The sequence below is a fragment of the Ostrinia nubilalis genome, chromosome 6, assembly GCF_963855985.1.
Source record: "Ostrinia nubilalis chromosome 6, ilOstNubi1.1, whole genome shotgun sequence".
NCBI classification, from domain to species: Eukaryota; Metazoa; Arthropoda; class Insecta; order Lepidoptera; family Crambidae; genus Ostrinia; species Ostrinia nubilalis.
In genome coordinates this window covers 11808328-11952506 of record NC_087093.1, presented here as the reverse complement: position 1 = coordinate 11952506, position 144179 = coordinate 11808328, and the positions used below count along the sequence as shown (strand labels likewise).

General features: G+C 36.9%; 4 protein-coding genes and 1 long non-coding RNA gene across 6 annotated transcripts; 3 read left to right on the top strand and 2 right to left on the bottom strand.

Moving 5' to 3' along the window:
- Positions 1-28229: 28229 nt before the first annotated feature.
- LOC135072970 (putative odorant receptor 92a) lies at positions 28230-30336 on the top strand. Its single transcript, XM_063966975.1, has 5 exons — positions 28230-29041; positions 29156-29252; positions 29524-29628; positions 29985-30140; positions 30280-30336. The coding sequence occupies exons 1-5, from the start codon at positions 28230-28232 to the stop codon at positions 30334-30336; spliced, it is 1227 nt and encodes a 408-aa protein (XP_063823045.1).
- A 25067-nt stretch (positions 30337-55403) lies between these two features.
- Positions 55404-58665, top strand: LOC135072747 (golgin subfamily A member 6-like protein 24). The gene is made up of 5 exons (XM_063966785.1): positions 55404-56276; positions 56319-57446; positions 57948-58007; positions 58503-58556; positions 58640-58665. Exons 1-3 carry the CDS (start codon positions 55404-55406, stop codon positions 57993-57995), a joined length of 2049 nt encoding a protein of 682 aa, XP_063822855.1. The 3' UTR covers positions 57996-58007; positions 58503-58556; positions 58640-58665.
- Positions 58666-61236: 2571 nt separating this feature from the next.
- Positions 61237-66181, top strand: LOC135072969 (uncharacterized). 2 transcript variants are annotated; one of them, XR_010257549.1, is made up of 3 exons: positions 61237-61306; positions 61758-61799; positions 66157-66181. It is a non-coding gene; the product is annotated as an uncharacterized LOC135072969 (long non-coding RNA). The 2 variants fall into 2 exon arrangements; XR_010257548.1 differs by lacking the exon at positions 66157-66181 and adding an exon at positions 62032-62257.
- Positions 62303-64522, bottom strand: LOC135072746 (basic proline-rich protein-like; the record flags this gene model as incomplete). The annotated part of the gene is made up of 2 exons (XM_063966784.1): positions 62303-63938; positions 64203-64522. Coding segments are annotated over 2 exons (1956 nt in total), but the record flags the coding sequence as incomplete, so codon positions are not given.
- A 2989-nt stretch (positions 66182-69170) lies between the features above and the next one.
- Positions 69171-131965, bottom strand: LOC135072661 (uncharacterized). The gene is made up of 5 exons (XM_063966676.1): positions 131877-131965; positions 131662-131773; positions 101065-101212; positions 88708-88809; positions 69171-69535 (listed from the first exon to the last, which is right to left on the bottom strand). Exons 2-5 carry the CDS (start codon positions 131680-131682, stop codon positions 69489-69491), a joined length of 318 nt encoding a protein of 105 aa, XP_063822746.1. The 5' UTR covers positions 131683-131773; positions 131877-131965; the 3' UTR covers positions 69171-69488.
- Between the last annotated feature and the right edge of the window lie 12214 nt (positions 131966-144179).

The following is a 144179-nucleotide window of genomic DNA, read 5'->3' as shown; positions in this document are numbered from 1 at the left end:
TTCAGACAGGGGCTGATGTTCGTATGCTAAGTCTTTCAGTCTATGTGTTTTTATTAATTAAAACAATTCTCAATATTTAAACTCTACCACAGTGGCAATTCGAATAAGGCCCATATTCATCATTATTTCAGCCGTCCACTGCTGAACATACTCGTAGGCCTTTCCATAAAGGAACCATAGTACATGCCTACATACACTAGAAAAAAATAAATCTGTTTTCTAAAATAGATCTCAAACAATCGTAACAATCAACACATTGAATAGAGATCGAGAGAACGCGCATCCTCTGCATATGCATGCCGAAACGAGCACAAAAAACGCTAGTCTCTATCCACCCTAACAGCTAAAGTTCAATTTTATTTCAGTCTTTAGCACCGGAGAAAAATGTTTAGTTTCCCTCCCATTAACCGGTTTAAATTAGAACTTTAATTTTTAAGGGCGAATTTATATTCTAACAGCAGCTTGTTTGTATAGCGGTGAAAAAAGTTGCATTCTTAATTGCTATCAGTTTGTTTGGATAAAATTATTATAGCTATAACTAGTTAATAAAAACAACACGTTTAACAAAATAACTTAAATCCAAAAATACGAATACAAGCTGCTTTTTTAGGTTTGTTGTTTTACAATTTTCTTTTAATTGCTCCATCATTCTTACTTCAATAAAACGAATAGATTACTCAAAAAACACATTTTTTAATTTTCTATGCCCGCGTTCAACATTGGTTTTAGACTTTATTGAGTTTTGTTGTAATACGTTTATTTCTAAAGCTCTTCACCTAAACTCATTTAAGATTGGCCTCATAAATCTAAAATCTAATAAAAAGAAACATTTCCGCGTTATTGAAAGCAATTTTTAATAATTACATTTACCGCCCCAATCATACTTTGGTATAGAGCTTGTAGGGTTGGCACTCAACTCAAACAGACCAGTAGACCTAGAATGCGCGCCGCGATAAGTTTTTATCGCGCCATTTTATCGATTTTACGGGGTATCTGTCGTCTGTAATCATCGATAAGATTTTATCACGGTGCATATCCTAGCCTGGCTGGTCAGGTGCATTGGAGACATTTAGGTATTTAGCTTAAACAATTAAATCCACTTACTTACAGCAGAAATACAGAAGCCATTCTATAACTACATATTATATGACTATTAATGAAATGAACCAAAACACACGTATGTGTGAATGCGATTAATATTGAGTATTCTATCAAGTAAAATTCTTAGTAAGCATGAAATATAGTTAGGTTTGACAACTTACAGCTAACAGAAACTTTGAAACAACTTTGATATTTCGAACTTTACTAAAAGTTTCATTGTCAGAATACAAAGAAAAGTACAAAAAATATAGCGCTACTCAAAAAATTACTTTGTTAGAGTTATCTGTAGTAATGATAGCAACATTGTTACACACCTATTCATCGTCATCATCATCAGTTCAGCCACATGACGTCCAATGCTGAACAGTCACTCTTATTATTTTAGCCCTAGCCAAGGTACTAACATGGCAACCACAGATCACAGAAACTAAAGGGAGATGTGACAAGGGGGCGTGGCTGGTGTCGCAGCAATATGCCCCAAAACAGAACACATTGCTCATGTAGGCAATTATGACAGCAGCGACGTAGTAATGTAAACAGTTTACATTGCTTGCGTAGTACCAAAGATTATTCGAACGTTGAGTACTGATACCGCAGTGGATAATGAGCACATATTATTTTGGTAACTTTGTGTGTGTGAATTTCTAATGCGTCACTGAGTTTAGAACTCAGCGCTTTAGTTGGCATCTCTCTACATCTCTATGATGGAAACTTAGTTTTATCTTCGGGTGATATAGGCCGGCAAAATAAAAACATTACATTCCAAGTGGCAACCCTAGAGCGTGCTATTAGCAGTATGGAGTGGCTTGCGCCGGAGCTGAGATCAAATAAACATAGCCTAAACGTACAATAATGAGCCTTATTGGATTACCGCGGGCTTCATAAGCCCCAATAATAACCAAAAATGCACGTGGACCCAAATAACTCAGTCAATATTGTCTAATTTGGATCCACAGAATCCAGGGGCCCTCATGTTTATAGTTATCCCCTTTACTGTTATGAGGGTATTATGAGGTACACTTTTTCGGTGCGCTTTTGTTTATCTTGGACACTTATTAGAATGATTCATTATGTTTTGAGTCTGTGTGAGTACGCAACAACGCCATTTTGTGAAGAGTTAAGGTCTCAGTTAGTTATAGGGCAAAATTAAAATTAGTGTGTTAAAATAATATACATTTTATAGCCACGGACTTTATAGTACTCGTATGTGATTGCGTAAGTGGTAAAGTCAGCGTCAAATAGTTCATGACACTCAAAGTAGCCAAAAAATTTGTAACACGTCTTTTTGGAATAAAGCTATTTACGCTGACTGTACATGTTAACTAGTCATTGGGCTAAAATATAAAGTCCTAGATTTTGTTTTGATTTGGGCAAAAACAGCAGACTATTGACTAAATTAGCCTAATTGCTTTTAAGATTAAGCATGTTTCATTTTTTTTTTCTGTTAAGTTTTATTCAGAACTTTAGAAACATAGCAAAGCTTAAGTTTTTTCACCATAGTATACTCATATCAACTATTGTAAATAAGCTTTAACTTTCGACGTGAATCCAAAACGGCGACTATACAGTGGTGTTTAATAGTTTACTGATAAATACAAATACAAAAATATCTAAAATTACTAATACCATTACAAAATGTCAAAACCTGAAAGCATTCAAAAGCCATTTTCGATCACACCAGCGCAAAATATATTCCATCCATTCTGAAATAGAAAGCGAGGATAATGGGTAACAGACGAGTCTGCAGGTCTATTCACTTGCTATACAGGGTGTAGTTAGAAAAACTAAACTTGGAATTAAATAGTGTAGTTCGAATTTCATATCTATAGTTTTGTCTCCCAGAAGAGTCGACATAATATCACAATTGACAGCACATCAGAACTAGAAAATAACATCTATTAAAATGTCACATTGTGCTGTAGTCTTTTGGCGTAACCCCCATCCGTCAACGGTTCTGTAACTGGTAAGAATGTAGAAAACCTCATAGTAAAACGTAACCAAATAAGATATTTTTGATTAATCACGTGTTTATGATTTTCATGTGTACCTAAACATAATATCTTAAGACTTGAGATAATAATTTAAAAACGTGGAAATGTCGAAATTTTCCGGGAGTCTTCGAGTTGTCGAGCTTTCAACAGACTCGCAAGTTTCAATGCTGTTCGAAATTTTCTTAATTTGCTACAGTTCCCTGTACACCCTGTATAGCCATAGTGATGTCCCCAGGTGTTGTATCAGAACAATTTCACGTCATTTGCCCCCAGTCGCCTGAAACACGGCAATAATGCACCACGCTCCATTTGCACCTAGAGCAATTTGTTCCGAATTCACATGCATTTTTCGTATCTCAACGGCGATGCGCTTCGAGATTTTTGCAGCGCGAATGTTTTTATAACTGCATTTTGAAAGCGAAAATGAAGCGACGTATGTGATTGTTAAAGCTGAAATAAATATTGTACACAGCAAGCAAATCGTACTTATTTCTCTCATTACCACAATAAAAATTAGATTTACTCGTACGTATCACACAATCAGTAAGTAAAATAAATTGGAATAGCGCAATTTAGGTAGTCTTATTGTTAGGGTGTGATTTCTTCCAGACACTTCCGGGGAGATGACAAAGGAACATAGTTTTACCACTAATTACTAAAATTAATACTACGAATATCTAGATAGAATGTGAAAAAACTTTTTAGATTGTGATAAGTTACTTATTTTATCTGTTCTAATGGATTTTGGAAAAAATAACCATACCTACCCATTGTGCTAATAAAATTATTTTTCCCCAACGAAGTGCTTAAGCACATCCTTTTCCGCTCAACTCCATCGCTTTGCCAAAATTGGGACATTATCATCAACTTCTTAGAGACAGACTCCTTTAATACCACTATATCGAGCGCTTTAGCATATTTATCGCTTTACGAAAGAAAACAACCGCGAGATATTTCATCCGGGCGCGCCAATTGTAAATAATATCGTTTCGCTCCGCAGCATTAATACAGTGGAGATATTCGGCACGTCGTCGCTTTATATCTTTTGTTTCCGTTTTGTAAAATTTCGCCCCATAACATTATGTTGATGGCGGCAATATCGTTTGAAATATTTACGAATATCCTAACAAACGAGGCGGGTGGTGATAAATAGGCGATACTCGCTGCCGGATTGACCGTGCCGGAATAAAGATTAGCTGGGACCGCAGGCCGCGCTTTCATTTTTCACTCGACAACGATTTGTCGAGCGATGTTGGAATACTTTTTTGGAACGACTTTGCTGATGGATTCGAGGCTTTTACGTAGGTATGTAGTTGTTTGGGTTTCGTTGGAAGTTTGTAAAGGCAAAGAAGTTCAAAACTCCCAAAATAAATTGGAGCTGACGTATTTCTATTGGCAAAAGCAAAACAAACTCTTAAATAAATTACTAATCTTAACGAAACTTTTGAAACAACACACTTATTACCTGACTTTCGCCACGATGGCTAAAATGGTTTCGTGAAATCTTAATTTTAACTAAGTACTTTTAACGTAACGTATAATGAAACGTCAAATTTCCTTCATCTAATGGTGGGTCCCCTCTAAAAACTCTATTGATTAAACCATAAAAACGGTGTTATATTTGCACCAGACTTATAAACCCTTCTCGTACCGTAATAATGAAAACGCCTTTAATATTGACACTCAAAAATATTCCCGTGACGTCATCACGGTCCCTACCTCATTAACAATGGATTGGTGGCGTGAAGACCCTCTGGATTATATCAGATTCGAGTCCCGACAACAATGCGAACCCACTTACCCCACCTTCGAACGAGGCTCGTTTTGCAATTTCTGCCTATTGTGACACACAGTCGATTACGTCAACGAACAAAACCCAGTACTAGTAACATACATTATGTACCTAGATAAAGAAAACTGACAAACTATAATTTCGTCTTTAAATTGTGATTTAATTATGTTTACTTACAGTATAAAGCTTACAAGCTTTGCTTAGTTTGTGACTAGTAGATGCGCAGTGTAAAATATCTAACTAGTCAGCTGTTCGCTGACTTCTTCTCTCGTCTTCTTCTTATTTATGATTATCGTTAGTTTCCTCAAAAATATTAAAAATTGTAACTCCTCTTCATTTGTTCACATTTATGTAACTTAAGCGTACCTACTTAATACGAAAGTAATAACATGTAAAACACTCAAGTATATGCGCAGCTAGAGAAACTGAATTTCGAGCTTTGTTTCGTAAAAAAATATCTATGTCAGCTATCTATGGCATTGAATGGATGTCAATCGGAGGGTTTTTCTCTACATTTTGTATTATGCGTCCTCTCTGTAATTGATAGTTTTCCAACCACGTTGCCCAACCGTAACGACCGTATGTACAACCACTGGTCAGTTACAATGCCCGGAGTCAACACGGGCCCCTAATTAGAGTGGACGGAACCCGCCAATTAAAACGCGAAATTTTGAATAGTTACACTAATAAAGGCCCTTGATGCTCAATTCACTAATATGTTATTGGACTTCTGAACATTCTGCTAATTTGAAGAGGGAAGATAGAACTTTGTAGGTACCTACATTTTCTATTATGTTTGGAATTTGAGATATGGGTTGGTAAGCATCCTTGGTAACGGGTACCTTCCAATGTTTCTGTCCATAAAATTTTATAATTTACATCATCATCATTTCAGCCACAGAACGTCAATTACAGAATCTACATATACCTCCCCCAATGATTTCCACATCGCCCGGTTGGTAGCGACCTACAGTTGGTACTTAGTTGGTATATTTTGCCTACGAAGTACTTACTTATTAGAAACTTAGTTAAGCACAAAACAAATTAAAATTACATTTAATAAAGTCAAATAATATAAAGTCACAGCTTATAAATCAATCATTATACTATTTAGAGAGGCAGAACTTTTCAAATAAAATTGAATTGGTATGACAAGTTAATCAAAAAGATACAATATTGTCATAGACGAAGAGCAAACACGCTGAAAAAATCAGTTTCAACAACCAAATATTATGTTTACTATTTTGTTTCTATTTTTGTAAGTAAACATAATCTTTTTGAAATTATCAATGTACCTACATTGTACTCACGAGTAATAATTATTTGTAAAGAATAACAATGATTTTTTTTCAAACTCTGTAGAACTTACGTTTCATTAGACAATTTCAATTCAAATGAATTAAAGGATGGGTAAAGTTTAGTCATCGGTTTTTGTTGAAATGTTTATTATATTTCACTATCAAAAAATTCTTATTATAGAACTTATGTTAATTACATACTAAGCCCATCGTTCGTTCGTTCGTTTCAGCCGAAAGACGTCCACTGCTGGACAAAGGCCTCCCCCAAGGATTTCCACAAAGAAGACTCTAAAGCCCTAATAATAAGAAAATAATAGTTATTGTAAGTTCAAGATCATGATACTACCTACTGATGATTTCCAGATATTGTTGCAACACAGTGATTATAATCATTGATCGGTGTTTGAACCACGTTGTCTTGTTCGCGAGACCTTATCTGTGACTACTTTGTTAATATTCCAAACTAAGCAAATCTAGAGCTGTAACAATGGCAGTTGATATCAGTACTCGATACTTTTCTTCTAGTGTCAAGTAAAGGTCCTCGTGAAATGAGTCCCTTTAAGCATTTTAGACTCTAAGGTCAATGCACAATAAATATTGAAATAACATTTGTATGTTATTGTTAAGTTTGTACAAGTTTAGTATTTTTCCTCTTTACCAGATTTTTGACGCCATCTTCCTCTATCATTTTGAACTTTTTATGTGATTTTTTCCTTGAAGTTGTGAAATTTTTACATCTACTTAAGAAGTTTCGACTCTATAGTACCTAATAGAGACAATTTTCACGGTCTAAAAACCGTGCGGTGGTGCTAATACTTTTAAAAAGGTAAGTACCATGTAAAATTATCGATATCTTAATGGACAAGTCACAACCCTAATCAAAACAAGATATCAAAGAGCGGGCCGTTTGGTAATTCATGCCGAGTCGCCGTCAATCCAGCCAAACGATTTCCCTCAGGACATCGGATATCTAATTACAAATTCGATGCGCTCAATAAATATTCCAATGGCTCGGATTTGCATAATACCGACCACAATCGAAATATTTGATTCAGGATAGAGTGCCACTCATTTGAAGTCTCACGGGAGAGGATGAGAGAGGCAATCACACAATGGCACGTTATTAAGTTGATATAGCTGCATCGTTTTAGAAAATGACAATAAATTCTTCCTTGTTAATACAATCATTTTAAGAAATTTCAAGTATTCTGAATTATCTGTTTACCTTTGAATATTCAAATCAAATATAATAATGTCAACTTGTGACGTCCATTCACGGAATTGAATATCCTGAAAAAAGCAATTTTCACTCATGTAACACTGTGAAAAGCGTTACTAGTAGCGCCATCTAGGAGAGCCCGCGTAAATTATTCCTTGTGACGAGTCGCTTGCTATTGCTCTATTCTCATTAATATTTCTGAATTATTCCATGTAGCTAAATGTGTCTATTTTTCTCGTAATACTTTCACTAGTACTTTCATATTTCATACCTAGTAGGTAATTGTTAAAACATTTACATATTTATTTTACGTACTCAACGGCACGACGTAGTTCTTTCTAGATAATAAAATTGATTCTACCTATGTACTATCAACCACGTAAACCAGTTTATAAAAGAAATTGATCTAGAAAGCCCTAACTTTAAAACACAATCTTATATTTTGGTATCACAATAGTTTTGTTTACCGATACTATCTAAACACGCGAACAATGTCACCGATATCACTAGCAAAATAAACCACAACACTGGCAGAACATTTCAATATTCAACATCAAAGACTACAAAGACTCAATTACAATTTTCAAATTGATAGTTGGCCTTTATAATGGACGACGTCCACGAAATGAGGCAATTTGTCGGACAAAAGGATGCCCCTCGGACGCGGACGGCGACTCAAAAGTTTCCACATGACAGGGGGGGCCACCCTAGTCCGAAATTATTGAATTTCGCCCGCAGATGACCACCGGTATTGTTTGTATTTTGATTCTATGATGTCTCAGGTAGCTAGTAGGTATGTTAAAAGCACTACATTATGGTGAATATTGGTATTATGTATATCTATAACTTTATTTGCCCTAAATTGATACTTTTGTAGTCTATAATGTATGTAGTCGTCACCTTTAATTAAGTTTGCATTTAACAATGTGTCGTAGATCTATTTTTTTTATGAATGCTGACCAATGTAACCTTGTTGGTGGTTTAAGTAAATAAATAAATAGTGGACTTTGTCGTAAAATTTTCTTGATTTCAGTTATTTGTTTCGACCGTTTGTAGGAGTAATTGAAATTATTGACTTATAAAATGTTAGTTTGTCTAAAGCCTAAAATCCCTACTGCCTTGTGGCACAAAAATGTTAGTTTTTACAAAGAGAAGAACGAATACGTACCTACATGAACATAAAGTTGTATTCCAAACAATATTTCGAACTACTTAATTGGTGGATGGCGGTAAAACCGCAAATTAGACAGTTTGCGCCAGTGGTTTTACAATAGCAAATGTTTATTTAGAACAATAATTGAGCTTATTTTAACTTTCAGTTTTGCTGATTTCAATAACTTAATTCAACCCAACAATATTGGTAGAAAAGGGACTCGAAAGTTATATAAACATTTGTACAGTGAAAGGTCATCTACACCTCAGGTTCAACTTATTATTTGAAATATTTTAGGTTTTTAGTTAATTTTTCTAACAAACTGACAAAAAAATACATAGAGACAAGGACTCTACAAATGAAATTTTTCATCTCTGCGGGTCTAAACAACTGACTACTCATATAGGTCATAATATCGCATTCTTTTTCCAGTTTATTCTTTATTATATTAACGAGCAAAACAATTAAAGAGTCCTTATTCCTTCGCCACAATTTGCCCCCACTATCGCCCCTTCGGGGGACTCGCATAATCTCCGGTAAGGCTGACCGTCTCGGCACTCCAATTAATTAAATTTAATATCGCCTGTCAACCTCGCAAATTGCATGTTTATTGAAGTTCCATAGAATATTGCTGGCTAGTTTAATTGCTTATCTGTGGTTTTGATCGGGACAAGAAGCGACGAGGTTTTAGTTTGTTGTTTTTAAAGTTCGTGATGTAACTGGCTGGTTAAGAAGTCTTTTTTTGTTTAGATAGAAGCGAATTTCATTTTTATTTATAGATTAACATTAAAAAGAAAAAAAGAAGTCTTATTTTTTAAATATTCCAATTACAAATCGCATAATTCGAAATTCGAATTCCTTATCGTCGGCTTAGAGTGAAAACCTCGGGAATGCATTTTTTCTCATTTATGCATTTCGGTCAATTTACTCTAAGGCATCGCTATGTGACTGATTGTTAATGAGAAACTAAATATATACCTACCTACTACGCGTACAAAACAGTAAGGTAATTCACGATGCATTAAGGACACATTGAGATCTGGCTCCTCCTTCGTCCTTCTATGAACTCCTCGATTACTTGAAGAGACTGACCAACATTTTTAATGCATAACCACGATCAAGGTTCACAAAGAACACTGCTCAAACATCTATCTATAACTGAAAGACTAGACGGCCAACTTGTGACCAGTCTATGAATGATGGAAGTGCATACTGTTCAGGGTTCATCCACCTAAGGGCCGCGTCTAGCGAAATTCGTTACTATAATGTGGGCAATCTGTCGCTCGGCAGCGACATAACTCAGGCCCGCCGCACACGCCCGACTAATCTTACGTGGTTACATGCGATTTTCATACGACCCTCTGTTGGACAGTGGGTATCGTATGTTAGGGAACAATCTTTAACGTAGGTGTGACTAGGTAGATAATTTAGAACATTCTTTGTAATCAGATTTCGATTTAATTTACAAACGTCTACTGTTTTGTATGAAAATTGATAACGTAGTAGGTATTAAGATATCGTTACAAAATAGAATGTTTTCAAACTATTTTGGAATTAAGTAGATACTTAAAGTGATTTTCCAATTTGTCTAGCCCGTCGGAAAACTGGATCCAGCACAAATGAGCCCAGTAATGTCGAAAGATTCCAGCTCTCTAACCACTAAGAAGGCGTTCGTGACAACATCGTTGTTCGTGACACACATTAAAGTTACAAACAAATGAAACAAAACGAGATACAGTATACAGGGTGTTTGGCGCATCGTGTGCCAAAATTATTTGGCGGATAGAATGGGTCATTTCCTATATTTTCAGCCCCCATAACACGTTCCATGCCAGGCGGCTACTTTTATATGAATTTTTTAGTAATTTCACCAAAATACCCAAATCGCATCATTTAATTTCGATTTAAAAAAAACTACTAGGCGTAGCCTCAAAGTAAATATTTTGTTTTAACGTGCATTGATGTAAGGTTGCATCAAATCTAAATTTACTGGCAAATATCATCTAGTTTTTTTTTAATTCAGCTTTAAAGTTTTCCGAAAAGTTAAAAATGGACTGAACAATCAAGTTTACATGGCTATAATAAAAAAATTTAAAGAGATAGCGATCTTCGGATTTTATCAAAACTTCTTTAGTCTATCCCCATTCAAACGGTATACTAATCTTGTTTAAATAATAACAACAACTTCACAAATTCCTTAAATTAGTGCATTGACTCTACTCGGACTGATATTAAAATTTTGAATTTTGAACCTTTTTTTTTACTTTACAATAATTTCAAAGCAGGTAAAAACTTCACAAAATATTTACTTTGAGGCTACGCCTAGTAGTTTTTTTTAAATTGAAATTAAATGATGCGATTTGGGTATTTTGGTGAAATTACTAAAAATTAATATAAAAGTAGCCGCCTGGCATGGAACGTGTTATGGGGACGGAAAATATAGGAAATGACCCATTCTATCCGCCAAATCATTTTGGCACACGATGCGCCAAACACCCTGTATATGAACAGAAAAGGTGCCTGATTCGTTCTTGTAGTAAGTAGGCATAAGTACCTCTACATACAAGGATTTATATCTTGTCTGCTACAGCCGATTCGCGCAGTAATTTTCATCTTTATTTCGACCTGACTACCGTGTGCTAAAATCTCTACTTAAAGCAACATTGCTAATCAAAATTTCATAATGTTATAAAATTTTGATTAGCAATGTTGCTTAGATCAGTCTTCCGCGTATCAGCACCCTTAAAGATGGAAAAATAACGGCAAGACAACCTCATGACGATTTTGTTAGCTTGTTTATTGTTATTGCCCGCGGATGTGTTTCAGCCATCTATGTAACGACCGGCCAGATACGGCAAATTGATATAATCAATTTACTATGTTCCAGAAACAAGAGCGCATCAATTTTGTGGGATTTGTAAAGATTTTTATTGTTTCCACTAAGATTGAGAACTTAAGTTCGATAAGTAGGTAAGTAAAGAGGTTCGTATAGTAAAAATAGGTACTTACAAATAATGATCTTATCTCAAATGTATAAAGGAATTGAACTACCTAATAAAGAACATCAGACATACTTAATCAATGCTGTTAAGAGAAACACCAAGCTATTATTAAATATAGCACGCTAAAATCTAAAATGATATAAGGTATTTCCAATGTTTTAGTCAACTTTAGATTAATTTTCATCGATAAGTAACAAGTTTAAAACTGCTCAAACTGCAACTTGTCCGGCTGACACATCTTGACACAGCTCCGGGCTTGAAACACAAAAATAAAGATAAAATTAGGTAATGTCATTATAATTTTCTTAGTGGTTTGTTTCAAGAAAACCCCTGAATGATTTTCCGGGTCCATCCATCTTGACTGGGAAATCTATTTATTGGGAAAGTTCAAGCAGCGGTTTTAAAAGGATTTAACCTTTTTAAAGTAAGCCAATTTTAAAAACATTGATGGTGTCTCTGTCTGTAACTCTCAATTAGTTACAATTTATTGTTTACTGACGGTACGGTTTACGGTTACGGTAAGTAAATACAATAAAGAGAGAGTAATTATCTAAGTTTGTAAAACCTTCTGCACTGTTTAATTTTATAGAAATTTTGACACTGGACTTACAAAAATGCAGTAACATCTCCCCCAAAGACCGGCCCTGCCCGCAGAACTACGGGAAAATCATAAAATTGGCGCGTTACTCATACAGCGTGTTACGCTGGGACCTTATTAAAGTTTAGAGGTCTGGGGCCATTATTCATGAGCTTGGTTGTACTAAGGGCCAGAGTCAGTAGGTTCACTCCACTGGTAAGTATGCCCCAAAAAGTCAGATAGATGTCGCCCCCAAAAGACAATTTATTTGCAAGATACCGCGACTTGTGACATAGCAGAGTCACAATAAAAACATATATTGCAGTGGGATTTAGACTTCATTAATTTACAGCTGTACAAAAAACATCTTCACACACATCCACATAATATCTCGATGAAAGGAATTAGAACAATAAGCTGCTAGTGGCCTATCAATACAGTTGAATATGACCAGGAGCAAAGGACTACCTGTCTATCTTACCTCATAACGACGATTTATTGTTCTGATAAAAACCAGCTGCCAACCGGGTAAGATGGAAAGAATTGGGGGAGGCCTATGTTCAGCAGTGGATGTCCTATGGCTGAGATGATGATGATGATGATGAAAAACCAGCGAGCCTTCTCCTCTTTATTCCATTCTCTACCCAGTCTCAGTACACGCCCTACTCGTAATAGTAGCGATAAATTGGGCGAACTTTATTGGCTATTAAAATAAGTAATGAAACTGTATCGTGTACTATTTGCCGAGCACACATTATAAATTACTGTCCTGATAAGGTCCGCTGTAAAGTACGGATTAGTGCGTGTAAATTATACGCGATTCGTGGCGTTCGTGGTAGATTAATTTGTAATGCATCATGAATTGTTAACAGTCTGGGTTCTAAAACAGGGGCAAGAATCTTCAGTTTTTTAATTCCTTATTGTAGCGTACTACGTTTTTTTGTGCACAAATAATAACATGACAATTTTTAACAAATAAAGTTTAACGTCTACCATTAATATAAGTACTTTTTTTGTACTATAGCGGCCGTTGAATTTCGCAAAATCCCGTCTTAGTGAGCACCTACGTTCTAAAAGGAACCCCCATGCAAAATATGAGACTCCTAGCACACTTGTAGTTTCAGAGATTTCGTGATGAGTAAGTGAGTCAGTCAGTCAGTCCTATAAACCTATCGCTTTCATAGATATTATTATAATATAGATTAGGTATTTTTGTATTTGATCTTTGATGGAAAAGTAAAGTTATTCATAACATTCATGTCTAAACGAAGCACAAAACTACAGAAATACTCTAAATTGTATTTTTAAGTTTTTACCTAGTAGTACTTGTTTGTTTTACTTTCTCTAAGTGTAAGCATTAAAATATTCAGGCTAGGTTCTGAAAAATCTAAATAGAAAGTAACGAGCTGTTTCCCGTTATGAAAATTGAAACTTTAAAACAAGGAGCGGTGGCGGGACTACCTGTGGTACAAATAAATTAAAAACAAAACTAAAAACGCTTCGTTAAGTTGGTAGACGGCGCAATATCCTGTTCCATTAGCAGAACGCCACAAAGGACTGGGATAACTTTTAGCTTTATCTAAAACGTATTTTATGTCTATTTTTTTAAACACAGCTCTTATCTTTTTCTAAGTACTTATTCATATACAGGGTGACTTGTAACTAGTGATATTCTTGTAAAAAATATTATACAGGTCATTTACAACCAATTTAGTCAGTATATGCCCAGGTAAAAGTCAACTATTTACTTATAAGATATTTTGTATTAGTTACAAAGTCACCCTTTAAACCAAAGTTCATTAAGATTGGTTATGTGGATTAGACGTGAAAATGTAACAAAAAGTCACAATGAGTTAAGTATTTTGCAGCTATATTAAAGTATTTTATCTATGTAATAGCCTTTTTGACTTAAGACAAGTCCGATTCGATCAATAAATCTTTACATTAAGTTTACCTAATGTTTTAATTTAATTTACTTCTATCACAATGATACTTGTATCTGGGGGTCAGGTCTGTGGCGATCTGAAACCAAATATCTTTACATCTACAATGTTTTCATATTTTTAATTTCCACCCTACCCAAAGCTACACATACAGCTTAATATACGAAACTGTAACACAATAACAAAGCGAAACCGGACGTATTTCATAAAGTTGGCAGACAGCGTACAGCGTACGTACAATATCCTGTTTCGTTCCCTAAAACCGACACAAAAGAGCCCAAGCTAATTTTCAGCTTTATTTACTGCGAACGTATCTCGTTTCTAATGTGCGAGCACCAGTGTTGGTCATACTGTAATTTCTATACTTAAGTAAGTAGTTACTTTACCCCTCGACCTGATTTTAAGGTACTTTCTATCAGGTGAGATGCAGATCAAGATCATCCGCGCCATGGTTATAATAAAAAAAATACTTGAAAAGATATCAGGAATAACTTAAGTTTTACCCATAGTAGATACCGATATCTTTAATATGGTACGAATTATAGAAGTGTTCCAGGATATACTTAGCAGCCTATACGACGAATAAACTAAGCAAGATAATTTTATTATTTTAGAATCAACAACAAATACGTATGCAAAGTGATTTTACATCATTTACAAATGGCTCACCTAGGAATCGAACCCAAGACCTCTAAGACGTAGGCACATTCCTACTCTCTTTTATAGTTAGACCATGACAAAGGTGAAATACCGTACAGAGAGCGTGTTGCGATGCAGCGATGGTGAAATTCTAAATAAAATCCAAATTTTTAAAACATTTCCCGCTTACATGAGTTAGCCATCATTGGAGCACTCACGTCAAAAGCCCTAGTCTTTGTTTTAATTAGTAGTACTTAGTGTCTGTTCGAGCGTTCAAGTGCTTGTTACTTTGAAGAGAACTTAAGTATGTTGTTTACATTTGAATAAAAATATTCAGTTACTATTTTGCTACCAACGTTGGAGTGGCACAAAGTATTTTAGAGCTACAAATTTTAAGCTAAAAACATATTTACATAACGATCTTTTCAGTTGGATTTTAAAGGAACCTATTAATGTACTAATGTAGTCTATTTAAATGGACCTACCCAATGAGCCAAATCTAATTAGGTAAATAAAGATACTAGGTACCTACTACTACTGAGAATGATAAAACTTTGAAAGAAAATAAAAATGTTATCATTAAAACATTTCACCTGCAACCGCAACACATTGGATTTCAGATAAAAATGATGTACCTATGAATAACTACGTGAGTAGGTATTGCAAAATACATAAGGAGTTTGCTAATAGAAATAAAGACAAAAAGAAAACATGCTTATTTGTTGAAACGATACATTCGAATTTGTTAGTAATATAATCACATCTTTTCTTTCCTTTTTAAGGTGAACACCACACTATGCACTCCACATCATACGTTTACACTCCACGTGCTACCTCATATTGGAACCTAATAAAGAACTCCCCATCAATCGTCTTACGTATAATCGAGGGCTCAATTAAATCAGTCTTCGACTCACTAAGTTCTCACAATCACCGAGTTCTCGGTATGCGGAGCCGAATGGATTTCCATCGAATTAAGCTCAGCCAACTATTTGTAAAGATTCCGGGGCATTCAGAACGTGAAATTTGACGTGTGAGAGCCCCCATTGTGAGCACCCATCTATATCTTAAACGCCTTATTATTCTTTGTGACGTCTTCATTTGGCGGAAAAACGGTGGTATTTATGTAGAGTTGTATTAACCACTTCAAAAGTTATGGGTAACTATGAGAATAAACTCAAAACGAACGAGTCTACAATATATTGTTTTTTTTTTAGAATTTGTTAAATGCTGCACTGGAATGGTGAATTAACACGTACACGTCCCTAAGACCGCTAGTAGAAAGAATAAAGATAAATCAAGGAAATATTTTTGGCTCATTTTTAATTTCGTGACCGTTTTCCATGAAAATAATCTCAACTAAAGGTATATCGGGGTGTCCCAGAAAGAGAAAAGAAAACTTATGAGGATCAAATGTGTCGCAAAATAAATATTATCTCCAGTCAACCTTGCATTCTTATTGTTGTACAGACATTGGATATTCTAAAGATGCAATAAAAATACCTACTTACTTTATGGATTATTCCTCCTTCGAGATTATAAGCGGTGGGTTTTAACCGCTCTATACGCTTGTAGGAGGCCTAAGTTTGGTGTGTGGTGTTTAGCCTTCCTACTTTTCAGTGTTGAGGAGAGGTGGTTGAAGTAAAACTCAATTGCTGGTTCAGAAGGGAATAATTTATTTTTTTTTTTTTTTTTTTTTTTTTTTTTTTTTTGAAGGGACGCGCGCTGGTAGCTTGAGGAGCTTTTCCAGCTTCACCGGGCAGAGTGGCGAGTACAGAAGGTACTCTAGCCGTTTGGCGATCGTCGGTGCGCGTGCCGACGAGGCCGAGTGTGGGCTTCGCAAAGCGAAGCCCAGGCTCGTCCGCGTCGGTCGCAGACCGACGTTCGCGATCGGGCCGTATCGAGCGCATAAGGCGCCCGATCAGTGGCGAACCCAACTAGAGGGTTGCCCACCGCGGTGTTGGACCAAAGTCCAGCCTACGGCGGGCTCACTCTAGTGGGCCCGATCGAGGGGACTACGGACGCGGCCTGAGGGCGCCACGGTAGGCTCGGACCTCGGCTCAGGCCGTGTCCGGGGGACGGATAGGGGAGAACCGGCCCGGTACATGTCTGTACCGTCCGAAATGGAAAGCAGGGCCTCGTCCTCGCCGGCGAGTACGGTGTAACGAGCTACTGTGTTGTGGAGTAGTTGGCATGCTTAAGGCAGTGATGTCTGTGTTCAGAAATTCGGTAATAGGATCGTCCGGGTCGTCTAGGACATGCCTAGGTCGTCGGTATTGGGCAGCGACATCTTTCTGGGGTGTATACGTGGCGGCGCTAACGATAAGAGGGTTCTTGTGGTTGATCGCTTTATCAAAGTAGCGGCGAGAGGCTTCTTTCATAAAGTGATCAATCGATGGGATCTCGAAATCTCTATGGAGATTCGTATTACGCACGAACCACGGGGCGTCCGCGGCTCGGCGTAAGAATTTGTTTTGGAGGGTCTGGAATTTCTTAAGGTCTGTGCAGGAAGTGTGAGCAAACACCGGACTGGCGTAAGTCAACACTGGACGGATGCAGGTTTTGTATTTATTGGCGAAATTGGCGAAACAATGCCATATTTATTTACAAAACTTATGTACAACTAGACTACCTAAGCAACCATTCATTTTGACCAATCGCCGTTTGATGTTATATTCTTGTCGTCTCGCTCCCACGATGTCTCTCTGTCATCGGGTTCGCGCAGTGTTCGGTGTGCGGCGCGAGTCTTCTGTCTCGCTCTCACGCTACCTCCTTGTCGCGCGGCGCGCGCGCGGAGTGCGAGGGGAGGTGTCGACTGGAGTGCCCACTGCCCGGCTTCGATCTTTTCGACGGCGGGCAGCGGCGCAGGACGCACGTGTGCACCGGAGCGCGACGCGGCGCGTGCCCACGCGGCTCGCCGCTCCACACGTGGGCGTTGGTGATGCTGCTTGGTGACAGTGGTGCGAGCGGTGCTGGTGCTGTGACGAGGGACGGTGCGACGTGCAGTGGTTACACAAAACAGCTCTTCTCAGAGCTATGCAACGGCTCTTGTCAGGGCCACATTCCTGTTTCTATTATGATGACCAATGTGGTGTTTCTGTGCTGAAAGTTGCTTGTGGCTTCGGCTGCAAACATTCATTGTTTCTATTCGATGACGATTTTTATTGTGGTCGCTGGCGGCTACAGTACTCCCCCTCAAGCGAAGCGTACCGGCAGCTTGATGACTCGCCCTGCTCGCGTCGTGCGGGGGGCAGGGTCGCGCTCGGGCTGGCGGGCGGCGGGGGCGGCGCGAGCGTCGCGCTCGCTCCGCGCGGGCTGGCGCGCGTCGGGCGCATCGTTGTCGTCGGCGGGAGCCGGTTGCTGAGCGGGAGCGGCGAGTGCGGTGTCTTCAGTGTTCATAGTGTAGGCCGGTTTCAATCGATCGATCGAAATCGTGGCTTCTCTTGCAGGTAACTGTAGTGTGAAATGCTTGTCGTTTCTTCGAAGCACGGTGTAGGGTCCGTCGTAGGGTGGCTGTAGCGGTTTTTTCACGGCGTCGACTCGTACAAAAACTTGTTTGCACGATTTCAGGTCTGGGTGCACGAAGATTGAACGAGTGCTTCCATGCGAACTCGTTGGCGTCGGTCGTAGTTTGTTGATAGTGGCTCGTAGCTTCTCGACATAGGTGTAACCCATGGAGTCGTTCGCGATTGATGGGACGAAGAAATCGCCTGGTAGCCGTAAGTTGTGCCCAAGCGTGAGTTCAGCTGCACTCACACTGTCGTCGGTCCTGACGGCTGCACGGAGTCCAAGGAGGATTGTTGGTAGTTCTTCGACCCAGTTGGTGGTTGATAGGCGAGCTCGAAGTGCGGTCTTCATGCATCGATGCCAACGTTCGACGATGCCGTTGCTCTGGGGATGGTAGGGCGTGGTGCGAATCTTCGTGATGCCAAACAGCTTGGTGAGCTCTCCGAACAGGTGACATTCGAATTGTCGGCCTTGGTCGGTAGTTATTCGTGTCGGGCATCCAAATCTTGCAATCCATTGTTCATAAATAATCTTAGCAATTATTTCAGCGGTGATCTCTTGTATTGCGTGTGCTTCTGGCCATCGTGTAGCACGGTCGATCATTGTTAACACGTAGCGTTGACCTTGGGGTGAAGTCTTCAGCGGGCCAACGATGTCAACATGAAGGTGCTCGAAGCGTGGCGATGCGGGGAATGACGTAAGTGGGCTGTTAGTGTGTTTTTGAATCTTCGCGCGCTGACAACCGATGCATGTTTGAACCCATTTCTTTATGTCAGTGTTCATTGATGGCCAAAAGTACCTCTTCTGTATGAGTTTTCTCGTGGTTCTTACGCCGGGATGACTGAGTCCATGAATCGCATTGAACGCGATTATTCTAAACTCTTCAGTTAGGTATGGGCGTGCTGTTTGTGTTGATGTTTCGCAGTATATTTGCTTTGTAGTCGTATCCGGTAGCGATATTTGCTTCAAGGCAATGTTCGACTGTCGTAGCAGCGCTTGTATAGCGCTATCTCTCTCTTGCGCGTGAGCGAGCGCGTCGTAGTCGATCGTAGTCGGACAGCTGATGGCTTCTAGGCGAGATAAGGCGTCTGCTATGACGTTGTCTTGACCACTGATGTGTCTTATGTCACTAGTAAATTCACTAATGAATAAGAGTTGTCTTGTTCGGCGTGGTATTTCGTTGTCGGTCGATATCTTCTGCATTGAGTAGGTGAGCGGTTTGTGATCGGTGAAGATGATTGTTTCTCGGCCTTCTATGATTTTTCTGAAGTGTTTGACTGCCATGTATATTGCTTGAAGTTCTCGGTCGAAGGTAGAATACTTTTGTTGCGCAGGTGTGAATTTCTTCGAGTAGTAACCGAGAGCTTGCCACTTGTTGTCTACGAGTTGTTGTAGTACGGCGCCGGCACATGTGTTTGACGCGTCACACATTAGTGCGAGCGGGACGGAGTGATGCGGGTGAGCGAGGTAGGTGGCGTCTTCAATACATTTCTTGCAGTTTTCGAAGGCTTGCGTTGATTGCTCGGTCCATTGTATTTCAGTTTTGTCGTGTTTTTTAGTTTTGTGTAGGAATGCGTGTAGTGGTGCTTGAACTATTGCGGCGTTAGGGATGTTATCTCGGTAGTAATTTATCATACCGAGAAAACGTCGGAGCTCTTCGATAGTTTTCGGTTGAGGGTACTCGGTGATAATCTTGACCTTTTCTTTCGGTGGTTTGATACCGTCTTTGGTGACTGTGTAACCGAGAAAAGTTACTTCGGGCTGGCCAAACACACACTTGGCCGGGTTTATTGTGATGCCGTATTCTTCCAGGCGTTGTAGGACGATGCGCAGGTGTTGGCGGTGCGTTGGCTCGTCGGTTGAAGCCAGGAGGAGGTCGTCAACGAACGGATACACGAAATCGAGGTCTCGTAGTACTTCGTGTATGAAGCGTTGGAAGGTTTGGCCTGCGTTCTTGAGACCCGGACACATTCGCGGGAACTCAAATAACCCAAATGGCGTGATGATGGCGGTTTTCTCTATGTCTTGCTCTTGGACTGGCAATTGCTGGTAGGCTCGGTTGAGGTCCAGTGTCGAAAATACTTGCTTGCCGTGTAGCTGATACGTAAAGTCCTTTATTCTCGGTATCGGGTAGCGGTCCGGTTTAGTGATGTTGTTGAGCCGTCGATAGTCGCCACAGACTCGTAGATCTCCGTTTTTCTTTGGTACTATGTGAAGAGGGCTTGACCACGGGCTCTTGCTTGGTCTGCAGAGGCCTTGTTGCATCATGTTTTCAAACTCCTTTTTGACTTGATTGTAGCGGTGCGGCGGGATCGGTCGGGGGCGGCAGTGGAGTGGCGGGCCAGTTGTTTCGATGAAATGTTCGACGTTGTGCTTCGCGTTGAGTTTCATTGATGTTAACCGAGTGGTACCCGGGTATTCAGCGAGTATGTCGTGGTATGACTGTCGTACATCGATGCTGCGAATTGTTGGCGTGTTGTTGAATGATCTTGCCGTGTTGGTTTGTAGCTTCGTGGTATTGTCGATGAGTCGTTGATTCTTTAAATCAACTAACAAGTTGTGATGTTTGAGGAAGTCGGCCCCTATTATAGGCTTGCTTACTGCGGCTACGATGAACTTCCACTTGTATGGTCTTCGAAGGTTGAGGTCGAGTTCTAGTGTCTTCTCTCCGTAGGTAGGGATGATGGTGTTATTTGCAGCGTAGAGATTGAATGGCAATGGTTTACCACACGATCCCTTCTTCTTTGGTATGACTGAGATGTTAGCGCCGGTGTCGATCAGGAATGATAATCTTGAGTTTTTGTCGGTGACGAATAGGCGGTAAGACTTGTTTGCTACGTTGGATTCCGCCTCAGCCAACGTTTGTTTTAGTTTTCCGTTTTCTCGTTGACAAAACTGCACGGCGATGTGCATTTTCTTGCATTTTTGCCGAACTTGCGGTGGTAATAGCAGTACGGTGAAGGCGTGCTATCTCGCTCACGCGGGTACGGGCTGTGCGAGCGAGAGGGCGATGTCTGCTTTCCTTGTCTGCCGCGGGAGTGATGGTATTGTTGGTAGCGCGATCGTGGGTTGTTGTAATTATCTCTGCTGTAGTTGTAGGCTCTTAATTCTGCAACTTCGATTTGTAATTTTCTTACTTCCTCGACGAGAAAATGCATGTCGACATGTTGGTCTTGCTGGCGTAGCGGCGGTGCGTGGGCGGCAGCGGAGACTGCAGAGACTTGATGAGATTGCTCGATCATCTTGTCGGCGAGTTTTGACAGTTCGTCCAGCGCTGTGTCCTTGCTGATGGTGTCGCTGACAACGAGTACGGAGCGGACGTGAGGTGGCAGCAAGTTCATCCACATCAGCCTCAGCGTGTTGTCCGGAACCTTGTTGCGGGCGAGTGTCCGCATGCGGCGTAGTAGTTGGCTGGGTCGCTGGTCGCCGAGTTCCATGTCGGACAGGAGTTTCTGCAGTTGGCGGCCGTCGGACTCTTCGTACACGGACACCAGTCGCTCCTTCAGTACTGTGTACTGGTTTTCTGCGGGCGGGTCGTACAGCAGGTCGCAGACTTGCTCGATGTCTTCCTTCTCGAGTTGCGCGATGACCATTTGTGCTCGCTGGGCTTCGCTCCTCTTCAGGTCGTTGGTTGCTGCTTCGAAAGCGATGAACCAGAGCCGAGGTCTGTCGCGCCAAAACGGTGGGACACGCATGGACAATGCAATGCCCGATACTTCTTGCGCCGTTGTTGCTTGTTGTTCTTCCATGTTCAGTTTTCAGACGGGGTCACCACTGTAGGAGGCCTAAGTTTGGTGTGTGGTGTTTAGCCTTCCTACTTTTCAGTGTTGAGGAGAGGTGGTTGAAGTAAAACTCAATTGCTGGTTCAGAAGGGAATAATTTATTGGCGAAACAATGCCATATTTATTTACAAAACTTATGTACAACTAGACTACCTAAGCAACCATTCATTTTGACCAATCGCCGTTTGATGTTATATTCTTGTCGTCTCGCTCCCACGATGTCTCTCTGTCATCGGGTTCGCGCAGTGTTCGGTGTGCGGCGCGAGTCTTCTGTCTCGCTCTCACGCTACCTCCTTGTCGCGCGGCGCGCGCGCGGAGTGCGAGGGGAGGTGTCGACTGGAGTGCCCACTGCCCGGCTTCGATCTTTTCGACGGCGGGCAGCGGCGCAGGACGCACGTGTGCACCGGAGCGCGACGCGGCGCGTGCCCACGCGGCTCGCCGCTCCACACGTGGGCGTTGGTGATGCTGCTTGGTGACAGTGGTGCGAGCGGTGCTGGTGCTGTGACGAGGGACGGTGCGACGTGCAGTGGTTACACAAAACAGCTCTTCTCAGAGCTATGCAACGGCTCTTGTCAGGGCCACATTCCTGTTTCTATTATGATGACCAATGTGGTGTTTCTGTGCTGAAAGTTGCTTGTGGCTTCGGCTGCAAACATTCATTGTTTCTATTCGATGACGATTTTTATTGTGGTCGCTGGCGGCTACACGCTATAAAAATGGGGTGAATTTCCATATCACCTGTATAAGAATACACATAAAGGACCTAAACATGGGCATATGTCAAAGGTCTGACTTACAAAGGCCTCCGCCCTCTCCCTTTGCTTGCCTGTTCTGCAGGGATATGGGGTGGGAAGCATCTTAATTTAGTTTTATACTATCATAAAGCAGGGACGCTCCAGTTTTTTAAAACCACGACTGGAGCCACACTATTTCTTTAAAAAAATGAATTAATTTAGATCAGGGGAATAGATACGTCATAATTATTTAGTTTAAGAGTTAGGTTGAGTTGCACCACCTAACTTTGACCGTGACTGACGATAACCGGTGTTTTTTGCATGGAGTTTGACAGATTTTTGACGTTTTTCAAAGATAAAGTAACGTAAATGCGCCTATTACCGCCAGTTTAAGCTGACTTCGGATAAACCTTAGAAAATTAGATGTAAGACGTGGTGATAGAAAAGACACTTTAATTTATTTATAACAATGATGAAGTAATCTTTGAATTCAAGTAGTAACAATGAGTATTCAATCACACAATAATTAATAAATAGCAATTTAATTTGAAAAAGCAGTTGTTTCTATTACCGACCTATAGACGAGGTGTGTTTCTATTAACGTTTTTTCTGTTTCCATTACCGACCGCTAAGAATATTGCTCTTCAATTGGGTATATTCCGAGAGGCACGGGTTCGATTCCCGCTCAGAGGTTCGGGAACCACTTGATTTTTTCAAGTTAAATTTGTTTTGCTTTTAGTTTTAGTTAAATATGTTTTTTTTCAAGTTATGTTTTTTATTATTATAAAAGAAAAGGCACGCTTCTCGAAAATAAATAAATCAAGCAGAAATAGTAGAATAATAAATTCCTCTATTATACTTGATTACGCAGAACCCGGTGTTCTAGTGAGTAGTGGGGGTCATTATTTAAACTATATTTGAGTTTTAATAAAAAATAATTTAATAATTTAATAAAAAAATTATTTTTAATTTGACTATAATTTTTAATTAGTTTTTGTTATGTTTTTGATTTTAATTGTGTGTAATTGTGTATTTTAATTTAAACTATGGACAATTGGACACTGTCTGTATACTTATTTTAAATTATTTTTTTATTATTCAAAATATCTTAAATCGTTCATAATAGTTGTGATAAAGCATGATTGGTTTGGTGTTATGTCATAAATGTTAGTTATATACAAAATACAGGCTTATAAGTCTTCGCAGGTGGCGTTATAGTTATGAGGCGGTAATAGAATCAAGTATGAATATTACTCTATTCTATTAGCGACCGTAAAAAAAACAGTAACCAGCTAAAATATCTACTTTAATGAAGACGTGATCAGTGAAGTATCATTTTTATTAGGTTTATTTTATATCAAATAGGTACTAATAAGAATTTAACAGGTTTTTATAAAATCTATTGTCATACATTATTAGAGATATTCTTTAATGTTCATTGCAGTTTTATGCCAAACCTATGACAATTAACGTATGGCGTTAATTGATTTAACTATGTGAAATATTCTTAAGAATCGATCAAGACAACAAAATGGAGGTTAAATACGTAATTAAAGATATAAATATTAAAATAAAAAACTTTATCAAAATTCTAACAACGCCATGGGTCGTTATTAGGAACCAAATTATGAAAAGTGTTTCTATTACCGCCCTTATTTAAAAATGTATTTAAGCCACAAAAATACAGCGAGAGGGCTATATTGAGGGTTTATTAAGGAAACTAAAGTACGAATTAATATTGTTATGCAAAAACATGTTGGTATACTCATTTTAAATGTGTTAAAATCGCTAATTAATAACAAGGTGCACCTTAAGTAGCTGGGAGCGCGTTAGTATGAAAAGTGCGTCCGTTGCGGTCGCGTCCCATTTAATGTCAAATAACTCCGTTTACTGGTTATTTACGAACACAAACTTTAATCCTTTTGATAGTCAATAAACATATCTAGATATTTTTTAGGTAACGTGGTTTCTGGAACCTGTTATTATGTCTTTTAATGAAAGAAAGAAAAATAGGGCGGTAATAGAATACAAATTTTGGGGGGTCGTTAATAGGCGCACTTACGTTAAGATGACGATGCAACCGAGCCTTAGTCATATTATTAGATGCACAATAACTAGAGTAAAGTATTTTTTTCAGCCAATAAACTAGTCTGGGTAAGAAATTGGTATAGATGGATGCGGGAACGAGAAAAAAAAATACAAACATAATAAGTTGTAGCTAGCTTCACTGATTTTTTCTATATTATGTATCTCAAATGCAACATGACGTATAAATGTCACATATCAGTAACCGGAAAATATCCGAAACCTTATATCCGTAATCCTAAGCATCCCTATTTTAAAGTACACATTTGTATAGATTCCGAACGCATCCAGCAAATGAACACAATTTAAAGACGAATGGCATTCTAGATTCGAAATTCGAATTCGAATGAACGTTCGGTGCGCACGATTCGATCGTAATAGCATCATATTTTGTACAAGATTGGTGTTCGGGCAATATATCTTTTGTCTGTACAAAATAACTTGCATTTACAATGTGATCGTCTCGATTTATACTGTAATGGAGTTAATAAATTTTACTTATATTAAAATTTATTTACCTAATCATTTGTCTTTTCCCTGAAATGATTTATGGTGATTTTTTCACGCGTAGGTTAGTTACACTGGAACGTTGAACATGTTTTCGCTGTACCTAAATAAACGGTGTTTTTTATGTTGCATTCCGCATATCTTGCTTGTGATTACGAATCTTACTACTTATTACACCCCTTACAAATAAAAATTAAACACTCGTTGAACAATATTTTAAAGTGACGTTTAGTATGGAAATGTCGTTTTAAAACAGTGTATAGCAAACAGCAACAGGGTTAATCTATGGGTTCGATTCCCAGATGTTACTTGAACACTGACAGGTACTCCAAAAAAGAATCATATTTTCGTGCAGAGGGCGGTTAAAAATCCATCCAAATGTGTCTGACTAATTAATATGGGTTTGTTACAACACAACTCACAATAGAATAAGAAGATTAAAATATAATATGTTGATTGCTCAAATACTTGAGTTAATTAATTAAATCTATTTAATAACCAACACAAGCATTGTCTTCTTGAACCTTTCCCCATACTGCCTGCCTCCAAGCCCACAACAAATTGGGAGTAGCAAATCCTAGGGAAGCCTCCTTCAGAAGCATTAGCATGGAGTGGATGACATACACCCATCAGATTAATTCCCATATTAGTCATGCATCAAAGGACTCCGAACGGCATTGTGGATAAGGTGGCCATACGTACGGAGTTATAGGGACAAGTTTGATAAATGTTTATGTTTTTTTTTCTGGGATTTTTGCCATTACGACAGTGTAATACTATTTAGTTGCAATATAAAATTAAAGTAGCTATATAAACTCTATTAATTTCATCATACGAGTAGGCTACCGTTTGTTGTGAAAACTTGAAGATGAAAAGGGATAAAAGTTTGATTGGTTAAATCCACAATGTAGGGGCTCTTGGCCTGCATCTCATTGGTAAGATATAAAATAATAATCATAATCATTGCGGAATACCAAGCTCGCCCGAAATGACAAACCCAAATTAAAATCTGTGGGCTGAGTGTGAGTTTACATCAAACGCGCTCATTAGTGAGCGCGTTTAAAAAAATTATGAAAATTTTAGTTTTTTAACGTTTCCCTCTACGGATTGTACAGTGACAATCCGTCATACATTTAATGTCATTTTTTGACGCGCTCACTAGTGATCTAAACTTGCACTAGGGCCTCTGTTCTTTTTGCCTATGATTATGTCCGATTTAGATCAATATTATGGTAGCCCTAACGTCGTAGAGTGCCCCTGCCCTCTGAGATTTGAACAATACGAGCAAATTATGAGCGATACGTTTGAGAACCTCTTGACCCACTTTTGTCCATATTAAATTACTTTCCCCTGTAATTTGCGACTATATTTGCATGCTATAAGGTCGAATTTGACGTGGAATTAGCGGGCTTAAGTAAAGACTTCGAATTGATTGACAAACTAGTGGTATTGAACGTGTAATTCGTGGTAGTAATGGGACAGAACAATGGGGCGGATTGAAGCTACGGTAATCTTTAATCAAAGCCAACCTTATTGTTATACCGAGTGTATCAAAAAGACAACGAATTTTAGTAATACCTGTTCCTGTACCTATTATTTTCTTCTGTTAAAAATTTATTAACACGTTTAAACTGCTAGAAAAAAGTAAGTAAAACACAAATTTTGCACCATCATAGCAGAACATTGGTAGAGTCTAGTCCTGGACTTTCTGTAAGTTTGTCGGTTAAAGATAATAAATCTTATACTTATAATAAATCTGTAGAGAGGTCAATTCTGTACATGAAATATATTTTCAAAATAACTATCAGGGGGTGATTAGTGATCGATACTGATGCCAAAAATGCAATCAGTAACATTTTTGTCTGTCTGTCTGTCTGTCTGTCTGTCTATCTGTCTGTCTGTCTGTCTGTATGTTCCTTATAGAAACAAAAACTACTCGACGGATTTTAACGAAACTTAGTACAATTATTCTTCATACTCCTGGGCAGGTTATAGGATACTTAGGAATTCCCACGGGAACGGAAATTAGCGGGAAAATCCTTTTGTATGAAAAATCTAAACCGCTTAAGTTAAACGCTTGAAATTTGGCATGCTGGTACCTACCTTAGTAAACTTAAAGCTTAGTTACAACAGGATATTGCAAAATTCCCACGGGAACGGGAGTTAGCGGGAAAAAACATTTGTATGAAAAATCTAAACCGCTTAAGTTAGACGCTTGAAATTTGGCATGCAGATACCTTAGTAAACTTTAAGCTTAGTTACAACAGGATATTGCAAAATTCCTACGGGAACGGGAGTTAGTGGGAAAAAACATTTGTATGAAAAAATCCAAACCGCGTAAGATAGACCCTTGAAATTTGGCATGAAGGTACCTTAGTAAACTTAAAGCTTAGTTACAACAGGATATTGCAAAATTCCCACGGGAACGGGAGTTAGCGGGAAAAAACATTTGTATGAAAAAATCTAAACTGCGTAAGATAGACTCTTGAAATTTGGCATGCAGGTACCTTAGTAAACTTAAAGCTTAGTTACAACAGGATATTGCAAAATTCCCACGGGAACGGGAGTTAGCGGGAAAAAAATTGTATAAAAAAAACTGAACCGCGTAAGATAGATGAAGGGGGGGTAAAACGAGATCCACGCGTACGAAGTCGCGGGCGGCCGCTAGTTAATAAATATTTTTTACACAATTGTAAATCTAAACTTTCGATATGTGATTTAAGCCCTAACTTTCGATATGTACTGAATACATCTTATTATATTGAATATACCTATGTAACACAGAACACCCCTTACTCATTCATAATGACGTGTGTTTCAAATTAGTGCTCACTCCACTTTAATTCGATCAGTCGACTTAGAAGTCAGGCTGCTTGTAAATTCCTGAAATTCATAAAAAATGCCTGAAAAAGTTTACTGTGCCTTGAAAAAGTTAACCCAAATTGAGTTGGATTTTTTGAGTATTTTGGGCTCTAAATTGTTTCTCTACCCTTTCATTGGAAGGACCAAAAGAGTGTATGCCTGCTACATGCTCGTGTGTCTCCTGTTGATCGTAACCGCTGCTCAACTTTTGACAGCTTTACTGGTGGCAGATGTCAAGGAATGGATTGAGATAATCAACGTTGCACCCAATCTAGCAGTTGTTCTAATGGCACTCCTGAAGTACACCAAAGTTCATGTCAACCGGGACCTTTACAAGAAAATTTTTGAGCATTTCCGCGACGAACTGTGGGATGTGATTTCAGACTCTGTCGAACACCAAAATATTGTCACTCAATACGCTGCTAAAACAAAATTCATATCCAGATTTCTGATTTATTACTCAATACCTCTAGTCATATTTGTTGATTCTTTCCCAAGGATTATAATGTATTTGGAGCGTGAATTTTTGGGGAGCGACGACACCGAGTATTTGTACCCGTTCGATGGTTGGTACCCATTCGACAAGGTGGACTGGTATTATACAGTGTACCTATGGGAGAGCTTCATGACAATGATCGTTGTTGTCGTGTACGCATTTACGAATATGATTCATTCTTCGTATACTTTGTTTATTTGTTTGGAGCTGAAGATATTGGGCAGTAGTATCAAAAACTTGGTGACGTCTGAAGATGTCGCCAATATAGTGAACCGGACGAAACTTCAAGAAACTCACGGTGATATAAAACGGAAGCTGAAAACTATAATTATACGTCATCAATTACTAGCTCAGTAAGTTATTTAGTAGTTTAGGTAGTTCTTTGTCAAATCGGATGATTATAAGCCAAGTTTAATGTAAACTTTTCGTTAGTTTATTAGCTTTGTAACTTATTATCCTATTTTCAGGATCGTATCAGAATTTGACATAGTTCAAGGTGATGTGACACTTGCTAACTACCTCTTTGGGTCTGTCTTTCTAACTCTTACTATCTTCTCTTCTACGGTAAGTCACTTCAAACAAAGAAACATTATTATACACTCAATCGTTGATTCCAATCATCATCATCATCATCTCAGCCATAGGACGTCCACTGCTGAACATAGGCCTCCGCCAATGCTTTCCATGTTGCCCGGTTGGTAGCGTCCTGCATCCAGCGCTGATTTCAAAGTAGCTAAAAATATAATGTTTCACTTTATTGTAAACCTAGGCTTAATAAAGTGAACTTTCCTACATCATGAGCTATCATAGTTTTAATAAATATTTTATTTTACAGGTCGTGGACAACATGTACAAGTCTTTGCGATACTTTTTCATGTTTTGTTCGTTACTTATTGAAGTATTTTTTTACTGTATGATTGGGCAAATCCTAACCGATGATGTAAGTTGTTTTAAAGTTTAAAACACAAATTTAAGTTGATTTAGTTACTATCCTACTTAGAGTACCTAGTAATACCAAATTACTTAGGTATATACTTTTACAAAGTGATTTACGCCCGTATTCACAAACATTTCTATGTCGTCTCACAGCGCGTGCACGCACAGGCTGGCATACGAACCAATCACAGAGCTCTACTTATTCAACGCTGTGCGTTAGATTTGCGAATACGGTTGTAATTTTGTTTTAAGTAAAAGTTAAACTGTTTCACTTTTCCAAGCAACATCGAAGTTTTCGCGTTCGACTACTTTTTTTTTGTTTAGTATTATGGTTTGATTTACCAAAGATAATCTTTGCAGAGTGATTGTCTAACCGATGCCATATACTCGGCGGACTGGCCGTACGCCAATACTGAGACGAAGATGGCCCTTCTGATTATCATGACGAGGACACAAAGACCTTTTAAGTATACCGCTAAGGGCTACATAGCTATGAACCTTAACAGTTTCAGTGGTGTACGTATCTTTTTCTTTCAACGTTTCAGTTTTGGTTAAGTTTTGACTGAAAACTACATAATTTAGGTACTTGTTCCACGAGTTAATTTACTATCATATCTATAGAATACCTCTCTAAAATGTATTATTATTGTTTCAGGTTTGCAGCATGTCATATCAATTCTTCAATTTACTTCGCACTGCTTATTCACAATAAATTATATGATACACCAAAAGTGTTACATTTTATTCTTCCCATAGTTACTTCCCGACAACTTTTATATAAATAAAAATTTTAGATCTAAGTACAGAACTAAATCTCTGCGTACGATTATCTACTTATTCATTTTAAATTACCAAAAAATGGTACTCATAACAAAACAATACGAAACGCATCTGCGAAATATATGAGAAAATTTCGCGCTGAATGAAGAAATAACCGAAATTATGGCACCTACCGCTGCAATAACGGCGTAGTGTCAATGGGACGATATTGAACTGGGGCTATAAAGCCAAGATGACTACATCTATGCAAGGTGGTTCAGTAGGACCTGTAGATAGGGAAGATCCTCAATCTCAGGGTTTCTCAAGGGGTAAATGGCCCCAGTGATCATTATGGGGCTCATAACTTACTTGATATTCAACTCGCGAAGTTTCCTTAACTACAACGGAGAAGCTATTTGCCTGTATCACTCCTGTTCCGAAGTGATGATCAGGCAAAAGGTGGAAGCGAGCTTTACCCGGAATTCTCAACCACTTAAGGAATTTGACAAGAATATTAAGGCTGAGTTTCACCACCTAACTTTGACGGTAACTATAACGATAACCGATGTTTCATGTATGGAGTTAGACAGATTTTTGACGTTTGATAAGGTAAAATAAGATGGTGCAACCCAGCCTAAGCCTAAGACAATGAGACTGGACTTGGAGGTTCTGTCTTACCCAGTACTTAAACCCGGTGAGGTCAGCAGTAAAACCATTTTGTTTCCAGTTCATTCCAATTTCGTTTGGTTAGGACATTGCAGACTTGAAATAACTTATGGCCTGAAAAAAAAATAGGATTTTCTCTGCTTCAGAGGGCGCACTAAGCTGTCAATTTGATAGAATTATGGCGGTTCACCATAAATATAACTTACCAGGGTCTGACACCAGGTCAATTTGACGTACTACTCTCACGATGGAAGAAGAATCGTACAATTAATATACCTTCAGTTGATGCGTCCCCACTTTACGTATTTAGAGGGATCTTTCTGTATCCAATTGTATTGTGAATCCACACTGCGCTGTTTCCGACCGAATTGTTATTACAGTCAAATCTCTGCTATGACTCCAAAGTATTGCATTGTAAGGACGGTTATTGAAATTCGTCGATCATAAAATGATATGTGGAGATAAGCACTTTTGTTATGTTTATCAAGGAATAATCATTCTATTATGAGTTTGTTACCTACTTAAAACGTTAATTATGACATTTGAATCGCATTCAACAATATTATACAGTGTGAGTCACGTTAAAGTGTACATATGAAAATAGATGAAACTAGATCTATTTTTATCGACAAAAAAGAGGTCAAAAATTTTTTGAGATTTTTTTAAAATTTTTTATAGAATTTTTTTTCTTCCAATTACTTATTGTAAAGAAAACGTAATAACTTTTAAACTAAGCGGTATATCCTGATAAAATAAAAACAGTAATAATTCTAAATAACAGGCAATACTAAAAAAATACATAAAATACACAAAAAAGGCCAACAAATAACAAAAAATGATAATTTTTGAAGAAAATCTGCTTAAAAATTCGTGTTTTTTTGGTTATTTGATAAATTTCTCCAAAAAATGCCCCTATAACTGGTGGTTTTTATTACTTTGTATTATTCTCTATCGTATTACCTTCGTAAAACCAAAAATCGCATGTCTCTATCCCTATCACAACGTTTGCAATGATCGTTTGAACTAAGCCTCTCCGAGCGCGCCATTCAACGCTTCGTTAACAACAAAACTGAAAACGGCTCTAGATTTGTAATTTTGATAAAGACAAGTTAGATTTCAAATAAAAACAAAAGATTTCGAAGTAAAATGTCATTTTAGTGAAAATTAAAATTGTCTCTACCTGTAGCGGAGAATAATGTTGTGGCAGGCCTTTGTTCAAACGATCATAGCAAATGTTGTGATAGGGATAGAGACATGCGATTTTTGGTTTTACAAAGATAATACGATAGAGAACAATACAAAGTAATAAAAACCATCGGTTATAGGGGCATTTTTTGGAGAAATTTATCAAATAACCAAAAAAACACGAATTTTTACGCAGATTTTTTTCAAAAAGTATATTTATTTATTATTTTTTGGCCTTTTTTGTGTATTTTATGTATTTTTTTAGTATCGCCTGTTATTTAGCAATATTACTGTTTTTATTTTATTAGGATATACCGCTTAGTTTAAAAGTTATTACGTTTTCTTTACAATAAGTAATTGGAAGAAAAAAAATTCTATAAAAAATTAAAAAAAAATCTCAAAAATTTTTTGACCTCTTTTTTGTCGATAAAAATAGGTCTAGTTTTATCTATTTTCATATGTACACTTTAACGTGACTCACACTGTATTGAAGAATTTGATTTCGTTATCAAATTGATTCCTTATTACAATATGAAATACAGGAACTTACTTTTTTGATACTTGATTCATCAAAAAGATAGGAGTACTAGTAGGTTTTTGATATCATTGGCTCCGTTTGATAACGGACAGCCACATTATAAAAAATTCCCAGAATAAAATGACATTATTTATATTTTGTAAAAGAGACGAATCGTTTCTGGAAGACTGCTTTTGGTGAAAGTCGGGATTTTTCTTTTTTTATTTCTTTTTTATTTTAAACATAAAATTGTCACGTTATCACGAGCTTCATGATTTAGTTATAAAATGCATTAATTAATCCGTCACGATCACATTATTATTACTAATATTACATCCGATAATAAATTTTGTCTGTCTATCTAAGCCAGTTTTGACAAAATAAGTTAGAGGATCTAAATTAGGGATAATTATGTAAAAAAGTTTATTTCAGAATAAATTGAATTTTGCGGCAATATTTTTTATTTGATTTTGACTGTGAAGGCCGTAATATGGGCAGGCAAAACCGGGACAGAATCTAGTAAGTTAATAAAATATTAATTGCTTTTTTTCGTATAAAAGTTGCTACCCAAGACAGAATCGTCAGTCGCACATACAATGGAGATCAGATTGGCAATATTATCATTTCTATTAGCCCTACATTTAGGACTAGTAACCCCAAACTACTACTATGGTAAGTACAGTTTTTGGTTATTTAATCATTTCAGTAACTTTAGTAATACTTTACTCCTCAATAGCATAATTTTCCTTTCCTGTTCAATTTGAGCTTTAAACTACTGATTTCACATTTTTTTACAAAATTCTAAGTAATTATATCTTTTTTGCAGGCAACCCTAACCGATTCGGTAAGTAGTGTTTAACTACAATTTATGAACATTTGCTGTTTGGCAACTAATTAATTTGAAATTAGGTAAAACTATTCCCCTATGAGGATCTTCTTCTTATCGTGTCGACAAGCAACCTACACAGTGTCAGCCCAAAACTCCGCTACAAGAGTGGCGTTGTCAACAGCATTCATTAAATCCTCCTGCGTGCAGTTGCTCGGGCACTCAGTGCATGACATCATGTGAACAAAACCGCACCTGCACTCCAAGGTTGAGCCATCCAAGAATTCCCACCTGAACAGATTGTCCTTACTACGAGGATAATCAGGGATCAGGAATAAATCCCTCCATAATATAAATCACAAAGTAACTCTGTCTGTTACCTGTTACATAGGATAATAATATCCCGGTTTTTAAAATGGGGATGACATACCCTAGAAAATTCACCTAAGTGAAGCAGCGGGCAAAAGCTAGTGATGAAAATGTTACTCTTCACATGAAAACATGGTTCATTCCCGTTAATTAGTCGACTAAATAATAAAAAATAGAACAATAATGAAAATACTAATTAATTAATTAATTACAGGTGTTCCGCGTCAATATTATCACCCATCATTAACGAGATCCTACTCCAGCTCTTATGGATACGGTAATTATGACCAGTCACTAAAAATAGTAAATCATATCTAAGTATTTAAAAACTATACCTTCATAATATAGTTATTAAACAAAACATGAAACTTACACATAATACAGGGTGTTAGGTAAATGGGTATATGAGCCGACACTAGCCCATGTTAACATGGTCATATAAATGGTATGATGAAGTCAGAAAAATGACATATTCATTTTAATTATTTTAATTTTCATACAAATCGGATTTTATAAAACTTATTTTGTATGAAAATTAAAAAAATTTAAATGATGATATCAAATTTCTGACTTCACCATACCATTTATATGACCATGTTAACATGGGCTAGTGTCGGCTCATATACCCATTTACCTAACACCCTGTATATGTTACCCAAAGACACCTTTTATAACTATAGGAATTAGGATGCTAACAGAGTTTACCTGTTGTGCCACACATTACTGTTCTTCTTTTTTTTTCAATACTCGGGCACAGATTATAACACCGAATACTAAGAAGTTTGTTATTACTGCAATTACGCACTACTTACCTACATAAAAATAAAGCAAATTAATTGAAAACAATTATATTTTTATTAGCTACTTTACTAGCGGCCGCCCGCGACTTCGTACGCGTGGGGGATCCACGTTTTACCCCCTTCATCTATCTTACGCGGTTTAGATTTTTTCATACAAATGTTTTTTCCCGCTAACTCCCGTTCCCGTCAGAATTTTGCAATATCCTGCTGTAACTAAGCTTTAAGTTTACTAAGGTACCTGGATGCCAAATTTCAAGCGTCTAACTTAAGTGGTTTAGATTTTTCATACAAAAGGATTTTCCCGCTAATTCCCGTTCCCGTGGGAATTTCGGGAATTACTTATCATAACTAAGCTTTAAGTTTACTAAGGTACCTACATGCCAAATTTCAAGCGTCTAACTTAACCGGTTTAGATTTTTCATACAAAAGGATTTTCCCGCTAATTCCTGTTCCCGTGGGAATTCCTAAGTATACTATAACCTGCCCAGGAGTATGAAGAATAATTGTACCAAGTTTTGTTAAAATCCGTCGAGTAGTTTTTGTTTCTATAAGGAACATACAGACGGACAGACAGACAGACAGACAGACAAAAATTTTTGGCATCAGTATCGATCACTAATCAATCACCCCCTGATAGTTACATATTTTGAAACTATATTTCATGTAGGTACAGAATTGACCTCTCTACAGATTTATTATAAGTGTAGATTTTAATTAAGCTCCAAAATTTTTGATTTTCAGCCAGTTCACAAAATGGAAAAACTGGAACATCAGGTAAACAATCGTACAAAATATGAATAGAAATAATAATACATAATAGGTAACTGGATTATAACAGCACATAAGAATACTTCTTACTGCAAATTTATTTTAGGAGCAGTTTTTTATTCATTTGAAAAATAAAGATGTTATTAAATTGCAGCTGGAGCGTCTTCTGTCGCAAATGGTCCTAGAAGCAATACGGGAAGTTACGGTAAAGAAATTATATTACTTACACAAACTTTTATAAACGGTATTTAAGATAAAATAATAAATACAAGACATTTGTTGTTTGCGCCACTTCAAGTCTTTCCCACTATTTGAATCAAATCGATCATTCGATTTGGAAACGCTTAACGCCGTAGTTCGAAATTTGAATAACGCGCCACGCGCAGTCAATGACGCGCGGTCCTACTATAGACTTTTTTATTCCGTTGAGATCTCAAACTGTGTGTGTTTCGTGCTGCATAAAAAACTGATTTGTAGTGTAAAATATTTTTTATTTATTTTATTTATTTGGAAAACAAAACAGATTACATTCTTTACATGGTTTAAATAATACTTAAATGTAGATATAGACTAAAATGTAACCCTAAATCGATGGCTCCTACGTATAAGGGCGAAACTGCCGCTTACGCCTTTTTCCAATTATTTAAGCAATGATTTCACTTTGCTCTAATCTATAACATCAGTAAGAAAAAAAAAAATTTTTTCCATTAGATACAAAATAAAATTTTAGGCAAATAGGCGTATGTGCAAAACTACGCCACGTATAAAGCCCAATCATACGATTCGTCAATCTATACGAGTAGTTGCTTACATAAACATATATTTTTTATAATCCAAATCTTAAATAAAGCCATGAAAATATTTAGCAAATTGTTTTATTTATAAATTAAGACACATTGTATAGTTATTTAATTTTTAGCGTTAAGAGTCGCATCTCAAACTAATTTGAAAATTATAAATAACTTGAAAAAGTCGAACTGCCTAAGGCATCGTGGGTTCAATTCCCGCCTTAGGCAATTCGATTTTTTCAAGTTATTTATATTTTTTTAAAATATGACACATTATGTTAAAAGACCTAACTAAATCTCGAGCACAGTATATGGGCGTATTTGCGTTAAAACGTAAAACGGTACATTAAACGACTTTTTCTAACTGATTTATTATTGATATAGCACATGATAACAATTAAAATAATTACATGCATAAATAAAGAGAGTAATCGCTTAAAATATTATATTTACGTTGTCATTTAAGTCTCTTTACGTTGAACAATATACATGAAATTATAGAAATATGCCGACGTAAAAGGGCAATGCGTAAAATCTCAAAATATATAAGAAAAATATAAAAATTGATAACAGCAGTAGCAAAAGCATTACATGTTAAGGCTAAATGTGAAATTTCATTAAATTCGTTTTAGTAGGTCAGAAGATATGACCCAAAAATATGGTTCTGGCCACTAAAATGGCTCTCCTGTAAAATTTACTTTTTTCACTTACGCCAGTATACGTAGGAGCCATCGAAATATGTTTTCACAGATTCGTCATACATGCATTAGGTACAAAAAAAAATATATATAGGTAAATAAATCGGAAAGTGTTAATAAACTGCAGAGTAAACAAAATAAAGAGTTCCTCAACATTATTTATGACGAGTCATGGGTAGCTTGGCTGAGGGCATCTTTGACATGTTTCTTAAATGAATGCTTCCTTTGGTCGAAGATATCCAGGTGACTATGATCCAAGAATGCAAGTTCATTGTACAATCGGCACATTCTAAGAAGAGGCTGGTAGTATGAGACGTTTTTACGTTGAAGAGAAATTGAGAAGGTTTTAGGCCTGCGGGGATTGTGATTCGTGCTAAAGCTAAGTTTACCTAACAATTTGGGAGAGTATATGTGGGAGTGCAGTATTTTGTGGAGACAAATGAGCTCTTGTTCATTTCTGCGGATATGAAGTGGCACCACGTTATATTTACGTAAGCGATCCTCATATGAACGGCATTGTCTGCTGACTCCTTGTCGGTAGCTTAAGATTTTGAGAGCTTTCTTTTGGACATTTTCAAGTCTGTTGCGGTGAATAGCATAGTGAGGAGACCATACAACTGAACCGTACTCTAGTGTGCTTCTAACTAGGCTGAAGTAAAGTGTAAGGAAACTTCTTGGGTTTCTAAAACCCTTCGTGTTTCTAGAGATGAAACCTAGTAACTGTAGTGCTTTCTTGGTTATATGGTCGTAATGAGAGCGAAAGGAGAGTGTGTCATCAAAATATATACCCAAATCCCTTGTCACGTTGCTCCGATCCAGTATTTGATGGTCTATCCAGTAATCATAGTGTATTTTTCGCTTCTTTAGAGTGAAAGACATGGCAAAACATTTTTTTATATTGAGGAACATTCGATTCGACTCACACCAAACCGCAACCGCTTCAAGATCTCTCTGCATTGCTTCACAGTCTCTGGTACTGGTGATCGAGTTGAAAAGCTTTAAGTCATCGGCGTACAACAAGCAAGGGGTGGATAGATTTTCTACAAGGTCGTTTATGTGAATCACAAACAATAATGGGCCCAGATGAGATCCCTGAGGGACGCCTGATGTTACTGCTGCTGGTTCAGAAAGATACCCTTTAAGTGCCACTAATTGAGTTCTATTTTCAAGATACGATTGCAGCCAACGAAGCAGGTCTCCATGGAAGCCATACGCCGACAACTTCGTCACTAATATTATGTGATTAACCTTGTCGAATGCTTTTTTGAATTTCGTGTAAACTGCATCCACCTGACCTCCACGGTCCAGAACGCCAGATATAAAAGTGGAATATTCAAGTAAATTACTTACTGTTGACCGTTGCTGAACGAAGCCGTGTTGTGAATCAGAGATATAAGGTTTTACTTGATTATAAATATGATCAAAGACAACTGATTCGAAAAGCTTTGCCATGGCAGACAAAATACTAATGGGTCTATAATTTTCTATATTGTCTTTGTCTCCTGATTTGTGTATTGGTACCACATGCGCTGATTTCCAGTATTCTGGGAAACCAGTTACTAAGGATTTGTTGTATAGGAGCAGAAGTGGGAGGCTTAGCTCGTCAGCACATTCTCTGAGGAACCTTGGTGGGATACCGTCTGGACCAGCGCCCTTATTTGGATCCAGGTGTTTGAGCTTACCTAGTATTTTATGACGTCTTAAGGTTATCGTTGATAGTGAGCTATTCGTTTTGGGGCGTATTGTACTCGTTACGTCACATTCAGGTGCGTCTTGTTTCTCAAATACCGAGCTGAAAAATTCTGAGAATAGTTCACATATACCCCTGGCGTTCGAGGCATTCTTGTTTCCTAGTGTCATTTTCTGTGGTATACCAGAGCCGTTGCCCTTCTTAGAATTAATGTATCTCCAAAAGTGTTTTATGTCTGACTTGAGGCCTTCTTCTGTGAGCGATATGTATGAATTATAACAATTCCTCATTAGAACCTTGCATCGAGAACGGAGTAACCTGAACTCATCATAATCGCGAGGGTTTTTAAATGTTTTAAACTTCCTATGTACTTTGTTTTTTTCATGCAAACATTTGATCAAAGATGGTGTAAACCAAAGTGGAAAATGTTTATGCCTATTGCTAGCAGTGGGGGTGTATTTTTCAATAATTTGATTCAGTTCAGAGTAAAAATTAGTAGTGGCTATGTTAATATCAGCGTCTGATAGTACTGTCGGCCAATCTATATTACGTAGTTCTTTTTTTATGCTATTGTAATCACATTTATTGAACTGTAGTCGTAAAATACGCAAAATTGTGATGATTTCTGGCTGTGATCGGATTCCCTAAGATCCAGCAGGTTATTGGATAGTGAGAAGAAGGCGGGCCCGCCAGTTAGCAGACTTTTCATCTTCACGTGGTGGATCACGGTGAGAAGACTTGATGTGCTGCAAGTAATTGTCCCTATCGTCTGTAATTTTTGATTCGGTAGTGTTCAGGACGCGAAGTGGCCGCTGTATTCCTCACTAGCCCATTTTCTGGCAATTTTTAATAAATTAAACAACCTTTTACTCAACCCGCTATTTTGTGTGGATTCGCGGCATACTATTTAGCCCCCACATTTGTCTTTCGTTTCGTTCATTTGAACGACAAAAACTTTTAACGACATCCATAATACATACTTACCTACATCTCAATATTACAATTATTTTTCAGCTGGATCAGCTGCTGGCTCTGATGGTTCTGGAACCAATACAGACAGTTACGGTAAATAAATAACGACTGTAACAACTTAGTTATTGCTTTAAGTAAATTTCGCTACTTATTTCTCTCAGATAAGATTTTTTTTAAACACTTCAATTATATTGCAGCTGGATCATATGCAGCCAATGATGATTCTGGAACCAGTTCAGACAGTTATGGTAAATAAATACGTATTAACAACCTTAACAATATAACGTTAATGATTTTAATGAAACCGCGCTTTTTCTTGCAGATGAGGTAAATTTGTTGTTCTTAACACTACAATTCTTTTGCAGCTGGAGCATCTGCGGACACTGATGGTTCTGGAACTATTTCAGATAGTTATGGTAAGAAATTGAAGGACTTAATGTTACAACAAAACGTTAAATATTTTAAATAAAATGGCGTAAATGAAGACTATAATATTGGTTTTTTTAAATTATTACTGATTTTCAATATCACAATTCTTTTGCAGCTGGATCGTCCGCAGCCACTGACGGTTCTGGAAGTAATACAGGAAGTTACGGTAAGGAATAATATAACTACTCAACAACAAAACGTTAATTCATTTAAATATAATGGCGTAAATGGACACTATAATATTTGTTTAAAATATTACTGACTTCAGAAGATTACTGATAAATCAATATCTTTTTTTTTTGCAGCTGGAGCATCTTCTGACGCTGATGGTTCTGGAACCAATTCAGGAAGTTATGGTAAATCAATACACATTATAACAAAAGCGATAAATCTTAAAAAGAAATGACTATATTGAATACTGCAATATTGACTTCAAGTATCTTTACTTTTGATGTGGAACCTACATCTTAATATTACATTAAATTGTAGCTATTTTTAGCTTCATCTATGGTAGCTACTTACTTTAAAACGACGAAGCTGGCTCTTGGTGCTAAAACAAATATTTAATAACTCAGTCCTACTTATAATTAAGCAGTAAAATCTAGCATAAAGTTAAAATAACAAGAGAAAACTACTCATTAAACTTGATTATAGCTGGATCCTATGCATACGGTGACGGTGATGGAAGCACAACAGTGAGTGATGGTAAGTTAATATTATTTCATTATTATCCCGCCTTAGATTTATCACCATGAAGTTTACCCTGTAAGTAAACGCAACAACTCACTAAAATTTCAGCTTCATAGAAAAAAAAAGACTTCTGTTTCTTTCCCTTCATGACAAGGCCCGTCCGTTAAGGAAAATTTTAATTGATTGATTATCGATTAAAAGAAAGAGACAGAAGTTTCAATGATGCTGAATGCTTTGCTAGTTATTAGGCGTTTACAGGGTAAACTACATGATAAAAACATTTTCGACAAAGCCTGGATAATTTGAATCAAGCTTTATTTCTGGTAAGTTCCTATATCACAACGATAATGTTACAGCTTTTAAAAACAATCGTGTACTTGGACACTTTATTATATGTTTCGAACAAAGTAGGTACTTCTGTTCATCTCAATATTCCGATTCTTTTGCAGCTGGAGCATCTGCTGCCACTGATGGTTCTGATAGCATTTCAGACAGTTATGGTAAAGAATTTCAATGCTAACTTATATTATCACAACGATAACGTTACCGCTTTTAAAAACAATCGTGTACGGACACCATTATTTGTTCCGATATTCCGAATATCAAAATTCCGATTCTTTTGCAGCTGGAGCATCTGCTGCCAATGATGGTTCGGATAGCAATACAATCAGTTATGGTAAAGAATTAAAATGCTAAGTTATATTATCACAACGATAACGTTACAGCTTTTAAAAACAATCGTGTACTTGGACACTTTATTATTTGTTTCGGACAAAGTACTTCATCCAAATATTCCAATTCTTTTGCAGCTGGAGCATCTGCTGCCACTGATGGTTCTGACACCAATTCAGACAGTTATGGTAAACTTACCTATATTATCACAACGATAACGTTGCAGCTTTTAAAAACAATGGTGTACTTGGACACTTTTTTATATGTTTCGGACAAAGTACTTCTGTTCATCTCAATATTCCGATTATTTTGCAGCTGGAGCATCTGCTGCCAATGATGGTTCGGATAGCAATACAATCAGTTATGGTAAAGAATTAAAATGCAAAGTTATATTATCACAACGATAACGTTACAGCTTTTAAAAACAACAGTGTGTTTGGACACTTTATTATTTGTTTCGGACAAAGTACTACATCTTAATATTCCGATTCTTTTGCAGCTGGAGCATCTGCTGCCACTGATGGTTCTGATACCAATTCAGACAGTTATGGTAAGCTAACTTATATTATCACAACGATAACGTTACAGCTTTTAAAAACACCCGTGTACTTATTGGACACTATTATTTGTTTCGAACAAAATACTTCTGTTCATCTCAATATTCCGATTCATTTGCAGCTGGAGCATCTGCTGCCACTGATGGTTCTGATAGCAACTCAGACAGTTATGGTAAAGAATTACAATGCTAACTTACATTCACAACGATAACGTTGCAGCTTTTAAAAACAATGGTGTACTTGGACACTTTTTTATATGTTTCAAAAAAGTACTTGTGTTCGTCTCAATATTCCGATTATTTTGCAGCTGGAGCATCTGCTGCCACTGATGGTTCTGATAGCAATTCAATCAGTTATGGTAAAGAATTACAATGTTAACAATCATCACAACGATAACGTTACAACTTTTAAAAACAATCGTGTACTTGGACACTTTATTATATGTTTCGGACAAAGTACTTCTGTTCATCTCAATATTCCGATTATTTTGCAACTGGAGCATCTGCTGCCAATGATGGTTCAGATAGCAATACAATCAGTTATGGTAAAGAATTAAAATGCTAAGTTATATTATCACAACGATAACGTTACAGCTTTTAAAAACAATCGTGTGCTTGGACACTTTATTATTTGTTTCGGACAAAGTACTTCATCTCAATATTCTAATTCTTTTGCAGCTGGAGCATCTGCTGCCACTGATGGTTCTGATACCAATTCAGACAGTTATGGTAAACTTACTTATATCGCACCTTCGGTAGATCAAGGGCACAATTGCACTTTTTGCAATTTTACAGGAGAGCTATTTTAAGATTTTTATTGGATTTAATATGGTCTAGCTCTGATAATATTCCTGTAAAGTGGTCCACCTTTGCATGACATAAACTATATACTATATACTTATTACGCGCATTGCTTGCAAGAATAAAAAGCTTTTAGTTTTTTTTATATTAATTTTTATTTCAAGGAGGGGATTCATTTATGCCCTTGTTCCACCAATATCTAAATTATTTTGTAGTTATGACCAATTTGAGCTTTAATTTAGGATGATGTTAGAATAAAAATAAGCAGTGTTTTTGCATAAATAATGTATTTTTTTATTAATTTAAAATTGTGTAGTAACTTCACACAAAAAAAGTGAATAAAACTTAGAGATAACATGACTTTTTAGTATCTATCTATAGAAAAGCGAAAGGTCACTGATTGACTCACTCATCACAAAATGTCAGAAACTATAACACCTACAAACTTGAAATTTGGCAGGTAGGTTCCTTATAGGGTGTAGACATCCGCTAAGAAAGGATTTTACGAAACTCCAACCCTGAGGGGGTTAGACGGGGTACACGCGTACGAAGTCGTGGGCGGCCGTTAGTTCTTTAATCAGCCTTCACTCTTTTGTAACTACTGTTCCAAAACAAATTTACTTAGCAAAACTCTGGAAATATGCTCGTAATTACTTATAAAATAACTAGCTTTCCGCCCGCGGCTTCGCCCGCGTGGAATTTTGTCTGTCACAGAAAAACTTTATCGCGCGCGTCCCTGTTTCAAAAACCGGGATAAAAACTATCCTATGTTCTTTCCCGGGACTCAAACTATCTCTATGCCAAATTTCATCAAAATCGGTTGCGAGGTTTAAGCGGGAAAGCGTAACAGACAGACAGACAGACAGAGTTACTTTCGCATTTATAATATTATAGTTGGGATAGAATTTTAATAAAAATAACTTGAACTTAACAAAAAATAGTCTCTTTATGTTTTATTCAGTACCTACACTGTTTTTAATTATAACTTAATCCTTTCATAATGGAGTTTTAGTTAAATTGTTAAATTTCTAAGCACGTTTTTTGGAATTGCACTCGACTTTAAGACCAAAGAATAAAAAAAATTGGACGGACAAGGGCATAACTGTCTGAACGACTTTTTCCCTCCAATTTTTGAATTACTTACTAGGCATAAGTGTGATAGATGTGGCCTTGTCACTCCAGAAACCAAAAACATTAAAGGGCATATTTACCATTGCGGCGTTAGCGCTCCAAATGACAAGTACTTCATTCCCCGCCGACGGCGCAACTGACCAATGAGACTTTGTCGCGTCAGAACAGTAAAATAAAAGCGCCAATAAGACAAAGCCGCTTTTTGCCCCTGGCAGTTTTTTGAAGGAATTAAACGGGTTTCTTTGTCTCTCCAGTTGAAAACACATTTTTAAAGTATTTCTGCATACTTAACTCATTTTTGCAATTTTTGACAATTGTGCCCTTGTTCTACCGAAGGTGCGATTATGTAGGTACCTATATAGGTGGCACTGGAAGGCTTCTCGCAGTTAATTTGCTCAGGTCTTCTTTTATCAGTGGTAAAAGTATGAAAAGTACCCCATCTTTGGAAAACCTAAACTAAATTCGTCTGAATTGTAATAATCAAAGGGATTTTGGGAATCCCGTATCACTTTTCTGGTACTTAATTCTACTTTGCTCATTGATAAAATTATCAAATGACTCTTCACTACTGTAATCCATTGTAAGATGATATTAATCGAATACAACCATAAATAAAGCAAACAAACCTCAAAAACGAGAATAACCTAAAAATTTTGACGTAAATAGACACTATGCGTTTCGTAATACAGCTCCCTGTCTACCTTAGCTTTGCGTTCATTCTAAGGGACGCATAGTGCTTGTCACCACTGAAGTATCGTCTATGAATAGGTTTTTGGGACCCAGTGCGTCCACGCGCACTATGAGGCCCCAAAGTAATGTTTGTGAATACGGGTGTAAGCTTATTTTGGATGTGCGTTGATGAGGTCAGGACAAACGATTCTCTTTTTATGTAGGACGCAATGATATTATAGAACTATAGATATGTTACGTTCATAGAAATTACGATTTTAATCCGTGCCGAGCTATTCCAAATTGCACACATTGACAAATGTAACTGATAAGTGAAACAAAAGATACGAAATAGCACGCAAATGAAAGAGATAGCTATAGTTTTAACGATTCTGCACTAACTAATCTATGTCCGCAGCGCACGCATCCTTATCGCTCTAACGTCAAAACAAGATCGCTTTCTCTTTCTTAACTTGAACATGGCGCATGGCGTCTTGATTGTTTGCATAAATAATTGAAAATATAAATACTAAATAATTTTGCATAATCACATATTATCACAACGATAACGTTGCAGCTTTTCAAAACAATCATGTACCTTTACACCTTATTATATGTTTCGAACAAAGTACTTCTGTTCATCTCAATATTCCGATTATTTTGCAGCTGGAGCATCTGCTGCTACTGATGGTTCTGATACCAATTCAGACAGTTATGGTAAGCTAACTTATATTATCACAACGATAACGTTGCAGCTTTTAAAAACAATGATGTACTTGGACACTTTTTTATATGTTTCGGACAAAGTAGGTACTTCTGTTCATCTCAATATTCCGATTATTTTGCAGCTGGAGCATCTGCTGCCAATGATGGTTCGGATAGCAATACAATCAGTTATGGTAAAGAATTAAAATGCTAAGTTATATTATCACAACGATAACGTTACAGCTTTTAAAAACAATAGTGTGCTTGGACACTTTATTAATAGTTTCGGACAAAGTAGTTCATCTCAATATTCCGATTCTTTTGCAGCTGGAGCATCTGCTGCCAATGATGGTTCTGATACCAATTCAGACAGTTATGGTAAACTTACTTATATTATCACAACAATAACGTTGCAGCTTTTAAAGACAATGGTGTACTTAGACACTTTTTTATATGTTTCGGACAAAGTACTTCTGTTCATCTCAATATTCCGATTATTTTGCAGCTGGAGCATCTGCTGCCAATGATGGTTCGGATAGCAATACAATCAGTTATGGTAAAGAATTAAAATGCTAAGTTATATTATCACAACGATAACGTTACAGCTTTTAAAAACAATCGTGTGCTTGGACACTTTATTAATAGTTTCGGACAAAGTAGTTCATCTCAATATTCCGATTCTTTTGCAGCTGGAGCATCTGCTGCCACTGATGGTTCTGATACCAATTCAGACAGTTATGGTAAACTTACTTATATTATCACAACGATAACGTTGCAGCTTTTAAAAACAATCATGTACTTGGACACTTTATTATATCGATAGTGGAAATATCAATTACTGTAAGGGACAAAACACGACTTTTCAGGAGAGCCAAAAAACGATTTTTTTTTTCTTTATACCTCAATATCTTTTTATGTGATGTTACGATTTAAATAGTTTCTATGACAAAGTTTCTTAGAATTATCTGTTCTTTCATAATATAAACGCCAAATTTTCGAAAAATGGGTAGTTTAAAAGATAGCATGTCCCTTACATTAAAAAAACGAGCTTGACTGTACCTTACAATGTTGAAATTTCACAGTATGGAATGTCATGTATGCTGTAAGGTACATTTAAGAATAAACACGACAGTAATATTATTGTAACTTGACAATTTTAACATTGAAACCTGATGTAAGTAGAGGTTGCATTCGAGTATTCATTAACAAAACGAAGAGAAGAGATAGAAACAAGACAACTTAGTGTTCACAAATGCAGTTGGAGGCATCAAATACACATCACCAACAAAACATTTAGTCACTGATGATGCCTACGTCTGCATTTGTGAACAAGTTGTCTTGTTTCTATCTTTTTCTGTTCATTTTTACGCAGTTAGGTTTTTTTTTCAATCATCGTTCGTTCGTTTTAGCCGAATGACGTCCACTGCTGGACAAAGGTCTTCCCCCAAGGATTTCCACAACAACCGGTCCTGCGCCGCCCGCATCCAGGCACCTCCTACAACCTTCACCAGATCGTCGGTCGACCTAGTGGGGGTCTACAGCACATTACGTCTTCCAGCTCGTGGTCGCCACTCAAGAATTTTTCTGCCCCAGCGGCCATCAGCTTTGCAAGCTACGAGCTCCATCCACTGCCACTTGATTTTAGCGATTCTGCGGACTATGTCAGTCACTTTGGTTCTCCTGCGGATCACGTCATTTCTGGTTCAATCACTACGAGCATAGCACGCTCCATCGCCTTTGACCTTGAGTCTTCTTATGAGGCCCACAGTAAGCGACCACGTCTCAGATCCATAAGTTATCAAAGACTTTTGTCTTGAGACAGTGCGATATTTCAGACGTGAGAATATCACGAAGCTTCCTGAACGTTGCCAGCCGAGTTGGATTCGACGATTGACCTCTTCCTCGAAGTTAGACCTACCTAAGGCTGGTTTTAGTGTCACGCAGACCGTCAGTGCGGATCGCTCCGCACAGCCAATCTGTATGAACTGATAGGGAGCGAGCGATTCCTGCGGACCGCATTACTCTAAAACGCTTCCTCGAAGTTTACAGATCGGCTGTGTGAAGCGGATCCGCACTGGACGGTCCGCGTGACACTATAACCAGCCTAACTGGACTGTTTGTACTAGGTACATATAAGTGTCAACAACTGCCGAGTGTAGAGTATCCAACCTTTAGAGGAGTGGGTGCAACACGGACATTTGACATGATTTTGTCTTGTCCATGTTTCATTTTAAGACCCCCTTGTTGAGAGGCTCGACTCAGGCCATTGTGCATTGTGCCTAGATCTTCCACGGTCTCAGCCATGGCTATGATATCGTTTGCGAATCGAAGGTGGGTTATTTACTCACCGTTGATATTTATGCCGAATCCGTTCCAGTCCAGAAACAGTTTCGGAGTTTTCAGTTCCCCCTGTCTGCTGCTGCAACTGGTTTCGAGTCTTGATCCTGGAGACGGAACGACATTGTGGCGTTTTCGTACAAGCCTTTCAACATTTCGATGTATCGATATAGGTAGTCAATTTGACACCGTTGGAGAAACTGTAGTAGGTACTGCCCAGGTCTCGATCGAAGCTTTCTCATAGTCCACAAACGCCAGGCAAAGTGACTGACTATACTCCTCGGTCTTCTGTATAATCTGCCGTGGCGTATGTATGTGGTGTACTAAAGCGATTGAGAGATTGAGAGGCTGGAAGTCATCGAGCTTACGAGCGAGACGATTCGTAATGACTCTCGAAAACAGCTTGTAGACATGGCTCGGAAGTGAGATGGGTCTATAATTCTTCAACAAGGTTTTGTCGCCTTTTTTGAAGAAGAGTGTCACCACACTTCTGTGCCATACCGTAGGCGTTTTTCCTTCGAGGATGACGGAATTGAACAGCTTCTGAAGAGCCTTCAGCCCCTCGGTCAAAAACCCAACTGCGTAAAAATGAACAGAAAAAAGATAGAAACAAGACAACTTAGTGTTCATAAGTGTAGTAGGAGTGGGAGGCATTAAATGCATATCACCACCAAAAAAAGTAATTGATATCCTATATGCATATTAACGTAAGGGCCTAATTATAATAAGTCAAAAAGTTTTAAATGAAGTAAGGTTAAATGAGTTCAAAAGTTAAAACCAACAGTTTAGGGTAAGGGCTGAATTGTATTATTAAAAGGAATTTACGTCCTTTAAATCATTTGTTTCCCCAAAAGTCGTATTCAGACGACTAAAAATGTTTAAGGTAAGGGACATTTTTTTAAAGATATCAACATTTCAAGTATACCAATCGATAGAGCCGAAAATTCTGAATGCGTTGGTATATATAACTCATTTTGGCCAAAATGTCCCTTACATTAATTGATACTTCCACTATCGATATGGTTCGGACAAAGTACTTCTGTTCATCTCAATATTCCGATTATTTTGCAGCTGGAGCATCTGCTGCCAATGATGGTTCGGATAGCAATACAATCAGTTATGGTAAAGAATTAAAATGCTAAGTTATATTATCACAACGATACTGTTACAGCTTTTAAAAACAACAGTGTGCTTGGACACTTTATTAATGGTTTCGGACAAAGTACTTCATCTCAATATTCCAATTCTTTTGCAGCTGGAGCATCTGCTGCCACTGATGGTTCTGATACCAATTCAGACAGTTATGGTAAACTTACTTATATTATCACAACAATAACGTTGCAGCTTTTAAAAACAATGGTGTACTTGGACACTTTTTTATATGTTTCGGACAAAGTACTTCTGTTCATCTCAATATTCCGATTATTTTGCAGCTGGAGCATCTGCTGCCAATGATGGTTCGGATAGCAATACAATCAGTTATGGTAAAGAATTAAAATGCAAAGTTATATTATCACAACGATAACGTTACAGCTTTTAAAAACAACAGTGTGTTTGGACACTTTATTATTTGTTTCGGACAAAGTACTACATCTTAATATTCCGATTCTTTTGCAGCTGGAGCATCTGCTGCCACTGATGGTTCTGATACCAATTCAGACAGTTATGGTAAACTTACTTATATTATCACAACGATAACGTTGCAGCTTTTAAAAACAATCATGTACTTGGACACTTTATTATATGGTTCGGACAAAGTACTTCTGTTCATCTCAATATTCCGATTATTTTGCAGCTGGAGCATCTGCTGCCAATGATGGTTCGGATAGCAATACAATCAGTTATGGTAAAGAATTAAAATGCTAAGTTATATTATCACAACGATACTGTTACAGCTTTTAAAAACAACAGTGTGCTTGGACACTTTATTAATAGTTTCGGAAAAAGTACTTCATCTCAATATTCCAATTCTTTTGCAGCTGGAGCATCTGCTGCCACTGATGGTTCTGATACCAATTCAGACAGTTATGGTAAACTTACTTATATTATCACAACGATAACGTTGCAGCTTTTAAAAACAATGGTGTCTCTGGACACTTTTTTATATGTTTCGGACAAAGTACTTCTGTTCATCTCAATATTCCGATTATTTTGCAGCTGGAGCATCTGCTGCCAATGATGGTTCGGATAGCAATACAATCAGTTATGGTAAAGAATTAAAATGCTAAGTTATATTATCACAACGATAACGTTACAGCTTTTAAAAACAATCGTGTTCTTGGACACTTTATTATTTTGTAGGCAACTTATTATTATCTACACTATTAAATTTATTTATTTATATTTATTATAATCCACACAATATCTATTTATATTTAACACATTTACTTATAATCACATACACCCTGCGATGCGTACTAGTTTGTCGATATCGGTATCGATACTCGTATCGACCTTTCGACCGCACTAGCTCCGCGCCGTACATAAGCGTTATATACCTGCCGAGCGCACGGCGGCGCCCGCGCGTCCCTTCGCCAGTCGGATTCCTACTACGACGCGAAGCGCACGCCGCTCTTACCAACCGCTTTAACTATCGATCTGTTATTTGCTCATATACTTCTACTTTCGCTTATATACTTCCTTCCTATTGACTTTCTGTGCTTTATGGAACTATTTTCCGCGTGTGTATGTGCTCTTCTTATTCTATTGTGCCTTCTGAACTATATACTTTGTGCTGAGAACATTGTGGATGCATACAATATAGCATTTAAACCGTGAGTTGCATTTATTTACGAGCATCACCTATCTCATCACACCTAAAATTTGTTTCGGACAAAGTACTTCATCTCAATATTCCAATTCTTTTGCAGCTGGAGCATCTGCTGCCACTGATGGTTCTGATACCAATGCAGACAGTTATGGTAAGCTAACTTATATTATCACAACGATAACGTTACAGCTTTAAAAAACAATCGTGTACTTGGACACTTTATTATATTATGTTTCGAACAAAGTAGGTACTTCTGTTCATCTCAATATTCCGATTATTTTGCAGCTGGAGCATCTGCTGCCACTGATAGTTCTAATAGCAATTCAATCAGTTATGGTAAAGAATTACAATGTTTACAATCATCACAACGATAACGTTACAGCTTTTAAAAACAATCGTATACTTGGACACTTTATTATATGTTTCGGACAAAGTACTTCTGTTCATCTCAATATTCCGATTATTTTCCAGCTGGAGCATCTGCTGCCACTGATGGTTCTGATACCAATTCAGACAGTTATGGTAAAGAATTAAAATGCTAACTTATAATTATTACCACAACGATAACGTTACAGCTTCTAAAAACAATCGTGTTCATGGACACTTAGTCTTTATTATTTTTTTCGGACAAAGTACTTCTGTTTATCTTAATATTCCAATTCTTTTGTAGCTGGGGCATCTTCTGCCACTGATGATTCTGGAAGCTATTCTGGCAGTTACGGTAAGAAAATACATACAGAATGTTATCATCATACTTATCAGAATGTTTCGAGTTATGTTTTTTTACAACATAGAGGATATTTATCGTTTTTAGCTTACATTCGTGTTATTATGAATGTAAATACTTCTGAATCAGCTAGGCTATTCGCGCCATAGTTACCAAAAAACTACCTAAGTACAGAAATTTAAAATAATCATAACTCGAAAACTATCAAAAATCGCGGAACATACGAGTACATGATGGTGATTCGAGTAGCCTTAGTTGATGCTCTACCTCTGGGCTTGGGCTTGACACTACTTTTTGGGACAGCTGTATAAACTGCAGGAAGGTTAACGTTAAAGCGGACTAAGGCTACTGTGTCGTGTTTTCCATGTTATGTATCCTAAGCCTCTTAAAGCAGCCGATTAATTTATTGAACTAAATAGTAGAAACTAATTATTAACACAAAACAGAGCTACAGCCTAAATGACAATGATGTAGATAATTAAGAAGCCGTTAGCCTGCAAAAGATGCAAAAAAGGACAGTCAAACACAAACTTCTTAATTTTGCTACGATTAATTTTGTTACAGCCGGATCGTATGCTCAGTCTAGCGGTTCCGGTGGAGACACTGGTAAGAAAATTAAATATCAAATTAAAAAACTTTTTGTCACAGAATTAAATTGCAAAAATTCCAAATATTCCTTTTTATCCTTCAAGTTAAGCAAAGATAATGCTTTTGTTGGTTTACCAGAATAGTCTCGTAATGACCATAGAGATCTTTTATTATTTAATTTTCGTCTCGAATTACAAAACGAGACACCATAAAAACTAGAGCCGGTAGACCAGTAATAGAAACTTATTTAAAACTTATTATTGAAGTCCTATTTAATTTTGAGCTTCAGGCATTTACATAAATATTTGCAGAAGGAGGAGACGGAGGCGAAGGAGGCGATGGAGGTGATGGAGGTGAAGGAGGCGATGGAGGCGACGGTGATCAAGGAGGAGATGGCGGAGATGGCGGAGATGGAGGCGAAGGAGGCGATGGAGGCGACGGTGATCAAGGAGGAGATGGCGGAGATGGAGGCGAAGGAGGCGATGGAGGCGACGGTGATCAAGGAGGAGATGGCGGAGATGGAGGCGAAGGAGGCGAAGGAGGCGATGGAGGCAACGGTGATCAAGGAGGAGATGGCGGAGATGGAGGCGAAGGAGGCGAAGGAGGCGATGGAGGCGACGGTGATCAAGGAGGAGATGGCGGAGATGGAGGCGAAGGAGGCGATGGAGGCGACGGTGATCAAGGAGGAGATGGCGGAGATGGAGGCGAAGGAGGCGATGGAGGCGACGGTGATCAAGGAGGAGATGGCGGAGATGGAGGCGAAGGAGGCGAAGGAGGCGATGGAGGCGATGGTGATCAAGGAGGAGACGGCGGAGATGGAGGCGAAGGAGGCGATGGAGGCGACAGTAAACAAGGAGGAGATGGCGGAGATGGCGGAGATGGCGGAGATGGAGGCGAAGGAGGTGACGGAGGCGATGGAGGCGACAGTGAACAAGGAGGAGATGGCGGATATGGCGGCGAAGGAGGTGACGGAGGCGATGGAGGAGACGGTGGACAGGGTGAAGATGAAAGCGATGGAGGATCTGCAAATGCTTCTGCTGAAGGTATTTTTTATTTTAGTTCTATAAATAGAACCGATACATTTGTGAACCGTTATGATACACATAACATTATTGTAATTATCATAAAATATAATTTATATACGCAATCGTTATACATTAAGAGTTAACTTAAAACGCACCTAGCATAGTAATTTGCAGGCTAACTGACATTGGCTAAATATGACTGCACTATTGATAAAATACTAACAGCACTTGTATGTACCCTATTTAGAAGCAAATAAAGAATTTTAATTTGAACCTAAAATTGTTACAGCCAACGCTTCATCAAACTCAGACGGTGGATCTGCAAATGCTGCTGCTGAAGGTATTTTTTTAATTCCCTAATATAAGCTTTTCCGTTTTTTTTAGTTTTTAGGGTACCTAACGTTATAAGATTACATTTTTGTCCTTCTGTCTGTTGAGACCCTTTATCTCAGGAACGCGCGGAGGCGTCGAATTAAAATTAAAACGATATACTCAGTCCGTCCCTAAAGCTGTGAAAAAATCTAACTACTAGGTTGACTATGAAAGACAAGTATGTAATATTAATATTTTCTGGGGTAAAGAGTCGCCTGCCTCTCGACCTAAATAAAACAACTTAAAAAAATCTACGACCTGATAAAGGTAGCAGGAAGGCGCTGGATGCAGGCAGCTACCAACCGTGTGATGTGGAAGTCATTGGGGGAGGCCTATGTTCACTAGTGGACATCCTATGGCTTAAATAATGATGATGATGATGATGATGAAAAAAATCCAATTGCTGAAAACTGAACTTTGACCGTAACAGTGTATTTACACCTGAAAATTTCTACGGGTTCACCCAATGCCAAAGTAGCTCAGATGGTGAGAGCAAACGCCCCGTTCGTGGGTTCGATTCTCACAAGGCAATTAAGTTTTTCAAGTTTTTTAAAAATTGTACATTGGTATAAATTGAGTTGTCATATGGCATCGCATAAAAGGACAACATTCACACAAGGTTAACAGATTTTTATTATATGTATGGTTAAACATCATAAATGGAAAAACCTTTTTTACACTGTTTATATCTTAGACGACTGATAAAGAGGACCGACCCCAAATAAAATGGGAATGGGCCGGGCAAAGAAGAAGCCAATATTAATATCTAACAGTTACGGGACCATTGGTGCGCGAGTCCGACTTGCACTTGGTCTGTTGTATCTTTACTTACATCAATGGTATTTACATCAATGAACGTACGCAATCGCAATTGTATTAATACTCTTTTAACATTGTTACTTACAGCTGAAGCGTCATCAAGCTCAGACGGCGGATCTTCAGATGCTTCTGCTGAAGGTATATTCTTTTTTAGCTCCCTCATAGTACTGATGCATTTTCTGTTTACATCAATTGAATAAATAAATATCCTTGGACATTTTACACTCCACCTCTAGTCCCAAACTAAGCAAAGTTGTACTAATGCTAAGTTGAACCACACTTTAATGGTAACTATAACGATAACCAATGTCTTTTGTATGGAGTTTGACAGATTTTTGAAGTATGTTAAAGTTAATATAAAATGCAACCCAGTCTAAGAGTACTAGACGACGGATATAAATATGTACTTAATACTTTTTAAATACTACTAATTAACAATAGTAATAATATATTAAGAAACACCTAACATTATTACAGCCGACGCATCTTCAAGCTCAGATGGTGGATCCGCAGATGCTAGTGCTGAAGGTAAATAAACAACTTTTATTTCCCTTAGTACTGATGCATTTCTGTGCATCATCACATCAAGTAACTATTTTTTAATTATTGAACGCAATAGAGATGTTTATTGTATTGATTTGAGACACACCTAATATTGTTACAGCCAAAGCTTCATCAAGCTCCGATGGTAAAGTAGGAGGAGATGGTGGAGATGGAGGCGAAGGAGATGATGGAGGCGATGGAGGTGATGGTGGCAATGGAGGTGATGGTGGCGATGGAGGCGATGGAGGCGAAGGAGGAGAAGGAGGAGAAGAAGGCGAAGGAGGCGAAGGAGGAGAAGAAGGAGAAGGAGGTGAAGGAGGAAAAGGAGGCGAAGGAGGAGAAGGAGGTGAAGGAGGAGAAGGAGGTGAAGGAGGTGAAGGAGGAGAAGGAGGCGAAGGAGGCGATAGAGGCGACGATGATCAAGGAGGAGATGGCGGAGATGGAGGCGAAGGAGGCGAAGGAGGCGATGGAGGCGACGGTGATCAAGGAGGAGATGGAGGTGAAGGAGGCGATGGAGGAGATGGAGGCGAAGGAGGCGAAGGAGGAGAAGGAGGAGAAGGAGGCGAAGGAGGTGAAGGAGGAGAAGGAGGCGAAGGAGGAGAAGGAGGAGAAGGAGGTGAAGGAGGTGAAGGAGGAGAAGGAGGTGAAGGAGGCGATGGAGGCGACGATGATCAAGGAGGAGATGGTGGAGATGGAGGTGAAGGAGGCGATGGAGGCGATGGAGGCGACGGTGATCAAGGAGGAGATGGCGGAGATGGCGGAGATGGCGGAGATGGCGGAGATGGAGGCGATGGAGGCGAAGGAGGAGAAGGAGGAGAAGAAGGCGAAGGAGGCGAAGGAGGTGAAGGAGGAGAAGAAGGTGAAGGAGGCGAAGGAGGCGAAGGACTAGAAGGAGGTGAAGGAGGCGATGGAGGCGAAGGAGGAGAAGAAGGTGAAGGAGGCGAAGGAGGCGACGATGATCAAGGAGGAGATGGCGGAGATGGAGGTGAAGGAGGCAAAGGAGGCGATGGAGGCGACGGTGATCAAGGAGGAGATGGCGGAGATGGAGGCGAAGGAGGCGATGGAGGCGACGGTGATCAAGGAGGAGATGGCGGAGATGGAGGAGAAGGAGGCGAAGGAGGCGATGGAGGCGACGGTGATCAAGGAGGAGATGGCGGTGAAGGAGGCGATGGAGGAGATGGAGGCGATGGAGGCGATGGAGGCGAAGGAGGAGAAGAAGGCGAAGGAGGCGAAGGAGGTGAAGGAGGAGAAGAAGGCGAAGGAGGTGAAGGAGGAAAAGAAGGTGAAGGAGGCGAAGGAGGCGAAGGAGGCGAAGGAGGCGATAGAGGCGACGATGATCAAGGAGGAGATGGCGGAGATGGAGGCGAAGGAGGCGAAGGAGGCGAAGGAGGCGATGGAGGCGACGGTGATCAAGGAGGAGATGGAGGTGAAGGAGGCGATGGAGGAGATGGAGGCGAAGGAGGCGAAGGAGGAGAAGGAGGAGAAGGAGGCGAAGGAGGAGAAGGAGGAGAAGGAGGTGAAGGAGGTGAAGGAGGAGAAGGAGGTGAAGGAGGCGATGGAGGCGACGATGATCAAGGAGGAGATGGTGGAGATGGAGGTGAAGGAGGCGATGGAGGCGATGGAGGCGACGGTGATCAAGGAGGAGATGGCGGAGATGGCGGAGATGGCGGAGATGGCGGAGATGGAGGCGATGGAGGCGAAGGAGGAGAAGGAGGAGAAGAAGGCGAAGGAGGCGAAGGAGGTGAAGGAGGAGAAGAAGGTGAAGGAGGCGAAGAAGGCGAAGGACTAGAAGGAGGTGAAGGAGGCGATGGAGGCGAAGGAGGAGAAGAAGGTGAAGGAGGCGAAGGAGGCGACGATGATCAAGGAGGAGATGGCGGAGATGGAGGTGAAGGAGGCGAAGGAGGCGATGGAGGCGACGGTGATCAAGGAGGAGATGGCGGAGATGGAGGCGAAGGAGGCGATGGAGGCGACGGTGATCAAGGAGGAGATGGCGGAGATGGAGGAGAAGGAGGCGAAGGAGGCGATGGAGGCGACGGTGATCAAGGAGGAGATGGCGGTGAAGGAGGCGATGGAGGAGATGGAGGCGATGGAGGCGATGGAGGCGAAGGAGGAGAAGAAGGCGAAGGAGGCGAAGGAGGTAAAGGAGGAGAAGAAGGCGAAGGAGGTGAAGGAGGAAAAGAAGGTGAAGGAGGCGAAGGAGGCGAAGGAGGCGAAGGAGGCGAAGGAGGCGAAGGAGGCGAAGGAAGCGATGGAGGCGATGGTGATCAAGGAGGAGATGGCGGAGATGGAGGCGAAGGAGGCGAAGGAGGCGATGGAGGCGACGGTGAACAAGGAGGAGATGGCGGAGATGGAGGCGAAGGAGGCGAAGGAGGCGATGGAGGCGATGGTGATCAAGAAGGAGATGGCGGAGATGGCGGAGATGGCGGAGATGGCGGAGATGGAGGCGAAGGAGGCGAAGGAGGCGATGGAGGCGATGGTGATCAAGAAGGAGATGGCGGAGATGGCGGAGATGGCGGAGATGGCGGAGATGGAGGCGAAGGAAGCGATGGAGGCGACGGTGATCAAGGAGGAGATGGCGGAGATGGAGGAGAAGGAGGCGAAGGAGGCGATGGAGGCGACGGTGATCAAGGAGGAGATGGCGGAGATGGAGGCGAAGGAGGCGAAGGAGGCGATGGAGGCGATGGTGATCAAGAAGGAGATGGCGGAGATGGCGGAGATGGCGGAGATGGCGGAGATGGCGGAGATGGCGGAGATGGAGGCGATGGAGGCGAAGGAGGAGAAGGAGGAGAAGAAGGTGAAGGAGGCGAAGGAGGAGAAGAAGGTGAAGGAGGAGAAGGAGGAGAAGGAGGCGAAGGAGGAGAAGGAGGAGAAGGAGGCGAAGGAGGAGAAGGAGGCGAAGGAGGTGAAGGAGAAGATGGAACAGAGAGTGCTGCTGCTGCTATTGCTGCTGGTAATTTTCTTTTAATTTTAAAATAACTACAATTGGTTTAATGATACATTAAGTTTATGTTATTTTTACGTAATATGTGCCCTGCCCATTGCCACTTCAGGTTGCTACTCCGTCGGGCCATGTCGGCGACTTTAGTTAATTTACGGATATCCTCATTTCTGATCCAACCTCGTAAAGAAACACCAAATATAGCCCTCTCTATATCACGCTGTGTAACTTTGAGCTTCTTTATAAGGCCGGATGATAGGGCATAAACGTTCTGGAATAGAGGCCACGTCTCGGAAAGCGCAGTATGGGACGTCGACCTGTAAGGTGGGCAGACTACAATAATAGTATAAAGGTAGCAGAAAGATGCTGAATGCAGAGTGCAGACGTTTTGTGGCTGAAACGGTGTTGATGATGTTCTTTTTGTTGTTTCATTTTTGTTAACTCTGATGGATTCATATATTGTTTTATTACATGTTACTTTGTTGTGATTTTATATGCCATTACATCTTACAGCCAGCGCTGCTTCAGGCTCAGAAGATGGATCAGACAGTGCTGCTGTAGCTGCTGCCGGTGGTAATTTTCTTTTATTTTTAACTAGCGGCCGCCCGCGTCTTCGCATTCGTGGATCTCGTTTTACCCTCCTGGTGGTGGAGTTTCGTAAAATCCATTCTAGTGAGCACCTACGATCTAAAAGGAACCCCCATGCTAAATTTGAGATTCCTAGCACTTGTAGTTTCTGAGATTTCGTGATGATTGAGTCAGTCAATCAGTAACCTTTTGCTTTTATAGATATAGAAGGTAACTCTAATGAAATTATATTGTTACGAAGTGGACTGTATGGAGATGTGAAGCTGATTAAAACCAGGAGTGTAAAACAGAACCGTTCAATACAAAGGCCAAGAAGTGACAACTAACTAGAAAACAAAGTGTCAAAAATATGAATCAAAAGCATTTATTCTGAAAAACTTATAACTATGGTATGGCGGCTGCTCTGCTGGCCAGTTGCCAACAGTTACAATACGGCTTTTAACATTAATTGGTTGTGATTTGTGCCATTCAATCTTACAGCTAGCACTGCTACAGAAGATGGATCAGACAGTGCTGCCGCAGCCGCTGCCGGTGGTAAATTTCTTTTTGTTGTAATAACTCTATTGGCTTTATATTGTTTTGTTATATTGTAATATTTATGACATGTAATCTTACAGCCAGCACTGCTTCAGGCTCAGAAGATGGAACAGAGAGTGCTGCTGCGGCCATTGCTGCTGGTAATTTTATTTTAATTTTAAAATAACTAAAATGGATTTAATGTTACATTTAGTTTATGTTATTTTTGCGTGCTATGTGCCCTGCCCATTGCCACTTCAGCGTGCTAATCCGTCGGGCCAAGTCAGCGACTTTAGCTAATTTACCGATATCCTCATTTCTGATCTCATCACCTCGTAAAGAAACACCAAGCATAGCCCTCTTCATATCACGCTATGCAACTTTGAGCTTCTTTATAAGGCCGATTGATAGGGCAAAAACGTAATCTGGAGTAGACGACAGCATAATGGTAGCAGAAAGATGCTGAATGCAGACGTTTTGTGGCTGAAACGGTGATGATGATGTTCTTTTTGTTGTTTCATTTTTGTTAAAGGATTATATTGTTTTATTTATTACATGTTACTTTACTTTGTTGTGATTTTTTATTCCATTTAATCTTACAGCCAGCACTGCTTCAGGCTCAGAAGATGGATCAGACAGTGCTGCTTTAGCTGCTGCCGGTGGTAATTATCTTTTATTTTTAACTAGCGGCCGCCCGCGTCTTCGTACGCGTGGATCCCGTTTTACCCAATTGGGGCTGGAGTTCCGTAAAATCCGTTCTTAGTGAGCACCTTCTTTCTAAAAGGAACCCCCATGCAAAATTGGAAACTCTTAGCATTTGTAGTTTCTGAGATTTCATGATGATTGAGTCAGTCAATCAGTGACCTTTCGCTTTTATTTATTTATTTTATTTTATTTTTTCTTTATTAGGAAAACATACAGCTTATATTATGATACATGTAGAATAAAAATAATAAGTCTTACACAAGCCTATGAGTTTTCACTGGATTATAGATATAGAAGATAACTCTAATGAATTTATAATATTGTTACGAAGTGAACGGTATATGGAGATGTGAACCGCTTAATACGAAGGCCGAGAAGTGATAACTAACTAGAAAACAGTGTCAATAAACTTATAACTATGTTATGGCGGCTGCTCTGCATGCCAGATGCCAACAGTTATAATTCGGCTTTTAACAATAATTGGTTGTGATTTATGCCATTCAATCTTACAGCTAGCACTGCTACAGACGATGGATCAGACAGTACTACCGCAGCCGCTGCCGGTGGTAAATTTCTTTTTAGTTTTTATAACTCTGATGGATTAAATTTTTTGTTAAAAGTAAAATTATATCTATGCTATTTAATCTTACAGCTAGCACTGCGTCAGGCTCAGAAAATGGGGCAGAGAGTGCTGCCGTAGCCGCTGCCGGTGGTAATTTTCCTTTAGTTTTAAAATAGATGCGATGGATTTAATGTTACATTCATATTATATTTGTTATTTTTGTTTTTTAATTTTTGTATTAAAATGTTTATGATATTATTTGTATGTAGATTTTAATTATATTTTATGTATTTTACTGTTTATACAACAACATAATTAATTATGCACATCATTTTAATACCTTTCAGCAAGCACTTCAGGCTCAGGCGGCAAATCAGAAAGCACTGTAGCTGGTAAAACAATTTAATATTTTTCAACCGACTTCAAAAAAGGAGGAGGTTCTCAATTCGACCCGTATGTTTTTTTTTTTTTTTTCTATGTTTGTTACGCGATAACTCCGCCAATTATAAACCGATTTGAACAAATCTTTTTTCGGCGTATAGGTAATACCTCAAGGGTGGTCCCATTTAAATTTAATAATAGAAAAAACAACCCCCAAGGGTGGAAAATTGGGGATGAACTTTTTTATACGCAATATCTCCGCCGATTATAAATCAATTTGAACGATTATTTTTTTGTTGAATAGGTATTATCAAAAGGGTGGTTTCATGCGAATTTGAAGAAAATATTTCACCCCCAAGGGTGGAAAATTGGGGATGAACTTTTTTATACGCAATATTTTTACATTTTAGTTTTTTTTGTGTTCACGCATTTGAAGTCGGTTTTATTTTTTAAAAAAGTTAATTATATACTAAAAACCCGATAGGATTGTTCAAAAAATATTCCTAGTCTAGATACTTAATAATACCTTATGTTCCGGACATGGAGTTTTCTGGACAATTAGTGTGATTCTCCAAGGAAATGAGTTTTGGTTGTTTAACTCTAAATAATAAATCTATTATGAAACTAGCTTTTGCCCGCAGCTTCACCCGCGTGAAATTTAGTTGATCATAGATCGTCATCAATTGTAACCTATATGTTATTCTGGGTTATAAACAATAATACTGTGAAGTTTCATCAAAATCCGTTCAGTAGTTTTTGCGTGAAAGAGTTACAAACATCCAGACATCAAGACATCGCGGCATCGATACATTTATAATTTTAATAGGAAGTAGGACATAATTATCTTTGGACAATTTCACACAGCATCATCTAGACCCAAAGTGATTAATATGCTTGTGTTTTGGGTGCTAGCTTAATGGATCAACTACTAATATACTTTTTTTAAGCCCGGCCGGGAATCGAACCCGGTACCTCTCGGCATAGCAGTCCGTTCCGAACCACTACACCGAACGGCCGACAGAAACAGTTATTTTGATTGTGTTTGTTTTTATTTCAGCTGGTGCAACATCACAAACTGGCTCTGGACGCGGCCGCTCCAATAGTACTTCAACAGCATATTGTAAGTCAACTTTACTAACAAAATAATCTAAGTATGTGAAATATAGATTTTCATTATTACGAACTTTCGTTCTTTGAATTATATGTATTCCATTAAACTTAAAGGAAATATTATCTATCACTGACTTACGAATATTTATTTTAATTAAAATTTTATTACTACTTTATTTAGTTCGTGTTATTTATGACTGATCAGACATAAAAGCGTCATCATTCGAACTTAAGAGTAGGCACACACCGTTGATTTTTAGTTGGCCGATAGTTGTGCCCGATTTAAAATTGTATGAAGAATCGGCCAAATCGAATCGGCGTAGTGTGCGCACTCCCATACATGCCCATACTGATCAACTGCCCGACTAAACTATCGGCCGACGAAAAATCAACGGTGTGCGCCTACTCTTAAAAGGTACCTAATATTGTTTTATATTAAATCAAATTCTCTTTGTTTTTAGCGAGTGCGGTATCCAGATCTTCGAAGAAAGGACCTAAATCAGGTGATATGATCTACTTAAATAATATGAATCTGCTGACGCAAACGATCCAATAAACATAAAAAACATCAATGATAATTTGTAATAGTAAACCACTAACAATCCTGTGTGTAGTTGTAAATAATTATCATTTTTACTATGGAGGAAACACCACATTTCGTAGGTTCTTAAACTTCACTAACAAGGAACAATAACCTCCAGCATTATGGTTTTGTATATATTTTTTACCTTTCAGAAACACAAGGAGACGATGGTGGGCGGTATAAAAGAAATAGTGTTCCTTGTCTGGACGGACATAAAGGGAAAGGAGATGGAGGCATAGGAGACGGTGGTGATGGAGGAGGCAGTGGTGAAGGAGGCGAAGGAGGAGGGTCACCTCCTCCGTCAGGAGGAGGCGAAGGAGGAGACAGTGGAGAAGGCGGAGATGAAGGCAATGGAGGCAATGAAGGCGAAGGAGGCAATGGAGGCAATGGTGACCAAGGAGGAAATGGTGGAGAGGGAGGAAATGGAGGCGGTGGAGGCGGTGGAGGCAATGGTAACCAAGGAGGAGGCGGCGGAGAAGGTGGAGATGGAGGAAATGGAGGCGGTGGAGGCAATGGTAACCAAGGAGGAGGCGGCGGAGAAGGTGGAGATGGAGGAAATGGAGGCGGTGAAGGCAATGGTAACCAAGGAGGAGGCGGCGGAGAAGGTGGAGATGGAGGAAATGGAGGCGGTGGAGGCAATGGTAACCAAGGAGGAGGAGGCGGAGAAGGTGGAGATGGAGGAAATGGAGGCGGTGGAGGCAATGGTAACCAAGGAGGAGGCGGCGGAGAAGGTGGAGATGGAGGAAATGGAGGCGGTGGAGGCAATGGTAACCAAGGAGGAGACGGTGGAGAAGGTGAAGATGGAGGAAATGGAGGCGGTGGAGGCAATGGTAACCAAGGAGGAGGCGGCGGAGAAGGTGGAGATGGAGGAAATGGAGGCGGTGGAGGCAATGGTAACCAAGGAGGAGGCGGCGGAGAAGGTGGAGATGTAGGAAATGGAGGCGAAGGAGGCGGTGGAGGCGGTGGAGGCAATGGTAACCAAGGAGGAGGAGGCGGAGAAGGTGGAGATGGAGGAAATGGAGGCGGTGGAGGCAATGGTAACCAAGGAGGAGGCAATGGTAACCAAGGAGGAGGAGGCGGAGAAGGTGGAGATGGAGGAAATGGAGGCGGTGGAGGCAATGGTAACCAAGGAGGAGACGGCGGAGAAGGTGGAGATGGAGGAAATGGAGGCGGTGGAGGCAATGGTAACCAAGGAGGAGGCGGCGGAGAAGGTGGAGATGGAGGAAATGGAGGCGGTGGAGGCAATGGTAACCAAGGAGGAGACGGCGGAGAAGGTGGAGATGGAGGAAATGGAGGCGGTGGAGGCAATGGTAACCAAGGAGGAGGCAATGGTAACCAAGGAGGAGGCGGCGGAGAAGGTGGAGATGGAGGAAATGGAGGCGAAGGAGGCGGTGGAGGCGGTGGAGGCAATGGTAACCAAGGAGGAGGAGGCGGAGAAGGTGGAGATGGAGGAAATGGAGGCGGTGGAGGCAATGGTAACCAAGGAGGAGGAGGCGGAGAAGGTGGAGATGGAGGAAATGGAGGCGGTGGAGGCAATGGTAACCAAGGAGGAGGCAATGGTAACCAAGGAGAAGGAGGCGGAGAAGGTGGAGATGGAGGAAATGGAGGCGGTGGAGGCAATGGTAACCAAGGAGGAGGCAATGGTAACCAAGGAGAAGGAGGCGGAGAAGGTGGAGATGGAGGAAATGGAGGCGGTGGAGGCAATGGTAACCAAGGAGGAGGAGGCGGAGAAGGTGGAGATGGAGGAAATGGAGGCGGTGGAGGCAATGGTAACCAAGGAGGAGGCAATGGTAACCAAGGAGAAGGAGGCGGAGAAGGTGGAGATGGAGGAAATGGAGGCGGTGGAGGCAATGGTAACCAAGGAGGAGGAGGCGGAGAAGGTGGAGATGGAGGAAATGGAGGCGGTGGAGGCAATGGTAACCAAGGAGGAGGCAATGGTAACCAAGGAGGAGGCGGCGGAGAAGGTGGAGATGGAGGAAATGGAGGCGGTGGAGGCAATGGTAACCAAGGAGGAGGAGGCGGAGAAGGTGGAGATGGAGGAAATGGAGGCGGTGGAGGCAATGGTAACCAAGGAGGAGGCAATGGTAACCAAGGAGAAGGAGGCGGAGAAGGTGGAGATGGAGGAAATGGAGGCGGTGGAGGCAATGGTAACCAAGGAGGAGGCAATGGTAACCAAGGAGAAGGAGGCGGAGAAGGTGGAGATGGAGGAAATGGAGGCGGTGGAGGCAATGGTAACCAAGGAGGAGGCAATGGTAACCAAGAAGAAGGAGGCGGAGAAGGTGGAGATGGAGGAAATGGAGGCGGTGGAGGCAATGGTAACCAAGGAGGAGGAGGCGGAGAAGGTGGAGATGGAGGAAATGGAGGCGGTGGAGGCAATGGTAACCAAGGAGGAGGCAATGGTAACCAAGGAGAAGGAGGCGGAGAAGGTGGAGATGGAGGAAATGGAGGCGGTGGAGGCAATGGTAACCAAGGAGGAGGAGGCGGAGAAGGTGGAGATGGAGGAAATGGAGGCGGTGGAGGCAATGGTAACCAAGGAGGAGGCAATGGTAACCAAGGAGGAGGCGGCGGAGAAGGTGGAGATGGAGGAAATGGAGGCGGTGGAGGCAATGGTAACCAAGGAGGAGGAGGCGGAGAAGGTGGAGATGGAGGAAATGGAGGCGGTGGAGGCAATGGTAACCAAGAAGGAGGCAATGGTAACCAAGGAGGAGGCGGCGGAGAAGGTGGAGATGGAGGCAATGGAGGCGGTGGAGGCGGTGGGGGCAATGGTAACCAAGGAGGAAATGGTGGAGAGGGAGGAAATGGAGGCAATGGAGGCGAAGGAGGCAATAGAGGCGGTGGAGGCAACGGTGATCAAGGAGGAAATGGTGGAGAGGGTGGAAATGGAGACAATGGAGGCGGAGGAGGCGGTGGAGGCAACGGTGATCAAGGAGGAGAGGGTGGAGAGGGTGGAAATGGAGACAATGGGGGCGGAGGAGGCGGTGGAGGCAACGGTGATCAAGGAGGAAATGGCGGAGAGGGTGGAAATGGAGACAATGGAGGCGGGGGAAGCGGCGGAGGCAACGGTGATCAAGGAGGAGAAGGTGGAAATGGAGACAATGGAGGCGGAGGAGGCGGTGGAGGCAATGGTAACCAAGGAGGAAATGGTGGAGAGGGTGGAAATGGAGACAATGGAGGCGGAGGAGGCGGTGGAGGCAACGGTGATCAAGGAGGAGAGGGTGGAAATGGAGACAAAGGAGGCGGAGAAAGCGGCGGAGGCAACGGTGACGAAGGAGGAGACGGTGGAGAGGGCGGAGGTGATGAAGGAAACGGTGATGATGGGAATGACAATGGTGAAGGAGGTGAAGGAGGAGATGAAGGCGATGGAGGCGATGGTGGCAAACATGGTAAACATGGTAAACATGGCAAAAAGGGTAAACATGGCAAAAAGGGTAAAGATGGCAAAGATGGGGAAGAAGGATGTGATGACGGAGAACATCATCATCATCATCATCATCACAGAAAACATCATAGATGGCATAAAAAACATGAGAAAAAGGATGGTTGGGCATAAGGCGATAAGGATCACAAAACAGGCAAGGACCAAAGCCCATGGCTATGCAAATTTGCTTTAAAAACCCGAATAATCAAATTTAGAGAAGGAAAATTGCATACCCATGGATCAGTTACATTGTTAGATAATTTCCGATATACAGGTTGCATTATCCGCAGAGAAAAAGTTATTAAGCCTGCTACATTTTAGGCTAGGATTTATATTGTTTGGTGTTTATTTTGTTATTATTTTATTCACAGTATTCTTAGGCCGAGTTCCACCACCTGACTTTGACCGTAACTATAACGATAACTGATTTATTTTGTATGGATTTTGACAGATTTTTGACGTTTGTTTAAGTCAAAGTAAGATGGTGCAACCCAGCCTTAGTTTATTCTTTCCTAGTTCCAAACTAGGATAAAAAATTACAACATGCACGCAGGCTCACTTAGTAGTTTACTCTTATTCTAAGTTTTTCCTCTGAAAGCTTAAATTATTATTTTTCTGTCCTGTACAGAGAAAGCACATTAAACTATACCAAAAGAGCACTTAAAAGGTACTATATACTGAAGGTCCCAGCACTTAGCTTAATGTGCTATTGTGTGTACAAAAATAGTTATGATCGAAATTAGTATTTATGAAATGTTGATTAAAATAACTAAAGTTAATAATTATGTGCTTCTGTAGAATTTGCTTAACAATTATATAACTGCAGCATCATTTTTAATAGCTTCCTCGATGTTTTCAGGATAAACTCGTCCATTTCAAGGAAATCCAAGTGAGTGTAATGATAATTTTATTATTAAGTATCACGAATACGATGAAAGTTCTTATTACGTTAACTTTTTAACTGTTATCTTGTAAAACTTGTAACGTAACATCTCTTTGTACACCTTTGTTTTGTTTGACCGATGTATACTTATTTTAAAATCAATTGTCCCGAAACAGTCAGTGGTAGAGTTAAAAGAGTATCTACTGGGGCTGGGACGTGTAAAAGTGCTTTTTATAAGCTTACTTACAAACTAAATATAAATTCTAATTTCAGATATATTTAAAAAAATACTTTTTATAGCTGCACTAAAGCTTAGGCCAACGCGTGCAGCCTGCGTACGCGTTGGCGATGGCGATCACTTTTGTGAACTTGGATGCAGTCTGCGGACAGGTCTAAAATAATCATCCACTACTAAAACCTATTTTTTTTTTCTTTGCAGGAACAAATCTTCTACAACTATGGCTACTACAAATCGACCCCGGCATAGAACTACGAGACATACCCAACGACTTAGTTAATGAAAATGGTTACTGAGCATACGCCTATAATAATCTTCAAAATTGTTTTTTCGAGTGAATTATTATATTAAATTGAAATTTTGGTCATGAAATATAAGCAAGCAAATTAATTTGAGTTTTTTTTTACCTATTTATTTGAAATATTAAGGCTGAGTTGCACCATTTTACTTTAAGTTAAAAAACTGTCAAACTCCATACTAAAAGCACCGGTTACTGTTATTGTTACAGTTAAAATAGATGGTGTAACTCAATCTACTCGGCTGTACATTATTAATTAAAAGAAAAGTAAAAAAAAACTGTAAGAAGTAAAGATCCAGAGTCCCTGAAAAATATAAAAGCAAAAAATATGTTACCTGTGTTTCGTTGAATCATACTGTTGTGTTAACAGTGTCTACCACTTATCCATGCAAATACTTGCAAAGCAACTACTTTGCTCTTAATATTTCATCAGTGGATTGATTCATTTATAGTAAGAGTAATAGGCTATATCAGGGTTTCCCAAACTATCGTCGCGAGCGAACATTGTGTGGGCCCTGCCTGTAGAACGACACACTACCCTACCGATTAGGGTTGCCAGGTCCAAAATCACAAAAGCCGGACTTTGTGCTTCATTTGGCCGGACATTGCAATTAGTGAATTAGTGTCAGCTCATGAGTGAGTACTATCATCATCGGTTGCTAACCAACATCCTGATTCGTGCGCTTCATATGATTCTGAGGCTCGACTTTCGCCTGACGTGGCAACCAAATAAAAAGCCTAACAAAAGCCGGACAGGCCGGACAAGGCAATATTTGGCCGGACAAGTCCCTAAAAAGCCAAACATGTCCGGCTAAAGCCGGACGCCTGGCAACCCTACTACCGATCCAACTGCTGGGCAGCGGGCGACTGTCAGTCGCCCGTACGGATTGTAATTTGAAAAGTCCTTTAATTAGGTATATTGGTAACGGTTAATTATCCTATAGGTGGGTCCCGAGTTTGGGAACTTGTATTAGATGAGTCGTAGCCCAGACAACTTCATCATCATCATCATCAACAGCCCTTTACAGTTCACTGCTGGACTATGAGCCTCTTCCACTATAGTCGAGGGTTTTGCCATAATCCCCACGCTTGGCAGGTGGGTTGGACAACTTGGTTTCTCAATATTATATGACCGTTATTACTTGTCAAGTCCACATTTTGGATCCCTCGGTGTCTCTAATTTAAAATCAAAAGCAGCTCAACACGAGATGGGTTGTGCATTATGCGTGCGGGCCTTTGAGGCCGCACTAATATGACGGCCACCGTGACAGATTGTTCCCAAATAGGTGCCTCGGAATATAAAGCAGGAGCCCAAAGAAATCTAATTTAAAATACATAACCTATAGGTGAGATAGTATGGACAAGCATTGGGGAAGAAATATTATAACTATCAAATCAGAGTTCAAAAATACAGAATGTGTGGAAGAAAATAATACACTTTTATAACCCTTTATTAACTAATCATTTATGAATTAACTATCAAATCAATTTACAGCAGGGAAACATTATCATACAATTTATTAAAGTTATATAACCTAACCTGCTAAATTTAGCTTATATTCTTCAGTCACTTTTCAACACAAGCTATATTATTTGAGGTGAACTTACTCTGGAAAGTGTGCTACTCGTTTGAATATTATGTTTGTTTTAACAACTTATAAGCTCGTAAAGTATAATAACTTAATAATTATAATTACAACCCATTCGAAACATCAGCGTTTTTTTAGCTAACAACTACTCTTTTTATATGTAACTTGAGAAATTTCTCAAATTTTACTTGCATGTCCATACTTCACCTAACTCCCCAAGCCCCGTATTTCGCTCAGGCGACGAAATGACGCATGTAACACGATGAAAGTAGCTACTACATCTGCGACCAAATCTCATTTACCTCACTATATTCCCAATAATCTTCAGAGGGCACACGACACGTGGGGAAATAACTTTTACAAAATATGAGTGCATATTGAAAGAGATCACGGCTTCATTCGTTTAGAAACTCTTTGGCTCTTGTATATTTTATTTCTATTGAAATGGAAATTATGTTTCGGGATCCAAAGGACTGGTTTATTTACTAGTGCAAAATGTGGATAAAATATGGCTGAAAGAAAAAAAAAACTATGTTGTTCTTTTTGGAAATTGATATAATATGAGTGTATTTAACTTACAAAATTATCAAAAGCACCTATCTAGGTATCCTTTCGATAATAAAATAATGTTTTTGACACTTTATTAACTGTTAGATACCTGTTTTTTCTTTTTTCTGAGAATCATAATTATAAAAGTGATAGGTACTCAAAATTAATTAAATTTATTATCTCACAATATTTATTACCTAATTAATAATATTCGATCCTAAAAAAAATTGTGAACTCAACTGAACTTGACAACAATTAAAGTACTTACCTTTTGAATAACAGTCGAAAGGGATTATCAGGTAAAATAAAACAACAGTTTCGCAATGGCATCAATCACATTATTTACATACATACAGACCAGTTTATTTACTATCACCGTACAGCCACTACTATTGTCACCAATTTGCAATATCATTTCATGGTAATATCCAGGTAAGAATTACACACAAACAATATTTTCAGCTGTACCTACGTTATCACAGATTTGTAACAGTTATAAATTATTTCTTTATTTTAATTATTGCACAGCAACATCTAAAATACAATAGCTTTATTTTTGTAACGATATTTATACAATAAGGTACATGAGGGAATTAAATTATTTGTACAAGTTAGGGTACAATTCGCTAAGTGGTTATCTTAAAAAGAATCCTTGGTAGAAGTACCGTGGCGCAGACGGAACTGAAAAAAAAGAAAATATACAATTCAGTAAACATTTTATATTACACACATCGTGGCTTCCAAAGTATTATTCGATACTTCTTTGAAGGTATTCGGAATATTTCTCGCACTAGTTCCTTCAGCTCTTGTAAAGGAACGGATGTGAAATAGATATTGTTAGATAGAGCCTTCAAAGGAACTTGCTTCACTTGTGTGCACGTAACCTAACAAAGGTTTTATCGTGATATAAACATAACAGGGAGAAATAACGAGATACGACTCGCACCAAGAGATACCTAACAATATGGTTGTAACAGTGTACTGTAAGATATTATACAGGGTGTCCCAAAAAGTAGTGTCAAGCCGAAGCCCAGAGGTAGAGCATCACTACCACCCAAATCACAGTGACATTTGATAGTTTTTGAGTTATGATTTTTTTACAACATAGGTACAGGATTTTAGTTTACATTCGTGTTATGGATGTAAATACTTCTGAATCAGCTAGGCCTAGTATTAATCTAATAATAATTAAAAATCAGGCATATAAGTTGACTATTCGTGCCACAGTGACCAAAAAAGTACCTTAGCACAGAAATTTATAACAATCATAACTCGAAAAAAATCAAAAATCGCGGAACAAACATGGGAATGATTTGGATAACCCTAGTGATGCTCTACTTTAGGACTTCGGCTTGACACTACTTTTTGGGACACCTGTATATTCCTTCACACATATTAATATGTCAGGAACAATTTGTCGTACCTACTCTACGACACCTATATTATTGAATAATAGAATTTGAAGGTGCCTTAATAAGGTGCCTGCCTTTATTTCTGATATTCATTTCCATCAAATTAATAGTCTGTAGGTAGACAAGCCAATTTCATTAAACTTTCAGAACAATAGAATTTATGACCAAATGTAACGATTGCAACGTTTCTAGAGCCACGGATCTTTCGTCAAACTGGCTTGTAAGCAGCGTTGCCAGTTTTTTTTTTCGCCAAGTCGGGACTTTGGTACTTTTTGAGTGAAAATAGCGGGATTCTTCCGTCAGAAGCGGGACATAGTAAAAAAACGTATACAGTGTGAGTCACGTTAAAGTGTACATATGAAAATAGATGAAACTAGACCTATTTTTATCGACAAAAAAGAGGACAAAAATTTTTCAAGATTTTTTTTTATTTTTTTATAGAATTTTTTTTCTTCCAATTACTTATTGTAAAGAAAACGTAATAACTTTTGAACTAAGCGGTATATCTTGATAAAATAAAAACAGTAATAATGCTAAATAACAGGCGATACTAAAAAAATACATAAAATATACAAAAATGCCAAGAAATAATAAAAAATGATACTTTTTGAAAAAAATCTGCTTTTAAATTCATTTTTTTTTTGTTATTTGATAAATTTCTCCAAAAAATGCCCCTATAACAGGTGGTTTTTATTACTTTGTGTTATTCTCTATCTTTGTAAAACCAAAAATCGCATGTCTCTATCCCTATCACAACGTTAGCAAAAGTAGCCATAGAAAATGTATATTAACAAAAAAATAATATTTTAAATCAGATTTACTCTCGTTAAATTCGTCTTTAGAATAAAAAAAGAAAAAAAAAGCAAAAATCGAAATAAAAAAAAATCGAAATAAAAAAAAAATTCTTTAGAATAATATGGCGTTTCAAACAATAGTCTGGTGAAGTGAGTGTCTCTCTCCGAAAAGCGGGACCGAGCCTGTCCCGCGCGGGACATTTAAATTTGATTTAAAAATCGGGACGTCCCGCCGAAATCGGGACGTCTGGCAACGATGCTTGTAAGTGACCGGGATCAGGAACTAAATAAATCCTGATAAAATAAAACGTCTGACTGATTACATTATATTGAATTATCAGTGATTTTGAATACATTTTTTTTTCAGTTTATACTAATTCAGAGATTCTCTTAACTTTCAATTCGACAAAAATGTCTTTAGATCTTGCGTTCCTTTGAAAGAAAGCTTTTATAAATAGCATATTTTTAGAAATTTAAGATTTCATGCTTCACAGCACTTGTTTTGATATTCCATAATTAAATCGTGCATCGTTTTACAGCGTAAACATTTTCAATATACCGAGAGAAATAATCACTCAAGTTGGTATCGGCAGAGGTCTTAGGTTGGGGTATTTTATTGTTCTATTTCGAGTCTAATGTTTTGAAGTTTAGGGTTTAGATTCGGGTGGGGTCTGTCACGTCGGATTTCACGCTCGCCGGTTCGGAAATGCACAAAGTTTCCTTTTGTGGCGTTTCTCATAACTTGATTTGTGACGGCGCAACCCTTCAGCCGGTTCCGGATCGGCGCCGCAACGGCGAGACGCGGGTTCCGTACAAGTAGTGTGTGTGGCACACGCTTAAGCGGCAGTGGGTTTATTGGTTTGACCTATTATTTTGCAATGATAGCTAGGTACAAAGACTGCTTGGAAAGACCAATGTTCAGCATGGATGACGGACGTCCTGTGACTAAAATGGTAATGATGATTGATGATGAGTTATAAAGAAAGATTATAGATGCGTTGTATCAAGTATTTTATATTTCAACAGTAAGAATGCGGAAAATGTCAAAAGTGAGTGAGAAGATAAGTCGTCCCATTTAGGCTTACTTATACCTAAGTATAATGTTTATCTAATGCTAAGTGTGTGAATAATTACAGTGAGATTTCAGTGTTAACTCGACTTTAAATAAGTACCTATTCTGCTGTTGCAGATACTTACCTACTGGGAATATTTTTTTATAAAACAGGATGGTAAAATTAACTTTATGTTTAACCCTGAAAGGGCGTACAAAATGAAACGCATTTTAAGTACTCGTAATATTTATGCTACTAGCTTTTGACATAGAAACAATATAATGAATTTTCAAAAACAACTCAAGTTCGTTTCCTCTTACAAATGAGATCCACTCACGATTTAGTGATGAAAAAATAACAAGCTCACTAAAATATATTTATATTAATGCAGCATTTTGTTTCCTCTCATTGGTAAGAGGAAACAAACTTGAGTTGTTTTTGAAAATTCATTAGATGGTTTCTATGTCAAAAGCTAGTGACAAACATAAAGTAAATTTTACCATCCTGTTTTGTAAAAAAATATTCCCAGTAAGTATTATCTGCAACCTTCCAATAACAATTTACAAAGGACAATGTTCGTTCTCCATACATTGTTCGCCTAAAGAACCAACAATTTTGACATATTACTACCCGAAAGCGAAATAATACGATTCTGTGTGTAAGAACAATGATTCCTGATGGACACTTGCCATAAAATAATTGATTAAGAATATTAAATCACAGCGATTTTATAATATGTCGTTTATGACAACATGGCGTCTAATGTATTGTGTGAATGTATGAACACCGATTCGCGAAAAATGTTTTGTATTGTCGTCACGCCGAGTCGCAGCCAAATAGTATAAAATAATAGAACAAGTTTTAGAAATACAACTCGGCATTCCACTTTTACAATATGCCCACATATTGCACGTAAATAAACAACATGAATCGTAGGTTGTTTCCATCCTTGTCATCTGACACATGAAATAAACTCCTATTGTATTATAGATATCGAAGCCGAATCGTATATAATAATAGAATGGGTTTTGGAGATCACTCGGGGTTCCACTTTTATAAAATACCTACATATTACATAAAAATACCACGAATCATGAGTTTTCTTTTCACCATTTACATCTGACACGAGATAACAAACTCCTATCTCCATGACTACCATCGTAGTCTATGCCAAAGACTACAATATTTTAAGCAAGAAGTTTCAAACCTTAGCGGCTACGGTAACCCCTGGGCCACATACATCATAACATTCGGTCGACACCGGAACGAAGTCTTGCGATTATGCAAAAAAGCATCGTATTCTAGTGCGGCTATATCACGTTCAACCGGGGTTTTAATTCGACTAAAGTCCTGACTAAAGACTGGAAGAAAATACGCCGCATTGTATGAGCACTTCGTGTTCGTTAAAGCGGCTTCAGATCTAGAGCCCACATAGTTTTCTTTCCAATAATATCCGCAAGTAGCGCTGCATGATCTTTACAACAAAAACGGCAATAGTTATTAAGGTGCCAAAATTATATGATTACTTTGGCACGGTATTATACACGTTCGAAGATTTGTCATTTTCATTCATTTCTTCATCATCATCATCATTTCAGCCACAGGACGTCCACTACTGAACATAGGCCTCCCCCAATGACTTCCACATCGCACGGTTGGTAGCGGCCTGCATCCAGCGCCTTCCCGCTACCTTTATCAGGTCGTCGGTCCACCTTGTGGTGGGTTGACATTGCAGAATATGACTTTTGATAGGTTCATCATAGAATTCGGCGGGGATATCCTCACGGAGGAAGTTCGTAAAAGGGCGGAACAAGATCTTATAATAATGCAAGGCCGAAGCTGTTACGCGCGTGCTCCTACGTGTAATCCGGCGAGTATGCAATAAATAGTAATGTCTGGTAAATAGTGGTAATACGTATCGTTCGTTCGTTCGTTTCAGCCGAAAAGACGTCCACTGCTGGACAAAGGCCTCCCCCAAGGATTTCCACGAAGACCGATCCTGCACCGCTCGCATACAGGCACCTCCCGCGACCTTCACCAGATCGTCGGTCCACCTAGTGGGAGGCCTGCCCACGCTAAGTCTTTCGGCTCGTGGTCGCCACTCAAGAACTTTCCTGCCCCAGCGGCCATCAGCTCTACGAGCTATGTGCCCCGCCCCGTCTATGTCTGTATGCGCTACGATTACAGGGTATCATTTTGCATAGTCGCAAGACTTCACTCCGCTGCTGTCAAATCAATGTCGCATAATGTTATCGCAATGTGTGTGGCCCTTGGCCAAATCACAGAAGCCTATGCGAAGAAAGAGCACTTGAATGACAATAAAAATCAGGGTTACCATTTTATAAGATTTCCTCACTATTGAGGGTAACAAAGTAACATTAATAATCTAGCCATTAATTACATTTATTACCTATACGAGAAAGTAAAGCAACATGCGGTTTTATTTTAATTTGTAAAATATTAAACCCCTCATATTTGTAACAGTTTGTTCCAAGTTTAGTTTTACTGTTTTGTTAACAGTATTGCTGTTTCAGCTGTCACTGTGAAGCTTTGGGAAAATAAATAAATAGAAAAAATATTAACATAAATATTTATTTAAGTTTTTATGTTCATTATCATAATATGCCAATTTAAGTTACACTGTGTGACAGTCTTTGACACTAAACAAACTCTTCAGCTTAATAATACCTACCTACAGGGCGTTTTTATAGTTACTCTTGCTGATGAAACAAGAAGGGTTGATTCTACTACTGAAATACAACTACTTTTCTTACAGGACCAATATCAAATTCTCAAAAAAATTCACATCCTCGTGATGGTGATAATTTCTATGGAGAGGTTTTTTTTATATTCGGTCTCTTGGGATAAGTTATTCCATTTGAGCAGTAGAATTAATCCTTTTTATTCGATCACATATAAAAACAACACAAGTGTTTAGGAAAACTTCTTCTTTGGTATGGTATCACTACGGAGTTATAATGTCGGCAACTCTGTATCACTGACTTGTAACTTTCAAACAGCATGAATAATAAGGGCACCACATTGGTTTTCTTTCTGAAAAAAGGCTTTCAGTTTTAGTACTAACCCTTTAGCACTATTTCATTGAAATAAAAATACAATAAACGCACAGAAGACTGAAATTGAGTCAACTGACGTGACATTTATAATTTGTTGACATTATGACAGTTTGACAAGACTAGGGATTGAAAAAGTTTTAATTGAAAAAGTAAAATGACAATTTATTAAAACGATTCACATGGATATAATCGATTAAAAATATTTATAAAATGTTCTGATACTTGCCTGTAGCGATTATCCAATCCTGGTTTCTACTGAAAAACTACCTCGTGGCAAGATTTTAATAAAATAATAAAATCTTTATCTTCTCTTTCACAATCTATAAAAGTTCATTTGGTCTATTATTATACATGTGCTATGAATGAGGGTTTTCGCGATTGAAAAATCCGCGAGATGGCAATACGTAGACGCGAGGTCCAAATGCTGCATGATTGGTGGATATCTGTCAATGTCATGTCAAAAATAACCAATCATGCAGCATTTGGACCTCACGTCTACGTATTGCCATCTGGCGGATTTTTCAATCGCGAAAACCCTCATTGGCATAGATTATGAGAGACTGGCAACTATACTAGGTTGATATCAGGTGATCCGTCTGCTCATTTGCCTCCTGTCACATAAAAAAAAAATATATATGTTTCTCACACTTCAACTGGCATTGGATTCAACATCGGATTCTGACACTTTTACAGTTATGATACCATGAATATCAGTTTATGGTCCTAATTATTTTTATTTTATTTACGACCTTCGACCAGTTGGACACTTTAGATATCTTCTTGTAATAGTGTCAAACTGTCAATATCTTTTTAGCTTTTAACGCAAATCTAGTCTTCAAAGCAGTTTAATCGATTTATTTTATTTTCAAAATCGATATTTTATTGTCTATGATGGCCGCAGGAACATCACTATACATGGACTCCCAGCAATAAAGTACGGTAATGCCTCGTACAGATTTTATCGGCAAAAATTATGGAACTTGATAGGTTTTAGACCATGCCACGCACCAAAACGTCCGGAAGTTGTAATAGTATTATAGAATAAACGTTAAAAGACTTATTTATTTAATTTTTCAATGCTTAAGTGTCCATTAGAATGAAAGGGTGCTTAATGTATTAAAAAAAATAGAAAATAATTATGATGGGTTAATGTTTTTGGGCGGTTTTTTAGGCGGTTTCTGACAATGTCCTTTAGTAATAGGGAAATTATTTGTAACAATGGAATTTAAGGTAATAAAAAGGGCCAGGAAGATATTGATAACGGTTTATGGTTTTATAGCTTACATTATAATCTGATTTAATAACTAATCCAATCAATTAGCATTTTAAAGCGCTTCGTCTTCCGTTTTACATAAAAATGCACAATAATCACATGTTCGCGAGCAATAGCGGAAAACAATAAAGATAAGGTGTTTTTATAAGTTAAGGTGTCGGCCGTTTGGTGTAGTGGTTCAGAACGGACTACTATGCCGAGAGGTCCCGGGTTCGATTCCCGGCCGGGCAGAAATTGAAATGATGAATTTTAATTTCTGTGACGGGTCTGGGTGTGACTATGTATAATATTTATGTATTTAAAAAAAAAAGTATATAAGTAGTATATCCGTTAAGCTAGCACCCATAACACAAGCATTGAGTTGCTTACTTTGGGGCTAGCTGGCGCTGTGTGAAATTGTCCAAAGATTATTTATTATTATTTATTATTATTATTTATAATCACGGGGTTGAAGTTTTATTAGGATTTAATGCTAAATGTATTTAATACATTTATTCCGTGCTTTTCTTCACGCCCTTTTGCTAAGCAATAATCGGTATAAATGATAGTGTAGTAATATTAATTAATATTGCCTCTTTGCCACTTTATGTGGGTTTTCCATTTTTCATCGACGTTAACAAATCAGTAGGTTTGTAATGACAGTCTATCTACATAATTCGTCTGCCGTTTGGTCCAGTGGTTTGCGAACCGGATTACTATGCCAGAGGTGGGGGGTTCGATCCCCATACAATACAAACTGTTTTGTGCATTAACATACTCGTAACTGTATGAGCATAAATGCTTTCGATGTACTCAATATGTAATTTACATAAAATAGGCTAGATGATAAAATTTCAATTATTTGTCCGTAAGACAGATTTAGAAAATATTACTCATATTTTTTATTTTCTTTCATAATTAAATAACAGCGGGACAGTCCATCCCAAAAAATAAATAATAATAATTAAATAATAACAGTGCTACATCGAGTTGAAATGGCGCGATACGTCACGCTTGAGTAGAAATTTTACTCAAAAGTGACGTCACGCGACATTTCAACTCAATATAATACTGTAATTATTCAATTATGGAAAAAATTAAAAAATATGGGTCTAATATTTTCTAATTATCTATCTGACGGACTAAATAGAATTTCGATTACATTACCCAGTCATCATCCCTATTGTCTGATACTCATAGTTCAAGCTTTTCTTAATTTGGGACTAGAAGGCGCAGTGTAATGGGGATGTTGCCTGGGTCAAAAAGCAAGAGTTTTAATTAGTCCGTCAGTTAACTTATCAAAAAATACTCTACACGTATTTTTCACTTTTTCAAACTAATGAAAATTTAAAGAGATAAATCGCCCCAAAGTTCATAAGAAGAGGCCCGTGACGTCAACGCTTGCTTAAAAATGCCGCACGTTGTGACGTCGTGCGCAACTTCAACGCACCATAACTATGTAATTATTTGTTAGATTGACAAATAAAAATATACGTGTCCAATATTTTTTGATATTAAACATTACGGACTAAAAAAATTTTTTTAGGCAACTAGCCTAAATTCTGAGTTTTAAGAGGACCGTTTGTTACCCGCTGTCGCTTATGAATTGAAGCCTATCTGAAGTCGCTCGCAATACAGAACACGTATAACAGATGTGCAATTTTCAGTCAGACAAGAAACTTGTTCACTAAAATCAGAGCCACTTCTAGTTTTCGGTTAGGGATTTGAGAATTTGAACGCTGAGAATTAATTGTTTGTAAGTACCTACTCGAATCAGAAATGAGGAGATCCGTAAACGAACCAGAGTCGCTGACATAGCCCGACGGATTAGCAAGCTGAAGTGGCAATGGGCAGGGCACATAGTACGCAGAACTGACGGCCGATGGGACAGAAAGGTTCTGGAATGGAGGCCGCGTACCAGAAAACGCAGCGTGAGACGTCCACCTACAAGGTGGACCGACGACATCGTAAAGGTAGCAGGGAAGCGCTGGACGCAGGCCGCTACCAATCGATCAACATGGAAAGCATTGGGAGAGGCCTATGTTCAGCAGTGGACTTCCTATGGCTGAAATGATGATGATGATGATAAAGTACCTACTTATTTTCAACAAATTAAGTTAATAGTAGTGTTCGCTTATGCACCTAAACTAATGAGTTGTAATGAAATACATTTTGTATTGATTATTAATTTCAAAGTAAATTAAGTACTTAGTAGTTAATTTAGTTAATATGTAATTACACACTACATGCAAAATAATAAAGAGTATTTAGCTTAGTAAAGTAAGACGTAGTACTTACTAGGTACATAAAATTATTATTTGTTTTGTAGTATGAATAAGACCGTTTACCTCGTAAGTAAAACATTATGACTACGTAGGTTGCACCATCTTATTTTATCTTTAACAAACGTCAAAAATCTGTCTAACACCGGTTATCGTTACAGTTAGTAACGGTTAAAGTTAGATGGTGCAACTTAGCCTACTCGTATGTGTGTACGAAACAAAATATGAACCATAATTATTAGCGAAGTCTAGCTACAAAGTATTTGCCTGAAATATTATTTCACATCTGCACACAACGTCTCAAAATTAAATCATTTCTGGCACGTCCATTTCGAACCGCCGTCTATGTATGACGATGAAAACAAACAAAGCTTTATAAGGGAAAATACATGTCTAAGCTGTCACAGCAAAAAGCTTATGAAACTGTCTCGAAAACCGGAACTTTGCGGGATACGTCCTTTTTTCCTCCTTTAAACAATTTTGCTGTGTTACAAAGACGTTGGGGTGAAATTGTTCAGTTAAGGAAGATATTTTTGTCGTAACTTATGACAATGTACTGAACTATTGACAAGAAAATAATAAAAGATGACTAAATAAAATAGAGTGCTAAGCTAATAAGCATTTTTCCAGGTTTTAAAAACTTAGGGCACAGCTAACCTTTCCATAACATAGTTTTTCATTCATATTTACAACAAATTACTTCTGTTTCTTATTAGTTCGGAAAATCCGAGACTGGATAATATTTCGAGCAAGTATTAAGGCAAAGTTTAACTAACTGATTTTCTAACTACGAGTATACTTACTTACATGAAATGAAATGTAAATATTTTACCGATTTTTAAATTTTACAATATGTAAATTTTGTAAATCAATTAACAAAATCAACTAACCGTTTCTCGCCAGAGATGTTCATTTATGGAAAAAGCGAGGACCTTTTAGCGTGGATTAATTAAACAAACTCACATGACAGAATGCCCTTCGTAAAACATATAAATATGCATTAGATAAATAACAAAGGCTAGAAGCACGGGATGTATGGCGTGCCAATTAATTTCGTAAGTCCAAACTCTTTTATTAAATCATAAAATGTATGAGCCAGTGAACACGGGTCGTGCTCACCAGGGGCGTATTTAAACTTACATTTCGGAAATTATGGAGATTGATATACTTAAGTAAGTTTTTTGCAATTTTATTGTATGAATTTGAAATAAGGAGTTGGATTTTATACATTTACCTATCAAAAATGTTTAAATTCTAATGCTGGATCTCTATTTTATATTTTTATTTTATTAATACTGAACACGTCTCTCTATAAAGAAATGAAGAAGCCATATTATTATGATAGAGCAAGCTAGCCGAAAATATACCCTTTTACTTTGAAAACTTTTTTCACTAAGTTGTATGGATAAAAATATTAAATTAAATACGTAAGTAAAATATTTACTCTTATCGAATACTACTTATCGGTATGACTCTATGAAATTAATCAAACCCTGCGGGTTCGTGTAAATACTAATAATACTAACCCTTATCTAGTAACAAATACCATGTAGTTATTTAGTTATTATACTATGACCTAAAAATATTGACACCAATTCTTGTCAATTTAAATATTTTTTATAAATAACATATTATAATCACACCCGCAGGTATCCGTACAGTTCACTTGAACTAATGCAAATGAAAAGCAACAGATGTGGCTTCTAAGATTCACAACACATAATTTTGTATATTGCCTTTTAGTTGTAGAGACCACAACAGTCTGTGGTCAATAATGAGGAAATACCACAAAACGTCTCAAGTGGCTACCGATATTACTATTATTATGAATTTATTTTATGTGTACAACTCTAGTCTGTAATTATACTATTACTACTTGATAATTAATTATACTCGTAATATGTAACGACCGCAATTATTTTGCATCTTACAATATAATTTAAAGAAAATATTACTTAATTAAGAATATCGTTCTAAATTATTACATTCTGATCTAACTGTTATGAACCAAGACAAGTTTATTGAGCACACCTTCAAATAAAAATTTCGTTATTTCACTGCACTTAATTATTTCAGGACTTAGGGGAAGCCCGGGCAAGAAGCATAATGTGGGTAAGAAGAATAATCGATTTTACTAAAAACCTACAACACATGGCGCTGCTGGACGTTTGCGGGTCTGTAAAACAGCAACACAGCCACGCCATGATAGTTCCACCAAAAGAATACGTGCGTGAACTTTTTGTCAATTCGAAATCAAAAGTTTTTGGCTGTTTTCTTAAGATTTTTGGCAAGGTATGTGTGTTGATTTCTTGTATTACGTATTGAGTCTTAACTTATAGACTCTGTTTAGTTGATTGCATGTTAAATTAAGTTTCATTTGTGTGTGTTGCTTTTTTTCACCGGTAGAAATTTAACGGGTGGGTATACAACTTTTAAATATTGGTGCTTTGGGCAAGACGGATATGGGCAAAACGGATAGGTAAAGACAGCCATAACTGAATAGCAGACCCTAACAAAACCACACATCTGAAAACAAGAACTTCCAAACAAGACTTGTCAAGAGGAAAAATGACCAAAAACAAAAATCAGATGGAGAAAACAAAATATTTATGTTGTGTGCTCAGAAGAATACACTGAACCACCTACTGAGGATTGGATAGAGTGCAATCAATGCAAGAAGTGGGCACACGAGGATTGTACCTTATATTCAGGCATAGGCAGTTATTATTGTGATGATTGCAATGATTAAAGCAGTTATTACTGTACATATCCGTCTTGCCCAGGGGGGTCGGGCAAAATGGATAATTGGAATTTTTTTTTTAATGACATTTTTATTGTAGAATTTGTTTAAGTTTCTAAGTTTATTCTTTACAATTCCAAAGATGATTACCTAAGATACAAATTATTAACTAATAGACTGTTGTTGATTGCATATTTATGTGGTTTTTTGCCACTTTTCTTAAGGTATTCGTGCTGCCCGGGCTTCCCCTACGTTGTTTAATTAATACCAGCGGTTCGGTAATCAGATTGCAAAACATATTAAAGTATTTTTTTATTGAATCAAAATTTTCTGACACCAAAATATCCCAGTCGCAAAATTATCGCCCCTTGATACGTCCCGCGTCAAAATGGCGATATGTCAATTTCATAATTAAAATGCGTTTGACCATCCGCAGCCCCACGAGATTAAGGAGATAAATTAATTTCAAAAGGGCATAAGTCCCTTACAAAGCTATCGGACTTAGGTCGTTTTGATCGTGACTCAATCAATTTAATGTACGGGCGAATGGATCATGGCCCGAAAATATAAATGAAGTCATGGAGAAATTTCACTGGGCACAATTAAAAAGGTTCGCTATGAATAATTGGATTTTCTTCAGAGTAGGTAATTGTTAATGATTTTGTGTTTGAATTTACGCGGCTCGAAGCTCTAGGTGTGCGTTTGTACAGGTATGTAACCTAGCTCGTGTTAAGCAATATTATTTATTAATGTTTTAGTTTAATATTGAAATATTATATTTATGATTGCGTTTATGACTACGTTCATTAAACACAATTATTTTAATTTCATGTAGGTACTAGCACTTAAGCTGGGTGGGACATACTTTTACCGGAAATTCCACACTTTGATTATTTTGCCATATATTTACCGATATGCAACAGTTTTCTAATGGTTATTATGCAAAAGACTGTAATACATTTAAGTGTTAATCATTAAAATTAAATATGAATGTTTAATTCATGATCGTCGTTCCTTATCCTTAAATAGTCATCCTTTAGAAGGTAAATAGCCGAACTGACAATCGAATTTTGATAGTCAGTTCTAGAATTATTAACTCTACAATGTACACCTGAAAGGGTTGAACATCTTTTGAGGCCCACTACCCGGTTGTACCTCAAAGGATTTAGCAGTGGTGGGAATAAGTATTAGGAGTTCCAAGTACAGCATCTATCCACTTCCCTCCGTTCGCGTTGCCAAGCGGGAGACAAATTAAAATTACTATGTTTGGGTCAATTTCCCAAACACATTTTTTGAGCGGCGTAGCTGAAAATCATATGTTTTTTATGACATAGAACTTTGATTTTTTTTTACACGAAAATATACAGAGGTTCCATTTTGAGGACAACATTATTAATGAGTATTTTCTTTTACAAATTCGACAAAAAATAATTGAACTAAGCGTTTCTAATTTTGGTGCAGTGTCCACATCCTTAATTTCTTACAATATGTATTTTTTTAGCTGAAGATCAAAACAGAACTTAGGGAAAAAGTATATTTTTGGATTATACAATCTATCTATTATCTAAGATTACCAAATTAAGCAAGTTTCCCAAATAACTGTGATTAAGCCACGTCCTTAAGTTTTGTCCGCGAAAAATTTATGATTTTGGTGTCAATAATGAAATAGCTCGTCAGTTTCTTTAAAGATCAAACAGGATTTAAACACTCCCATCATTCGTTAGGTTTAGTACCGCCCCCGCGAGCAGTGACGGCAGACGGGTGCAAGACCTCTGCGTCTTCCCGCCAAAAACGTAAATGTGTTGTTTTTTTTTAAACGGACAACATTTCTGCAATTTTGGTGTCTTTTTGTATAAGATTTCTAAGCTATTCTTTTTAGTTGAATTCCTCGTATAATGTAAAGGAACTGTTTTCATACCATGTGTTAAAATGTTATTGTTATATTTAAAACAGATTTCATATAATTTAGCTTTTTCAACGAGAATCTAATTTTGGTGAGTCAATTTTGGTGTTTTTGGTGGTGCACCAAAGCATTTTTAACCGACTTAACTCCGTCAATTGTGAACTGATTTTCAAAATTCTTTTTTTGTTCTATAGGGTACACTTATGTGGTGGTCCCATTGTCACCAAGTCAGGATCTGATGATGGGATCCTAGGGAAATCGAGAGTAAACCTCAAATTTTGTAGGAATGCAATACGTTTTCTAAAGTTATTCAAGTAGTCATCATCTAATGTTGATGAGGTGATGATGGAAGGTAAAACTCCTTAACGCTTAGGAGTTGGAGGATAATTCTTTAAATATTTTAGGTAGGTATGTACATACAGTTGTATTATTTCAGGTATTTAAGATGAGCTGATGATGAAAGGTCAAACAACATAAGTTAGGAGTTAGATGATACTCAATACTCATTTGTTGATACATACATTGACACATGATACATTGATACTTTTTAGTTGCCGATATTTAAAGTAGGGAGCCTGTATTTTGCTAGGAAGATTATTTACACTTGGATTGTAATTAAGACTATAATTTTCCATTACAAAATGGAAAATTATAGTCTTAATCACATTAAACATAGGTACTGTCCCTCTTCAGTGACAATAACAAGGACTAATCAACTAAAAAGCATGAAAAAAAATAATTTTAACAAAAAAATTAAAACCGACGCCAAAAATCACTTAAAAGTAGAAAATAAGTACGTCGTTATTTATTTATTAGGACAATATACCATGATTAATATTTTTGGAGTCGGTGCTGGTAAATTTAAAACCATTTCTTGAGCTTGGCACTAAGATATGACCGACTGACAGCATATTTTCTAATTTTGGTGCTTTAATATAAATTTTGGTGTTCTCTTAATTTTGGTGTAAGGAAAATCTAAAAAACTACTGGACAAAATTTAATGTCTTAATCATTTTAGAAACAGTATAAGTTTCCAATAAATTTGATCTATAATTAAAGAATAAAAATACATAAATAACAATTTCCACCAAAATTAGGCAAAAATATGCACTTGTTGAAATTCACCCGTTTACTTAATGGCTTACATCGGCAACAAAAAAAAATCAATGATCTATTTCACAAATAAGTATGATCATGGAGAGATGTAATGGTATGAAACGTACCGCAGCATACGGTTTGATTAAATCGTGACCATAGGTACAAAGGTACACCAAATTTTCTATAACAATACTAGCCAATTCTGTACCAATCTCTATTATTCAGTAGTTGTCTTGTCACTTCACGCGCAGTCTTCCTACAACCTTTGTGTCTCACGTAGTTCAGACAATTGTCAATTAGTTGATGGTCTGGGATCACGCGAACCTTTCAGTGTAACAATACGATTCCAAATAAAGTAATACTACGATTTTTTTAATCTTGTTTTTATTATTCATTCGAGCATCTGGAACTTTTACGATAATATTGAGTTGGGCTTTTTTTTTTACTACTGACTAGTAAATTTGTATGAGAGAGATACTGATATTCCCACAACATGTTTTGGAGTCTGGATCCGCTAGTAGTCTGTTAAAGGCGGATAAAATCAAAGAAAATGTGCCTACCTGGCAAGAAATATTTTAACCCCTAACAAAAAAGAGGAGGAGTTTCTGGCTTAATCTTTTAATGTTACTGCCTATCTCAATATAATAACTATTGTCCGACATAATATCGGTTATCAATATTCATAATGAGTTCAGTCAGGAAACTTCATTCAACCAACTCTAGGCTTCATTAGTCATTGCTTTAATTATTGTTTATATTTTAAGACGGATACATTACAGCTTATTGTCTAAACTAAAAGATCAATCATCATGACACATTACGCTAAACTCCAGTAGCCACATCCTTTTGGTAATGAACAGAACAGACACCTTCACCGAAATGCCTTTCCTTTTGTCCTGGACCAACCTGAGGTGGTTTAGTCAGAACTGTTCCGGTTTGAATGAAGGAATGGCCTTCATGCTGCCGGATCAACATTTCCCTGTGGCCAATGACAAAAGAGAAAAGCCAGTCCACTTTGAACAACTGCTACTGCAGTGCATTGAGAAAAATCTCACAGGTGCTTCATATTTTCGAACAGGAGCACAGAGCGTTAACAAAAATCGCTTATAGGTTGTTTTATGATCATGCCACATTTTTTCACTAAGGTTAGAGTTTGTGAATTTGGAACGATTAGAGTTAGAAGCTTTAGCTCTACATGAGATCTAATAACTTTTTTGTGATACGAACCATATTATGGTCTCGTCTTGGCAACATTTTAAATGAAAATGTTTTTGGTGGAATTTAATTGGCAAATTAATGGCACGCCTTATTCTTTTGTTTGGGACGTATGCCACATTTATATCTTTGATTTAATCATTTGTATTTACAAACAAAAACATCCTCCCAGCCTTCGTTTTATATCAAGACCGTTCTCTTTGGGCTGTGGCTAACCCAGTTATTTAAAAGGACCAATTTCTTTCAGTATTTGTGTGTTAATCACGACTCAGCCTTTGTGTTTGGAGGCGTGACTTCCTTTAAATTTGAATGACGTGGCGACTTTTATTAATTGAACTGTCAAAATACCCTCGACTGTGGTCAAGGGTCAGATATATTATTATTAGATAACCACTGATCTACAGCTTAGCTTAAGAAAGCTATTGATGAAATTTGACTGAATTAATAAGCGTTTTTTTGTGTCACAAAAGTTCATATTTTCCTAATGGTTTCTACTACCTAACGAACTAGTTAAACAAATAAGCGCGTAACCTAACTGTTCCACGTTCTTCCAAGCAAATAAACACTAAATTTACTTTCTCTTCATGAATATTCCTTGAAAATCAACACTGAAATAGCTTTACCTGATAACATCAGTAGCCGCATGCATTAAATATTTAAACATAGTTAGGAACTGATTGAATATTATAATTACACCACTTTCGGCCTCGATACGTCAAGAGTTATCAACCATTTAAATCAACACCTAAGGTGATTTCCTATGTGGAGCACCATTCTTAGCATTGCGTAGATGTGCAGAACAATTACTGGAGACCTTAGTTTCATTAATTAATGACTGTAATTGATGGTTTAGCGATCAATTTGAAGGTTGATTCTTCGCTGATCGAAGCTCTGGTAGGGAACAAAAGTTAAGATGTAAGATAAAGTTAAGTAACGATAAGTGATGAGCCCCCTAACTACATACGCGTATCTTTTTGATTTTAAGATTCTTTTAAGCCTGTTTTCACCATCAATCCCTCATTTTTATGTGATCCCTATGGTAACACATAACAGGAATTTTGTTTTCATGGGTCACTTAAAACTTAGGGATTGATGGTGAAAACGTTTCTTAAGTTACGGCCAGTTAAGCTAAGTCCATCACTGCCCACTGGTGACAAGTAGCAGTTACGACAGCTACAATCAGTTCGTGTATCGTTATTGTTTGTCACTGCCGTCAATTTCAATTACAGGGTCACTAAAATCAGTTGCTTTGTTGTTGTAATTTATTGTTATTTTTTATACGAAAACGTGCGCGCAAACTTTGTGGCTAGACATTCACTAGTTGGGTTTTTATTGGGTCCAGCTAATAGATTTTGACAGAGGAATCGCAGCGGTTGAAGCGACAGCTGGAAAAAGTTCATAAACGTAACGTCGCAAAATATGTTTCATTATGTTGAAAATTCACTCGTATTGTTTATCGTTTGTTAAGTTTAATTTTAGAATGGCTAGTTTTTATCGCTTACTTACAACTCTTTTGCCCTTTTGTTAAGTTGATGATTTTGATTTTGATCTTAATTTCTTGATGCTTCTAAATTTTCTGTTCTATGCTGCTTATGGCATGCATTTAGAATTAACTCATTACATTGCAAAAAGGATTAATTATTGGGACTTAACTGTCAGTACCTAGGTTGATTGGGAGGTTAGGTTAAAATAATTATAGGTAGTTGCAAATTATGTAGGTGCACTATATTGTTATGTACCATAAGGTGTTATGTTCTTTTCGGAGAAGCACGGTGTGCAGCATGCATAATATAACGTGTTACCAGTGCAACTTAACTTAGAGGAGTCAATAAAACATACGAGAATTGTTTAGATTTATTTAAATTTAAATTAAGTATAAATACATCAGCTCTATGTACAGCTCATTCATAACATAACAGTCAACTGTATACAATGCAATGTCTTTTATACAATTTTGAAGTCCTGGTTCGAGGTGTATAAAACAAGAAAAGTTAATCTACTAACTACAACATTGTATAAGATAAATTGATCGAGCTGTCAATGTCAGATGCGACTGATTGAGGGCCGATTTTCCAATCGCTAACTTTTATCTGCAGAGTAAATTTGAAATATTGACAGATTCTAAATAGAAAATATCAATAAATCATTTTACTCTTCAAATAAAAGTTATCTGACAGTTAAAACTCGGACCTCAATATGCTACTGACGTTGGACTTTCTCAAAACAAGAATAAAAAACAGAGAGCATTAAATAAACAGAACAACAAAAGGGTATTTCAAAAAACTGGGAAAAGTTAACTATTCAGTAACTTGTTCTAAGAAAAAGCTCGATGAATTTACTATTACGGAGGTGTATTAATTATGTTCTATAAGACCAATTCCAGGGACTAATCTACGAAAGGGTACATGCAAAAGTTCATGCTTAAAGCTTTCTACTTAAAATAAATTAATTACTTCATATGCCATTCTGTTCTGTTAACAAAAATCTATATGATTTCATAACATTTGTAACATTCATATAACAATAAAAGGGAATACAAATTTTGCTAAAAAAAGAGAGCCAATTGTTTTTAAAACACATAAAATAAATACATACAGTAGGTTGTTTTTCCTACAAATATATTCAGAGAACAGAACGGCATAGAAAACTGGCAAGTCAGAATCCAACTACGATACTACTCGTCCTAATAGACTTATCAAAATAAATTAATAAGCCATTAGAACGAAAAAGTTGACACCCTACGAGGTCAGTCAAAGCGATACAAAAACCATTAATTTTAACTATTTAATTTGAAAAGATTTTTTTTAATTACAAAAACAATTTTGTGTCAAGGAGTTAAAAATTCCGTCAATTTTTTTACAGATACATCCCTAAAATATTAGTATGACAAACCAATTTGACTAATTAATTTTGACAAACCAACTGACTAAAAATCTAAATTTTAGCTATATACATCGCATCCACCGATCGCATAGGACAATTAGTGCTAACTACAGGGTACTACGGAGTCATCGGCCATAAGGTTTACCTTGTGAACCAGCTGGCACGAAGCCGTAGCCAGATGCACCAACCACCACACCGCTGGTCTGGGACGGGTCGCCGGGGGGCGAGGGGGGGAACACAACAGGACCTGGAAGGGGAAAGAATGGATATTAGTAAGATAGTACTTAATAATAATATGGCGACATCATAAAGGTAGCAGGAAAGCGCTGGACGCAGGCCGCTACCAACCGGGTAACATGGAAAGCATTGGGGGAGGCCTATGTTCAGCAGTGGACGTCCTATGGCTGAGATGATGATGATGATGAATAATAATATGTATGTATATCCTAATAAATATTCAACTTAAAAATTTAAAAAATTAAGATAGATGGTTGCTTAAGGCTGCTCCAGTTTTCATAGACAAAACGCGCGATTGCATGAACCTAAACAGAATGTTGGACCTCTAGTATCTCGATATCGCGCGATTCGAAACGCGCTAGTAAAATGCGTCATCTGGACCAGCTCTTAGTAGAGGTCAGTTGTCAATATAGAAGCATAAAATTGAGCAGTTAACACCATCGAATAATTGGCAAGCTTATTATGAGCTGTAAACGTCATTCTTATGGATTTTGTATAGAAATAAGAGGAATGGCGTGACTTGTTCAACAACTTAGTTTTAGCTGTTTATTAATTTCAAAATGTCGAAATATTTATTGTGAAAACTAATATTATCTTCACATTATCGGTACTTATTTAAACGATGTAAACTACCAAACTTTAGACATTTCTGAAATTGATTTTGATCATCACATGAACCATGTCACATCTGTAGCGGTTCATACATTCATCTTTCTGACAAGGAATGGATCTATCAAATAGATAATTACTATTATTAGCATCTGACTTGAATAGTAATAAATCGCATATCAATTCCAAAAGTCAAAGTTGTAACCCTCAAATTGCGTAATTGTATCATACCACGAACGTATCATTTTGTACCGTAATTTTCCGCAAATTACATAAGTAAACATTAAAATGACGAGGTGAAGATATTTTATCGGTTTTCATACATTAATCCGGTCGAAAGTTGGGCAGTATGTTATTACCACTAAATTAAATTTGACACAGCTTTCATAATTACGTAAAAAAACTCGAATCAGATGTCACAGTCATCTTCCAGTCGTTAATGAAAGCATTAAAACTATTTTAAGCATTTTAGAAATTATCTTTACTATATTAATATAATTCAAAACACGTTTATATTCTATAATGGATTAATTATTTCGAGTCAATTTACAGGAAAACATTAAATATTTTATTTACAAACTGTTTAATAAAACAATTAAGATTACGACAGTGTTTAAAATTTAAGTGTAGAAGATTTAAAGTTATTCATAATTTATACTTGTTTCTTACTACGGAAAACTCTACTTTCTACTTTGCTTTTAGCATGTAAGATATAAATATTCAATAGTTATTCGACGTGATTATTTAATTAAAACAAATGCACATCTAATTAAATGAGTCATATTGGTATTTCTCAAGCACACTCGTTACTACAAATAATGTCAGCACATAAATTAACTAGAACTGTTAGAATAACTGAAATTGTGCAAACACGTCGGAGGCCTTTGTAATGAATCAATGACCAGTTGTTAGCCTAAATGCCACTAAAATTTATAACTTCACACCTCAAATTAGTATTTCAATACTCAGTAATAAATCCGCAATAACTCCAGTTATTTTATTACACAACCAATTTAAATTCTTGTCAAAGCCCACCCAAGAAGAAAATAATCTTCCGTAGAAGGATTATAATGATTTAATCTCGCAATCAGCTTCCTTATTGAAGCCAAAATCAATAAAATTGGAATTAAGATTGTACAAACGCATTCCTGATGAGAATTTAATTTCGTATTCATAAAGTAAGTAGAGGTATAAAATCAATTGGTTATTTTATAAAGAAGCGAGTTATGTCTATATTATACAGGGTGGTTTCATTCAGTTATGCAATAAAGTTCATAAGGTGTTTTCATTGTCTACTAGTAATGATGCAATTCATTATGCATTTACAAGTACAAATATAATTTGTGTATTGCACCTACACACGTAACACGCCTCAATTTTTAACGATTGCAATTAGTTCGTCATGCAATCAACCGTAGAATCAAGGAGTGTGGGGGCGGCAAAATCAACAATCTGTATTGACTATTGACCTCTATTCAAACCGCTAATTTGCGAACAAATAATTAGTGATTAATATGAATGCGGGTCCAAATTCAGTCGCAGCCTCGGTGGCCAGAGATCATGATAAATGGATAATCATTTTCTCATTACCGTTCCTCAATTCAAGGATAACATTCAAGTAATTTTTCGCTCTACTTACCTAATTAGACTGGAGCATCGTTTGGTGAATTTTAATAATCTTTTGTTTTGGTAATGACTGCTCTATTAAATATAGAGTACCTATTAATCATCGGGTCATTAGTTTAATGAATTGGAGTATTTGGGTGAGTACTAACAATGTTACAAGTGCTACTGTTAATGTAAGAATATTAACCATTTTCAAATGAGTGGGAAATTGTGTCACTAATCGGATATTAAGAATAGTATCTAATCATGATAAAAGGAAGGTTAAGGACGAATATGTGACCCAATTAATATTAAAATAAGTCTTATAGAGCAGTTAATCGTATAAGCTCTGTAAAACTTAATTGATATCTGTTGGTGAAAAGAAAATTGGAAATATACTAAATTACGTAATATAAGAAGTTTAACATTATTATTTTAATATAATTAATTATGCCTATGTTATCATAGAGCTTTTGCCAAAAGTAATGAAGCTACAATAAAATACCATAAGAAAAGCTTATTTTTATGTTTTGTATTCATTACTAAGTAAGTGTAATACCTCCTTCTGTAACTAATATTTGATATAATGCATGTTCTTTAATAGCTATACAAAACACTTAAGCAATTCAAAACCGATACAAATATACTAATGATCATGTAATTAAAGGTTTAACCAATCAATCAATACATTGTTTGTTGCGTGAAGTAGGTACCTACTTTATTTACTTAGATATCAAGACCAATACGAAGGTTTCGTTTTATATAGGTGTTAAATAAAGCAATTATGTTATGATACTCATTCTAACTGGTTCTTTTTAAAAAAATAAGTTCACTATTTAATAATGTGAATGTCATTAAAGCGCATCTGAAATTAATGGCATTTAATAGCCTCATATTATTTTCGGAGACTGGAATTTTATTTACTTAGGTATTCATCAAAACTATACCATAAGGCTGGTTTTAGTGTCACGTGGACCGTCCGGTGCGGACCCGCTCCGCACGGCCGATCTGTATGAACTTCTAGGGAGCGTTTTAGAGTAATGCGGTCCGGAGGAACCGATCGCTCCCTAGCAGTTCATACAAATTGGCTGTGCGGAGCGATCCGCACTGATACTAAAACCAGCCTAACACAGAGGGTATTTTTGTGGGTGCTACTATGAAGAAAAAGAACCAAACAGTAGAAGATTATGTATCAAATAAGTCCTATCTTACATAATGATGTGGTAATAAACTAGAATTTTAACAATAATGAACAAAACGCAATTTAAAATTTTACCTGTTTATGTGTCAATAAGGAGGCATTTTTATTGAATTACCGAACTGTAATAATGCTGTAATCTTCATGTAATTAAACAAATCAATCATAAGCTGTTGCTAAGGGAGCTTGTAATAATGCATTATTAAACCAAGTAGGAACAGTCTTGTGAGTTTTGTTTGATTGCAATATCAATTTAATTGATAGTGTTGGTATACCAGTGCAAGGTCGATGGAAAGGACCGATAAATCCAATTCAATAAAAGTCGAAATGTCGCAAATACGGAACTGAACTTCCGGTTGGGCGGTGAACGGGTTAAAAGAAAGTCAATATGAAAAAAATACAAAGCTTTAAAAGTAAATAAACCATAAAATAGGCTTCTGGAATAGATGATGAAAATGATTAAACCTACTCGTAAGGTATTGTTCTTACTCTATTTGAAAGGTACATCATGTTGAAATAACGGCAGCAAGTTAAGCCGCTGATGAAAATAGGTTATCTTGCCTATGGCGATTTGCAATACAGCCAGAGTGTAGAATTGTTAAAATATGGCAAAATTAACATAAGGTTTTATAACTAGTACTTTCAGGCTTTATAAAATAACGAAATAAATTTTAAAGGTCGAGGTTTCCTGTTGAATGTGGAACCCTAAAATTATTTATGAAATCGGATGGGTAGTTCCGGCAAACTTTATCTCTTCATATTAATGCAGATAGATATTATCTTAAAATCTGATAGCAAAAAGTAATCAGCACCAATTTAATTAAACAATTTTGTATACCTACAAAATTGACTGAAGCACAAATTGTATTTCAATTCTCAAACAAAGATTTAGTACTCAAACTCGACATCAAATAAATTGCACCTCCCGCGACAAGCACTTTCAAACATATGCATCCCCACTTCCCACCAATATTGGCACCATTTAAAAGCCTAGTTCTAAACTTCATTTCATTAAAGGAAAGGTTTTTACCCCAAAAATGTGTCTTTAGAAGGATCCAGAGTCACTTCTTCAAAAAATAGGTAGTTACGCTTGAGCCAACTTTTATGGTTATAAAACTGTTAAGTTTGGATTAATTGCTATCCATCTGTTAAAGAGGAGCCGTGTGATCATTATTTGGTTTTATAACCATAAAATTTGGTCTAATTGAACCCAGAGGTGAGCCCAAAGTGAAGTCTTTTTTCAAGTCACATTTATGGTATATGTTAATCATTCATTAAGAAATTAAATGTGTTTTTCTATAAGGATATTTATTGGGCTTTCAAATAACACCAATATTGTTGGGGTACAATGATTGTGTCAGAAGAAAATCTTTAAAGTTCGCGTCGCGGAAGGTGCGGTTTATTTGATGTTGAGTATATTAGGACCATAAAAAAATTCAGTGTCAATGTTAGTCTACACTATTGTTTGCAAGATTACCAAAGTCAAACTGCGGACTATACGTAGCCCTGGACAAGGTTTCATCATCAACTCTTGAAGACAGAACTGTAACGCTCAGCTAAGAATTGTCGGTTTTTCGACATCCATTCAAAGCAAATAAACACCTCAGAATTAATTATGAACGTTATCAGATTGGCGTTTTAAATAATGAGTGAACCCTTCATTTACTCAAGTGTTTACATTCTCGTTCATTTCCTTGATTTCTCACCTATAGAATATGGAAAATCAAAATTAAAATCAAACTTTTATTTTGTTGCAACTAATGAGTTTTCATACTAAGGGTGGGTTGCACCATCTTACTTTAACTTTGACAAAAGTCAAAAATCTGTCAAACTTCATACAAAAAAACATCGGTTATCGTCATAGTTACCGTCAAAGTAAGGTGGTGCAACTCAGCCTTATAATCATTAAAACTATGAAAGAAACAAATGAATGAATTATTTAATTCTTATTTTGACAATGTTAAGGGCCTTCATTTGTTTTCTAAAGAACACTGACAATTTTTTTTTTTATAGAAAATTAAGAATGCTCGATCGTATTACGTATTAACAAATTGCCAATTAAAAAGAAAATCGTGTCTCTGTGAATTTTCTTAAAAGATAAAACAAAAAAATAGGCACGCGATAACCAAAACAGAACTAATCCCACAAGTGAACAGTTGCGTCCAAATTTTAATTAATATTGCAAAATCAACAAGGGCCCTTGAGGAGCGCCGTCAGTCGTTATTAATTCCGAGGGTAGACAGGCATGTGGCGACGCGGTTTTTGCTCGGCCGAGCGGTTAGTCGAGTAGGGCATAAGGGTCAGTGCACACTTGCACACGCAGGCAATGATTTAAACATCTTTGCCTTGACGGACGGCCATGGGCATACGGCGCATGTGCAATTATGTAGAGCCTACTGGGAAAATATTGTTTTGCTTATCCGGGATTTACAATTTTTAGTTACTGCATTAAAAATAAAACCGCAAAATGCCCACCACCGCTTGCGATAGTAATTTTTTGTTGTTTTCAGGATTCGAATTTTTTAATAGAACGAACGGTTTACGATTAGTTATGTTAAATTAATTAAACAATTCGCGTTACACTGACCACGCAAACCACATCAATCATAAAATACGTTAAAATATTACTAAATGTCAGTTAGCCGACTATTCTTGGGAAAATTATTTAGCCAGTACCAGTTTACACGGCAAAATCATGTGCTGATAATTACACAGTCGTGAGCCCACCAATCACTCTGCAAGAAATCATACATATTATTATACCGATTGATTTCCACGTCCCAATCGGCAAGACGTAAATAAAGTCATTTTGAGCATATTTTCCGTGGGTCCATTTAGCAACACGGTCCAGTTATTACACCGGCAATTATTTATAATCACAACTATCTACGAAATTGACGTTTTCGAAGTGTTTATCAATTAAAAGCAAGTGCTGGGTACACCTACAGAGAGCGCTGTTGCTAAAGACGATTATGGTGTAGAGAACGCGGAATAAACCGGTATCTGCCACTTGCTGTTTGGAAACCGCATCGGGCTTATGAATCAGTTCGATATTTGAGATAAAGTATCTACGTATCTCAAAACAATGCGTCATTTGAAGAAAACTTATGTATTAAATTGAATTGCATAAGTATGAAATTACACCAGAAGTTTCAGAACGTTCAAATCAACATCTATCGCGAAATTGACGGGTTGGATACTTTTTATCAAAATCTACAGACGAAGCCGCAGACACTAGCTAAATAAATCAATGAATAAATATGCAAAATACTTGAATGTGCCATATATTAAGTACTAGTCTAAAATAATTAGTTTCTCTAGAAATACATCATGCGAGAACTACGAAACTAATCTAATTTGCCTACTATAATTTATAGCCAATATATGCATTACAAATTGACGTATATCTTACGTCGTTACTCACTTCCTAAGGATATTGCAATGCCATTTACAGTACACGCACTTCAATCTGCGACCACCCAGGACCCAAATATACCTCCCAGGTTTAAAATGTCAGAAATCGAGTACAAATTGATTAATATGTTCGACTTACGTCAAACAAGTCGTATTAAAGTCGCATTTACGTCGTTTAAGTAAATCAATCCGGGTAATGGTAAAACAAAGCCTGGTCCTCTCTGATTGATGGAAGATTGATACAAGAGCTGGGTAAACATTGGCGAACCAATTCTTGTTACCAACGTCAAATAAACTGTAGATCAATTTGCATTTTGTAATCTAAGCATAGAAGAGGGCAGGAGTCAAAAGCGATGGCGATTGTTCTGTCTATACTAAGCAACCATATAAAAATGTACATCTAGAATATTTTTAACGGATTCTATTGCTAAGACTATTGAAAAATAAAGGGTTCAAAGTGTTCAAATTCAGTACTGACCTATAAATAACTTATACCTAGTCAACTGAGTGTCCCAAAATATGGTTTCATAATTTAGACATCTTGATAGCCATGTCATAGACGTGCAGTACCTTAAGCAAATCAGGCTACACTTTTTTGTAATAAAACAGCAACTATTATAACCAAATGAGATTCACTAGAATTTAGCTTGATGTGCCGTCTACATTACACAGGACTAAGGCATGTAGATGACTTAGATAAAGACTACACATAAAGACTACAATGTTCTGTAATTTACCAAATACGCACGCCTGTGTGCCAACTGTTTGCTAGTCGCTCGAAACTGCCTATTGAATGCAACTATCTAGTGATCTCTTTCACTTGTCTTACACCACTTTGTTACCAAATGGGTACCATTATATTACCATAATTTGCGTACAAGTTATTGGGCATTCGAAGCAAAAGGTCGTCCGCTCGCGTGTGCCCTTACAATGATAATGCGTTTACCTACTTATGCTCGAGTGGCCATCGAGATAGGACGTGGAGATACTGACACTAATAAGCGATTAACTAATTAGGTGCAGTCACGGCACTTCCTCAGGCAAATTAAAGGTTATTTGCGCAATTTTTTTATTAAAAAGTAATGGAGTTGCTGGGAAGTGTTGATTTTGAAACTTGTACTTTGGAGTTTAGACTATATGCTTATTTAAGACGGAAGCTCGTTATTATGAAACGAAGTTCAAAGCTAGATCAAGATTATATTCAAGCCAAATGTACAAAGTTCAAGTTATTGATTACTACACGACTATAAAAAAACATCGCGCTTTTCAATCAAAATAATATTTTGTCTGATAAGCTGGGTTGCGCGCCCACATGCAGACTTCAAAATAAATCTTAATTCATTTTGGCTTCTACATTCTTACTGATACTGAAATTCAATTTCATTAGAGCTATGAAATCAATTACCTATTATGAAATTCAGTTGTGGTTTGAGAATGATATGAGAAATAAAAAAATGTAGAGTCGTTACTATATCTATTATTATCGCAGCTCCAAGACATTTAAATCAAATAATGAGTTTAATAATAACGTAGCCTGAGATACTATCAGGTAGCATTTCACGGCCAAACCATTTTTGAGTGATATTGTGAAATTGGACTCGCCCAATGATCGAATTTTTTCGGCGCACGCGCAGCGTAGGCGTTAGAGCCAAAGCATATGATGAATTGCGGTGCCGCACCGCAAAGATTTCGCCGTAACGCGCAACGCAGCGGCCGCCGCACCGCTCGTGGGCCCGCCACTGATATTTCTATGTAAGACGACGCAAACGACACCGCCCCGGGGTCGCACCGCCGCCGCAACGCATCGTGTGCTTTGGCTCTAAATTGCGGGCAACAATACTTCTACCATTATGCGTATTACAAATAAGTACACATAATTGCACTCATTCATAAATGTTATTAGCAAACGTTGACAACCATTTCGCAATTTAAAAAGGCTAAGTATACTTTTGACGTTTGCTTTTAGTTAATGGATGGAGAAAAGTGTACCATGGATTGATTGATGGTGCAGTCCTTTATTGGATCATTAGGTACATATCCGCCTACGATTACGCCATGGATCAAAGCGACAGTTTCTTAATACTATAAGGTTAAGAACGATAGATTAGGTTAAGTATAACTACCATGGAAAATTCCTGAACCAAAATTCATAAAGTTGTGATGTGTGATGGAGCAGTAATGATAGTGACACACTTTATACTCATACTGTCGTTAAACCACACGTCGTTTATTTAATTTGTTTGTCAGTATGTGTCAATAATTTTGTTATTATGATATAAGTAAGAAAAAGACATTTATCTGCACGCAATAAAGCGAATGACGTGCTTAGTGCACGTCATCACAGAAGACGATTGCAATTGACAGGAAACAATGAATGAAGTAAATAATTATGAATGAAAATTGTGTAAGAAAGCAATTAATGTTGACTTAGCCACTTTGTTATCTAGCTTAGAATATGATTAAGTAGTAAAAACTAGGGAAATAAGAAAGAGTTACTTTCGTAGGTAAGTATACGCAAATTGTCTTTTGTTTAATAGCATGATCACTATTTCACCAATCAAATAACGAAGTCAAACGTTAACTATTCTAACAATATTAGAATAGACAAGTGTGTCAATTCAATTAAACTATACATTACATGTTGACTAGACATGTTACGGTGTTCCTTTAACCGAAATAGGATATCCAAATATAGCCATGATATTTCGGAAATAGGAAATGTTTCAGACTGGCTTAGTTTTGACATGTAACAAGCCGTGTTAATTAATTTGAATTACGTCGCGTGTATGATCATAATTTCTCAATATCTCTGATTTAATTTATAGATTTCATATGTATGAAATGTTAATGCTTTAAATGGCGGATATTCTAGGTGAAATTAGACGTTAAACATTTTGTAGAACATCGGTTTTAATAAGAAGATATTACCTTATTAAAACCGATGCTGATTCAAAAATTTCAATCATAAATTCCTAGAATTTTCATCAGAAGGTGTATCACCTTTATTGATATGGCGAATGTATTTGTTAATTTGTTTACATATTTGTTTTAGTAACACCTACGAGATATAATCGTGGTGATTAACTTACAGCCTTCTGGTGTACAATTAACCGAATCAAGGTTTCGTTTGGCGTTGCAATATCAAGGAAATGCATTGAAAACGCGATGAGTATACACATGTAAATGTACGGATGACAGCACATCAAGCTGTACATTTTCGTTGCAAAATAGTTCTTATCACAACGTCATAAGATTCCATAGAGAATAGCTTGATTTGCTATTATCTGTACAACGAATGAAAATTGGCCAAGATATAGAGCTCTTGTGCCTACGGGCGTAATGTCCTTCATGAATCATGAGATTGGGCAAGGCAATTGATTCTAGATGATTCCGTTAATTGGTGAATATATTAGGATTGTTCTTAGTTCACTTAGTCATACGTTTCATTTGGGTGAAACTGTAAACCTGGGGCTTATTAGCTTAAACACGAACGGCAGTCTATCAGGCAATCGATGATTCATATTATGTTAGTATATTCGATTTTAGATGTTTTCATATGTTTTGTACAAGATTGCAAAATTTTACCCCTCACACAATACGTAAGGTGTCAATGTATTTACTTTGATGTGCCGACGTCTATACATTATACGGTAGGAGCATAGTATGACAGAAAAAAAATACAAATCTTTATCTCAAACTAAATGATTTCACATAAACGGCTCTTGTCAATAAATAATATGTTAAAATCCTAGTTTACATATCCTACACGCTGCAGGAAGCAGGGCCAGCTGTCACGATATATCATAGTCATCAAGAATATGTAAAGCACCGCATGTATTAGAACACAAGCTCTACATGTGTTATTTACTTGATTGATGACTTTAAATCAAGCAAAAAAGAGCTCTAAGGATACTAAAAAATCTTACAATGTAATAGAAAATTCGTTTGAATTTTTAATAAGCACCAACATTTTTAATGTTAAGTAGCCCTTGCTTATAATACCAAGGCGGATTACATTACCGTTGAGACAAACTGGTTTTGATAAGAAGAAATGACAAAGAAACCCAGTTTGTCGCCTAGGCTCTACAAGAATCACAAAAAATGTCTGACATGACTCTTGTATTGAACTCGTTGAAGCTTGTTAAGTAGTAACTAATTGGAAGCAGATATTGCAAAGTTGATGCAAAGATAGACGCGGCAGAAACATCTATTAGTTTAGTAGGTAGGCGTCTTTTCTTGGCAGTCAAACTGGTAACAAGTCTACTTTTTCATGTCACTAAAGAAAACAAATAAGTATGTGTTCAGCACACGTCACTAGGGTTACTTGTATAAGGGATATGTGCTCTTAAATAAGCCTAAGAACAGTGTTTTATACCTGTATTGGCTCTAGGGTCCCTAGCCGCCGTAGAGTTCCCAGATTAGGAGCGCCAAAGCGAAGAAGTTGTCGTAGTCATTTAACGACTAGATTACTAGATTTCCGCCCGCGGCTTCGCCCGCGTGGGATTTTGTCTGTCACAGAAAAACTTTGTCGCGCGCGTCCCTGTATAAAAAACCGGGATAAAAAGTATCCTTTGTCCTTTCCCGGGACTCAAACTATCTCTATGCCAAATTTTATAAAAATCGGTTCAGTGGTTTAGGCGTGAAAGCAAGACAAACAGACAGACAGAGTTACTTTCGCATTTATAACATTAGTATAGACTAGATCGCGCCGTTTAAAATGTTAAGTTATCTTTGCAGTAAAATGTAGGTTACGTACTCTGTTAGATCAGCACAAGGGAGTTGGGACTACGTGCTCCTAAAACTAAGAATAGTGTTGTAATGTGTGTTGCTAACAATCGATCAACATGGACATCATTAGGGAGGCCAATGTTCAGCAGTGGACGCCCTAATGGCTAAAATGATGATGATGATGATGAGTACTGTAATACCTATGTTGGCTCTGGGGTACCTAGCTGCCGCAGCTGAGAGCCCCCCTAGGTTGGGAGCGCCAAAGCTGGTCGCGAAGAAGTTGTCGTAGTCGTTGAACGACCAGATTTCTAAACAGAACTATTCTCTTAGGTTGGGGAGTTGGGACTACGGGTTCCTAAGCCTAAAAATAGTGCTGTAATACCTGTATTGGCTCTGGAGTCCCTAGCTGCCGCAGCCGAGCCCCCCTATATGTTGTGAGCGCCAAAGCTGGTCGCGAAGAAGTTGTGAATAGCTACGTGTTCAGTTCATATCACTAGGGATACAGAGAATACTCCCTCCAATCCAAGCCCAAAAATAGTGCTGTGATACCTGTATTGGCTCTGGAGTCCCTAGCTGCCGCAGCCGAGAGCCCCCCTAGGTTGGGAGCGCCAAAGCTGGTCGCGAAGAAGTTGTGAATAACTACGTGTTCATATCACTAGGGATACAGAGAATACTCCCTCCAATCCAAGCCCAAAAATAGTGCTGTAATACCTGTGTTGGCTCTGGGGTCCCTAGCTGCCGCAGCTGAGAGCCCCCCTAGGTTGGGAGCGCCAAAGCTGGTCGCGAAGAAGTTGTCGTATTCGTTTCCGTACCCAAACTGTGCGGTCGTGAGCGCAACGCACGCGCACAGCACTATCGCCTGTAACAAAAGAAAAGTTTGTGAGTAAAAATGGGTAAAAGAAAGTAATTAAGGTGGAAAATCCGTTGAAATTTATTTCATGAACGATAAAAGTACTCGCAGATTTTGTAATCTTAGTAAAGGATTGGTGACGAATATAATATTTCTACTATTACTTATTACATCAAAATGTTCAATTAATACTTATTGGATCTAAAAAACTATTAGGTAGGTACTTTAAAATGAGATAACTGTATTCTTTCTGCCAGCACCGATTGTCATACAACAGAAATCACTACTAAAGATTACTTTGCAATATATCTGGGGTAAGAGCAGTTTCAGGTACGAAAAACCTGTGCATATCATTTTCAAGAATCGATGCAAAGACATTGGTGTCTTTAGAGACAAACAAACAAACATTTTATCTTATTTAATAGTAGGTACTGCCTATAAATAGAAGTAGCTTTCAGGGCCGCGCCGCCCCTGTGTGCGATGTGTGCGGCGCACTCAGGCGCCAAGACAATAGGGGCGCCGCGCCGCTACTGCCACCTATTTTTTTTTAAATGGAGTATCGATAAGTAAGTAGGTACAGTATGCGCAACATAAGCCTTGTACCTTGTACACAACAAAACAAATATTATGCTTATTAAACAAGTCTCTCAATATTTATAATAATAATAATAGATCCAGCATGTGCACCACTTTCACTTTTGTCGATTATTTTACGCTTAAAACGGCCTCTACGTGTTGGATCTGTATCCCCACGCAAGCCTTATAAAGGACCGGGCCACTTTTGACCCGTGAGCTCCAAAGCGTACAAACATAATAATAATAATAAAACGTTTATTTCAGACATTACATCCATATGTGTTTGTAACATGATAATCTTAATCTAGTGTTAGTAATAAGCTAATAACAAGTAGGTAGATAATTATTTATGTAATATGGCTTCCAGTGTGAATCCTGCGCTATAGGTATTCATAGCGAGTGACCGGAGCATGAAGCTGCAGCCAGCGGCGCATCAGCGGGGAGTCCCACCGGTCAGCCAGCGCGCGCAGAATGCTGTTCGAGCTGCCGCGCACCCGCGCCCACAGCACATTCATATGTTTATTATGATTCAAGTTTATGGTTTCATTTTTACGCTTAGGCTTAGATTAATAAAACCTAAGCGTTTAGGGTTTTAGTTTACATTACTTACGAGCTCAACGTAAAACGGCGGCAGTTCTTTTGAACCTCAAATAAAGTATAGTTATTTTGAACCGTAGAGGCGCACAGTATGTTATGAGACTGTATAATCGGACATTCTCATTTATTTGATGAACCGTATAGAACTCAGTTATACAAACATGATAGTAAAACTCCCGTTTGAAAATTCCACGTAGTTTTCGCGGTATAAAAATTCAAAGCTACCTATTTTTTTACTTCAAAATTATGCAAAAATATTCTCACTCGTTATCTAATAACATTTAATTCAGAATTGTTATAATACTTCATAGAGCTCTTAAAATTACACGTAATAAGCGTATTAAGTGCTTCGTAAACGCATTCAGTTAATTAGGAAAAATGATTTTAGTGATTTTTGTTTTTATTTTTTTTCTAATTATACCTTAATATATGCAAACATTTTTAATTGCAAGATATAGTCTGATATTTGATCTAATTGTATAAAAAAAATAAGCTTTAAATTCCGTGATATATTTGAGGAAAATCAAATTGAAAATATGCGCCATATAGAATTGTAAATTTCCCATCACTTTTTAATAGCAATATTTCTTTTGGATGTTTAAATATCATCAGCTCGATTGTACCAAATTATTGTATTGACATTCAATTTACATAGGTTTCAAATCGATGAGAAAATTATTAAAGGTAGGATAAATTCGACTTCCTAGATTTGTTTACATACTTTTTTAGTTAGTTACTTACATACAACTTAAGTTAATATAAGAGTGTTAAAAAAGAAAAAAGACTCGACTTGAGAACCTCCTCATTTTTTTGAAGTCGGTTAAAAACAATGTGAATGTGACTTTTTAGAACCTTCAACACTATGCACATAACAGGCGGGATTTGAAAAAATCAAAAATCAAAATCAAAATCAAAATCAAAAAATATTTATTCAGTTTAGACCACAAGTGGCACTTATGAACGTCAATAGAAAATAATAAAAAAAGAAAAGGTAGCCCTTATGGGGCACTTTACATGTCTCCTTATCTTTTGGGCCCTACCAGCGCTTCGAGACAAACATATGGCAAGTGCTGAGAAGAAACGCCGGAACGAAAACTTTTTAGACATGAATTATTCCTTCCAAAATTGTCGACCCTAGACTCGTAAAAATTTTATTAAGACGTTTTATGTTTTTTCTCAAATATATCACGGAGTTTAAAGCTGATATTATTAATACAATTAGATTGAATATCAGACTATATCTTGCAATTAAAAATGTTTGCATATATTAAGGTATAATTGAGAAAAAAAATAAAAACAAAAATCACTAAAATAATTTTTCCTAATTAACTGAATGCGTTTATGAAGCACTTAATACGCTTATTACGTGTAGTTTTAAGAGCTCTATGAAGTATTGTAACAATTCTGAATTAAATGTTATTAGTTAACGAGTGAGAATATATTTGCATAATTTTGAAGTAAAAAAATAGGTAACTTTGAATTTGTATACCGCGAAAACTACGTGGAGTTTTCAAACGGGAGTTTTACTATCATGTTTGTATAACTGAGCTCTATACGTTTCATCAAATCAATGAGAATGTCCGTTTATACAGTCCCGTAACACACTGTGAGGCGCCGAGTTTGTAATACAAAATTTTTATGACTATGAGTGAGTTTATGAACGCAACCCGATGCGATGCGTGCGAGTTGCGACACAAGCGGGATGGGGTCCCGGGGATTCCCCGCCATGGGGATTTTAACGAAAGAGATAGCCAAGTCAAAACCACAGTATACAGGCTGTTTGGCGGAAGGTTAGACAAACTTCGTGGGTGTATAGGTAAGGTCATTTTAAGAATACAAGTTCGCCCATTTTACCCTAAGTGACCTACTTTTTTATTAATTGATGTTTTTGTTTATATTTATTTTTTTCCAAAATATGACCTAAAACCTGTTTCAATGTTTTTTCTTGCATGTTTTCAACCGCATTTTTTATTTGATATTAATATCGAATATGTCTTTAGTCAAATAAAATAAATTTCAGATCCAGATAATGATTGAATTGATTGCAATCAAATTAGATAAGTATTTGCCTACGCAAAACAATGTAATTTTTCCATACAAAATATCAAAATAATAATAATTAATATCCCGTAGCTGATCTTAAATTTTCCAGCTTTTAAGCTAAGGTAGAAAAAGCACAAACTATAAATAATAAAAGACTATTAAACACACAGCAAAAACATAAAAGTAATAAAATAAAAGAAAAAAGTGTGATAAAAGGGCGCCCGCTCAGTTTTAATCGGGACACCATGTTAGGATGTCCCGATTAAAACTTTAATTATTTTTTTAAAATAGAATTCCAAGTTGAATTTTTTATCGTGATTTGTACTTTTGTTAAACTTTGGCGGCTCGTAACTAGCTATCCAATCATTATCTGGATCTGAAATGTATTTTACTTGACTAAAGACATGTTCGATATTAAAATAATAAAAGCGATTGAAAACACGCGAGAAAAAAAAACAGTTTTTAGGTCAAATTTCGGAAAAAATTAAATGAAAACAAAAATATCAATTAAAAAAAAATTACCACTTAGGGTCAAATGGGCGAACTTGTACCTATTCTTAAAATGACCTTACCTATACACCCACGAAGTTTGTCTAACCTTCCGCCAAACTCTGTATTATAATTTAAGTATGATTAAAATATTCTTGCAAATGTTAGACTTGCTGTTTTTTTAAACATAGCATAGGTAGGTACGTAATAGTCATATTAGTATTATTATGATTAGAAAAAAGTCAGCTTCTTTGTTATTAATATTTAAGTATACAATTCTTTGTATTAAGTATGTAAAAATTTAGTTCGAGTTTTCCTTTTCGTAGTAATTGGCAAGCAGAACGAACGGGATTTACCTATTTAGTATCCTAATTCCTAAGTGGTTTCCAGTAATACACTTATGATAATATTATCTAAGTACTGTAAAACTGGAGAACATTTATTTTAGTCAAAATTAACAATTAAAATATTCGTTAATTTAAATTAGTTTTTTTTTATGACGATTCATTAGAAAAGAGGCGCTTCATAGGTTCCGCACACAGGCGCTGGCGGCGGTCGGCGCGGCCCTGGTAGCTTTTCATGTAAACTTGTGACCTCCGCGGCCAGTCGTGTTCCGCTAGTATAGGGCGCGACCGGCATAAATAGAATTTAAATATTCTAAGTAGCTACGATACACGGCTAAAGATATGCCGTAAATACTATAAAAGCTACACTATAAGATAATCCTGGCACCTATGCTATTTAATCATTTTCTATCTACTTATGGAGGTAGTCGATGTACCTATTCGAATCTAAGTAACGAAATAAAATTTCACTTCGCTTCCCGGTTTGTAATAAAAATACATAACAAGGCTTTAAATAATAAAACATTTAATGTTGTTTCTAAACTATAATAAAAAACAAAACACTACTTGATTACATTCACCACATTTAAAATACACTTTTTATTATAATCAAGACCCAAACTGTTGTTTCTTTAATCAAAGAACAATTAGTATAAAGTCATAAGTATATTTTATGTTTCCTAATCAATGAACATTAAGTTTTTAGTGTAAATAAAGTCTTTAAGTCCGAGTATGAGGAGGAGGAGATCCACAGGAGAAACAAAGTGACTGACATAACTCTCAGAATTGCTAAAATCAAGTGGCAGTGGGCGGGGCACATAGCTCGTAGAGACGATGGCCGTTGGGGCAGAAAAGTTCACGAGTGGCGACCAGGGGCTGGAAGACGTAGCGTGGGCAGGCCTCCTACTAGGTGGACCGACGATCTGGTAAAGGTCGCGGGAAGAGCCTGGATGCGGGCAGCGCAGGACCGTGCATTGTGGAAAACCTTGGAGGAGGACTTTGTCCAGCAGTAGACGTCATTTGGCTGAAACGAATAAACGAACGAAATTCTTAAGTCTAAATTCCCTACACAGCAGGGAACCAAACCCGGAACACCAACTAGGAAGGCACAACCAGCTGACCAAACGGGTTTATGTTGAAAGCCGACGAATGTAGACACAAAAGTCTCAGACCTTGACTGATTACAAGATAAAAGCAATCATTATGTAGCAAATTATACAGCCATGTTAGTCTTGAGCAATTGACTAAGTGTCCTAATTATTTTTTTGATAGGAACTGAGAATGTAATTGTCTAAAATCTGAACGGAATATTAATTTGGCCTATTATTGTGACAGAAACATAATTGGTGCTCTAGTTTTTATATGGAGAAGGTAACGTGGGCAGACATTTTTTTCCAAGTGACTGGCCAAATTGTCACATGGTCATAACATTAGAGACACTGGCAGTTAATACAAAAAAAAACTTTAAAGGGTTCGATGATTAAAAAGTTTTAAATATTCAAGTGAAGAATGCAGTTCCACCACCAAAATAATTAGACAAGAGTGTCAATTTTAGTCAAATCAAATTAGTTTATTGCAATGAGGGTTTTCAATGTCAATGTCATGTCAAAAATAACCAATCATGCAGCATTTGGTATTGCCATCTGGCGGATTTTTCAATCGCGAAAACCCTCATTGTAGGGTCATATCATACATTTATGGGTGACCTTTATGCTCTATAACATTAATATCAATCTTAAATGGCAAATTCGAATCGAACATGGAACTCGACATCGACCACCCATTACAAGAACCATACATTCCAGATTACAATAGTAGAAACACCAATATCCATGTCAGGTTGTAATGCATATAGTTATAATAATTCATCATGCAAACTAATTAGGCAATGCAAACATAAGTAATAATATTGGTTGTAATGTACGAGTGTATCATGTATTTATATCATCGTTTCCTATTAGTTGTCAATGTAGTATAGACTATTACGTTCATTTTCGAAACAACAAAGACGCAACATAGTTATTCCAGGATAACGGCCTATGCCAAAAATTTACTTCTAGACTTTTTGGAAATGTTGGGAAACCATGACATATCAGAAACTCACTCATAAAAGTCATTCGTCTGAAACATTGAATTCTTTCAGTGATAAAAATGCACAACAATTATAAACAAATTATAACGATCATTATGGGTTACATGACACAGAAACTTATTTACATAATCGTTTATTAATGAATCAATTCAATAAGTGCATACCATCGCGTGTTTTGTTCACTTACTTTTCATTCAGAATCATTCGCATGTTATGCAATAATAGATCTAATCAATGAGTCTTACGAACGTACATGAACTAAAAACTTAATAGTGCCACAATAACAATAGGTAATTAATATCAGCTGTTACACAAAATATAACAGAAGGTAAACTCCATACTAAGCGCGCTCGAGCCACGCACACATAGACACCGCTCACGTACGCGTGATCAAGACTGTCTTGGACGAATGCGAAGCGCGACTGCGTTCGCTTGAGTGACGCGTTTGTGAAATTATTTTGTTTGTGCGAAAATTAGTGAACAACAAAAAAGGGGTATTATAACATTTGCTAAGTAGATGGTTGCTTACACTTAACATTAAAAACTAAAAATCGTTTTTTAAACTACCAGTTGATTCCGGGAGGTAAGTAAGGTATTTATTTGTATTTCAATAGTTCGTTTAACGTTGACAAATTGAAACCCAGTCTTGCTTTCAAGCCTAAACCACTGAACCGATTTTGATGAAATTTGGCATAGAGATAGTTTGAGTCCCGAGAAAGGACATAGGATAGTTTTTATCCCGGTATTTTTGAAACAAGGACGCGCGCGATAAAGTTTTTCTATGACAGACAAAATTCCACGCGGGCGAAACCGCGGGCGGAAAGCGTATTTTGGTTCACCATGATATTTTTAATTAATTAATATAGATTTTGACGATTGTTACATTACAAAAGTATTGCTTATTTAAGTTTGTATTACATTAAATCATAATGTTTTTTCCTATTTTCTTTTATTTTTTCTATTTTCATCGACTATTAAAAGTTTTATTATGTGTATTTCCCTAATGCTAAATTTCATAAATCCGAAAGTACCTAACTTTATTTGAATAATTCTAAGATGATTAGTTACCTAATTGACGAAGTATCGGCTTAGTGAATCGTTCGTAGGCGAAATATCTAATGACGAACTGTGCTGTCGACGAATCGTACGCTGGTGAAAGGTTCTGTTGGCGAAGCGGCGATATACGAAATGTTGTGTCGGCGGGCAGTCATGTGAAGAAACGAATGTCGGCGACCAGTTCCAGACTCACCCAACTCAATTATTAGGAATATCGAAGTGTTTTAAAGAAGTTTTAGGAATTATTGGATAATAGTGTCAACCACCCAACTACATACTACGTGATACTACTTACTTCTCGTGTATTTTTTTGCAAACTATTACTATAATAATAACGTACTAAACTTATCTACATAATTATACGTGGATAATGTGGATATCTGTTATTGTCTTTCTTCCATAGTATTAAGAGTTACATTTATCATAACGAAATAAACGCAACACATGACAAGACAACCCTAACGCAACGGCCGAGCCACGCCGAGCGCAGGCTCGCGAAGTATAACTATGTATGTACTTCGACATACATGAGTTTACCTTCTGTTATATTTTGTGGCTGTTATTTCAACAGACCTAGACGTGTTAGTATTTTATCCAAAGCTAATGGACAATAAAATACAGATACGTTTTGCAACAAAAACAATCCATCGTTAAACACAATGGCGGCAAAAAATCTGCCAGATGTTTTGCTACCTTTTTAAAATTCAAACTAGGAACAGGCAAAGGGCAAAAACCTTATACTGCCTAATAGACTGCAACAGCTCAAGTATCAAAATGATTTCTTTTTTTTTATATAACCATTATCAAGCAAAGGCATAAATCGCATAAGGCCAGTAAATTACTTCTTTCTAATAATTTAGGTCCTTTAATGTTGTCCATCAATATTATTTAAATCGATGGAATTTAACACCAAAGTAACAAAATTTTATACCTAACCTAATCAATTTAAATGCGAGGATCTATAAAACGCATTCCTATAATGATTATAGAATCAAAATAAATCATTATTTAGAGCTACAGACGCTACAAAACGCTACAAACTTTTAACTCCGCGTAGCAAGGGAAACTGCGGAAATGCAGCTTATGTCTGTATTACGTAACGTCGCACTGCAACTGGTTTTAGCGATACGTGTGAACTTGACGCGGCCTCAGCCGAGGTCCGCCGAAGGCAGGCCACATGTGTGACGTCACGTCACACTGACGTGTGACCACGTGCGCGCCGGGTCATGCGAAATTAAACTGGTATACACCAAAGTCGGCGTGATTAGAGTCGCAAATTTTATGCCAGTTCATTAGCAATTATAAGAATAAGCAGTCAACTAACAATTACAGACTCATTAAGCGTACCTACTTACTTTTGTAAGGGTACGTTTTATTTAGTCTTGTAATTGGATACGTTCTAATAGCTGCCTAATAGTTTAAGTTAGTATTGAAAAGAGCAAAATTCACAGTTCTGACTGTGACTTTTCGTTGGTTGAATACCTAACTTCTGACAGTTTAGTATTGAATAAGTACCGTTTAACCTTAACTCCTGAATATTGTATCGGGTATAGGTAATCATTATTATTAATACTGACATAGCTTAGATCAAAGATTGGAACCGTCTCACCAAGGTTTAGAAGTTAGTCATGCGGTATGACTAAATTCCTTGGCAGCGTTGTTTAATACGTGACAACAAACTAAGGAACTAGAATACTAATATTATGTAAACTAAATTTTAGCATTAATGATCCAAATTAGTATTATCATTAAATTGGCTATAAAATTCTATCCGGAACCGAAATTGAAAGCAAATATCCGAAAGCGGGTAATGCCGCAATAACCGACGTCGCCTTACAATTTACGAGGTGGCATTTTGAGTTGTAAAATGAGTGCAAGTTAAGTTATGTTCGGAACGGGCCCGATCGAAATCGGACGTCTGCGCGGAGTTATAGAGACATGATCCGGCTGTAATAACTCTGGAGTGTCCATAAAATAGTGGTCCGAATCAAACTAGCTACTCTTGACTATTTTGTTTGGTATTGTTATTGATTTTTGATGTAGTGGACCGAATGTAGAATCAATATTGAACAAACAACAAGAACAATAAGTGTCCTTTCTTAATCACACACAAGAATAAACAGATAAATTATGATTTAAATACATTCTGCACGGAGTTATAGAGACATGATCCAGCTGCAATAACTCTAGTGTGTCGATAAAACCGACAACTTGGTCCGAATCAAACTATCTATTCTTAAGGCGGTTTTGATATTGTTATCGATTTTCGATATTGTGAAGTAGAGTCAATAATCAATATTGAACAAGCGTTTCCTTTCTTAATCACTCAACTACGAGTGCATTTATTTCATTCATCATTTTCGTATTATTAAAACTCAAATTTATTGTGGATCCTGAAAAATTTAAGTGATTTTTCGTCAATAAGTGAAAACAACCTAAATTAATTCGATATTAATTATTATAAATACAGGTTTTTAACCCAATATACTTTTTTCGTATTTTCCGCAAGGACGTGTGTAATAAACACCAATGTTTAAACAAGCTACTTTTCTTCAAGTACATACCTACATGACCTAGCTAGATTCCAGACTATTATCACGTCAATTGACTGACACCAATTAATTACAGTTTAATATAGTACGAGTAGGAGTGAGTTGACGTCAAGGCACCTGACAAATCAGTTTCATGATTGTAACCAGATTTCTGGATATGATAATACGGTCGGTGAACATTAAATTGGCTAGAGCCAAGTGACAAATGTTGGGCAAGCCCTAAAATGATTATAATTTATATTACTTCATGAATAAATCAAAGCATCAACCCGCAAATTCAAGAACACCCTTTAAGTTCCTGGTCACGTACAAAAATAGGCTGTTTGTCTAAACTGGTTAAATTAATGTCATTACTTCTTAATAAACTCGATAGTGATCGTATTTGTAAGATATGAATTATTCATTAAAAGTGTTCTGCAATTTCTAATTATTCGTGAATGCACTTTGATTTAAATCTTAAACACCTCGGACATTCACATAATCGACCGTAAAAGATTGATTTGCTATTGTCAATATTTTAAAAAGCTCTTTATTTTTATTTATTAATTTAATAGGACAACCAACAAGACATACCTACACTAGAAGACAATCAATATTTACAACATGTTTTTAACTTAATCTAAGTGCTGCCTTAATTATAGGTTGCCACGGCATGCAATAGTGGACTTATAACATTTAAATAGTGTCTACACTTAAAGAAAAGAGCTTCTTCAGCGAGTGTTATGTTTTAATACATAAAAGGCCTTAAGGGATATTTTTACATTACTTGTTAAATACAAAACAGTCCGCAAAAGAAATAAACATAAAGTGACAACAAACTGATGTAATTACAGCGTTTAATTAACTAACGAAATAATTACTTAAGCGCACTTAGGTATACCTACATTTAAATATTGTGTAAGTGCAGCTACTTGGAGATTAAACCGCGCAGAATCGGTGTAGTAATTTGGTCTCTAGGAAGTTTCGTTGGCTACCGATATACCGATATATACAGGGTGGAATTTCGTAATGCCACCTGGAGGGAAAGTAGCGTACACTTAATACTGTAGATAGAAAATTTTACGCAAAGAAGACATTCCTTTATTTTTGAAAATAAAGAGAACTGCATTCAAAGATTTTCGAATTTTTTTCGAAAATTCACCACCATACCATATTTTTTTTGTAAAAATTAAAATAATTTAAGATTTCATGGTTTTCCTTTGATTTGATTTATCAAGTTTGTTAGAGAGATTTCATCCTTATACTTAACCCTAACGATCGATGCAATAAAAATACAGGCTTTAATTTTTAACATATTTTAGTTCGTTCGATTCCCGGGTGTGGCAAGCAAATTTTTGGAAATACTTGAATGCAGTTCTATTTCTTTTCAAAAATAAAGGAATGTTTTCTTTGAGTAAAATTATCTATCTACAATAATAAGAGTACTTTCCCTCCAGAAGGCGTTACAAAATTCCACCCTGTATACCGATACTAGCGATATAGTAGGTAGTACTAGAGACTACCGCTATGTCTAGTAGACAACTTACCACTCGCTTCGTTATGCCCGATTATAAACAAGGAGCAATCATGACACCTTGGTTAACGATAACTATTTATCATACCTACTGTAGGTATTGGCAAATATTAAATTTACATTTAAATAAATAGGCCCTGAAGCTATAGTCACAATGTTTAACATAATTAGTACCAGCAGTGTATGTGAATTAAATTCTTACTGGACTTTATTTGAAAGTCAAGTCGGCGAGTGGCTAACAATTTTAACACTTTTAACATTTGTATCGGAATTCACGCTTATGTTTTACAACAGCATTTTTTTAATTTATTAGGACACCTCAATGTTACTTTTATTGTTAGGCTCAGCCAAATAACAGCTCAAACAAAAATAGTTTTTCGCAAAATATTGAAACCGGATCCTACATGAACTAATTGGTCAGGAACCATTCAAGTGAAACCAGTATCAAAATAAAGCAACTACAAAAATTCAATCAACGTTCTTGACACTGCTTATTTAGGCGCCCAACCCTGTTCAAAACCGAATTAATTATTAACTAAAACCCTGAACAAAACTGACAATGTAGAAACCTCAAACGCAATCATTACAGCAATGTATCTGCAATTAATTTCGGCTGATTTTAATTGCTATAACAAAATGTGTTTCAATGGAAAAACGCAATTAATACATAACGCGGTCACATGAATTACAAACAACTGTAACATTAATGAATTTGGACTTTGAATTATGCATGAATCTGCATTTTGCACAACAAATGTGTAAAAGCAAGGCTTTGTTGCTTTACCATTCTGGCCACAATTAATTGTGCAACTATCTCGCCCATCCTTGCAGGGCGAGCACGACAAACTTACAAAACATGCTTAGACTTTGTTTATGTAACGAGCCCTATCTGGACCAATGACTATTGAGTTAAAGCCTAGAATATTCACGTAGGCATTCGAACAAAACAGTCCAATACTAAATTAAAACTAAGAACACATTCTAAATGCTTAGCGTAACAGTTGCAGTTATGAATCTGTAAGAGCTATAATAAAATAACTCTACAGCTAAAACTACTGGATTATACAAATATACGACTAATCTAAATATTTTAGCTTTTAAATTGTAATTAAACCGAAAATGTTGACAACGCGGAATGTGCATGCCTGCGGTTATTCGCGTCGGTTGCTGTTGAAATGTGACCTCTATGCGTATTAGGTTAAGGATGAATGCGCGAGAGTATGCGTGCGCGCACCGAATGAAGTGTGAACGCACCGGGTAGGGCTTCCACCATTTAAAATTAAAACTTTTGTTGGATAAAATAGCTGGAAACAACTTTGCAAAATCACCTAAGCTAAAACAAGGCTACGTAATGAAATCCAATCAATGCATGGAATTTTGGAGACTAAAAAATATAATTATTTCTGGTTGAGAATGTAAACTAGCAAGAAAGCAAGTTAGAATAAGTAATAATTAAATAAATAAATCAATCACTAAACTGGAAAATACTTACTTTTTGTACCTACGAAGGTCGTAAAATGTGTGGAGTCATTTTAGCATTCAGCCACGCATTTTCCAGCAAAAACTTGGTCATTAAATCTAATGGCCTAGTGCCCTGGAGTCATGCAGTGACCCAGTATCTATGTGTCAGCCCTATGAGTGGCCATTGCGACAGTGTGATGCAAGACAGTGGACACGGCCATTGTACTCCAAAGCTAGATTATTTAACACCAGCTAACAAACACAGGGTTAAATAATTTTAGGAGCGATACTAATTTGGTTATCTTACGATCGGCAATAACGCGAACGTTTGAACTTTGATTTGGGACTGGTTAGGGTCAAATATTGCGCTGGTCCTAAGCACACCCACTCGAAATATGACAATGGAAACGCATAGCGTAGCTAAAGAATTGCTCATTAAAGTTTTTAGAGCAATAAAATTAAAATTAATGCTCTCTCGCCATTTCTCATAATTAGCAATTCGGTGAAATCATCTCAAAGACAGTACAGTTTTGCAAGGGACAACAAACCAAAGGAAAATAATATTATATATGATATTATGAATATACAAAAATGTTCTGTAACCATGAAATAATTTTGTGAATCGATTCAGTTACATTACATCAGAAAATTACCAATGAACTTTAATGCTTATAATGTCAATGCAAATTAATCGATTGTGTATCGATGAAAACAAACTGCGATCGCGGCGCCGATACGAAATCGACGCGTCAGAATCGTTCTCGAATCTCGATCGACTGGTAACTGTCCTTAATTTATGGAGCACTACAAACTAGATAGCATTCGTTAGGATACGCAATGGCGACATTACCCTAACAAATGGCGATCGTGTTGCTAAACCTGTGAGAAATAAGCTGAGGCATACACGGGATGTGAAGGGACTGTGATGTTACTATAGTTTTCATTCGACTTTAAAGAAAGGTGACTGTCGCCTGTTTTCACCATCAATCCCAAATTTTTAAGTGACCCCTATGAAAACAAAATGCCTGTTATGTATTACCATAGGGGTCACTTAAAAATTAGGGATTGATGGTGAAAACGGGCATGAGTTTCTTAGGCCACTTCTCAGCACCAGCCCATAATGTTGTCCCGAAGTGGTGGTAGGGCAAATTATTTAGGTCGTGTATAAGCGCCCTGGAAAGGGTCTAAGTAGTAAATAAAAGCTTTGACTTTGACTTTCATTCTATTTATATCAGAAACTATCTTTCATAATTTCAATACTTACTTAAGTCTAAGTAAGCCTATCTAATACAATAAAGAACTTAAGTAAATTTCTGAAAATTATAAGTAGTGTTACGAAAAAACTAAACTGTCCATTGAGTTATACTCGTATGAATTAGTCAGAGATTTATTGAAGTTCTTTATTGTATTAGTTTACTTTTGTCATTATCATTTTCTGAAAATTATAAGTAGTGTTACGAAAAAACTAAACTATCCATTGAGTTATACTCGTATGAATTAGTCAGAGATTTATTGAAGTTCTTTATTGTATTAGTTTACTTTTGTCTAATACAAACACTACTACTGGTAGCCTGAGTTAATTAAAGGTTTACTCAAGTCTCTACCTTTCTTAGACCGAGCGCACTCAATCGCCTTACGAAACCAAACCATCTCTGGTTAATGGAATGACGCCCGTATTCACAAACATTACTATGAGGTCTCACAGTGGGCGTGGACGCACAGGATGACACACGAACCAATCACAGAGCTCTATTCAACGTTGTGCGTTCTATTTGCTGCTTCACTTAAGCAAGCATCGTTTGTGAATACGGTCATTAATTGCATTTATAACTAACACTACATCGTATAGACGCAATCACTGACTGGCATATTTGACATAAACATGAAAAATGGTAAATAACCCCAGTAACGGTGACAGATATTCCTTTTAACGTAACCGTGAATAATACATGCTAAAAGCCTAAACGACATCTGAAGCAAATTACGTAGTTAAAACTGCAAGTTATACTGACATAATAGACTTATTCAATTTAGCTTTCGTTTACATATAGATTACCTGCCTATCCTAATAACTCGATACTGGAACAGTGATTTCCAATTTTTCAATGGAAATTCAAACCAGACGGTTGCACGTAAAAGGAGCCGAAACCTGTTTCGTACTTGTATCTGAAGATCAACTACTAGTACTATTATGCAATGACGTATGCGCTAAGTAACTTTTAAAATGTTACTTACAAAGTTACGGCTATGCGATTGAAGAATACGATGGGAATCTTGTAAAATACAGAGGGCATTTTCTTATTGTTAAGCGATGTGTTGATAGAGAGTTTTCCATAAAGTATTTTATCAATTTAGTGGCTTAATGCCCGTTTTCATCATCAATCCCTAATTTTTAAGTTACCCCTATGATAACACATAACAAGAATTATTTTTCATAGGGGTCACCTAAAAATTAGGGATTGATGGTGAAAACGGTCTTAAGGTGCCCTTTGAAGAATGTAATCATATGATATGTTTTCGGACAATCAGGATGACTTAATTCTGCTGTCAATATCCTTTTCCAGATCGAAGACAAATACACAGAACAATATTAGGTCCCAACTGGAATCGAACCTGGAACCTCTATGTTAAGAGACTCACTTGATTACTCCTACATCATATATTTTAAATGATCAGATCGCTTCCTATGATAAAAACTGCGTACGTGATCACTGACTATACTGCCAGTACCGACCTTCAGGATGCTATTTGTACAGTCAACAACAGGCTCTTCATTTTTGTTGCAAAATAACTCCTATTTATAACCAGATAAGGTTCCAGTGTTTAGCTGTCGTCTGTACATTACAATCAGCCTCACGCCATAGTGTTGATGGTCACGTGACTCTACCTAATTACCTGCACAGTTAAGTATTTGCATAGATAATAGTTTTTTGCAAAGGGCGTGTCTTTCGTTACTAGGTCAGTATGCCTTATCTTATAGACTGGAGTATGTATGTAGTACAAGGATGATTCAGTTCAAAATACAATTAAAAATGCATTCAAGGAAGTTGGAGCTAAAAAGGCGTATTAAATACTGATTTTTAGACATCTGAACATTCACACACATTTTTAGTATATTACCTAAGATAGGATGATGAACACCCAGATAAGTTAATGCTAAGTAAGAATTTTGACTAGGGCCGTGTATGAAAGACTCCGTGACAGAAAATCGACAACGTCATAGCCGCTGTAGAAGTTAGTGCTAGTTAACATGATGTTAAACTTTTCATTTTCTAAATTTAAACAATGACCATGCACATAAAATTCAGTTGTTAGCAGTTATGTGTGTAGAACATTAATTTCTACATAAACGGACAAATTGTGAAAAGTAGAGCAAACACACAATGCTAAGTAACTCAAGGCTTATGCTAAAAGATGACAGTTATCGGTTAATCTAGATTACTAGAGACTGCCAGTTGATATAAAGCTTGATTAATATAAAGTTTCTATATTACGTCATTCACGGGAATAGTGCTAGTGGTCCTCTTTCTATTCTCATAGCTAAATATGCGAATGCAAATGAGAATGAAAATGCGAACATACTTATGTATAGGCTAACAAAGTGTAGCTAGTGTAGAGAGTGTAGGTCAAATACTCCATTTGTCTCGAATAAGTAAGAGACAAGTCCTCCTGCAGTGGAAACTAAATGACCTGATGATTACGATGATGGTGATGATTATAAAATGGCATAGTATCAAAGGTGATTAACTGACTGACATAGTGATCTATCAACGCACAGCCCAAACCACTGGACGGAGCGGGCTGAAAGGCATGCAGGTAGATGTTATGACGTAGGCATCCGCTAAGAAAGGATTTTATGAAACTCCAACCTTAAGGGGTTAAAATGGGATCCACGTGTACGAAGTCGCGGGCGGCCGCTAGTAGCTTCAATCATCAAACTTTTCAAGCAAGATTTCATATCATAAATTGACATTTGGCAGAACCAAAGATGTCACAGGCCCGTAAATTGCTGGACTTAATAATAGTGGGTAGCCAAGTAAACTATGCGGCAATGTTAATGTGGACGCAAGTGACTTGTCACCTACATACCGAAGGTCGCGTCAAGTACAGACCGTACACGCGGCACATCAAGGTACACAGTGTAGTCCCTTAACCAGTTGCAATAGAGGCGGTTTTGCTGGAGAAAAGTATAGTGCAATGCGCTGACAACTATACATTGTAGACGCGGACGGTGTACTAAGTTTAAGTAACTACGTGCGATAAGGGCTTGCTTATTATTATACTAAAGCATATTTTGTAACTAAACCTTGCACGCATTTTAAGACACTCATATTTTGTGCACGGACGGCGTGTCAAGCTAAACACTGCGGTAGCTTAAGCTGTGGAAATAGATGCTATTTTGCAAGTAAAATGGCCAGCTCAATGTGATTAAAACATTGTGAAATAGACAATTCTTCAACAAAGTAAACTGGATCTAACCGACTCTACTTTTACGGCTATAACATTAAAATTATAATGTTCCTTAAATCAACTTTAGTTTCTCATTGCAACAAATTATGAACTCCAGAAACCAATCAAGTCTGGGCCCATTCATAAAATACTAATTTTATTCCACTTCCACTAAATTTTACCACCTGCACAAAGTGAAGGTGTTAAAATAAGGCGCAATATGCGCCTGGATCGAATTGATATCTTGATTAGAACAATAAAACACTGCCGAAGCTAATTTACAGCTTAAATTATGACTAAGATCGAACTTTTAAGCTCCAAAAGCTCGTTGCGCTCAATAAAACGGTATCGAACCTAATTTTAAACTTAAATTAATAAGCTACTAGGATCTAATGGCTTGCTAAGAGCAATAAAACACATTGAAGTCAAGTAAAAGTCTAGATAATTATAAACAAAGGCCTAGACCGCGCCTGTGTACTTAATGCCTATTTGGATCAATTTTGTCGTAACTGCCGATAATAGAATTGTTATAAAAGCATTGTACTAGCCGAGGTCAGGGCAGGACCGAAAGAGTAAAATCTCAAAAGATATTGAAAAGAGAAACTTGCGTGGTAGCTTTTGATAATTTAAATATAACGGCCTTATTAAAATTGACGAGGTTAAAGTATGTTTAAATATTGGTCAATTTCTATTAAATTTTTTAAATTAAACTACTACGACGTAACCTAATATACTTATGTGCAAATATCTAATTCATAACGAAACGTATTATACTAAGTAAGTAGCTACGTATTACTGAATTTCACTTTTTTTAGAAGCAATAATGCTTCTTAACCTTTAATAATTTTAAGGCAAAAGCTCTCGTCTTTAATAATCTCAATTATAGATGCAAGAACACTTTTTTTATAGACATTTTATTTAATAACTCGAACCTAACAAAAGGTCAGTAATGTAACTATTAATAACATCCAATCAGAGTAATGTCGAACATGTAGAATGCAGATTTATGTAAATCAGTCGTTAGATACAATTTATTAAATCACTTATTTACAGTAACGCAATTTGTTTAACTGCTTGGTATGTTATATTCGATCGTTGCATCAGTTAATAGAAATGGTAACAAGGTTAAAGGCTCTACAGAGGTTAGTTCATCCAGAGCTAAAAATGTAGCATTTAAATTATACTGGAAAAGGAAGTTTTTGCTATATACCTACATAGAGTATTCTAAACCTTGATCCTTCTCGGAAACTTGCCAAAAAAGGATATAATTAATCAAAGTCAAAGTCAATATTCCTTTATTTGCATGGACTATTAAAACTAGTGCCTACGAATCGATATTATCAAAGTAACTTTGAGTATACATTTGAAAACGTTTCAAAGTACCTGTCTCCAAAAAAGATAGAGTATTCTTCTAAACATGTTCTAAGGATAGATAACTATTCTGGCACTTGCACTATTGCAAAAATGCACTTTGCATTCTTAAATCTGATCACTTTTACTGAAAAAGAGCGTAACTTCCGGTAGTTACGCTCTTTTTCAGTAAAAGTGATCAGATTAGAAGATTTAAAAGAGTCTTTTACTGCATTGTTTAAGATCCTTAAGATACGTATAAATAATGCATTATTAAACCACTAACAACGGGTTCGGATTGCGGATATCTTACACGGTTCGGTTTAATTATGTCAACCTTTCTAGGACGTGAATGAGAATTGTGTGTTAATTACACAATTACAATAATTATTTTGAATTTAATATCACCGAGTTGTTTGTCAATAAAAAAATAATTAAAACCAATGCCTGTGAAGTAGAACGTACTTTATACCTGGACAAAACGAATACATCGATCAATTTGACTCATCCATGTAACAATAATAAATATTGAATCCAATTGGGGTCACGGTTCAATATTTAACAATGTTACGTAAACCAATGAATGAGTTTTGTCATTTTTCTCATACAGAATGAATGCCTTATTAATTTTGTATTCTTGTCAAACTGTTTACTACTAATGTCTAGATTTATTTTAAGTTAATATTTATTTGTAACACAGCCCAATTAATTCATATTTATTGTGTAATTTAATTACACACGAAAGTGATTAAACGCAAGTACGGTATCTGGGTTACCACTAAATAACTGTTTATTCAAAGATAAATACTTACCTATTTATAGGAACTAGCGTTGTGATCCGTTTACGAGCTCAAAATTGTATATTGCATATTCAAATTAACATTTAATTCGAATTCCACGGAGATCTCATTAAAAAATAATAACCCTTGTTAAATTTCACGTCAAATACCGACTGTGAGTGCCCATTAACGACTATAAAATGAAAGCTCACCTATTAATAAATAGTTAAAGCCGTACATTCTAGTTGCAATTACGTCTACTTTTAACGACTATTGAGAATACTATTAAAACTGTTTTAATTAGCTGGGTATGCTGAAATATTGCCAAAGTTTGCCTTTAAAAAATTACCTTTATTGTCATGTTGTGTTGAAATATTATAATAAGTATATTAATGCAGTAATTATTGCTTTTAACTGAATGCATGAATGGCCACAGCGCCTCTTTTACTTACATATTATTTTCTTTATTAAGTTGTTACCTGTTAAATATTCAATCATTCAAATTCAATTCCCTTATTTCAGACAGATTAGTATCAATAAAAAACAAACTTATGACTTAACTTTCTAAGCTTTTTGCGTTAAAAATTTTACTTAAGCGCCATGAATGGGCAGGCGCGTCATATGCGCACGTCACACTCGGCTGGAAGCTGCGTCGGCGCATCAGGGCTGACTCTACCAAAACACAGATTACATAACATAGACTAACGTTTCCGTTACTAATATTTTAAACATGAATCACTGATCACTAAGGTCAATGTTCATGACAAAATAACTAAATAAATAGTTATAAGAAGTAAATCAGACTAGGCAGATTGCAAGTAGGTAGTTTGGGAGGAAATTACGCTATTTCTTTCTATAAAATCACCTTACAGTTTGCCATTTACCACGATAAATCAAACCACGTAACCGCAGTTGTAACGAAATTCACTGCTACATTAATACTTACTAATAAAGCTTAGTTTCCTTCAACAAAGAATGTAAATGTCACCGTAAAACAGATCTATTGTTAATGTGTAAAACAGGCCTTATCAGCAAGGCTGTATCAGGTGCCTTACAGGTGCAACGGCCAGCCCTAATGGCCGTATTAACATACTCACATGCGCGCGCGCCGACCGGCCGGACCGGTCGTGTGAACTTCCGCCTTCCGACTGCCGTGATAAAGTTTATCGCCTTTTCAATAAATACCTAATGTGTATTATTTATTGACTTCTGAAAACCAAAGCACACGATGCGCTGCGGTGGCGGTGCGACACCGGAGCGATGCCGCTCTGTCATCTTACATAGAAATATCTGCGTCACGCGATTACGGCGAAATCTTTGCGGTGCGACGCCGCATCGCATCGTGTGCTTTGGCTCTAATTTTGACGACTCTATTTTTGGCAATTCTCTTCCTTACCAAACCTGTTTGATTTTCTAACATCTACAATACGGAAGCCGTAGGTCTTCTAGCTATCTGTTAATATTGGCATTAGTATGCATTTTATTGAGATTTTACAGCCTCATAAATTACGCCAAGTATGGTTATACAAACAGATGATGTTTACTCGCAAATACTGGTCACGTGACCTTAGTCATGGCCTGTACACGTATCGGATAAATATGTAACAGTTTCGCAACTGACTTTAAAATGGCTATAATTATCTTCATTAAGATAAGTATGATTTATGTCATTTAACGAGAAAAATATTTGGGGAGATGTTACTATTTTTTATTCTTAGACCTGGGGTGGAATTGTGTAAAGCAATCGTTATCATTTGACAGTTCATAACGTACGATTATTCTGTCAAACGCTTTGTTTAACTGACTTTATCGTACGTTATGAACTGTCAAATGATTACGATTGCTTTACACAATTCCACCTCTGTTTACAGAAGGCCAGTAGGTTAGAATATTACGTTAAATAGTAAAATAAGAATTTTCCCTTATATTACAATGTAGAAGCACTTAGTTACAAAAATTACTGGTCTCTATAAATCATTAACTGCTGTCAGAATAAATAACAAGAAAACCAGTTTCAAAGAAAATCTGAATAGGTATATGAAAACTTCGAATACCAACAGCTATTAGATAGAAAATGCAGAATCGGCGAGGTCAGCTATTATGTAAATAATGTAAATACACACAATGACAAGGCCTGTATACACATTAAAACATAGCAAGTACACATTTAGATTCACCTTGGCTCTATTCAGAGGCCGAGAGCCAGAAAATTCTAGGAGGAAATGGGACATCCTACAATGGAAATACGTCCATTCACAATTACATGGTGTCACTAACGTGGTATTAGGGCCGTAGTAGGGTTTATACGTCGGCGGTCATCGAGTGTCAAATCATCAATCGCCAATGAGGGTTTTCGCGATTGAAAAATCCACCAGATGGCAATACGTAGACGCGAGGTCCAAATGCTGCGTGATTGGTGGATTTTGACATATCTGTCAATGTCATGTTAAAAATAACCAATCATGCAGCATTTGGACCTCGCGTCTACGTATTGCCATCTGGCGGATTTTTCAATCGCGAAAACCCTCATTGAATCGCTTGATTCAAAAGAAGCTAGACTTGGATTAGCTGACGCGTGGTGTGACATTTGTGACACAAATTGACAACTGTAAGCTGTGTATGTAGAGCGTCAAGCGTGACACGGCGTGAAGGAAACTGCGACTGTTAAATAGTCCTGAAAACAATACTAGACTGATTCACGTCGTAGGTACTTTGGATACTCATGTACCTATGTTACTGTATGCCAAGGGAATTAAAGTCAATCGGCCAAAAGGCCATAACTTTACACTTGTAATGGACTCCGAAATACATATTACCAGCCTAAGTAGCAGAGCATAAAGATTGTAGATATGCATAATACAATAACAGTTACCACGTTGCGTAAAAACAACAATAAGATCTTGTTGTGACTGCATACCATTTAGTTCGTGACTTATAATGCCCTTTTCAAGATTCAAATGAGACAGAATTACAACAAGATGAAATTGAAAACACGACGGAAAACGCTAAGTCATTACATAACATTAAGACACACGCAAAAAAGGCGATGATTCCGATGTTATTACTATTACACAAACGAATCTTTGGTAACGTATAAATAACGGAATTTCGCTTTCCACGGGTAAATATTATGTGGAGCGTTCGGCAAACGCATTACGCAACTTTTGGGCCACAGTCGGACAAAGCTTGTTATTACTGGCCTATTACTTCGACCGCAGCGAGTGCATCGTCCAAGGCGACACCAAATTGTCACGTGCCGTTTTTGTCTTTATTACTGGCATGTCTTTATTATGTCATTATGACGCGAATTTAGTTTTATTGCCTAATGACAATAATGACACTTCTTCCGGAGCGATTTAATAGTTGTGGTTGTTAGCGTTTCTAGGCTAAGTTCGCTGATATTAAATTTCATGGACACCGTACTCCTAAAAACTTAAAGCCTAATCTGGTGATATAAAAACACTCGTAAAAAGCAATAACTATGAAAAATGGTTATAATTACCTTTTTTTATAAAGCAAACTACTTAGTCCCTGAAACTAATGTCTCAACAGTGCATTAAATTAGGAATGTCTATTTATTTACATTAGAAACAATCCACTCGAGATACTTAAAATATTGCAAAACATAATAATGTACTTCTTGATTTTAAGATTAAGATTCCCCGAACAAAAACCCTATGGCTACTGACTACTGCGGTCATCATATTATTATCAATAGTTTTTGCCGTTTTTATCATAATAGTTAATATCTAAAAATAACTTACTAAGCTAATAGCAAAAACCATTAACGGATTTTAAGCCCGTATTATAAATTGAGGTTCAAGATTCGATCCAAAGTTTAGCTAAATTCAACCAAGATCGGTCTCCATATTTAAATTAAACCAAACACAGGCTGGAATTTCAATTTTTAGTTCTGTTTCAAAATGAAGGAGTCTTCATAGGTATACCAGGTATGGTGTAGTTAAGGTATTTCAAAGCTTCATTATTTTGGAATTCAGAGAAAAACGCACTTACACTCTTATACACCGCGCCGTGTCATTATTCTAAGGCTGGGTTGCACCATCTTTTAACTTTAATTGTCAAAAATCTGTCAAACTCCATACAAAAAACACCGGTTATCGTCATAGTTACCGTTAATGTTAGGTGGTGCAACTCAGCCTAATTGTGAAAACCAAAGCACGTGCGCCGCGGGAAAATCAAACAGCACAATTTTATTACATTGTACATTAATACCTAATTGGGTCATTCACCCGTTAATACCGAAGGCCGTTTTTTCCCGCCTAATCCGTACCAGAGACAAACGATCATCAAGCACGAGCGTGCGCTAATGAACGCACAGATTACGTTAATGTAGACGCCCAACGTTTTACCGAAAAGTTACTCTCAGCAATTGATTTTGAGCCTTATATTTCATGGACTTTATGTTTAAAATGCTTCGGGTTTTACAATTTTGCAGGCTGATAATATGCTGACCACAAAAACAGCTGTGAAAACCACAACTTTTTACTGATGATGTGATTGTCAGTAGCTGTTTAAAAATGTAAATATTACGTTACTAACCAAGTTCATTTAATCAACCTCGATGTGAACTGAACTTATGGTAAATAAGACAGTTAAATCAGAAGAGAACACCACACAAGCCTACGCAAACGGTTGCTGTAAAAGAGCAAATTGATTAACCAAATAATTATGTTTTAGATATCTTTATTATAAACTGCTAAAAGTAAGCGTTTAATTAACCTATTGTTAACTTCAAGTTCAAGTGTATCAGCGCGAACTTGAGCGTTAAAACCGGCTAACACAAAAATACGTTATCTCGCACATACGAATCGTGAGAATGATTCCGTTCGAGCACCCTTGGCCGAATTACAATACTTATTATCGCCTACTTCAATAATTTTTTCTGCTGGTTGTATATTAGGAAGGAGTTTAGTTGCGGCAATAAATAAAACATCCCATTTTAAGATAGGCCCTTTTACGTTGCAACTTCCTATTGGCGACTTTTCATTGTGTACTTTTAGTGAGTATTAAAAGGGGAATGTTATTTGGTAAAAATGTCCGTAAAATATAAATATTGAATGTAATATTCAAAAAGGAAGTAACCTTGTAAGGAATGAGTAAAATTTTTGATTAATATTGTTATCGAGCAATAAATAAGAGCATAATTGAAGTAAAAATAAATACAATAAATAAGATTTTACAATAACTAGGTACACTAGCCGAAATAACTGACATCAGTTAGGTTATGCATAAGTTTAATCCAAACAAGTACACAATGGTCAAACATTTCCCAACTAGGAAGCTTGTGCAGTGAAAAGCAAAATACGTTAAGTAACGCTTAACAAATACACGTTCTCCAATTAATACGTTACATATAATTGTGAAAACCGACAAAATATTTTAGTAGTGCCATCGCAACTAGACACTAGACTTTAAAAATTGGACAGAACTAACTGAAAAATTACATTTAACTGTCATTCTTTTAAATTTTGTTTAAAAGAAACAGCTATTTCGCAATGGACCCATTATTAAAACAATGTAACTATCTAAGTGTAGCACGTTTGAACAAAATTGAGCCGTCACTTTATAGTAACCCCAAAACAAGCTCATTTAAACTAAGGGTAACTGTCGACTCTAGCCACTATTATCACAAAATGTACAGAAATTTAAAAAAATCAACAAGTGCTGAGAAGAAACTCACTTTAAGTCTAAGAGGGGCATGACCTATTTAAATCCCAACTATATAATATTATAAATGCGAAAGTAACTCTGTCTGTCTGTCTGTCTGTCTGTCTGTCTGTCTGTCTGTCTGTTACGCTTTCCCGCTTAAACCTCGCAACCGATTTTGATGAAATTTGGCATAGAGATAGTTTGAGTCCCGGGAAAGAACATAGGATACTTTTTATCCCGGTTTTTGAAACAGGGACGCGCGCGATAAAGTTTTTCTGTGACAGACAAAATTCCACGCGGGCGAAGCCGCGGGCGGAAAGCTAGTAATATTATAAATGCGAAAGTAACTCTGTCTGTCTGTCTGTCTGTTACGCTTTCCCGCTTAAACCTCGCAACCGATTTTGATGAAATTTGGCATAGAGATAGTTTGAGTCCCGGGAAAGAACATAGGATAGTTTTTATCCCGGTTTTTGAAACAGGGACGCGCGCGATAAAGTTTTTCTGTGACAGACAAAATTCCACGCGGGCGAAGCCGCGGGCGGAAAGCTAGTAACTAATAAATTCTCTACATTTATATTATCTACCGATGAGATATATAGGTAAATTCGAAAATTTTGAATTTAAATTATCATTTGCGAATAAGATGCGCCATGAAACTAATGATGACAAAAAGTCTTGATGATAATCACCTTCTAGTTATTAGAATGCAAAATATTTGGCCTTCCTTGCTTATTTGTACTACTGGAATTAGCCAAGTATAATTTATTCAAACCAGGTGCAATCGCGTACTTATCTTAAGATCTAGAGCATCTTATCGAGTTAATTCTACTCTTGTGGAAATTATAGATGTAAGCATGATTTCAGAGTGTATGTTTATACAGGTTGTATGTGAAACAAAGGCAAGATGTTTGAAAGCAAGTGCAATTTCCTAGAATTAAGAATTTTTCATATTTTTCTAACACCAAGTAGCATAAAATACCTACACACTTTTATAATGGTTATGCATATTTTGTGATTTTCTTTGTCCTGTATTTGTGAGAGGCTGTTCCATGAAAAGCGTGCTCCTTAAAGAGTCACAACAATCAGGTAGAAAAGGTCATTAAAAAAATACGTGCTATAATTTCCGGAGAAAAAGATGATAACGATGTGGTATAGTCTGTTCATTGTTAAACTCTACCTACGCCAACTTCTCCCTAACACCCTGTATAAAGTTTTGCAATCAATTAATTTTACGCCTCTCATGTAGTTTGTCAAGTAATGTAATGGGCTCCAACAGTGCTAACGAGCTAGCGTTAGACGTGATTTAATTCCAGCTTTAAGTGAAGGGAGATGGGCAGTAAACTAAGATTCCTTTGTCATATAAAAAGAGGCCTTATTACTAGGTATTAAAGTGTTACAGATAAAATTGCCACATAATGGATACGTTCTCGTAAAACTGAAATAGTAATATTTTACTAGAAGACACGCCATTTGTGTCATTTTTCCGAAATGGAAGAATAAGGTACCAAAAAAACACATTGATAATGATGATAACATTGATGTACCTACTTTGCTGTACAAACAAAAAATAATTTTTAAAGATTTTTTTTTATAATTTTCTTTCCCTTTATTTTTTTATCGTTAAAATCTGTTGCTGACTCGATCTAGTCAGTAGCCGTCTTTACAAGTGCCGCATTTGTAACATTTACGGAGCGCAGATATCATACCTACTTAGATTCAGAACAAGGGTAATAAATAGTCACATAATAACGGCACTTTGCTCTTACGGAAAATACCCTGTTACGAATACACGGTATTTTTTGAACAGCGCTGAAATAATAGGTTGTCTAGTTACGTGGTTAAATAGGTTTATGCCCGTTTTTTACCATCAATCCCTAATTTTTAAGTGACCCCTATGGTAACAAACAGGAATTTTGTTTTCATGTGGGTAACTTAAAAATTAGGATTGATGGTGAAAACGGGCACAAGTGACTTTATCTCTATTTACATCTAAAATAAAATAAAATCTCAAAGGATAATAAAATTTATAATTAAAAAAAAACTCTATGAAATGCCACAAAAAAAATTGCTACGTAACTGTAAACCGATTGTCAATTGTTTCTCCGTTTGTCAACAATACAGGGTGGAAACGATAAGTGATCTCACGCGATTAATTCTAAACTATACAAGATATCGAAAAACTGATTACTGATCCTGAAAGTGCTTCACGAGCTCTTTCAAACGATATCAGTAATAGGTTACATAATTAACTAGATCTATCCGAAAATTCAATGTTTCCAGCTTCCATACTAAATGTATGCCACTATGCCAGCCACACAATATTAGAAGTGTTAATTTTTTTTATTTTAAATATAAACACTTAAAATTAACTCGTAAATTGCATTCTAATTTAAAATTATTCATGGAAGAAATTGGTTTTAGGCTTTACTTGCTATAATATTATCAAGACATGCGTGCCATGACTGTGGCAGTACTAAATGTATGGAAGCTGGAAACATTGGATTTTCGGATAAATCCAGTTTTGTTTTTAACTTATTATTGGTACCGTTGGATAGAACTCGTGAAGCACTTTCAGGATCAGTTACCAGTTTTTGGATATCTTGTATAGTTTTTAATATTACGTGGTTTTACTAAATGTATGGAAGCTGGAAATATTGAATTTTCGGATTGATCCAGTTTATTCTGTAACCTATTATTGGTACCGTTTGAAAGAGCTTGTGAAGCACTTTCAGAATCAGTAATCAATTTTTCGATATCTTGTATAGTTTAGAAATAATCGAGTGAGATCACTTAACGTTTCCACCCTGTATAATCAACTGCACATCAGACTATAGATTCTTACTGCAAAATAAGACGTAAGACATAAGATATCACAGTGATTAACTTGATGTGCTGTCGTCTGTACGAGGAAATCCGCAAACTCGACGACAGTATCAAATTTTAATGTCTAAATTGTTTAAATCCGGAACGTATTACGACAGTATTTAGATTTACATCTACAACAATATCCTTATAGTAAATTCGCCTAAATAGGAAATACTGGTGCGAATAAACCTGAATAGCTCCTTCTGAACAAGGTTAATAGTAAACATAATAATTAATCAATACTCTACTTAATGATTAGATTTCCAAGTCAATAATATTAATCCATTCAAAAGTTTGACTCCAGTAAATTATAAAGAGTTTCTAGAGAGGATTCAAAAAAATGTGTAAATGTAAACATACGTCTATAGAATACTTTATTATGTTATAATAACAGTACATTCTTAATTTAATAAGAAATTACTGATTGATTGACAGCACATTACATAACTATAAATACGACGTCTTAATCAATTAATTTAGTAGTAATGTACTCGTAATCGTTATAATATGAATAATATTTTGTCTCGTAAAATATGTAGGTAAGTTAATAATCAAACACTTTCATAATTAATGCTTTTATTAATATTCTATGATTAGTAAGTCGAGAATCCCCGTAAAAAAAATTCAAAGCTTGATTTTAAAATCAATGTATTTTATGGGTTTATAACATTTCTAAAGTTTACTAAACCCCCTAATCCTAATTGGTTTGTGGAAATGCTAAGCTGATTGAAATATCGCTACTAGTTTAAGTTTAAAAATGCTCCAAACAAAGGTATTTTTTGCACAAATCGTTTTATAACGAGTGCATTGGAGATAACAATAATAGCTGTTGCTTGACCATGAAAACAGTTCACCGAAATAACTAGGCACTTTCAGTAGCAAAAAGTATTTCAGTTCAGTTGTCTTTATGATAAAAGAACTCTATCTATTATAAGCTTTTATTCTCGTTTCAGTTGCATTATTTTGTCTTATTTTGTAGTAAAATATTTTCGATTATAAAACTGTGTTAGACAACTTATTAGTTTTACTTTAAAGTAGGGAATAAATACTTATAAATTTCCAACTATGTATTACTTTCTTCAGCATAACAATTTTCTTGCGTAACTTTTTATTATATTCTTTTCTTTCAGGAAGAAGCCCTAAGTTTCCTAATAGGATTACGAATTTTATTAAACAGTCATTAAAAAGGTTTATTGTAAGCCATAAACATTTAATTACTAATTTGTTTATGGCAACAACGTACTAGATAGTGATCATACAATCAATCTTAATGGATTAAGTGTTGCCACACAATTAATTTTATTATGTTATTAACTCGATCTCCGCTCCCCGAATAGTTAGCATAGCAATTTGTTTAACTTCATTAAGTATGATGGAACCATCTTTCGTAGATTTGGACACTGCCCACTTAATGAGCATAATGACTAATTAAAAGACAATCAATTAGTTTGGGTAATCGCCGCAACGTAAATTGGTAAATATTGATTTGTATCAGTGAATGGGTCGCTGTCTGGGTACGGTGTCTGGCACTTTGAGGCAAGCCGTTTCATTGCGAGACTGTGACAAAGCATCGATGTATTTGTATTGATAAAATCAAAGACATATACCTACTTCTTAAGATCGCAAAGTATTAAAGGAAGAAAGCAAAATTTATTCAGTCTTGTTTGTCACTAACACAATCTCTTCCAGACCACTTATGGAGAGGAGAGTTACTTGAATTGTAAGTTGTAACTGGAAAACCGGTGGAAAATATCAAACTTTAAACGATAATTATTAAATATTGAATTCATGTTTAAATGTGAAGTTTTATTTACTTTTACTTTATGAAATAACAATGTTATATTTTGTTGTTATGATCCGTTCTCTACTGTCACAGCTGGTGCAACAAACCAGTGTTTGAACAACAGAGTCACACTTATATAAAATAATAAGAAGTAAGTAGTTGTTAATCCTCAATGTCTATGTTACTGTCATCAATGTTACACTGTCTGAGAACTGCAGTTAATGAATAATGGTGTGATATAATTTTAACGAGGTTTAAACCTCGTGGGAAGTGACCAGCAAACGGTGTCAAACGTCAAGTCCGATGAACTATTGTTCGGTACTAAGATACCCCGATTGTGTTCCATTGTTACTTTGAAAACTTTGAATGCAACTTAGTGTCACTTTAATTGGCCTTTAGATACTAAACAATTATTGTCAATTTCGCATTCTTAGGATACGTCGTGTTAAGCCTGAGTTACGATCAATATCAACGTTTATGAGGTCGTAGCTATTGAAATTTATAATTTATTGTCGAGATCCGCAGCTTACTATTTCACATAAAATGCACATATATACTTAATATGACATAATTATTGCGTTATTAATATTCAATCGATCTTATGTTAAATTTTTACACTTTTGAACTTTTTTTTTCAGGAACCAAATGAAAATTATATTTCCTCAAAAAATCTAATTAACTTCACAAAAGTGGTCATACTTAATCCTTTTTGCTTTTGTGATAAGTAAACGTATAGCTTTTTTTAAGCGTCCTATGAAACTTCTTTTTTTTAATGAGCTTATTAAACTAAGTATGAAACTTTTTTAGCTTTCATAACGATATAAATAAATAAAACTTACGATTTTGATGTAGTTGGTCATTGTATATAAGTTATGCACTGTCACGGTACACTGGTTGCGTTACGCACTGCGATGCGCGGGCCGGCGACTGACTGCTCGTTGACCACTCCGTCTGCAACCAAAGTGGTGGTACAATCCCTACTGCACTGATAGATCACAACCACTATGTATTTCGCAAGACCGTGGCGTCGATTTTAATGATTTTTTTAACGTACGGAGTTTGATGTTGGCGCTCGGGGCGTGAGTTGGGCTTTAAGTCGACGCAGGCGCAAGATGTCGTTATATAGGACAGAGGGCGACCTTACTCACGCGGGAAGTTTGCTACGCTCGCTCCTGGCAGCGGGTTTTTGAAGCCTAAATTTTTATTCCCGATTAGTAAATTTTTTTTTAATTTATTAGCCTTTAAAATATAAAGCGAACTTAATGCCGGCATTTATGCCAGTTAACGTGTTGGCTGAAAATTTTCTTTTGGTGATGCTTCAAAACGTAAAATGATAAAAAAAAATACACTTAACCTCATATTAAATTGAATATTTTGTAATAGAGATTTATATTTGAACATTAGTATTTTTTTTTACTCTTGAAAAACATTATGAAATGAGATGTTTTTATGAAAGGAACTCTCATGTAAAAACTGAAACTGAATTTTAATCCAATTTTGCTTACATCTTCATTAAAATAAATTGCAAGTAAAGGAAATAAACATAGATATAAATATTTATGAGCTTCCTAGATGCAGCTGAGCTCGATTCATGTTTTATAATAAATTCTAAATTCTAAACACCTGTTAGTTTTGAAAGTAATAAAATTGTAGCATGTGCCTTATCTATCTAACTACTTATTTTTATTTAATTATAACACCGCTGACTTGTAGCTATTAATAGTAATCATTTAACAATTATGATGTAGCAATGTAAATTATCTTAGTTATAAAGAAATTTTATATTTGATTGTATAGGTTTTCCATAAATAGGCAAAGACTTCACGCGAGATATGTAATAGGATATTATGTATTTCTTTTCCGTAACATTATCGCACTTAATAAGATAATCATGTGAACCGAATAAATTATTAGTTAGCAAGTAATATAATAACAACAAGCTCCATAAACGAGTAAGTAGGCTAATTTAAGTTACTTATAAATTATTTTTTAAACTTAAAATCTTAATTAGACTTCCTTTTAATATCTCTAAAATAAATTAGCGCCAGATGTTTGGAATTGTTAACACTCCCAGGAATCGAACCTAATGGAATAAGAGCTAGCGAGCGCCAGACATACGTCATTATTATAAAAGCTGAAAGTTTGTCAATGCTCCCAATATAGGTAAGAATGTTGGTGCATCATGAAGTTTGGGTCATCGTGGCTTTGGCAGCTACCCTCAAAAGATTGTCTGGCAAGGAGTTGGAACTGTCAAAACTATCTGGCTGATGAGAAAACAACTTATGGTCATTGCCCAAATATTATACATACACATACATACGAATGCAACTATTACTATATTTTTATGTGTGTACCCATCCCGGTCTACGATCATGTAATAGTGCCTATATGCTCAGCGGTGGACTAACGTGGGCTACACTACGTCTGATGGTAACATTATTCATCTCAATCATCACTGAATATGACAATAAACCTATTTTAATAAAGCTATTTTAATATCGATCGAGTTTCATAAGAATTTTTCAACATGACACATAGCAACACCTATTCAATATTTATGCATGACATGACAGTATTCCTGCGTCCATCTTGACCTTGGCCACTAATTGGAAAATGATTAAGCTCTTACTTATATATGGTAAGTTAATCAAACAAAATTATTCCAAACTAATGCTTTTTGCCCCTGGTTTATCCTTGCCATGATAAGTTCCTATTTGGTTAATCACAAAGTTATCAAGGTATGTGTTAGTTTGACCGCCAATACCTACTTTATGTTATTCTGCAAAACTGAAACGAGACCATATTCGCATATTTTGACATCAGTGGTACCGTTAGTCAAGTGGGATGCTTTCAGAGATAGAGAATGTTCTCATTTTGTAGAGTCTTGTTTTCTCTGCTTGACCTGTGGTTGACTGGTACAGAATGTCTCTCGGCATTAAGTCCACCATTTGAACATCACATACTTAACATGCAATAAAGATTTAATCTTTAAAATACGAGTAAATAAGTGTTATGAATTGTCAACCGCGTGCCAGACAGCGATGCGTTGTGGCGTTGGAGATTTGAATCCCGTCTTGTTACGGCTATAACTCTCATCATGATGATAGCATTTGTGAACAGATAATTTAAGACAGTTGTCGAAAAATTCGGAACTGCCAAAAAATAAGACATTGATAAGGCTCACAACCGTCGGTCACCGGTGGGGTGTGCTTTCCCATTCTTTGGAGGGCCGCTCTACTTCTCTGATCAGCAGAGCAGACTGAGCAGCGGCATAGAGCAGACAGTATCCCGCTACGGCGGGCCGGGGGTCCTGTCGTACCAGGGCCGCTAGGAGAAAACCTCTATAAAAACAAGTGGAGGAGGGGATTGGGGGTTCCCAGGAAGCCAGAGAGGCTCGCTCGTGAGCGAGCCTCTAGCCTGAGGCGGAGCTGCGGACGAATATCCAACTAAGACAATAACTCCCGGCTCCGTTTCTTTGGGCTGTGGTGGAACCCGTCGGGTTTTAGTTGGAAGGCCCCGCCTTTAGTGGGTAGGCGGGAAGAGTCCCACATAACCCACTGGCCGTCCCCATCGACCAGTGGGTATGCGCAAAGCATTGCCTGACGTAAAAAAAATGGTGCTAAAAATGTTATGACTTTTTACTGTCCATATATTTTTACACTCGTCATTATTTACTACACAATAAACTACTTACTATGTTATTGATCGATAAAACAAATAAATAATAAAGTTAGGAAACGTCAATAAATATATTAACAACCTTTTATAATTGATATAAATAACAAGCAAATTTCTGTGACCTCTGTAGATTGTGTAACGGACAATTTATTTTTATATCACTTTCAAATACAAGCAAATGAGGTTGACATACTGTCGATTGTAGTGAATGATTTAAACGTGCCTTACTTAGTAGAAACTGAATCTAAAAGTTTCTGTTCATTACTAAAGTACTAAAATAATAAACAATCTTGTATTATAATTTCCTGATATATTTAACAAACGTAATTCCTCATATCTTGATAGGATCTCAGGAATAAATTCCCAAAACTTGACTCTACCAACTGTCTGGTATCATAATAGAAAAATATTTTTATAAATACCTGCCTAATTTATTATTTACTTAGTTACCTGCATGCTATTATAATATCCAGGTTAAACTGGATGCGGGCTGCGCTGGACCGTTTGTTGTGGAAATCTTTGGGGGGGAGAACTTTGCCCAGCTGTGAATTTACCGTAAATTATATACCTACTTGCAGAGAGAAAACTATTACAAAGGGATTCGTCGAAAAGTTCATCTGAAATCATTTTTCAATATTGAATTTCAGTAATCCACGGCGCATCCACACTATTGCACGTGACGGAAACTCACAAATTATTTCTGATCTCAAATTATTATAATTAGTAGTAATTAGCCTAAAATTACATAAAAAATATTTAGGCCTTCATAACTCGGAAATGTCAAATATTACTACGTAATTACGTCACTTTTCCTTACGCGGTAGAGTCGTGGATCGCAACAAAACGACAGACAAATCAACATATTCACTAGATATTACATACCTTGAACTCGTTCAACACTTTATCTATGAGTTTGAATATAATTATTGAAACCAGCATGATTTTTTATTAATAAATGAACACCATTAACTTAGGTATTTATCGTATTGGACAAAAAAAGGAAAAACTGAATTTCATTGAAACCAGCATGAGTTTTTTATCCATAAATGAATATCATAATATCATTAACGTATTATATCATTAACGTATTTTATAACCATAATATAAAAAAGAAAAACTGATATTTGAAAAGCCATAATTTGTAAAATAATCATAAAAAAGTTATGCCTAATTCTAAGTTAACATTATGTACTTCGTAGTTAAATACATCCAGGTAAACAATTAACAAATTGGTAACCCAAACCAATGTACCAAAACATTACACATAGAAATCCCTAATGGCAGGATAAATTCCAATATACATAATAAATTAGGTTTGTCGTACGTCTAGCGCATCAAGTTGAACTAATAAGAAAAACCCATTACCGCCATTACCGGTGTCTTCATTAACGGATATTTGATTAAATAAACATTATGATAACATTATAAACAAACAGTTTATAAATACGTTAATTGAGGTAAATAGCGAGCGCCTGCAATATTCTTCTCAGAAATCCAAAATTTAATCGTTTTATGTTACATGATTCATCCAAGATATTTAAACTCGTGTATTTTTATTTGTAGTACAAGTAAATACCAACTTTCAAGTGGTTAAAACAATGAACTTTGGAAGCTCTTTCTTTTACCTTCCTGTAGTAGCTTTTTCCTTCCTCTAGTGTCGACAGCTCACTAAATTCGTTCTCAACTGACATACCATAATAATAACTAGGCTTCAGCCAAACTGCTAAGGTCAATACGAGAATGTATAATAGCGTAAAGCACAAACCTTGCCATACTAGTAAAAAAAACTGTCATTGTAGTATGAACTAGCTTAGGTAGCAAATGATATCCAAACCACAGTTCATACCTACACAAAAATCCCGTAGAAAAAACGTATTCAGCTTTTCCTCGACTTTCCCCGTTCTTTACCAATTTGTTTTTCCCTAGAACCTTTTACTGACTCTAACGATCAATGTTATAAAATCCCAAACCGATCCAGCCATCCTTAAGTGACGCGCATAGTGATGAGTATAAGGACTACTCATCACTATTTTGTTTACTTACAAAGTTATGAAATAAAGGTCAATATCCTCTAAAGGGTAAACGCACATTACTCTAGCAAAGGCTCCATTAACTAATTAGATAAAACAAAATCCTATCGTATCTTAGCGATTCATAAGACAACCTTAACGTCTAATTTAGAATCCAGACTGAACATGAAAATGCTTTTCGATCCATTGACGCTCTCATTGGTTGATTTACCTCCGAAGAAAATGGCGTAAAATAAAAACTTAAAACCTACACTCCATAGTACCTATATCAGTTGATAACCACTTAACCTAGCGACCGATAAGCTAAATTCAAAGTTCTTGAAATAACCACCAATACCGTCAACTTTCGCTGCCCTTGCTCGGGTTGAGATTAAAGAATAAACAGTTTTCAACAATAAAAACTGGACCAACATACCGGTCGCACTTCCGTATGTCTGTAGGCAGACGAAGGTGAACGCCCTGGCTCACCAGCAATGTCAGTGAATGGACTAAAATCCTTAATCGAGTAATCTTTGGAACTTTTCAATACCTAACTTACTTACTGACCCATATCAGTCATACGATTCTGTTTAAAGTGAGTAACATCTCAAGAATTGGCCGGTAAGGCCAATTTAATATGCAGTAATTTTAGTTCCTTGATCCTGAGGACATAAAGTTATATGAATCACCCTCAGAAATGCTAAGATCAATGAATTATGATTTTGTTTACGACCACTATCAAGGGTGTAGTAGATTGCTTCATGGTGGATCACCATGTTGCGAGTTATAATTATCTTATTAGTAAGTATTTGGTATTGTAGTAGGTATAAGTACCTACCTACTACTAACTACTAAACATATTTTCCTTAGTAACAGAAAAGGAAAAACAAGTGGTAAACGCTTCACAATATCTTGTTACGTATTTCCTGCTTTATTATCTTTCTCCTTAAATCTACACCGCATTTAATTTAAACCCTTCTCAATCTAACGGCCATTTTACGCATGTTTTAACAAAAAAATATGCGACCTTCTAAAGTGGTTTTGATTACAAGAACAGAGTAAATAAGTATTCATTGAATTCAACCTCGGACAAACGAATCGGCCGGCATTTCCACTTCTCTTGGTAATCTTAAAATGTATCTGGGTGATCACGAAACGATAGTTTCTTTAAAGCTATCGGCCCATCCCATGATAATCGTTAATTCAATTGCAGTATAATTAACTATGGCTAAAAAAACAACCGCGTTGTTTATACGTCAAAGACATGGTAGCCAATCTAAGACACAAAGAAATACAATGTATAGAACACTTACATAAAGCCATTGTCTAATGATTGTGATGCTTCATTGATCTATTCCATCAACGATACGACTTCCCATATTTCGAAATAAATTAAGCGTGTAGGTACGCAGTAAAATAATACAATAGAATAGATGGCCAGCTAGCTTAATTAGTCTGTCGGCTGACTTTAAATTAATTTATTAAAAATTGCAAAGTAAAACGTAGTGGAGAGTTTGAGACCGCGGAAAGGCCCATACACATCCTCTGTCTCATCATGCAAATCACCCCAAAAGTAAAGAGGGATTCACCATTACTTCATGGTGGCGGATTGACTTTCCTCCATTAATTATTATGTAGTTACCTACTTGATGTTTTTATACCTTTTGGAGCACATGGTGAAGTTTAGTGGAACCAAAATGATATTTAAATGATAGCGTACCGGAAAACGCAGCGTGGGACGTCCACCTACAAGGTGGACCGACGACATCATAAAGGTAGCAGGGAAGCGCTGGACGCAGGCCGCTATCAATCGATCAACATGGAAAACATTGGGGGAGGCCTATGTTCAGCAGTGGATGTCCTATGGCTGAAATGATGATGATGAAAATGATATTTTTGACTCTACAAGTTAAACGTGCGTTCAGTCACGTACACTTCAATCCCGCTACTTCACAACAACGCGCCCATGCGCGTTTAAGCTACAAAAGTTTCCCTTACAAAATGACACTATCAGCTACCTTCTTGAATTCGTTCATCAAGCGATGACTCTCAGGCTCTATACGTCGAGACTGTCGTCGGTCATTCAACGTGAAACGTGTATGAAATAGGTAGTACGTCTCCTCCATCTTCCACCAATTATTTCGTGACTACCGACTACAGTTCCCATATGACCACTTTTCAGATTGGAGTAACTTTTTCTTCATTTCCATTTGTAATTCTGCCTACTACGGGTACGGGACCACGACGTGCTCAACGGGGTATTGGCTTTATCAGCAAAAACAGTTACGTAAGAAAATTATCTAACACTTTTTTCGATAAAAACCAACGCAAGAGCAGACATTGAACTTGGAACCGATTGATATTGACCCAATTGTCACTTCCATGGTTCAACGCTCGGATGCACCGACTGATGCTTCGGTGGTCAGCTCAGTGACTGTTTACATCTATTATACAGGATATGCAAGGAAAAATTGGAACCTTGAGACTTCAGATGCTGATCAGCTACTTTTTTATAATCCGTTTTCACGATTTTGATAGTGGTCTATTAACTAGTAAGACCTGGCGCAGACCACAGACTTTTAGTTGGCCGATAGTTGGGCCCGATTCTAATTTGTATGAAGAATCGGCCGATACCAAATCGGTGTTGTGTGCGCTCTTTCATACATCTTTATACTGATTAACCAGCCGACCCAACTATCGGCCAACTAAATGTCGGTGGTCTGCGCCTAGGCTAAAAGTTGTTATAAGATGTCAACTTCTCTGGAACTCTGGACTCCACTGGTTTCAAAGATCGGGTGCATGCATAACCCTCGACACGGCGACCACACTTGATCTGGTGAGATAGCAGCAGCGCTAGCTATAAGTTGAGTGCAGTTGAGGTAGGAAAGTAAGTACGTAGGGTAGACCGGGGACAATAGTACCATTTTTTGGAAATTGTTCAATATTGAGAAATCTAATGAAATATAACTTATTCTGTTAGTATGCTGTAAAAACTAGACTCCTAAGCTACAAATTTAAGCATGCAGAGTTGAACTATTCCTTCGAATACTTAATGAAAAACGAGTTTGAACTGTACGATGTCTCATGTTACAATTGACCCCTACAACGGGTCAATTGTACCAATAATATATGAGGCTATAAAAGTCGTTATGTTTATCTAATCATCACCTTTATTGGTATTCTGTACTCTTGATCTCCTACAATCATCATTCTTTATTAATTGAGATCGAAAATATTTAGGAACAAGTATGAAAAATCAACACTAAAGTTTAAAAACAAAGCAATAACTTTTCTTCCATAAAAACGAAAAAGCTAACTGTTTCTACATAATATGTCATTTATTTGGCTCGGATATTGCTCCTGAAACAACAATAAGCATAATAACAATGATAGAATAATCAAAACTTAAAAATCTATTTTTGTATGAGGGTACAATTGACCCTGATTTATTTATTTATCTACTAATGCTTCGCCCTTTTAAAAAAATTTCATAAGCCTGTTCATAAAGGAATAGATCCGTTGATCCGTGATCAGTACTTTTGACTCTACGTCGAGGCATCTAAAACAAAACGTTCAAATACTTAGTTACTTACTGAATTAAGCTAAAATGTAAATATTCAGAAGGGTTTTAGAAACCTACATTAAAATATTTTAAGTAAGCATTTAGGTACTTATATCACCTTTTTATCGACATATAACTACCTACTTATTTAATAAAACACATTTACAACTATTTTTTCAGTAGGTAGGTATGCCTATAATTATAAAAATATAATTGTAAAAATGTAAAATAACCACGTGAATGTTTTATAATAACTTATTTTATTATAAGTACCTACTTTAAAACCAATTTAAAATATTAAGTATTAAATAAGGTTCCGGGGGTTAATTGTACCACGGGGTTGATTGTACCGCTACAATTGACCCCATGGAGACTGGTACATTTGTTCCAAGTAGGTAGTCAAGAGAACTTCACCTAAAATTCAGTCATTTTCACAGTGAATGCCAATAATTCGCTGTCGATACAAAGTTTAGAGCCTGGATAAACTATTGACAACAATACTTTGGTAACAAATAGCATATTAGGCAACTTATGGGCTCATATATTTGACATAAAAACTTACTGCGGCTGGGCAAAAAACAAAAATCCTTCCTGTACACCTTCCTTTTTCAGCGCAAGCGCCGCCGACTGGTGAGCGGATAGAAACACAAAAAGCGCATATTCTGACGCTATGCACACAATCTAACGTCGCTTGTATGAAGAAATATCGCCGATGGTACTATTGACCCGTGGTACTATTGTACCCGGTCTACCCTATCTACCATTGAGTAATTAAATTAATCTTACACTAAACATTAGCCTATTCCTCAGTTGTATGTAAGTACCACCTTAACTTAACGGTAACTGTAACTGTAACCGGTGTTTTTGTATGGAGTTTGACAGACTTTATATTATTGTTATAGTTAAAGTATGAGGGTGCAACCCAGTCTTAATCATCATCATCATCATTTCAGCCATAGGACGTCCACTGCTGAACATAGGCCTCTCCCAATGCTTTCCACGTTGATTGATTGGTAGCGGCCTGCGTCCAGCGCTTCCCTGCTACTTTTACGATATCGTCACCAACCCAGTCTTAGTAATAATTATTTTAACATTTAGGTGACTAACTACTTACTTAATTCTGTTAACAAAATTACTTCATTACAAAGTAGGTCCATATCTGTTTAAGATTACACTCACATTAGATTACCAACAATACCTACCATTACCAGTAACAACACATGAAAAAACTACAAAATCTTAACAATTAAACACGTCGTTTGTAACCCATGCGAGTTAGAAAGATGTTAAATTACCTTCACCTTGCTCCTGCGCCAATTCGGGCCATTCGAGCGTGACGTCGTAACAAAAAATCGGTATTACTTAACGACCAGCTTTATTGGGGCCAAGTTCACCAGTTCTGCGTTCTTTTGATGGCTGATTGTTAATTTGTGACCACCAGTTAAGACAATGGAACGCCCTGAGAGCGGATACACGCGTTTTTCGAAGCTTGATTTGAGGCTGGTGTCGCTAAAATAGAACGGTAAAATAGATTACGCTGGTACTTGCTAAGTTTATTTTAAGGTTCAACAGGCTAGCATAATTTTGAAATATGGACCTTACTATCTACATGTACTTATTTTAACATACCGCCTATCTCCTTACAGGCTCAATGGAATCAGAACCTAGAACAACTAATTTTATATGAATAGTAACATTAAATATTATGCGTATATCAGCTGGTACCTACCTATAAAGACTATGAATTATATTGTTTTCATATGCAATAAGTTGTTTGTTAATTGTTACAAACTGCATGCATGACGTCGTAAATAGAACAAATATAGGTACCTTATGTTTACAGCTGTTGAATATTTTGAACAATACTTAGAACTACGTATGATGATAATAAAGAATTCCAATAATATTGTTACCACGTGCATTTGTTTTAAATTTCAATTGAATAACTTATCAATTTACATTTTATTTGCACAGTTTTACATCGCGTTTTCATAAATTTAGCAGAAAATTGCGTCGTTTTAACGTCATTAGTAGTATTAGTACCTACAGCATTAAACAGAAGCATTATAATTAGATATAAGCACACTTTTTGTGATGTTATAACTTACGTCAATGGCGTTATTAAATGATAAACCGGTGATTATGGGAAGAATTTATTGATTACGGCAGAAATTGAGTGATTATCTTCGGACTTTATAGAAAACCATCTTAGGGTGATTGCACATGTTGCGGTACCATATCCGTGAATTAGAACTTTGGCCAGAACAATGAGGGCAACTTGGCTTAGCCTAGGCACTATAGTTAAGTTAACTCCTAGTTGTAGTTAAATGGTTAAGTCTGCGTAAGTGCACGTTTGTTTCCCGCTCTTAAAAATCAAAATCAATCAATCAAAAAATATTTATTCAGTTTAGACCACAAGTGGCACTTATGAACGTCAATAGAAAATAATAAAAAAAGAAAGAAAAGGTAGCCCTTATGGGGCACTTTACATGTCTCCTTATCTTTTGGGCCCTACCAGCGCTTCGAGACAAACATATGGCAAGTGCTGAGAAGAAACGCCGGAACAAACTCAGTCACCACTTAATGCCAGGAATTATCTAACGGTAAGAATAGTCAAATTTAAGTACATCAAATATGTGCAGACTGAACTGACCACGCATCCTTGTCATCAATATAGTCTCGAACCTTGTAGTACCCTTTGGACATAAGGGTATTTTTTATATGAATCTTAAATTTGTTTATTGGCAATTCGACAAGGTTGTGTGGTATTTTGTTAAATATGGTAATACATTTCCCCAAGAATGAATTACCTATCTTATGCAACCTAAATGATGGAACAGCAAGTTTATTCTTATGTCTCGTGTTAAATGAGTGGACGTCACTTTTCTTAGTAAATAAATGTATATGTTTACGGACATACATAATGTTATCAAATATATATTGCGAAGCCACAGTCAATATATTGATTTCTTTAAAAACTTCTCTAAGCGAGTCACGTGGTTTAAGACCGTATATTGCCCGAACAGCTCTTTTCTGTAAAATGAAAATTGATTCTATGTCTGCTGCTGAGCCCCACAGTAAAAGACCATAAGACATAATACTATGAAAATAACTAAAATATACAAGCCTTGCTGTTTCAACATCAGTCAAGTTTCTGATCTTTCTCACCGCAAAGGCAGCTGAACTAAGTCTTCCCGCCAAGGCAGCAATATGGGGGCCCCATTGTAATTTACAGTCTAGGGTAATACCTAGAAAGACAGTAGAGTTTATCAGTTCAATGCGTTCATTATTTACTGTAATATTAGTATTAACTTGTTTGACATTAGGCATAGTGAATTTTAAACATTTAGTTTTTTTTGCGTTTAATAGCAAATTATTAGTTGTAAACCAGTCTAATACTTTGGAAAGAGCATTATTCACGTCGTCAAATATTTCCTGACGCCTGTCAGTTTTAAAAATTAAAGAAGTGTCATCAGCAAATAATACTATCTCACAAAGGTCCTTTGAATAAAAAGGTAGATCATTTATATAAATCAGAAAGAGCAATGGTCCCAGTATTGAGCCTTGGGGCACTCCCATTTTTAGGGGGGCGCCCGAAGAGTTAGTTCCGTGAATATTTACTTTTTGTAATCTGTCTGAGAGGTAAGAGTGTAATAGGCTTAAGGCCTTGCCTGATACGCCATAATGTTCTAGCTTAAATAACAGAGTTTGATGATCAACACAGTCAAACGCCTTCGATAAGTCACAAAATACACCAATAGCATCCTTTTTCTCCTGCCAAGCATCGAAAATGTGTTTGATAAGAGCAACCCCTGCATCGGTCGTACTTTTTCCTTTTGTGAACCCATATTGTTTTTCATGAAACAGTTTATTTAAGTTAAAATGAGACAGTAGTTGATTGAAAATAATTTTTTCAAATATTTTACTGAGCGCAGGTAGTATCGATATAGGTCTAAAGTTGGATGGGTCACTTTTGTCTCCTGCTTTAAATAATGGTATGATTTTACTATGTTTCATCAGGGTAGGGAACTGACCTTCGTTAATACATTCATTAAAGATATGAGCTAAATGGGGAGCTATAAGAGGAATGATGGGTTTTATTATGTCT

What these genes read in the sequence shown, in the direction of transcription:
- LOC135072747 (XM_063966785.1), top strand. Translation starts at nt 55,404, where the DNA reads ATGGAGGCGAAGGAGGAGAAGAAGGTGAAGGAGGCGAAGGAGGCGACG. An exon ending in TGAAGGAGGCGAAGAAGGCG is followed by an intron (nt 56,277 to 56,318) that starts AAGGACTAGAAG and finishes GAGGCGAAGGAG; the next exon opens with GAGAAGAAGGTGAAGGAGGC. An exon ending in TGCTGCTGCTATTGCTGCTG is followed by an intron (nt 57,447 to 57,947) that starts GTAATTTTCTTT and finishes TACATCTTACAG; the next exon opens with CCAGCGCTGCTTCAGGCTCA.
- LOC135072661 (XM_063966676.1), bottom strand. Translation starts at nt 131,682, where the DNA reads ATGACCAACTACATCAAAATC. An exon ending in GGACCCCAGAGCCAACACAG is followed by an intron (nt 88,810 to 101,064) that starts GTATTACAGCAC and finishes TTCCCCTTCCAG; the next exon opens with GTCCTGTTGTGTTCCCCCCC. An exon ending in CGTGCCAGCTGGTTCACAAG is followed by an intron (nt 69,536 to 88,707) that starts GTAAACCTTATG and finishes CTTTTTTTTCAG; the next exon opens with TTCCGTCTGCGCCACGGTAC.
- LOC135072970 (XM_063966975.1), top strand. Translation starts at nt 28,230, where the DNA reads ATGCCTGAAAAAGTTTACTGTGCCTTGAAAAAGTTAACCCAAATTGAG. An exon ending in CGTCATCAATTACTAGCTCA is followed by an intron (nt 29,042 to 29,155) that starts GTAAGTTATTTA and finishes TCCTATTTTCAG; the next exon opens with GATCGTATCAGAATTTGACA. An exon ending in GGCAAATCCTAACCGATGAT is followed by an intron (nt 29,629 to 29,984) that starts GTAAGTTGTTTT and finishes TAATCTTTGCAG; the next exon opens with AGTGATTGTCTAACCGATGC.